Consider the following 144,179-nt stretch of genomic DNA (forward strand, 5'->3'; position numbering starts at 1 on the left):
GCAGAGTGTCAGAGCTCTCGGCATTGCAGTATGAGTCCCCTTACCTTATTTTTCATTCAGATAAGGTAGTTTTACGTACTAAATTAGGATTTCTTCCTAAAGTAGTTTCTGATCGGAACATTAATCAGGAGTTTATTGTTCCTTCCTTGTGTCCTAATCCTACCTCTCAGAAGGAACGGCTTCTGCACAATTTGGACGTGGTTCGTGCCTTAAAGTTTTACCTGCAGGCGACTAAGGATTTTCGTCAGTCTTCTGCTTTGTTTGTGGTTTTCTCAGGAAAACATAAGGGACAGAAAGGTATGGCTACTTCGCTTTCTTTTTGGCTGAATAGTATCATACGTTTTGCATATCAGAATGCTGGACAGCAGCCTCCAGAGAGTGTTACGGCTCATTCCACGAGGGCTGTTGCTTCCTCATGGGCATTCAAGAATGAAGCTTCTGTGGAACAGTTTTGCAAGGCTGCAACTTGGTCCTCTTTTCGCACTTTTTCAAAGCTCTACAAATTTGACACTTTTGCCTCGGCTGAGGCCGCTTTTGGGAGAAAGGTTCTTCAAGCAGTGGTGCCTTCTGTTTAGGTTCCCTGTCTTGTCCCTTCTGTATCATCTGTGTACTCTAGCTTGGGTATTGATTCCAAATAGTAATTAAGATGATCCGTGGACTCATCATGTCATTAAAAAGAAAAGAAAATGTATGCTAACTAATAAACTAATAACTAATGTATTACTTTTTTGACACGATGAGTCCACGGCCCGCCCTGTTTTTTGTAAGACAGGTTGTTGGTTATTATAAACTTCAGGCACCTCTGCACCTTGTTACTTCCTTTCTCTCCTTTACTTCGGTCGAATGACTGGGTTGGGAGGGAAGGGAGGTGATATTTAACAGCCTTTGCTGTGGTGCTCTTTGCCGCCTCCTGCTGACCAGGAGGTGAATATCCCAATAGTAATTAAGATGATCCGTGGACTCATCGTGTCAAAAAAGAAATAAATGTATCAGGTAACCATAAATTTTCTTTTTTATCCTACGCAAATCAGGGGACAATTTTTAGAGTCGTTTCATAAGAGGGTAGAGGAAGACCTCCTAAAATTAAACAAAGACCAGCGAAAAGTTTCTGACAACCTAAACCGCAATAAAAGATTAGCTTTACGTAAGCTACAAAAGCGGGAGGATATTGTCATCAAGCAGTCTGATAAGGGGGCTCTATAGTGGTATTGGACAAATCCTATTATGTGTTCAAAGCAGAAAGGCAATTAAATGACTGTGAAGTCTATAAGAAATTGCCAGGTGATCCGGCTAACCACTTTAGGGCCCAACTAAACGATCAGTTTGATGACGGTAAGGAGTTAGGTATCTTTGATGATGATACCTTTGACTATCTCAGTGTCAAACACCCAGTTGTTCATTTTTTCCCATTAACTCCCCACGGTCCACAAGACCTTGAAGGAGGTAAAGGGACGTCCAATAATCTCTGGCATTGGATCCCTTTTAGAAAACCTATCAAACTGGCTTGAATCACTACTCTAATCGATCGTCTACAAATTACCATAATTTCTAAGAGACACCAAGCATCTCTTAAGGCTACTTAATAGCCACGAATGGAATACTAATATGGGTTGGCTTACTGTAGACGTGGTTGGGCTGTACTCGGCCATTCATGCTGGAAATATTTGGTAACTACTCTGCTGATTTGGTTACGTATATCTTAAATGTGTTACATTTTTTACTAACACAATTATTTTGAGTTTGGCGGACATTTCTATTTGCAGCAACAAGGGACGGCCATGGAGGAAAAATTTGCCCCGGCCTATGCAAATATATACATGGGCTGGTGGGAGTTCACGTATATATATATATATATATATAATGATCAGAATCCTTTTCGCTCGTCAATCACGGGTTATAAAAGATATATTGATGACCTCCTCTTCATTTGGTCAGGTCCTAAAGATAGTTACCAAGCTTCCATTGATTATCTTAATAACAATGAAGCTGGACTGAGTTTCACCTCTCTCTGATACTGACAGCATCTCCTACTTGGATATGATACTGACAGGGCTTCCTAATGAGCACAGGATTAGAACATCACTGTACACCAAGCCCATAGCCTCTAACACATATCTACACGCGAGGAGCTGTCACCCTAAACATATGAGCTATGGTACAGCTAAGGGACAGTTCCTTCGATTAAAACGTAACTGTTACGAGGATGACAGCTTCTCTCGTGAGAGCACACTCCTGACGGATAAGTTCCGCGAAAGAGGATATAACATGAACACAGTACACAGGGCACTAAATGATGTCAAACATAAAAGTCGAGAAGTACTTCTTGAGGAGACTCACAAAAATAAAGAATCCAGAAATAAGTCCACCTTTGTGACTACATACAGCTTACAATACTACTGTGTGTGTAATATTCTACACAAAACCCTGCCAATACTATTGGCAGATGATGATCTCAAGGACGAGATCAGAGACGGATGTTTCTGTGTCCCGAGACGTAATGCCACAATCGGGAATATCATTTCTCCTTTCATGCTTAGAAAGCCAGAGGCCAAAAGCAGATGGCTCTTCCATAAAGGCCACTATAGATGTGGCAACAGTTCCTGTAAAGCCTGTGGCCATGTCATGGTGGGTAAAGTTTTCCAGTCAGTAGCCAACCGGAGAGTTTACTCATACCTATATTGCACCAATTGCAGGTCTACGCTTGTCGTTTATGTGATCATTTGTTCAGAATGTGAAAAACAATATGTGGGCTGTACCTCCCGTGAGGTCAGAGAGAAAATACGTGCTCACATAAATGACATTGAACGTGGCCACCATGCCACTGGGGCAACCAAGCACTTTATTCAGGTGCATGATAAAGATGTGAGGTGATTCACATGGATGGTTATTGACCAAATCAGGAAAAAAAACAGAGATTACTTCAAGTCTGCTTTTCAGCAAATTCCCTTAACACCAAAGCATCACTGTTCACACAGCTTATAAGCTTAGCTAGAATTAGTGCAGTGATTCATAACCATCCCAGGACAAACTGTTTCGTAGTTATTGCTACTCATCAGCTGGGAGAAGGTTTGAATCACTGCTGGGTGAAGTTGATTTTTGGCAAAATACAACAGCATTTAAAAATTAGGAATCTGCTGAAAAGTAGACGAAGTAAAAAAGTGCGTCATTGTGAATCTAATTTGCATATCTTACCCAGAATCCTTTGCTGCATTCAAAACGATGTATTCCAGAGGTATTCTGTGGGAAAAACAAGCCTTCTGGCCTGTCTAGATTTGTTAATGAGCTACACAAGTTATTTTCTCTATATTTTGTGCGTAGTGGAGGATTTTAAACTCACTTTTTACCCCCTAATTTTAAATGATTAGCAATAACTACGAAAGAGTCTGTCCTGGGATGGTTATGAATCACTGCACTAACCCTAGCTAAGCTTATAAGCTGTGTGAACAGCGATGCTTTGGCGTTAAGGGAATCTGCTGAAAAGCAGACGAAGTAAAAAGGTGTGTCTAGATTTGTTAATGAGCTACACAATATTTTTATTCCCCCCCTCTCTCTCTCTTTTATAAGAACTGTATTTAAACAAATGGTAGTATGCTTAAATAAGTATTTCAATGGTTTGCAAGAAAGTGCTGATTTCCCTTACTTTAAGAAGACCTTAATTATAGGTCTTAGATCTTTTTTTTGTACTAGTTTATATATTTATATATTAGTGCAAACCCTTCAATATAATGTAATTATGCAATTAATTTACTATACAATAATGTAACGCATAAAAAAAATATCTATTTCTTTTTTTGGAAAACAATGCATGTTTATATAGGTAAAGTAATACAAATACTACTTTATAGTTTAGAATACAAATGTGATATGATTTACAAATGATTAAGAGATATACTGATTTTATTATTACTCACAACACACATATAATGGATTTCATTTTTATTTATTATATTGCAACACAAAACAGTTGATTTCTTGAGTAGTCCATTTAATGTTTTTTTTTTTTCATTCTTCCCATGCATCTCCATACTTGTTCGTCTTAACTGAAGGGGCAAAAAAAAAAAATATATATATTAAAAAGATTCAAATAATTATACAGATAGCGGGAGAGGATTACTACTAGATGCACTAAGCCCAGAAATAATAATTTCAGGCTACTAGCTCATTTTATTGCGTTTGCTTTAAATATCCTTAAAGTAAGGTGGTTAGGCCAAAACAATCAATTAGTTAGGGATTGGTGCAGACCCTCTAAAATTTAAAAAAAATATATTATAGAAGATTTAACTGATCAATCTAATTTTTGATAAGAAAAGCAAGGGATTTCAGCACTCAGAGAGATGTGCAAAATATTTTGCCATTCCAGTGTATTATCCAGAGACATAGAGAGCATAGTATGGAATATAAACACATATACTACGAGGTAAGAACGTCCTCTATTTGCATATGTGATAAAGCTTTAAATCTAATGTTTTAACACTGCACTTTTGAAATTGGCAAACAAAGATCACAGCTTTATCACATATGCAAATAGAGGACGTTCTTACCTCGTAGTATATGTGTTTATATTCCACTCTATATTTATAAGATAGTTATACAGTGCTGGTTTACTTCAATATATTTTATTTTTGTGATCTGCATTTATATAATGTGCTTTGAATAATTTGCCCTGTGATAACATCTTATATACTCTTTAAAGGGATCCCTTGTTAACTGTGTAGTGATTTAGTTAATTAAGAACTTGCTGGCAACATATTATTTCTCTTATTGTAACTAATAAATTGTTTGCTGTTTTCACTGCACACTTTGTGGCTTTGGCGACTTTTTCTTGATGTGGGCTCTCTATGTCTCTGGATAATACACTGGAATAGCAAAATATTTGCACATCTCTCTTTGAATGCTGAAATCCCTCGCTTTTCTGATCAAAAATTAGATTGATCAGTTAAATCTTCTATATTTTTTTTTATATATGTCTATATAAGTCTGTTAAATGAGCATAGAAATTGTTTTAGACACAAATTAACAGTGAAAAGCCACTGATGACCATGCTTTTTTGTAACTTGTATATTTATCTTCCATTATTTAAGGTCAGTTAACTAATAATTGATTCACACATGGGCTTGCTATTACCTTCTTTCCTTGGCTTTCTGTCTGGAGAGGATCTTACAGAAGAGTCAGCTCTTTGGGTCAAAGCCATCTCATAGGTCTCTCTATTTTTGTTTCTCAGTTCATCATAGGTCATTGGTTTACTCTTCTGGGTTTCTTCAATATAAGGGTCAGGTTCTGAAAATGTTAACATGAAAAAGCAAGTGTTTGAAATGATTTTACATTCTTTCACAGGGATTTTAAGGTATAATGTAAAAAGTTGTCAAAATTAAACTCTGTACATCCTTAGAGACATGTAAGAGAAATCTATCACATCACTTATAGTCTATAAAGTTTAATCTAAATTACTTGCAGGTCTTTTTTCTTCTTAAAGACACGATGAGTCCACAGATCATCTTCATTACTTATGGAATATTCCCCTCCTGGTCAGCAGGAGGAGGCAAAGAGCACCTCCCTTCCCTCCCACTCCAGTCATTCTCTTTGCCTACGTTAGTGATAGGAAGAGGTAAAGTGAGGTGTTAGATTAGTTTCTTCAATCAAGAGTTTATTATTTTTAAAATAGTGCCAGAGAGTGCTGCTTTGTTCTAGGGTGTAGCCGTACTCCATGTCAGTCTCTACAGTAGAGCTTTTGGTGGCTTTAAAGCAATGGGAACTTGTGGGACATAATTCTCACTGCGCCTCCCATATAATTTTGCTGCCCTTACCAAGAAAATCTGAGGGATATTACTCAGAACTTTCGTTTTTAATTACAGGCCATGTGAGGGAGAGGACCTCGCAAACCTGAGAACTGCCTTACTGTCCGGCAGAAAATAATGAGGTAAGTGCTGACTTTATTCTGGGGGTAAAGGCTCAGAAGAAAGGTTGGACACTTTATATTTAGTATACCTTGTTGGAATTGACCTCTTTAGCAGAGGGTTACAGATTGATTCCCCCTGAGGCTTAGGGGGCTCTTTGGGACAGTTAAACGCACATCTCCCGGCGGTTTAATAAAAACTGATGAGTATTCTAAGACAGGCTCTGTGTGAGGGGAGTTACGCTTAGTAAGAATTTTGCATGGATCTCATTCCCCTGGTGGGCTAATAATAACAGTCCGGGAGATCCCCTAATGACAAGACTGATGCGCATTCTAAGACGGGCTCAGTGTGAGGGGAGTTACATTTAGTACAAGTTTTGAATGGGACTTGTTTGCTCATCCCCTGGCGGTTTAATAATGGGGAGTTACGCTTAGTGAAAATGTTTGAATCTTATCTCCCGGCGGTTTAATAATAGCCGACCAGGAGATCTCCTGTTACCATAACTGTTGAGCTCTACATGAGACGAGCTCAGGGTGAGGTGTTGAAGGGGACTGTGTTCACATCTCCCGGCGGTTTCATAGTAGCCGACCGGGAGAACACATTTTGACATCAGTGTGAGGTGTTTGATTAGAGCAGCTGCTAAGCTGAAGCTGTTTCGTTATTGCACTCTTGACGGTTCCGCTTTATAAAAATAGAAAGATCAATGGGCCCGGGAGATTGTTATGCTCACGCCCACGATGGGTGGAGTTATGTATGGCGCCAATTTGGTTACGCGCCACTTTGTCAATTTTTTTTTCCAAAAGTGTCTGACCGGACAGTGTTTCCAAGGGTCTTAGTCCGAAATTCTTTATGTGCAAGGGGCTGGCTGGCACTTCTGCTAGTTGCTGAGGTGTACAGGGGTTTTTCAGTAATGTGTTTTTATTAATCATGTTTGCACGTTTAATTTAGATGTGTCTTGTTAAAAATTTAAAGGAGACAGTAACATATCTAAAGAAGTTTCTCTTTAAAAGTTAAAGAGACAGTAACGTTTTTTTTCTGGGTTGGTTTATACTTGTAATAATCTCCCATATGTGTGACACAGTGTTCCAAGAAAACCTACAAAGTTTCTCCTTATGTTTTGATATGAATGAAGAGATCCTTACTGTAGAATAGGAAAAAAAAATTCTCCAAAAGTGCAAACTAGTTTATAACTCACACATGCAGTGCCCTGCGTCTCTTCGCTAACTCCACATGGGGTTAATTGACAAGACATTGTTTCTTAAGATGAGGCCTCCAATATTATTAATAGAGAATGGGAGAGACCTGGTATTCCTTTCTCTCCTTCTCCTATATTTAAGAAGATGTTCCCTTTAGCTGATTCAGTTAAGAAGGTTTGGCAGACTGTTCCTACGGTAGAAGGAGCTGTTTCAACCTTGGCCAAGAGGACTACTATCCCTATAGAGGATAGTTGTGTTTCTAAAGACCTGATGGACAAGACTTTAGAGGGTCTACTCAAGAGAATTTGTTCACCAGGGTATGCAGTGGCAACTGGCGGTCTGCATAGCTACCGTCACGAGTGCGGCAGCCTACTGGTTTGATGCCCTGGTTGATGCCCTCAGGCGAGAAACTCCCTTGGACGAGATCCAGGACAGGATAAAGGCTCTTTAGCTAGCTAATGTCTTTGTCTCGGATGCCACCCTTCTAGTTTTTAAGCTGGGGGCCAAAATTTCAATTTTCTCTATCTTGGCTCGCAAGGCCTTATGGCTAAGATCTTAGTAGTTTGTGGACGTTTCATCTAAGTCAAAGTTTCTAGCTGTCCCTTACAAGGGGAAGATCCTGTTTGTTCCTGAGCTGAAATAGATTATTTCTTACATTATGGGAGGTTAGGGTCACCTTCTCCCTCAGGATAAAAAGATTAGATAGAAAGGAAGACAAGGTCATTTTCGTTCCTTTCGCAACTTCAAGGGATTCTCTTCCTCTTCTTCCTCAACTAAGCAAGAACAAGCTAAATCTAATTGGAGACCCGTCCAATCTTGGAATTAGGGTAAGCAATCCAAAAAGGCGGCCGATGTCTCCAAGGCCCCTGATCCGGGATCAAGCCTGGGTTCAGGACGTTCAGGATCCCTGGGCTATAGGAATAGTGTCTCAGGGATTCAAGCTGGAGTTTAAAATTTATCCTCCCAGGGGCAGGTTTCTGATTTCAATGTTATCTGCAGACCAGACAAAGAGAGAGGCGTTCTTACATTGTGTAGAGGACCTCTTAGCTCTGGGAGTGATCGTTCCCGTTCCACCTCAAGATCAAGGTATGGGATTCTATTCCGATCTGTTTGTGGTTCCTAAGGCAGAAGGCACCTTCAGACAAATTCTAGACCTCAAGAGTCTAAACAAGTTTCTCAGAGTATTGTCCTTCAAGATGGACGCTATTCGTTCCATCCTTCCCTTGATCCGGGAGGGTCAATTTATGACAACAGTAGATTTAAAGGACGCGCACCTGCATGTTCCCATTCACAGGGATCATCTCAAGTTCTTAAGGTTTGCCTTTCTAGACAAACATTTCCAGTTTGTGGTTCTTCCTTTCGGTCTTGCCACGGTTCACAGAATCTTCACAAAGGTTCTGGGGTCTCTGCTTGCGGTGCTTCGTTCAAGAGGCATTGTGGTGGCGCCGTATCTGGACGACATTCTAGTTCAGGCGCCGTCTTTTCTGCTAGCAAAATCACACTCGGAATTGGTAGTGACTTTTCTAAGGTCACATAGGTGGAAGGTGAATCTAGAAAAGAGCTCTTTAGTTCCTCATACAAGAGTGACCTTTCTAGGGACAACTCTGTCTATGAAGATTTTTCTGACAGACGTCAGGAAATTAAAGATTATCTTGTCGAGCTCTGAAATCTTCTCCTCGCCCTTCAGGGACTCAGTGCATGGAGTTAATATGTCTGATGGTAGCGGCATTGGACATTGTCCCGTTTGATTGTTTTAATCTCAGAGCTCTGCAGTTGGACTTGCTGAAACAATGGACCTGTCCCCTCGACATTTATTGGCACAAGAGACAAAGGAATCTCTTCTTTGGTGGTTGTCTCTAGACCATTTCTTCCAGGGAACATGTTTTCGCAGACCTTCCTGGGAGATTGTGACAACAGATGCCAGTCTTCTGGGGTGGGGAGCAGTTTGGGGGCTCCCTGAGGGCTCAAGGGATATGGTCTCAGACAAACGCTCTTCTGGCCTGGCCTCAGCTGGCTTTGGTTCAGTTTCTCAGGTTCTAGTCGGACAACATAACGTCAGTTGCCTATGTCAATTATCAGGGAGGAACAAGAGGTTCCTTGGCGATGGCAGAGGTCTCCAAGATAATTCAGTGGGTGCAGACTCATTCTTGTTGTCTGTCGGCGATCCATATTCCAGGGGTGGTCAACTGGGAGGCAGATTTTCTGAGCAGACAGACCTTTCTTCCGGGGGAGTGGGAACTTCATCCGGATGTGTTCTCCAGTCTGATCCTCAAATGGGGTCAGTCGGAGCTGGATCTCATGGCATCCAGGCAGCATACCTAACTTCCGAGGTACTGGTCGAGATCCCGAGATCCTCAGGCGGCTCTGATAGATGCTCTGGCGGCCCCTTGGTCCTTCAATTTGGCAAATCTGTTTCCTCCATTTGCTTTCCTTCTTCGAGTGATTGCCTGGTTTAAACAGGTAAGGGCTTCAGTGATTCTCATAGCACTGGCCTGGCCTCGTTGGATCTGGTATGCAGACCTGGTGGAGATGTCTTCTCTATCTCCTTGGAGGCTTCCGTTTCGAAAGGACCTCCTGATTCAGGGACCCTTCCATTATCTAAATCTAGATTCTCTGAAGCTGACTGCTTGGAGATTGAACGGCTGATTCTAGCCAAGCGAGGTTTTTTTCTGACTCAGTCATAGACTCTTTGATTCAGGCTCGTAAGCCTGTTACCAGAGGGACTTGTCATAAGTTTTGGCGTAAATACCTTTATTGGTGTGAATCCAAGGGCTACTCCTGGAGTAGAGTTAGGATTCCTAGAATTTTATTTTTTCTCCAGGAAGGATTGGAGAAAGGCTTATCAACAAGTTCCTTCAAGGGTCAAATTTCAGCATTACCTATCCTGTTACACAGCGTCAAGCTAAAGTCCCTGACGTTCTGTCTTTTTGTCAGGCCTTAAGCAGAATTAGGCCTGTGTTTAGACCAGTTACTTCTCCATTTAGTCTTCATTTAGTTCTCAAGGTTCTTCTACGGGTTCCGTTTGAACCTATGCATTCCTTAGATGTCAAGTTGTTATCTTGGAAGGTTTTATCTCTGGTAGCGATTTCTTCTGCTCGCAGAGTGTCTGAGCTTTCAACGTTACAATGTGGGCCCCCTTACCTTATTTTTCATGTGGATAAGGTCGTCTTACATACGAAATTTGGATTTCTCCCCAAGGTTGTTTCTGAGTGAAACATTAATTAGGAGATCGTTATACCTTCCTGGTGTCTTAATCCTTTTTTTAGATGGAGAGGCTCTTACACGTTTTGAGTGTAGTTCGTGCTTTAAGTTTTATTTACAGGCGACTAAAGACTTTTGTCAGTCTTCCTCTGTGGTATTTTCAGGCAAACGTAGGGGTCAGAAAGCTACGACTGTTTGCCTTCTTTTTGGCTGGAGCATTATACGTTTGGCATACGAGACTGCTGGACAGCAGCCTCCTGAAAGGATTACGGTTCATTCCGCTAGGGCTGTTGCTTCCTCATGGGCATTTAAAGATGAAGCTTCTGTGGATCAGATCTTCTGTGGATCAGCTTCTGTGGTCTTCTCTTCACATTTTTACAAATTTTATACTTTTGCCTCAGCTGAGGCTGCTTTTGGAAGAAAGGTTCTTCATGCAGTGGTGCCTTCCGTTTAGGTATCCTGTCTTGTCCCTCCTGTATCATCCGTGTACTCTAGCTTGGGTATTGGATCCCATAAGTAATGAAGATGATCCATGGACTCATCGTGTCTTTAAGAAGAAAAAATGTATGCTTACCTGATAAATTTGTTTCTTCTTAGACACGATGAGTCCACGGCCCGCGCTGTCCTTTTAAGACAGGATGTTATTTATTGTGAACTTCAGTCACCTCTGCACCTTGGCTTTTCCTTTCTCTTCCTAACTTCGGTCGAATGACTGGAGCGGGAGGGAAGGGAAGAGCTATTTAACAGCTCTGCTGTGGTGCTCTTTTCCTCCTCCTGCTGACCAGGTGGTGAATATCCCATAAGTAATGAAGATGATCCGTGGACTCATTGTGTCTAAGAAGAAACAAATTTATCAGGTAAGCATAAATTTTCTTTTTTCCCTCCTGAAACTTTTTATTGTAGTTGGATAAAACCAATCAGACTCTTTAGTGGGCTAAAATAAATGTATCAAGTACATCTGTTGATGCACAGCAGCACTTTATCATCCAAGCCCTTGAAGTATGCTGCTCAATTGTACGAAAAATGATGATTGGCTGAGATGGTTTTTGAAGAAAAAGGTAACTCCATTACATGCAAAAACCATTATAAAACTCTAAACACACATAAATAAAACTCGAGAGACTGGAAATGAACTACTAAAGCAGGATGTATATAATGTATATCCCAAGACAGGCAATAATCAGTAAGTAACATTAACGTCTTTTTCAGCAGATGGATCGTGATTATTTATAAGAACAAAAAAGTGATATTACACGGACATGTTACACATATGCTAAATCACTTGAAAATAATGCAGCATATCTGTAAAAAGCTGAAAATAAAATAAAAAACATTACCATCTCTATATAAAAAAGGAAGATATTTTAACTCATAATTTCCTCAGAAGCTACATTCAATTGTAAAGGAACTTTAAGAATCCAATCATGATGCTTGTCCCAGGTATAGCAAAGGAGTGTGAATCTGGCATGTACAGACAAAGTCACTTTTTTTCTTCCTAAATTCTAGGACATTTACTATGGAATCTTGCAAGATTATCGATGAAATCTCATGTGATTATGGTGAAATCTCAAAAAATCACATCACAGTAAAGCAAAGTGTGAACTCAGCACGGATTATTCTGATTGGTTGTTTGTTTTTATTTTTTACCAAGCAGATGAAGAAAAAAGGAGAGAGAGTGACTGAATGGCAATTGCTCATAGATTTTTTCAAATAAAAAAAATAAAAAATAAAAATAAAAAACAAAACAGACATATGTCAAAAACAGTTGCATCAAGGATAAATTAGAAAATGGTGTTAAAGGAACAGGAAACCAACATCTTTCATGATTCAGATAGATCATACAATCTTAAACAACTTTCCAATTTACTTCTATTACTTAATTTGCTTTGATCACTTGATATTGAAAAGCATAGCTAGATAGGTTCAGCACCTGGGTGCTATTTGCTGATTTCACATATAAAATGTGCAGCTACAAATCAGCAAATAGCACACAGGCAAATAGCTATGCAACAAAGGATACCCAAATAATGAAGCAAATTAGATAATAGAAGTAAATTGGAAAATTACAAATTGTATGCTCCATATGAATCATGAAAGACATTTGTTTGATTCCTATCGCTTTAACCTGTGCCTTTACTATAAAGTACAACAGAGGCAGCTCCCAGGAGATTTAACAGAATGAAAAAAGCAGAACCAGCACATAAAGAGTCTAAAGAAACCATTCTGAAGGCCACATTTGTTCTCAGCCTCACTCTGTTTGCTGGCTTTGTTTTAAACTACATATAATTTACATTCCTACACAAATGAGATGCTAAAATAAATGGTGATACAGTAGAAAACCCTTTTTCCCAAACTGCTTGGGACTGGAAATGGTTTGGATTTTGGAATATTTGCATCTTTAAAATGTGACAGTTTGGTGAGGGGAGGGAACAAAAACATAATTTATGCTTACCTGATAAATTTATTTCTCTTGTAGTGTGTTCAGTCCACGGGTCATCCATTACTTATGGGATATATTATCCTTCCCAACAGGAAGTTGCAAGAGGATCACCCAAGCAGAGCTGCTATATAGCTCCTCCCCTCACATGTCATATCCAGTCATTCGACCGAAACAATACGAGAAAGGAAAAAAACTATAGGGTGCAGTGGTGACTGGAGTTTTAATTAAAATTTAGAACTGCCTCAAAAAAAGACAGGGCGGGCCGTGGACTGAACACACTACAAGAGAAATAAATTTATCAGGTAAGCATAAATTATGTTTTCTCTTGTTAAGTTTGTTCAGTCCACGGGTCATCCATTACTTATGGGATACCAATACCAAAGCTAAAGTACACGGATGATGGGTGGGACAAGGCAGGAACATTAAACAGAAGGAACCACTGCCTGTAGAACCTTTCTCCCAAAAACAGCCTCCGAAGAAGCAAAAGTGTCAAATTTGTAAAATTTTGAAAAGACCAAGTTGCAGCCTTGCAAATCTGTTCAACAGAGGCCTCATTCTTAAAGGCCCAGGTGGAAGCCACAGCTCTAGTGGAATGAGCTGTAATTCTTTCAGGAGGCTGCTGTCCAGCAGTCTCATAGGCTAAACGTATTATGCTACGAAGCCAAAAAGAGAGAGAGGTGGCCGAAGCCTTTTGACCTCTCCTCTGACCAGAATAAACGACAAACAGGGAAGAAGTTTGCCGAAAATCTTTAGTTGCCTGTAAGTAGAACTTCAGGGCACGGACTACGTCCATATTAGGCAAAAGACGTTCCTTCTTTGAAGAAGGATTAGGACATAATGATGGAACAACAATCTCTTGATTGATATTCCTGTTAGAAACAACCTTAGGTAAAAACCCAGGTTTAGTACGCAGAACTACCTTGTCTGAATGGAAAATCAGATAAGGAGAATCGCAATGTAAGGCAGATAACTCAGAGACTCTTCGAGCCGAGGAAATAGCCATCAAAAACAGAACTTTCCAAGATAAAAGCTTAATATCAATGGAATGAAGGGGTTCAAACGGAACACCCTGAAGAACTTTAAGAACCAAGTTTAAGCTCCACGGAGGAGCAACAGTTTTAAACACAGGCTTAATCCTAGCCAAAGCCTGACAAAAAGCCTGGACGTCTGGATTCTCTGCCAGACGTTTGTGTAAAAGAATAGACAGAGCAGAAATCTGTTCCTTTAACGAACTAGCAGATAAACCCTTTTCTAAACCTTCTTGTAGAAAAGCCAATATCCTAGGAATCCTAACCTTACTCCATGAGTAACTCTTGGATTCACACCAATATAAATATTTACGCCATATCTTATGGTAAATTTTTCTGGTAACAGGTTTCCGAGCCTGTATTAATGTATCAATAACCAATCCCGAAAAACCACGCTTTGATAGAATCAAGCGTTCAATCTCCATGCAGTCAGCCTCAGAGAAATTAGGCTTGGATGGTTGAAAGGACCCTGAATTAGAAGGTCCTGCCTCAGAGGCAGAGACCATGGTGGACAGGACGACATGTCCACTAGGTCTGCATATCCACGCAGGCGCTATCAGAATCACTGATGCTCTCTCCTGTTTGATCCTGGCAATCAGTCGAGGTAGCAACGGAAATGGTGGAAACACATAAGCCATGTTGAAAACCCAAGGGGCTGCTAGTGCATCTACCAGCACCGCTCCCGGGTCCCTGGACCTGGATCCGTAACAAGGAAGCTTGGCGTTCTGGCGAGATGCCATGAGATCCAGCTCCGGTTCGCCCCAACGAAGAATCAGTTGAGCAAACACCTCCGGGTGAAGTTCCCACTCCCCCGGATGAAAGGTCTGGCGACTTAGCGATCTACATCCGAGGCGTGGAGAACTGGGAGGCGGACTTTCTGACAGGTGACAAGAGTGAGACTCTGCCCAGCGAATTATCTTCGAGACTTCCAACATCGCTAGGGAACTCCTGGTTCCCCCTTGATGATTGATGTAAGCCACAGTCGTGATGTTGTCCGACTGAAATCTGATGAACCTCAGTGTTGCTAACTGAGGCCAAGCTAGAAGAGCATTGAATATTGCTCTTAATTCCAGAATGTTTATTGGGAGGAGTTTCTCCTCCTGAGTCCACGATCCCTGAGCCTTCAGGGAGTTCCAGACTGCACCCCCAGCCTAGTAGGCTGACATCTGTTGTTACAATCGTCCAATCTGGTCTGCGAAAAGTCATTCCTTTGGACAGATGAACCCGCGACAACCACCAGAGAAGAGAATCTCTGGCCTCCTGGTCCAGATTTAGTAAAGGGGACAGATCTGAGTAATCCCCATTCCACTGACTTAGCATGCATAGTTGCAGCGGTCTGAGATGCAGGCGCGCAAATGGCACTATGTCCATTGCCGCGACCATTAAGCCGATTACTTCCATGCACTGAGCTACTGATGGGCTTGGAATGGAATGAAGGGCACGGCAAGCATTTAGGATTTTTGATAACCTGGACTCCGTCAGGTAAATCTTCATCTCTACAGAATCTATAAGAGTCCCTAGAAAGGGAACCCTTGTGAGTGGTAACAGAGAACTCTTTTCCATGTTCACTTTCCACCCATGCGACCTCAGAAATGCTAGAACTATCTCTGTATGAGACTTTGCATTTTGAAAACTTGACGCTTGTATCAGAATGTCGTCTAGGTACGGAGCCACCGCTATGCCTCGCGGTCTTAGTACCGCCAGAAGTGAGCCCAGAACCTTTGTAAAAATTCTCGGGGCCGTAGCCAACCCGAAGGGAAGAGCTACAAACTGGTAATGCCTGTCTAGAAAGGCAAACCTTAGGTACCGATAATGATCTTTGTGAATCGGTATGTGAAGGTAGGCATCCTTTAAGTCCACTGTGGTCATATACTGACCCTCTTGGATCATGGGTAGGATGGTTCGAATAGTTTCCATTTTGAACGATGGAACCCTTAGGAATTTGTTTAAGATCTTCAGGTCCAAGATTGGCCTGAAGGTTCCCTCTTTTTTGGGAACCACAAACAGATTTGAGTAAAAACCTTGCCCTTGTTCCGTCCGCGGAACCGGGTGGATCACTCCCATTACTAAGAGGTCTTGTACACATCGAAGAACTGCCTCTTTCTTTATTAGGTTTGTTGATAACCTTGACAGATGAAATCTCCCTTGTGGAGGAGAAGTTTTGAAGTCCAGAAGGTATCCCTGAGATATGATCTCCAACGCCCAGGGATCCTGGACATCTCTTGCCCAGGCCTGGGCGAAGAGAGAAAGTCTGCCCCCCACTAGATCCGTTTCCGGATAGGGGGCCCTTTCTTCATGCTGTCTTAGGGGCAGAAGTAGGTTTTCTGGCCTGCTTGCCCTTGTTCCAGGACTGGTTGCCTTTCCAACCCTGTCTGTAACGAGTAGCAGTCCCTTCCTGTTTTGGAGCGGAGGACGTTGATGCTGCTCCTTGCCTGAAATTACGAAAGGCACGAAAATTAGACTGTTTGGCCTTTGATTTTGGCCCTGTCCTGAGGAAGGGTGTGACCCTTACCTCCAGTAATGTCAGCAATAATTTCTTTCAAGCCGGGCCCGAATAAGGTTGCCCTTTGAAAGGAATATTAAGCAATTTAGATTTAGAAGTCACATCTGCTGACCAGGATTTAAGTCCATAGCGCTCTGCGCGCCTGGATGGCGAATCCGGAGTTCTTAGCCGTTAGTTTGGGTTAAATGCACAACGGCATCCGAAACAAATGCATTAGCTAGCTTAAGGGCTTTAAGCTTGTTCATAATCTCATCCAATGGTGCTGTGCGAATAGCCTCTTCCAGAGACTCAAACCAAATGCCCGCTGCAGCAGTGACGGGCGCAATGCATGCAAGGGGCTGTAATATAAAGCCTTGTGAACAAACATTTTCTTAAGGGAACCTTCTAATTTTTTATCCATTGGATCTGAGAAAGCACACTATCCTCCCACCGGGATAGTGGGTACGCTTGGCTAAAGTAGAAACTGCTCCCTCCACCTTAGGGACCGTCTGCCTAAGTCTCGTGTGGTGGCGTCTATTGGGAACATTTTTCTAAATATCGGAGGAGGGGAAAAGGGCACACCCGTCTATCCCACTCCTTGCTAATAATCTCTGTAAGCCATTTAGTATAGGAAAAAACGTCAGTACACACCGGTACCCTCCCCCGCATAGTATTTATCCAGCCTACATAATTACTCTGGGATTGCAACCGTGTCGCAATCATTCAGAGCGCGTAACACCCTCCCCTAGCAATACACGGAGGTTCTTAAGCTGCAAATTGTGACGCAGTATCGGACATGGCTCTCGTGTCATCGGCGCGCTCTGTCCTTAACCCAGAGCTATCGCGCTTGCCTCTTAACTCAGGCAAATTAGATAATACTTCTTTCATAACATTAGCCATATCATGTAAAGTGATTTGTAAGGGCCTTGATGTACTTGGCGCCACAATCTCACGCACCTCCTGAGCGGGAGGCGAAGGTACTGACACGTGAGGAGAGTTAGACGGCATAACTTCCCCCTCGTTGTCTGGTGATAATTTCTTTACCGGTAAAGACTGACTTTTATTTAAAGTAACATCAATACAATTGGTACACATATTTCTATTGGGCTCCACATTGGCTTTTAAACATAATCAACAAGTAGATTCATCTGTATCAGACATGTTTAAACAGACTAGCAATGAAGGCTAGCAAGCTTGGAAAAAATCTTTCAATAAATTTACAAGCAATAGAAAAAACGCTGCAGCGCTTTTAAAAAACACAAAAAAAACTGTCACAGTTTGAAATAATAATGAACTAATTCAGTTATAGCCAACAATTTTAACAGTAAATGTATGAATTTAGCAGAGGATTGCACCCACTAGCAAACGGATGATTAACCCCTCAATACCCAAAAACGGATAATCAATTTAAGATTTAACGCTTTATCACAGTCAAACACACTGTCACAGGTCCTGCTGTGACAGATTACCTCCCTCAAAAATGAATTTTGAAGACCCCTGAGCACATCTGGAGACGTCCTGGATCAAGGAGGAAGAAGCAGGAAGACACTGCTCAGAATTTTAACTGCGCAACAAGGCGCTAAAAAAAGGCCCCCTCCCACTCATAATACAACAGTGGGAGACCTGTTACAACTGTTTTCTATGCAGAAATATACGTTAGCCATGTGGAAAAAAATCATGCCCAAAAAGATTTATCACCAAAGTACCTCACAAAACGAATAACATGCAGTAAACGTTTTAAAGACAACTTCCAGTGTTATGCAAAGTTATCACTAAGCCTGCTACCAGTCGCTTCTACTGCAGTTAAGGCTCATACATTTATTTCAGTATTAACAGTATTTTCTCAGTCAAATTCTAGTCCCTAGAAAATAACTCAACTGCGCATACATTTATCAGCCTGATACCAGTCCGCTACTACTGCATTAAAGACTGTACTTACATCATATGGGTAACAGCAGTGTTTTCTTAGTCAATTCCATTCCTAGAAAAATATTTTACTGCACATACCTCATTTGCGGGGGACCCCGCATGCTATTCCCTTTTCTGAAGTTACCCCACTCCTCAGAATGTGCAGAGAACAGCCAGTGATCTTAGTTACTTCTGCTAAGATCATAGAAAATGCAGGCAGATTCTTCTTCTAAATACTACCTGAGAGAAAAAACAGCACACTCCGGTGCCATTTAAAATAACAAACTTTTGATTGAAGAAAAATTAAATAAAAACTCCAACTCCTCTCACGACCTCCTTCTTGTTGATGACTTGCAAGAGAATGACTGGATATGACATGTGAGGGGAGGAGCTATATAGCAGCTCTGCTTGGGTGATCCTCTTGCAACTTCCTGTTGGGAAGGAGAATATATCCCATAAGTAATGGATGACCCGTGGACTGAACACACTGAACAAGAGAAATCTTATGTCATTTAGGTAATATTTACATGTCATAATACAGCTTCTATATGCAAACTAAAGGTAGTTTTATATCATTTTTAATACTTTTGTATATTTCAGAAAGACATTTGTGATTACAGTAATGTACTATATTTGTTGTTCTAAATAAATAGAGATTATTATTTACATTTTAGAAGACAAAAATCAAACCAAAGACACCTGAAGAGAAGATTGTGATTTACAGATGGGGAAAAACATAATTTATGTAAGAACTTACCTGATAAATTCATTTCTTTCATATTAGCAAGAGTCCATGAGCTAGTGACGTATGGGATATACATTCCTACCAGGAGGGGCAAAGTTTCCCAAACCTTAAAATGCTATAAATACACCCCTCACCACACCCACAATTCAGTTTAACGAATAGCCAAGAAGTGGGGGTGATAAGAAAAAAGTGCGAAAGCATATAAAATAAGGAATTGGAATAATTGTGCTTTATACAAAAAAATCAAAACCACCACAAAAAAGGGCGGGCCTCATGGACTCTTGCTAATATGAAAGAAATTAATTTATCAGGTAAGTTCTTACATAAATTATGTTTTCTTTCATGTAATTAGCAAGAGTCCATGAGCTAGTGACGTATGGGATAATGATTACCCAAGATGTGGATCTTTCCACACAAGAGTCACTAGAGAGGGAGGGATAAAATAAAGACAGCCAATTCCTGCTGAAAATAATCCACACCCAGAATAAAAGTTTAATGAAAAAACATAAGCAGAAGATTCAAACTGAAACCACTGCCTGAAGTATGTTTCTACCAAAAACTGCTTCAGAAGAAGAAAACACATCAAAATGGTAGAATTTAGTAAAAGTATGCAAAGAGGACCAAGTTGCTGTTTTGCAAATCTGATCAACCGAAGCTTCATTCTTAAACGCCCAGGAAGTAGAAACTGACCTAGTAGAATGAGCTGTAATCCTTTGAGGCGGAGTGTTACCCGATTCAACATAGGCATGATGAAATAAAGATTTCAACCAAGATGCCAAAGAAATGGCAGAAGCTTTCTGGTCTTTTCTAGAACCGGAAAAGATGACAAATAGACTAGAAGTCTTTCGGAAAGACTTAGTAGCTTCAACATAATATTACAAAGCTCTAACAGCATCCAAAGAATGCAATGATTTCTCCTTAGAATTCATAGGATTAGGACATAATGAAGGAACCACAATTTCTCTACCAATGTTGTTAGAATTCACAACCTTAGGTAAAAAATTCAAAAGAAGTTCGCAGCACCGCCTTATCCTGATGCAAAATCAGAAAAGGAGACTCACAAAAAAGAGTAGATAATTCAGAGACTCTTCTGGCAGAAGAGATGGCCAAAAGAAACAAAACTTTCCAAGAAAGTAATATAACGACCAAAGAATGCATGGGTTCAAAAGGAGGAGCTCGAAGAGCCCCCAGAACCAAATTCAAACTCCAAGGAGGAGAAATTGACTTAATGACAAGTTTTATACGAACCAAAGGTTGTACAAAACAATGAATATCAGGAAGATTAGCAATCCTTCTGTGAAAAAGAACAGAAAGAGCAGAGATTTGTCTTTCAAGAAACTTGCGGACAAACCTTTATCTAAACCATCCTGAAGAAATATAAGTCTTCCAGACTCTATAATATATCTCTCTAGATACAGATTTACGAGCCTGTCACATAGTATCAATCACAGAGTCAGAGAAACCTCTTTGACCAAGAATCAAGCGTTCAAACTCCACACCTTAAAATTAAGGTTTTGAGATCCTGATGGAAAAAAAGAACCTTGAGACAGAAAGACTGGTCTTAACGGAAGGTCCACAGCTGGCAAGAGGCCATCCGGACAAGATCCGCATACCAAAACCTGTGAGGCCATGCTGGAGCTACCAGCAGGACAAACGAGCATTCCTTTAGAATATTGGAGAATGCCCTTGGAAGAAGAACTAGAGGCGGAAAGATATAGGCAGGATGACACTTGTAAGGAAGAGATAATGCATCCACTGCCTCCGCCCGAGGATCCCGGGATCCGGACAGATACCAGGGAAGTTTCTTGTTTAGATGAGAAGCCATCAGATCTATTTCTGGGAGTTCCCACATTTGAACAATCTGAGGAAATACCTCTGGGTGAAGACCATTCACCCAGGTGCAACGTTTGGCGACTGAGATAATCCGCTTTCCAATTGTCCATACCTGGGATATGAACCGCAGAGATTAGACAGGAGCTGGATTCCGCCCAAACCAAAATTTGAGATACTTCTTTCATAGCCAGAGGACTGTGAGTCCCTCCTTGATGATTGATGTATGCCACAGTTGTGACATTGTCTGTCTGAAAACAAATGAACAACTCTCTCTTCAGAAGAGGCCAAGACTGAAGAGCTCTGAAAATTGCACGCAGTTCCAAAATATTGATCAGAAATCTCACCTCCTGAGATTCCCAAACCCCTTGTGCCGTCAGATACCCCCACACAGCTCCCCAACCTGTAAGACTTGCATCTGTTGAGATTATAGTCCAGGTCGGAAGAACAAAGAAGCCCCCTGAACTAAACGATGGTGATCTGTCCACCATGTCAGAGAGTGTCGTATAATCGGTTTAAAGATATTAATTGAGATATCTTTGAGTAATCCCTGCACCATTGGTTCAGCATACAGAGCTGAAGAGGTCGCATGTGAAATCGAGCAAAGGAGATCGCATCTGATGCGGCAGTCCTAAGACCTAAAATTTCCATGCATAAGGCTACCAAAGGGAATGATTGTGACTGAAGGTTTTGACAAGCTGATATCAATGTAAAACTTCTCTTGTCTGACAAGGACAGAGTCATAGACACTGAATCTATCTAGAAACCTACAAAGGTTACCCTTGTCTGAGGAATCAATGAACTGATTGGTAAATTGATCCTCCAACCATGAACTTGAAGAAACAACACAAGTCGATTCGTATGAGATTCTTCGAAAATGAGAAGACTGAGCAAGTACCCAGATATCGTCCAATAAGGAAATACCAAAACCATGTTCTCTGATTACAGAAAGAAGGGCACCGAGAACCTTTGAAAAAAATTCTTGGAACTGAGGCTAGGCCAAACGGTAGAGCCACAAACTGGTAATGCTTGTCTAAAAAGAGAATCTCAGACACTAAAAGTGATCTGGATGAATCGGAATATGCAGATACACATCCTGTAAATCTATTGTAGACATATAATGCCCTTGCTAAACAAAAGGCAGGATAGTCCTACAGTAACCATCTTGAATGTTGGTATCCTTACATAACGATTCAATATTGATAGATCCGGAACTGGTCTGAAGGAATTGACCTTCTTTGGTACAATTCAATGTTTTCTTACAGCGCTGAAAGTGTGGACCTATAGCTCCTGTCTATAGTGGGTCCCCAGGTGCCCACTTTTAGAAAATATGTGTCAAAACGTGGTTTAGAAAGGAGCGCCAAATCTTGGCGAGGTCTGGTGCGGTATAGGTGTGAAAATATGGTATTCTGTCTGAGAAATTGTATAGCGCTATAGCTCAGCTACAATTATGGTAGTTGTGCTGTATAGATGTGTAGGTTTTGATATCTAGATATAAGATCTAAGAGTGGCACAGTTGATACATAAAAGCATTTAATACATATTAAACATATAAAACAAGGGTGTCGTTTAAAATATATTTTAACAGAACGGCAAGAAATAATGTGTAAAAACACATAAACACATAAATATCTATAAAAACACGCGTGTTTTGCTTTTTAGCTGTATGTATAATGTCTCATAAAATTCGTCTCATATATAGTTGTGTTGGCATAAATCTGAAAATAATAAACAATAAAAAATAATAAAAAAAACAATGAAAAGTAAATAATGTCCAATAATCCCTTCTCAAAGTTAAGAGATATATAAAAAAAGGTTAAGTAGTGTCCAAAAATCCCTTCTCAAAGTTAAGAGATATAAATAGATTTTCACATGTGTATCCAAAAAACACCTACGAGATCAGTGACAAGGAAATCACATTCCTCGATCTAAAAATTACCATCAAAAATGGGAAACTTCAGACTTCAACATTTTTTAAACCTGTGGATTGTAACAACTATGTCCACAGGGACAGCTGCCATCATTTCAAATGGAAGGAGAATATACCAAAGGGACAGTTACTAAGATTGAAAAAGAACTGTTCGGACCCCATTTTATGGGAAACCCAGGCGGAAGAACTGAAAAAACGCTTTCTTGAGAGAGGATATGAAGAGGAAAAACTCCACAAAGATATAGAAGAAGTCAGGCAAAAGGATCGCAAGGAACTTCTCAAGTATAAAGACAAGAGAATTAGGAGAGACATGAACACCGACTCCATAGAGGTTGCCTTTATCACGCAGTACAGCGAAAACAGGAGAACCATCGAGAAAATAATAGAAAAGCACTGGCATCTACTGAAGGATGACGACACAATTGGCGAAACACTCATCAACAGACCGAAATTTATCTATAGAAAATCAGATAACCTTAAGAACATTCTATCTCCTAGCATTCCACGCCCAACAACACCTCAGACGAGAGATATATCCGGGAAACCCATAAAAGGTTTTTTCCCATGCCCGAGCTGCAAGGCGTGTAAGAGAGGCTTGAAAATCAAAAACTTTTCACCGCACAACTCCAGTATCAAACATGAAATAAAGGATCTGATCAGATGCAGCAGCAAGGGGGTAATTTACATAATACAATGCAAATGTGGACTACAATACGTCGGACAAACCTCGAGATGCCTAAAAGACAGAATACGGGAACATGTGCTACAGATTGAACATGGCAGCACAGACACCGCACTGTATAGACACTTTTCTATTAAACACAAAGGAAACATCAAGGATCTAAACTTCTATGGTATCCAGATAGTAAAGCCTAATTGGAGGGGAGGCAACTATGAAAAGAAGCTCCTAATCGCGGAATCCAGATGGATATTTGAGCTGGATTGTCTCTACCCGAAGGGTCTGAACAACAAGGAAGACCTCTCACATCTTTTAAGCTTGAAACACACATAAATTTGACTTCTGAATATCTATTCGGAAAACACTGCTGCCCTCATACAGAAGGAAAACAATAAAGAAAACATAACGAGGTCAATATATGACACGACCAAGAACAAAATATTTCTAATGAAGATGTCCTGCATAGATCCACACAAAGATCTATATTAGGATCTCTAAAGCCAATCTAATCATCTTTATTTTTATTGCTCTACTCAAATAGCCATAAGATGAGTTCCAACAAACCTTATTACACATACAGAGAGACTATAGAGATGCCAATAACATTAACAAGATATGATCCCCTAATATGTCAACAGCATATGAGATGCCAATAATATTAACAAGATATGATCCCATAATATGTCAACAGCATAAGAGACACTTGACTTAGCAACCTCTCCATCTGGGAAATATCTAACAGAATAAGTTAGAAAGTAACCGAAGCCTGACTCTTCATAAGAATATAAACACAATTTAAAATGTGTATAGAGGTAACATAATCCCAATACCAACAACATGATTACACCTCATAACAAATTTAAATTCACAATTCCCCAAAAGACAACTAATCAATTAGATCGATAAAAGTACCCATTGATCTCACAATCTACATAAATACATTCATATACTTGTATGAGACAAGTTTCCTTCATATCCACATCAGATTTAAAAAAACTCCTATCATAGTGCGCACATGGTTAACTAATTTTTATACCAGGCACATTTAGATAGAAAATAAGACTTCCAATACCCAATATTGCACATGACAAAAAGAGAATACAGGTTGATACAAATGTACTCCTTCTATAGATTTTCTAACCAATCATAGATGCATTGTAAAAAAGTTTTTCTTTATACTACATATCTTTTATATTTTTATCCTAAAAAGTTTTTAGAAAGTTTCCAAAAGTTTCCTTTAAGGTTTTTAGATCTCTATTTATTAGATTATGTATTTTTCGATATATATATATATTTTCCAATATATATAAACTGTGTATTTTACAATATACACTCTCTGTACCGTGATCCCTACATTGATTTTGTTCACTAGACAAATACCAAGGTTAACACTTTTTGTCCCTTTGAATTTGAATAGGCTAGGATACACACCACTTCCGGTTTAACCATGACCGGTAAGGTGCAACATCCGGCTCAATCTTACCGGATGTTAAAGTATCTTACTTTTTCCGGCTACTTCCGGCTCAGAAACGTACCGGTATTTTGTCATATATTTCATGCCAAGTTGTAAAACTGGCTCTACATGTGGGATAACTGCTTTCTGCCCCCTCCGGATCTGATTGGTACAGAGTAAATACCACTTCCGCCTCACCCATAACATCCGATATAGCTTAACCGGATGTTTACATCTCAGCGGCCATTTCCGGTTAAAAAAAACACCGGCAAACCATAACATTTGACCCCACAGCTAACTACTAAGGCACATAACACGAATAAACACATTAGGAACAACATAGACAATGTTTAATAAACATAAACATAGACAAACTCTAAATAAAAGCCTTATCTAAATGATACAGAGACAAATGTGAACTTTTTTTTTTTTTTTTTTTTTATTCAGATGAGCACTTCCGGCTCAACACTTCCGGTACCACATTTTTGGCGCGAAATTTTGGCGCGAAATTTTGGCGCAAAAATTTGGCGCAATTTCAATGCAATTTGATTGGTTAGAGAAAGGTATAAAGTCCTCAGCTCACCCACACCATACTATAGTCTTGATAAAGGCCTCTCTTGAGGGCCGAAACGCGTTGACAGAGCTATGGTGAGCTATTTATTCCTTGATTGTTGAATTATAATACAGTATTACACTATTGTTATTATCTTTTATTTTCAGGGTTTGAAGATTCCCTAGGATTATTTTTATTTATATTTTTGTATTTTTGCTTATTTTTATTTTCTATTTTTTATTTTTATACAGCAAATAATTTTTCTACATGGAAACATAACCCCTCCACATAAGCCCCCTTTTTGGGATCACTCTCACTAGTTTGTGCACATACTAATCATTTATTTTTTGTTTTTTATCTTTTGGATATTTTACATCTTTTTTGGACTTATTTTTATCACTATTTTGGATTGACTTCACGGATTATTCTTTGTCACCATATTTTGATAGACCTTTTTTTCTACCTTCATTTTGATGTTTTTTAAATGTCTCTTTGAAATGTTTTTTGCAAAGCTTTTTTAATAGAACTTTTGAATCTGCTGGATTTGCACTATTCATTTATACCACGTTTTTGGACAACACTTAAATTTGGACAGTTTATTTTTTGGATACACATGTGAAAATCTATTTATATCTCTTAACTTTGAGAAGGGATTTTTGGACACTACTTAACCTTTTTTTATATATCTCTTAACTTTGAGAAGGGATTATTGGACATTATTTACTTTTCATTGTTTTTTTTATTATTTTTTATTGTTTATTATTTTCAGATTTATGCCAACACAACTATATATGAGACGAATTTTATGAGACATTATACATACAGCTAAAAAGCAAAACACGCGTGTTTTTATAGATATTTATGTGTTTATGTGTTTTTACACATTATTTCTTGCCGTTCTGTTAAAATATATTTTAAACGACACCCTTGTTTTATATGTTTAATATGTATTAAATGCTTTTATGTATCAACTGTGCCACTCTTAGATCTTATATCTAGATATCAAAACCTACACATCTATACAGCACAACTACCATAATTGTAGCTGAGCCATAGCGCTATACAATTTCTCAGACAGAATACCATATTTTCACACCTATACCGCACCAGACCTCGCCAAGATTTGGCGCTCCTTTCTAAACCACGTTTTGACACTTCTTTGGTACAATGAAGAGATAAAATAAAACCCCAGCCCCTGTTCCAGAACTGGAACTGGCATAATTACTCCAGCCAACTCTAGATCTGAAACACATTTCAGAAATGCTGAGCCTTTGCTGTGTTAACTGGGACACGGGAAAGAAAAAAATCTCTTAGCAGGAGGCTTTAACTGAAGCCAATTCTGTACCTTTCTGAAACAATGTTCTGAAATCAGAGATTGAGAACGGAATTGATCCAAATTTCTTTGAAGAAAACGTAATCTGCCCCATACCAGCTGAGCTGGAATAAGGTCCGCACCTTCATGGGTACTTAGGAGCTGGCTATAGGTTTTCTATAAGGCTTGGATATATTCCAAACTGGAAATAGTTCCCAAACTGATACCGCTCCTGAGGATGAAGGATCAGGCTTTTGTTCCTTATTGTGAGGAAAGGAACGAAAATGATTATTAGACCTAAATTTACCTTAGATTTTTTATCCTTTGGTAAAAAAGTTCCCTTCCTTCCAGAAACAGTTGAGATAATAATTTATTACCCTGGAAAGAAAGGGAAAGCAAAGTTGACTTAGAAGACATATCAGCATTCCAAGTTTAATCCATAAAGCTTTTCTAGCTAAAAATAGCTAGAGACATATACCTGACATCAACTCTAATGATATCAAAAGATGGTATCACCAATAAAATTATTAGCATGTTATAGAATAATAGTAACGCTATAAAATTATGATCTGTTACTTGTTGCGCTAAAGCTTCTAACCAAAAAGTTGAAGCTGCAGCAACATCCGCTAAAAATATAGCAGGTCTAAGAAGATTACCTGAACATAAGTAAGCTTTTCTTAGAAAGGATTCAATTTTCCTATCTAAAGGATCCTTAAATGGAGTACTATCTGCCGTAGGAATAGTAGCACATTTAGCAGGAGTAGAGACAGCCCCATAACCTTAGGGATTTTGTCCCAAAAAACTCTAATCTGTCAGATGGCACAGGATATAATTGCTTAAACGTTTAGAAGGAGTAAAAGAATTACCCAAATTATTCCATTCCCTGGAAATTACTTCAGAAATAGCATCAGGGAGATTAAACACTTCTGGAATAACTACAGGAGATTTAAAAACCTTATTTAAACGTTTAGATTTAGTATCAAGAGGACCAGAATCCTCTATTTCTAATGCAATTAATACTTCTTTAAATAAAGAACGAATAAATTCCATCTTGAACAAATACAAAGATTTATCAGCATCAACCTCTGAGACAGAAACCTCTGAACCAGAAGAACCATTATCAGTATCAGAATGATGATGTTCATTTAAAAATTCATCTGAAAAAAGAGAAGTTTTAAAAGACTTTTATGTAAACTAGAAGGAGAAATAACAGACATAGCCCTCTTAATGGATTTAAAAAATAAAATCTCTTATGTTTATCAGGAACACTCTGAAAATTAGATGTTGACGGAACAGCAACAGGTAATGTAACAGTACTAAAGGAAATTTTATCTGCATTAATAAGTTTGTCATGACATGCAATACAAACAACAGCTGGAGAAACAGATACCAAAAATTATAGCAGATACACTTAGCTTGGTAGCTCCAGCACTAGACAGCGATTTTCCTGTAGTATCTTCTGACTCAGATGCAACGTGAGACATCTTGCAATATGTAAGAGAAAAAACAACATATAAAGCAAAATTGATCAAATTCCTTAAATGACAGTTTCAGGAATGGGAAAAAATGCCAAAGAACAAGCTTCTAGCAACCAGAAGCAATGAAAAAAACAGAATTTATGTTTACCTGATAAATTTCTTTCTCCAACGGTGTGTCCGGTCCACGGCGTCATCCTTACTTGTGGGATATTCTCTTCCCCAACAGGAAATGGCAAAGAGCCCAGCAAAGCTGGTCACATGATCCCTCCTAGGCTCCGCCTACCCCAGTCATTCGACCGACGTTAAGGAGGAATATTTGCATAGGAGAAACCATATGGTACCGTGGTGACTGTAGTTAAAGAAAATAAAATATCAGACCTGATTAAAAAAACCAGGGCGGGCCGTGGACCGGACACACCGTTGGAGAAATAAATTTATCTGGTAAACATAAATTCTGTTTTCTCCAACATTGGTGTGTCCGGTCCACGGCGTCATCCTTACTTGTGGGAACCAATACCAAAGCTTTAGGACACGGATGAAGGGAGGGAGCAAATCAGGTCACCTAAATGGAAGGCACCACGGCTTGCAAAACCTTTCTCCCAAAAATAGCCTCATAAGAAGCAAAAGTATCAAACTTGTAAAATTTGGTAAAAGTGTGCAGTGAAGACCAAGTCGCTGCCCTACATATCTGATCAACAGAAGCCTCGTTCTTGAAGGCCCATGTGGAAGCCACAGCCCTAGTGGAATGAGCTGTGATTCTTTCGGGAGGCTGCCGTCCGGCAGTCTCGTAAGCCAATCTGATGATGCTTTTAATCCAAAAAGAGAGAGAGGTAGAAGTTGCTTTTTGACCTCTCCTTTTACCTGAATAAACAACAAACAAGGAAGATGTTTGTCTAAAATCCTTTGTAGCATCTAAATAGAATTTTAGAGCGCGAACAACATCCAAATTGTGCAACAAACGTTCCTTCTTTGAAACTGGTTTTGGACACAGAGAAGGTACGATAATCTCCTGGTTAATGTTTTTGTTAGAAACAACTTTTGGAAGAAAACCAGGTTTAGTACGTAAAACCACCTTATCTGCATGGAACACCAGATAAGGAGGAGAACACTGCAGAGCAGATAATTCTGAGACTCTTCTAGCAGAAGAAATCGCAACTAAAAACAAAACTTTCCAAGATAATAACTTAATATCAACGGAATGTAAGGGTTCAAACGGAACCCCCTGAAGAACTGAAAGAACTAAATTGAGACTCCAAGGAGGAGTCAAAGGTTTGTAAACAGGCTTGATTCTAACCAGAGCCTGAACAAAGGCTTGAACATCTGGCACAGCTGCCAGCTTTTTGTGAAGTAATACCGACAAGGCAGAAATCTGTCCCTTCAGGGAACTTGCAGATAATCCTTTTTCCAATCCTTCTTGAAGGAAGGATAGAATCCTAGGAATCTTAACCTTGTCCCAAGGGAATCCTTTAGATTCACACCAACAGATATATTTTTTCCAAATTTTATGGTAAATCTTTCTAGTCACAGGCTTTCTGGCCTGAACAAGAGTATTGATAACAGAATCTGAGAATCCTCGCTTCGATAAAATCAAGCGTTCAATCTCCAAGCAGTCAGCTGGAGTGAAACCAGATTCGGGTGTTCGAACGGACCCTGAACAAGAAGGTCTCGTCTCAAAGGTAGCTTCCAAGGTGGAGCCGATGACATATTCACCAGATCTGCATACCAAGTCCTGCGTGGCCACGCAGGAGCTATCAAGATCACCGACGCCCTCTCCTGCTTGATCCTGGCTATCAGCCTGGGGATGAGAGGAAATGGCGGGAACACATAAGCTAGTTTGAAGGTCCAAGGTGCTACTAGTGCATCCACTAGAGCCGCCTTGGGATCCCTGGATCTGGCCCCGTAGCAAGGAACTTTGAAGTTCTGACGAGAGGCCATCAGATCCATGTCTGGAATGCCCCACAGGTGAGTGACTTGGGCAAAGATTTCCGGATGGAGTTCCCACTCCCCCGGATGCAATGTCTGCCGACTCAGAAAATCCGCTTCCCAATTTTCCACTCCTGGGATGTGGATAGCAGACAGGTGGCAGGAGTGAGACTCCGCCCAAAGAATAATTTTGGTTACTTCTTCCATCGCTAGGGAACTCCTTGTTCCCCCCTGATGGTTGATGTACGCAACAGTCGTCATGTTGTCTGATTGAAACCGTATGAACCTGGTCCTCGCAAGCTGGGGCCAGGCCTGGAGAGCATTGAATATCGCTCTCAGTTCCAGAATATTTATCGGTAGAAGAGATTCTTCCCGAGACCAAAGACCCTGAGCTTTCAGGGATCCCCAGACCGCGCCCCAGCCTATCAGACTGGCGTCGGTCGTGACAATGACCCACTCTGGTCTGTGGAACATCATCCCTTGAGACAGATTGTCCAGGGACAGCCACCAACGGAGTGAGTCTCTGGTTCTCTGATTTACTTGTATCTTCGGAGACAAGTCTGTATAGTCCCCATTCCACTGACTGAGCATGCACAGTTGTAATGGTCTTAGATGAATGCGCGCAAAAGGAACTATGTCCATCGCCGCCACCATCAACCCGATCACTTCCATGCACTGAGCTATGGAAGGAAGAGGAACGGAATGAAGTATCCGACAAGAGTCCAGAAGCTTTGTTTTTCTGGCCTCTGTTAGAAAGATCCTCATTTCTAAGGAGTCTATAATTGTTCCCAAGAAGGGAACCCTTGTTGACGGGGATAGAGAACTCTTTTCCACGTTCACTTTCCAGCCGTGAGATCTGAGAAAGGCCAGGACAATGTCCGTGTGAGCCTTTGCTTGAGGAAGGGACGACGCTTGAATCAGAATGTCGTCCAGGTAAGGTACTACTGCAATGCCCCTTGGTCTTAGCACCGCTAGAAGGGACCCTAGTACCTTTGTGAAAATCCTTGGAGCAGTGGCTAATCCGAAAGGAAGCGCCACGAACTGGTAATGTTTGTCCAGGAATGCAAACCTTAGGAACCGATGATGTTCCTTGTGGATAGGAATATGTAGATACGCATCCTTTAAATCCACCGTGGTCATGAATTGACCTTCCTGGATGGAAGGAAGGATAGTTCGAATGGTTTCCATCTTGAACGATGGGACCTTGAGAAATTTGTTTAAGATCTTGAGATCTAGGATTGGTCTGAACGTTCCCTCTTTTTTGGGAACTATGAACAGATTGGAGTAGAACCCCATCCCTTGTTCTCTTAATGGAACAGGATGAATCACTCCCATTTTTAACAGGTCTTCTACACAATGTAAGAACGCCTGTCTTTTTATGTGGTCTGAAGACAACTGCGACCTGTGGAACCTCCCCCTTGGGGGAAGTCCCTTGAATTCCAGAAGATAACCCTGGGAGACTATTTCTAGCGCCCAAGGATCCAGAACATCTCTTGCCCAAGCCTGAGCGAAGAGAGAGAGTCTGCCCCCCACCAGATCCGGTCCCGGATCGGGGGCCAATATTTCATGCTGTCTTGGTAGCAGTGGCAGGTTTCTTGGCCTGCTTTCCCTTGTTCCAGCCTTGCATTGGTCTCCAAGCTGGCTTGGCCTGAGAAGTATTACCCTCTTGCTTAGAGGACGTAGCACCTTGGGCTGGTCCGTTTTTACGAAAGGGACGAAAATTAGGTCTATTTTTTGCCTTGAAGGGCCGATCCTGAGGAAGGGCGTGGCCCTTACCCCCAGTGATATCAGAGATAATCTCTTTCAAGTCAGGACCAAACAGCGTTTTCCCCTTGAAAGGAATGTTTAGTAGCTTGTTCTTGGAAGACGCATCAGCCGACCAAGATTTCAACCAAAGCGCTCTGCGCGCCACAATAGCAAACCCAGAGTTCTTAGCCGCTAACTTAGCCAATTGCAAAGAGGCGTCTAGAGTGAAAGAATTAGCCAATTTGAGAGCATTGATTCTGTCCATAATCTCCTCATAAGGAGGAGAGTCACTATCGAGCACCTTAAGCAGTTCATCAAACCAGAAATATGCGGCAGTAGTGACAGGGACAATGCATGAAATGGGTTGTAGAAGGTAACCCTGCTGAACAAACATCTTTTTAAGCAAACCTTCTAATTTTTTATCCATAGGATCTTTGAAAGCACAACTATCCTCTATGGGAATAGTGGTGCGTTTGTTTAAAGTAGAAACCGCTCCCTCGACCTTGGGGACTGACTGCCATAAGTCCTTTCTGGGGTCGACCATAGGAAACAATTTTTTAAATATGGGGGGAGGGACGAAAGGAATACCGGGCCTTTCCCATTCTTTATTAACAATGTCCGCCACCCGCTTGGGTATAGGAAAAGCTTCTGGGAGCCCCGGCACCTCTAGGAACTTGTCCATTTTACATAGTTTCTCTGGGATGACTAAATTTTCACAATCATCCAGAGTGGATAATACCTCCTTAAGCAAAATGCGGAGATGTTCCAATTTAAATTTAAATGTAATCACATCAGATTCAGCCTGCTGAGAAATGTTCCCTAAATCAGTAATTTCTCCCTCAGACAAAACCTCCCTGGCCCCCTCAGATTGGGTTAGGGGCCCTTCAGAGATATTAATATCAGCGTCGTCATGCTCTTCAGTAACTAAAACAGAGCAGCCACGCTTACGCTGACAAGGGTTAATTTTGGCTAAAATGTTTTTGACAGAATTATCCATTACAGCCGTTAATTGTTGCATAGTAAGGAGTATTGGCGCGCTAGATGTACTAGGGGCCTCCTGAGTGGGCAAGACTCGTGTAGACGAAGGAGGGAATGATGCAGTACCATGCTTACTCCCCTCACTTGAGGAATCATCTTGGGCATCATTGTCATTATCACATAAATCACATTTATTTAAATGAATAGGAATTCTGGCTTCCCCACATTCAGAACACAGTCTATCTGGTAGTTCAGACATGTTAAACAGGCATAAACTTGATCAGAAAGCACAAAAAACGTTTTAAAATAAAACCGTTACTGTCACTTTAAATTTTAAACTGAACACACTTTATTACTGCAATTGCGAAAAAACATGAAGGAATTGTTCAAAATTCACCAAATTTTCACCACAGCGTCTTAAAGCCTTGAAAATATTGCACACCAATTTTGGAAGCTTTAACCCTTAAAATAACGGAACCGGAGCCGTTTTAAGTTTCAAACCCCTTTACAGTCCCTGGTATCTGCTTTGCTGAGACCCAACCAAACCCAAAGGGGAATACGATACCAAATGACGCCTTCAGAAGTCTTTTATAAGTATCAGAGCTCCTCTCACATGCGACTGCATGCCATGCCTCTCAAAAACAAGTGCGCAACACCGGCGCGAAAATGAGACTCTGCCTATGCTTTGGGAAAGCCCCTAAAGAATAAGGTGTCTAAAACAGTGCCTGCCGATATTATTATATCAAAATACCCAGATAAAATGATTCCTCAAGGCTAAATATGTGTTAATAATCAATCGATTTAGCCCAGAAAAAGTCTACAGTTTAAATAAGCCCTTGTGAAGCCCTTATTTACAATCGTAATAAACATGGCTTACCGGATCCCATAGGGAAAATGACAGCTTCCAGCATTACATCGTCTTGTTAGAATGTGTCATACCTCAAGCAGCAAGGGACTGCAAACTGTTCCCCCAACTGAAGTTAATTGCTCTCAACAGTCCTGTGTGGAACAGCCATGGATTTTAGTTACGGTTGCTAAAATCATTTTCCTCATACAAACAGAATTCTTCATCTCTTTTCTGTTTCTGAGTAAATAGTACGTACCAGCACTATTTGAAAATAACAAACTCTTGATTGAATAATGAAAAACTACAGTTAAACACTAAAAAACTCTAAGCCATCTCCGTGGAGATGTTGCCTGTACAACGGCAAAGAGAATGACTGGGGTAGGCGGAGCCTAGGAGGGATCATGTGACCAGCTTTGCTGGGCTCTTTGCCATTTCCTGTTGGGGAAGAGAATATCCCACAAGTAAGGATGACGCCGTGGACCGGACACACCTATGTTGGAGAAATAAGACTTAAATAATGTGGAGACAAAAGCGACGCCCTTATTTTTTAGCGCCAAATAAGACGCCCACATTATTTGGCGCCTAAATGCTTTTGGCGACAAAAATGACGCCACATCCGGAACGCCGACATTTTTGGCGCAAAATAACGTCAAAAAATGACGCAACTTCCGGCGACACGTATGACGCCGGAAACGGAAAAGAATTTTTGCGCCAAAAAAGTCCGCGCCAAGAATGACGCAATAAAATGAAGCATTTTCAGCCCCCGCGAGCCTAACAGCCCACAGGGAAAAAAAGAGTCAAATTTTTGAAGGTAAGAAAAAATGATTAATTCAAATGCATTATCCCAAATATGAAACTGACTGTCTGAAAAATAAGGAAAGTTGAACATTCTGAGTCAAGGCAAATAAATGTTTGAATACATATATTTAGAACTTTATAAACAAAGTGCCCAACCATAGCTTAGAGTGTCACAGAAAATAAGATTTACTTACTCCAGGACACTCATCTACATGTTTGTAGTACAACCAATACTGAAACGAGAATCAGCAGAGGTAATGGTATATATAAGAGTATATCGTCGATCTGAAAAGGGAGGTAAGAGATGAATCTCTACGACCGATAACAGAGAACCTATGAAATAGACCCCGTAGAAGGAGATCACTGCATTCAAATAGGCAATACTCTCCTCACATCCCTCTGACATTCACTGCACGCTGAGAGGAAAACCGGGCTCCAACTTGCTGCGGAGCGCATATCAACGTAGAATCTAGCACAAACTTACTTCACCACCTCCATCGGAGGCAAAGTTTGTAAAACTGAATTGTGGGTGTGGTGAGGGGTGTATTTATAGGCATTTTAAGGTTTGGGAAACTTTGCCCCTCCTGGTAGGAATGTATATCCCATACGTCACTAGCTCATGGACTCTTGCTAATTACATGAAAGAAAAATGTAATTTTTGATCATTTTAATTTTTAAAAATATTCATTCAAAAGTTTGGATTTCACAATAAATTTGGATGTTAATTCCAGAATTGGGAATTTGTATCTGTAGCAGAATAAGCAAATGAAGTGTAGATTACCTGTGACAACATCAGTTATTCCTGTAACCTGAGATTCACTCATTGAAGAACTAAAGGGGGCGTTTGCAGGATTCAGCTTACTCGAGTAAGGACTGGATGAAAACTGAGGCGCAAATGGAGAAGAACTTCTGACTGGTGAAGCAGACACATTTTCTTCAGAAAACTCATTACCCCTTGGAGAAACCCTGGAAATTAAGATATAGAATATTAGGCTGTGAGGAATTAACAAATTATGACCATATAAATGATTATATAAGCCACTGAGTATGCTTGATTAAAAAGTCATTTCTGTAGCATAAGGCTAATGCAGCAATCTCTTTAAATGCTTCTACTATGGAATTCCATAATCACAGATAAATGCAGACAGATGCATAACCTTGTGTGAGAACCGCCGCAGAATAGTACGAAACATATTTCTCATTATCTGCCATCTCTCCCAGAGTGATTCATTAAGCCCCTAACCCGGTTATCTTCCTTCATATCAAGGTCCGGTTTCTGCTGCCAGAGGAATCGCCTTTCCAAAGCATTACGTTAACCCTGTTCACAAAGCAAGGCCCAATTCTGATTTCTTCTAAAAGCTAATAATTACAATTTCTGCATTAAATATTTATTAAAGGGACATAAAACCCTATATTGTTACATGATTCTTATATATAATGCAATTTGAACAAGTTTCCCATTTACTTCTATTAACAAATTTGCTTCATTGTGTTGGAATCCTTTGTTGAAGAAGCAGTAGTGCACTCCTGGGAGCTAGCTGAATACATCAGTTTAGCCAATAAAAAGATGAATATTTATTTATTTAAATATATTACAATGCTTTAAAAAAATCCAGTGCAATGTTTTTTTCTTTATATGCTTATGAGGCAGGTCACTGTCCACCAATAGAGCTGCAGAGATGCCTATTACACAGGAAGTATACATTATACACTTCCTTTCCTGCACATTTGAACATAAAAATAAACCATTTTAACTTAAACTTTCATTTGGGCAAACAAAAAAAGAAAAAAAAAAAAAAAAGATATGTTTAAATATTTTGATTTAAAAGTCAGTGCTGTACAAACCCCACATCATTTGTTTGGTACATAACAATACTATAAATCTAGGCGGAGGATATATATACTGAGATACTCTGATGGACCTAAATGTAAAAAGGAAGAACACCTCCTCTGAGACAGGAAATTGTTGTGCTATGTATTCTAATTGCTATGCAACAAGGTCACATATGAAATGACATCACCATGGCAGGCAATCAGAAGGGACAAGCAAACAATAAGGCTTCCTGCTTGAGCCTTAAAAGCTATTACATTAACTCTTTAATATCACTATAAACACAGTGTCTTATTATTATTATTATTATTATTAAAAGTCAAATGCAAGGGAATTTATATACAGGTATATTAAAGGGACACTGAACCCAAAAAATGTCTTTTGTGATTCAGATAGAGCATGCAATTGTAAGCAACTTTCTAATTTACTCCTATTATCAATGTTTCTTCGTTCTCTTGCTATCTTTATATAAAAAAACAGAATTTATGTTTACCTGATAAATTACTTTCTCCAACGGTGTGTCCGGTCCACGGCGTCATCCTTACTTGTGGGATATTCTCTTCCCCAACAGGAAATGGCAAAGAGCCCAGCAAAGCTGGTCACATGATCCCTCCTAGGCTCCGCCTACCCCAGTCATTCGACCGACGTTAAGGAGGAATATTTGCATAGGAGAAACCATATGATACCGTGGTGACTGTAGTTAAAGAAAATAAATTATCAGACCTGATTAAAAAACCAGGGCGGGCCGTGGACCGGACACACCGTTGGAGAAAGTAATTTATCAGGTAAACATAAATTCTGTTTTCTCCAACATAGGTGTGTCCGGTCCACGGCGTCATCCTTACTTGTGGGAACCAATACCAAAGCTTTAGGACACGGATGAAGGGAGGGAGCAAATCAGGTCACCTAAATGGAAGGCACCACGGCTTGCAAAACCTTTCTCCCAAAAACAGCCTCAGAAGAAGCAAAAGTATCAAACTTGTAAAATTTGGTAAAAGTGTGCAGTGAAGACCAAGTCGCTGCCCTACATATCTGATCAACAGAAGCCTCGTTCTTGAAGGCCCATGTGGAAGCCACAGCCCTAGTGGAATGAGCTGTGATTCTTTCAGGAGGCTGCCGTCCGGCAGTCTCGTAAGCCAATCTGATGATGCTTTTAATCCAAAAAGAGAGAGAGGTAGAAGTTGCTTTTTGACCTCTCCTGTTACCAGAATAAACAACAAACAAGGAAGATGTTTGTCTAAAATCCTTTGTAGCATCTAAATAGAATTTTAGAGCGCGAACAACATCCAAATTGTGCAACAAACGTTCCTTCTTCGAAACTGGTTTCGGGCACAAAGAAGGCACGACTATCTCCTGGTTAATGTTTTTGTTAGAAACAACTTTTGGAAGAAAACCAAGTTTAGTACGTAAAACCACCTTATCTGCATGGAACACCAGATAAGGAGGAGAACACTGCAGAGCAGATAATTCTGAAACTCTTCTAGCGGAAGAAATTGCAGCCAAAAACAAAACTTTCCAAGATAATAACTTAATATCAACGGAATGTAAGGGTTCAAACGGAACCCCCTGAAGAACTGAAAGAACTAAGTTGAGACTCCAAGGAGGAGTCAAAGGTTTGTAAACAGGCTTGATTCTAACCAGAGCCTGAACAAAGGCTTGAACATCTGGCACAGCTGCCAGCTCTTTGTGAAGTAACACAGACAAGGCAGAAATCTGTCCCTTCAAGGAACTTGCAGATAATCCTTTCTCCAATCCTTCTTGAAGAAAGGATAGAATCCTAGGAATCTTTACCTTGTCCCAAGGGAATCCTTTAGATTCACACCAACAGATATATTTTTTCCATATTTTGTGGTAAATTTTTCTAGTTACAGGCTTTCTGGCCTGAACAAGAGTAACAATAACAGAATCTGAGAACCCTCGCTTTGATAAGATCAAGCGTTCAATCTCCAAGCAGTCAGCTGGAGTAGGACCAGATTCGGATGTTCGAACGGACCTTGAACAAGAAGGTCTCGTCTCAAAGGTAGCTTCCATGGTGGAGCCGATGACATATTCACCAGATCTGCCTACCAAGTCCTGCGTGGTTACGCAGGAGCTATCAAGATCACCTACGCCCTCTCCTGATTGATCCTGGCTACCAGCCTGGGGATGAGAGGAAACGGCGGGAATACATAAGCTAGGTTGAAGGTCCAAGGTGCTACTAGTGCATCTACTAGAGTCGCCTTGGGATCCCTGGATCTGGACCCGTAGCAAGGAACCTTGAAGTTCTGACGAGAGGCCATCAGATCCATGTCTGGAATGCCCCACAGTTGAGTGATTTGGGCAAAGATTTCCGGATGGAGTTCCCACACCCCCGGATGCAATGTCTGACGAATCAGAAAATCCGCTTCCCAAGTTTCCACTCCTGGGATGTGGATTGCAGACAGGTGGCAGGAGCGAGTCTCCGCCCATTGAATGATTTTGGTCACTTCTTCCATCGCCAGGGAACTCCTTGTTCCCCCCTGATGGTTGATGTACGCAACAGTCGTCATGTTGTCTGATTGAATATGAACTTGGCCCTCGCTAGCTGAGGCCAAGCCTTGAGAGCATTGAATATCGCTCTCAGTTCCAGAATCTATCGGTAGAAGAGATTCTTCCCGAGACCAAAGACCCTGAGCTTTCAGGGATCCCCAGACCGCGCCCCAGCCCATCAGACTGGCGTCGGTCGTGACAATGACCCACTCTGGTCTGCGGGAGGTCACCCCTTGCGACAGGTTGTCCAGGGACAGCCACCAACGGAGTGAGTCTCTGGTCCTCTGATTTACTTGTATCTTCGGAGACAAGTCTGTATAGTCCCCATTCCACTGACTGAGCATACACAATTGAAATGGTCTTAGATGAATGCGCGCAAAAGGAACTATGTCCATTGCCGCTACCATCAAACCTATCACTTCCATGCACTGCGCTATGGAAGGAAGAGGAACGGAAGGAAGTATCCGACAAGAGTTTAGAAGTTTTGTTTTTCTGGTCTCTGTCAGAAAAATCCTCATTTCTAAGGAGTCTATTATTGTTCCCAAGAAGGGAACTCTTGTCGACGGAGATAGAGAACTCTTTTCCACGTTCACTTACCATCCGTGAGATCCGAGAAAGGCCAGGACTATGTCCGTGTGAGCCTTTGCTAGAGGAAGGGACGATGCTTGAATCAGAATGTCGTCCAAGTAAGGTACTACAGCAATGCCCCTTGGTCTTAGCACCGCCAGAAGGGACCCTAGTACCTTTGTGAAAATCCTTGGAACAGTGGCTAATCCGAAAGGAAGCGCCACGAACTGGTAATGCTTGTCCAGGAATGCGAACCTTAGGAACCGATGATGTTCCTTGTGGACAGGAATATGTAGATACGCATCCTTTAAATCCACCGTGGTCAAGAATTGACCTTCCTGGATGGAAGGATTGTTCGAATGGTTTCCATTTTGGACGATGGAACCTTGAGAAACTTGTTTAGGATCTTGAGATCTAAGATTGGTCTGAACGTTCCCTCTTTTTTGGGAACTACGAACAGATTGGAGTAGAACCCCATCCCTCGTTCTTTTAATGGAACAGGATGAATCACTTCCAGAAGATAACCTTGGAAGACTATTTCTAGCGCCCAAGGATCCAGAACATCTCTTGCCCAAGCCTGAGTGAAGAGAGAGAGTCTGCCCCCCACCAAATCCGGTCCCGGATCGGGGGCCCGCATCTCATGCTGTCTTGGGAGCAGTGGCAGGTTTCTTGGCCTGCTTTCCTTTGTTCCAGCCTTGCCTTGGTCTCCAGGCTGGATTGGCTTGAGAAGTATTACCCTCCTGCTTAGAGGACGTAGCACTTGGGGCTGGTCCGTTTCTGCGAAAGGGACGAAAATTAGGTTTATTTTTGGCCTTGAAAGACCTATTCTGAGGAAGGGCGTGGCCCTTGCCCCCAGTGATATCAGAGATAAACTCTTTCAAGTCAGGGCCAAACAGTGTTTTCCCCCAATCCTCTTAAAGCCTTAAAAGTATTGCACACCAAATTTGGAAGCTTTAACCCTTAAAATAACGGAACCGGAGCCGTTTTTATATTTAACCCCTTTACAGTCCCTGGAATCTGCTTTGCTGAGACCCAACCAAGCCCAAAGGGGAATACGATACCAAATAATGCCTTCAGAAAGACTTTTCTATGTATCAGAGCTCCACACACATGCAGCTGCATGTCATGCTGTTCTCAAAAACAAGTGCGCCATACCAGCGCGAAAATGAGGCTCTGCCTATGATTAGGGAAAGCCCCTATAGAATAAGGTGTCTAAAACAGTGCCTGCCGATATTATTTTACAAAAAATACCCAGATTAAATGATTCCTCAAGGCTAAATATGTGTAAATATGATCGATTTAGCCCAGAAAATGTCTACAGTCTTAATAATCCCTTGTGAAGCCCTTATTTACTGTCTGAATAAAAATGGCTTACCGGATCCCATAGGGAAAATGACAGCTTCCAGCATTACATCGTCTTGTTAGAATGTGTCATACCTCAAGCAGCAAAAGACTGCTCACTGTTCCCCCAACTGAAGTTAATTCCTCTCAACAGTCCTGTGTGGAACAGCCATGGATTTTAGTAACGGTTGCTAAAATCATTTTCCTCATACAAACAGAAATCTTCATCTCTTTTCTGTTTCAGAGTAAATAGTACATACCAGCACTATTTTAAAATAACAAACTCTTGATTGAATAATAAAAACTACAGTTAAACACTAAAAAACTCTAAGCCATCTCCGTGGAGATGTTGCCTGTACAACGGCAAAGAGAATGACTGGGGTAGGCGGAGCCTAGGAGGGATCATGTGACCAGCTTTGCTGGGCTCTTTGCCATTTCCTGTTGGGGAAGAGAATATCCCACAAGTAAGGATGACGCCGTGGACCGGACACACCTATGTTGGAGAAAAGAAGGCATTTAAGCTTTTTTCTTGGTTCAGCACTCTGGACAGCAGTTTTTGATTGGTAGATGAATTTATCCACCAATCAGCAAGGACAACCTAGGTTGTTCACCAAAAATGGGCCGGCATCTAAACTTACATTCTTGCATTTCAAATAAAGATACCAAGAGAATAAGGAACATTTGATAATAGGAGTAAATTACAAAGTTGCTTAAAATTTCATGCTCTATCTGAATCACAAAAGAAAAACATTGGGTTCAGTGTCCCTTTAAAGGGATATGAAATCCAACATTTTTCTTTCATGATTCAAATAGAGCATACCATTTTGAACAACTTTCTTAATAACCTCTATTATCAAATTTTCTTTATTCTCTTGATTTCTTTTTTTTTTTAAAGCAGGGATTTAAGCCCAGAAGGGTGGGAGCAGTTTTGTAAGAATGTTATCCATTTGCAAGAGCACAACAAGATGGCAGCAATATTTCCTACCATGTACTGCTTCAGATACCTATGTATCTCTTCAACAAAGATTACCATGGGAACTAATTCAATTTGATAACAGACACAAAATAGAATCTTTTTTAAAAATTGTATGCTCTGTCACAAACTATTTTGTTTGTGTTTCATATCCCTTTAAAGGCCGCTTAAATGACAACATAACATAGAAAGTACTATGAGATTGGAGAGACTGTAAACCTTGGCCAATATACTAACAAGGCACTACAGTATTGTGCAAGCCTTACAATGTAACACCTTGAAGAATTTATAGCAACACTGTGTGAATAACGTCTCTCACTTTTCAGATCCAGAAGGAAGATTTAGCATTTTGAGCTTTTCTGCTTATTTGCAGTTCTTGGGATGTAACAGAATGCACTGTGCCTGGGGAATTAGAAAACCAACCCCATCATCATTTGCTTCCACAATATAAAGACCTACAGTTTATTACATTAATATTATTCCTGGCTCTAATTATATATGTAGGCTTTTCATTACAAGAATAAATATATATATTTTATTTTTTATCACCACTGAAAAACTATCCAAGATTTAAAAAAAAGGTATAATTTTTGTTTACATATAGTTATACCACAACACCATGTAATCCTTCAGTCACATCTATATTTTGAATAGAAATAAGTATAATCATTATACAACACCAGCAAGACTACTAATAACAGTAATAGTTTAATTTAGACTAGACCATCCCTTTAAGGTGTACATCATATTAATATCATATGTATGTTACTAGCAGGGGCGAAACTACAGGGGGTGCAGAGGTCGCAGGTGCGACTGGGCCCCTGAGGGTGGGGGCCCAGCTTAAAAAAAAAAAAAAAAAAAATCTTTTTTTTTTTAAATAATTTTTTTTTTTTAATAAAAAACGTTAACCTACCACTGCCTGCACTGATATCATGTGAGTGTGACATGACTACAGGGGTTAGTGTTTCTGATTTACCCATTGGTGTTTATGTGTGTGTGTGTGTGTGTGTATGTATGTGACTGTGTGTGTATTTATGCATCTATGTGTGTTTTACAGACCTTGTTACTACAGCATGGGGGGGGGGGGCAGGGGGTAAACAGTGTCACTATACAGTACCACTATATACAGTATGGGGGGTGGACCATGTCACTGACTACTGTGGTCACTTTATAAAGTACTGGGCGGGTAGTGTCAGGCCAGCCATCTCACCGGCAGATTACAGACTGTGTCACTAACTTACTATATATACAGTATTGGGGGGTTAAATAGTGTCACTATATACACTAATAGGGGGTCAGACCATCTCACAGACTGTGGGCACAGGGTACCTCCTTTTGCAGACATGTAATCTGATTCACATTTTTTTCTGTGTTAAATGTAATAAAAAAAAAATGTATTAAATTCACCTTTTTATGGAGGGGAAGGGGTGGTGGGGGGGCCCCTTCTTAGATTCTTGCACCTGGGCCCTGTGGTTTCTAGTTACGCCTCTGGTTACTAGTATCAAATTATTAGGCTTATGTACATAAAGATTCATGTCTCTATAATAGACACCGACTTACATGGGAAAGAAAAATATATTTTGATACAAATCACAAAGCATCACAAAAGCACTAAATATATTCAATATGTAAAAAAAAAATCTACATAGAAGATTTAAAGTTTTCAAGTTTTCTTTCCGCAAAATGTGTCTGCACACTGGAAATAATATGGATGGCAGCATCAAAAGTAAATCCAGAATCAGGAAAAGTGGTAATTGTGGTCAGTAAAGATTATTTGGAGATTGTGACACTGGTACCAGGCAAATATATACCCCAAATATGAATGTTTCCTTTAAAAGGTAATGTATATGCTTTATAAAGTAAGCACATATGTATACCGATGCTGTTCTGTAATTGGTAGCTATATACATATTTACAGTTCTGACCGTATTCTTACGTTCCTCATTTGAACTTTTATTGAAAGATGCTGTACAGACACATTTCATATATGAAGAAATATAAGTACTAGATCATTTTCAAGTTAGTCTATTAGCATCACCACTGACTTTGCTTTTAGCCTCCTTTCCTTTTTTCTTTTTAAATTGAGGTTCACAATAAACTAACAATAGCCATATATTACACAACCACAATAATATATTACAATAATATTGCCGGTGAGGTAGCTCAGTTGGTAAATACCCTAACTACAAAAAAGCCTGTTTAAAAGATCCAAGTTCACAGGTTCAAATCCCAGCAGGGCCGACTCAGCCCTTCATCCTTCCGAGGTCGATAAAATGAGTACCATTAAATTGGGTAATAATAACAACTATTACTATTCAGCTGCCGATTTGGTGAATTCCGAGAGCGAGCGCTGAAAAAGCGCTTTCAGTCCCACTGGGAGAAAGGCGCTATATAAATACTAGTTATTATAATATATTGCTCACAGTAATACAGCTGTAACACAATACATTTAATAATGCACATGCAAGATGGTGCCTGCTCTCAACTAAACAAATCCCAACGTTTTTTATTTTATTTATTTATTATAGAACATTGCGCTCCTACACAGAAATACAACATTTATTGAGAAATGACATCTTTACAAGGATTATTCAATTCAAGTTTTTGGCTATCTTCATGCCAAGTAAAAGTGCATATGAACCATAAACTTATATTTAGCTAAAATGAAGGGCCGGTGCTACCATAGAGGCCAACAAGACGAGTACATAAGGGCGCCCCCTTTAGGGGGGGAGGCGCATATTTGGTGCATGAGAATTTTTTCTTTAAAGTTAATGTGTAGATTTGTTTTTTATCTGCTTAATTTAGGCTTCATATTAGGGGCCATATGTGGTGTCATAATGGCTGGAATAGAAGGGGACTCCCGTGAAAAAGAAGAAAAGCAGAGTGCAGGTCACCCAGAACCATCTGGCTGAAATATCTCACTGCACAGCCCTTACTTTCACTGCAATACTTTAGCAGCATTTATAAAAGTTGGTGGAACCGGTGACAGCAGTGTGACTTGCCTCCACCCACAGCCTAATAGGTATTACAGGGGATGATGGGCACTGACAATCCTTCAGCTTTTGATATAATGCAAGCCAAGTCCTATTTCAAAGTATAGAAAACTGGTATAATAATTGCACAGTGCAGTGTGTTCATTTTCAGTGTATAAATGTTTGACATGGTTGTACAGCACCGAGTACCAACTATCAGTGTATAGGCCCTGTTCTGTTTTTTAGTGTATAAACCCTCAACATCATTATACAGTGCAGCATATATGTTATCAGTGTATACGTACTCTTCATTATTATACAGTGCAGCATATATGTTATCAGTGTATACGTACTCTGCATCATTATACAGTGCAGCATATATGTATAGCGAGTGAGAGATACAAAAACACCTGTCCAGTCTATTATTCTGAGCATAATTGTTTTATGTTACTGGTAGTCATTTATATATTGACGAGCTTGTTCAGGTTCTATTTTTTCTAGCTTGCAAATTTGGTAGCTAAATCCGTCCAGATTTAACTGCTCATATATAAATACATATATAAAAATGTTATAGGATGTTTACTTTCTATTAAGAACCAGTTTAAAAGTGCATATAAGTAGATATGTATAGCTAGTGGGGGATTCACTGTTTAGTGATTCTGTTTAGTGCATTCTTGGAGTATAATTGTACTTTCTGCTAGCAGTCTGTATATTCTATAGAGTGTTCAGTATTTACTTATTGCAGCTTGCAAACTTGTGAGTCAAAGCTGGTCAGATTCAACAGATTATACGCATACCAATGTGCTATAGGATGTTTCTCCTCCAATAATAATTTGTTAACAAAGCATGCAATCACACATATAGCTAGTGAGGGTTCCACTAATATTGGTACAGTTCATTGTCTGGGATTCCTTGACAATATATATATATATACATATATATAGCGGCCATAGCAGGCCTTTTAAGTTATAGTTAGATAATTATATTTGTACTATTATTTGTTCATCTTGCTACCGGAGTATAGTTATTACCCTTGCGTGTAGTCTCTCAAAACCTGCAGAGTTTTCGGTTTCAGGTTACATTCAGAGCTTGTGATTAAACAAGAAAAATAAGGAAGGGGTTTATATTTATCTTAAGAAATCTTAAAATCCTATATATATATATTAGTAACACAAAAAAAACAAACACTTTTCACTTGGAACTTCTTTCGCGCCAACCCCAAAAATAACAAAGGCGAAAATTATTAAGCTTCACATACACTTATAGACACTAGTGGTTTACTTTTTGACCAACCTCTTTTTTTTGCACAGTGTTTAGTTTCACTTTTTTTTTTCTTTTTCTTTTTGCCCTCTTTCTGTATGGACAGATTCATCACTCAGTTTCAGATTCATCACCGGGTAAAGCAGTTCTGGAAACTGCAGCAATTGGAACGGTGGGGACAGAAAACAGAGTCTGTTCTACAGCCTCTCTTATGGACAGAGCGGTGAAGGCAGGAGGAGAGAAGGAGAAAAAAGAAAAACCCCAGCAGCAGCCACGCACCGGCCTACATAAAATTGAGCCAGCCGTTAAGCTAAAACTACAGGAAGTGGAAGCACTACTTACTGCTCACTTTGAACAACTTTCTAAAGTTTTCCAAGAGGAATGGAGCGCTTTGAAGGTGGAAGAGGCGCAGTGAAGTGCGCAGAGGACTCAACTATCCCTGGAGGCAGCCCGCACATCTTGATCAAGGAGACTGAGATGGAGTGCAATGCAGCTGAGCAGAGCAAAGCGGATAGCATCATTGGATTGGACGGAGGGGTAAGGCCTCTTCAGATGGTCCCAGAGAGCCGACAGGATAGGGTACTTTCCGATTCGGCTGCAGAAGTCCTTGATAGCTACAGTTCCATGATCCAAGCAGCAGCTGAGGACTCTACCTTGCAGATACAGCTTTATGCAGATAATTCATTACACATGGCCTCTTGCATCTCTGCGATACAAACTGTGAAGATTAGGGTGAGACGCTCACAGGTAGCATCAGCTCAGTCCCTAGACTTTTATTTACGGAAACAATTGCCTTGCTACCTTTATGTTCATTCAATGAAAACACTGAGGCTATGGAGCTGGCAACTCACTCGCTTAGGGTACAATATCATTTTCAATGTCCCTAGCACTGAACGTCATGGAGTGGGTTAAAAGAGACATAAGAATCAGGTCCTCCCCGCTATAATGTACATAAGGACACCTTATTAACCACTGCAGTAACCACGAAGTCCTGGTTTGTTATATTGAGCTTGTATATAACAAGGGGGGGGGGGGATATTATCCCCACTAATTTGAGCGGTAAAGGCTTAGACATAAGACTGCCATATTTATGAGGACTTCTAGTCTGAGTGTGTACTAATGGCTGCAAACTGTCCATACACTTCAACCATTTACTTTAATTTATGTACAGGTCCTGTATTTTAGTTGTTTTTTTCCTCTGGGTATAATGTATATACTTTGCATGCGTCTTATATGAATCAGAGATAGGCTCCTATAAGTATACATATCACCTTTGCTCACTGGTTAAGCTTAGTTAAGATAAAAAAAAAATTCTCCATTAATGTTGTATTCATACTCTGTAGCCTCCACAATATTTAATGTTTAGGTTCGATTGGAGCTGGGTCCATAAGATGACCAATAAGTGAAATACAGTATAGGTCTTCTATTAAATACTCGCTTTGTTTTTCCAACGGCTATTACTTCATACTCAGAGCTTAATTTCTGCTTGTAGATGCAGCAACCTATAGTCATGCCTCACAGCGATACCTTGCAAGAGCTACAGTGACATTAAAGACCTAACCCCATAGAATGCTCTCTCTAGAATATCAGATTTGAGCTCGTATGTATGATATTTATATTAGAAGTAGTGTATATCCTTTCACTATGTATTTCTTTATTTTCCTAATGCAAGCTGGGGTATTTACATATTATGTTCTGTTGGTATGCTATCCGCGGCCGGGGTGGCGTGCCTCTAGCCTTATCCCGAGAGTCAATCAAAATTACTAGCTATAGGAAATCACACATTATTAAGTGCTTATAACATGTGGGGTTTTCCTCTTTTTTTTTTTTTTTTTTTTTTAAATAACCTAGTGCTCTGTAGGATTGACTCAAAGTTTAGGACTCATAACAGAAAAGTATATCAATATACTGTTCTAAGCATTTGTCTTTTTTTTTTTGTTCTCTCTCTTCCAATTCCCACTTTCCCTTGTCCCCCAGCCTCTACCCTTTCTCTCGTCCTGCACCCAGATTTGAATCACGTACTGATGTGTATTGTTTCAAGTTTTAAATGACCACTGCGGTAATTAAAACCATTAAGGTTCTCTCCTGGAACGTAGGAGGTATAACCTTGCCAATGAAACGTAAATTTATCATAAAAACCCTTGCTGAACATCATCCAGATGTGGTAGTTCTGCCAGAGACTCACTTAAAAGAAACCGAGATGTCGAAGCTGAAAATAAAATGGGTAGGAGAAGTGATAGCGACTCCGGTCAATAATAGAAAAGCAGGGGTTGAAATTTTATTGCATAACAACCTAGATTGTAAGATTATAAATATTGAGCTTGACCCTGACGCCAGATTTATCATCTTGCAAATACTGATCAATAATATCTATTTCACATTATGCAATATCTACAGACCAAATTCCCACACCCCCGTGTTTTGGGAAAATATTAAAGTAAAATTATTCCCGTTTATTGCTCAGAATCTTATCTTAGGGGGTGATTTTAATATTTCAATCTGCCCTGAACTGGACAGATTCTCAAAGAAAAAACTTAAGGAATATAATAAAAGAGCAAAATATCTGAAACAATTCTGTCGTAAACTTAAATTGCTATATATCTGGCGTATTGAGAATCCAGATGCTGTATGTGTATTCCTGTGAATCGAAAACACATAAAACGTTCTCTAGAATTGACATCTTATTAATCTCAGAATCTCTCTCCATTTTAAAAGATAACTCCAGAAATAGCCGATATAGAAATCTCAGACCATGATATTATATCGCTTGATTTTCCTTTATTATCTAAACCCAGAGATAAAAGTCAAAATTTTATATTTCCGCGTTTCTGTCTTAATAATCCAAGATTTAACGCATGGTTGAAACAAAAAAATGGAAAGATTTATTTACCTTTAATATATCTCAATTTAATAAGATAGAGACATTTTGGGAAGCATCAAAAGCCGTTTTAAGAGGTGAAATTAAGATGCATTTACACATGTGGAATAAGAAAAATAGGGCAGACAAAATACAGCTCGCAAATCAAGTTAAAAATGCTCGTAGAAGATATCATAATAAAACAACTCTACTTAATTGGAATAAATACTGTGAAGCTAGAAACAATCGCAATGTGTTCCGAATAAAGAAGTCATATAGAGAGGAGCTAAAATTGAATCTACAGTTTAAAGGATATCATGGTACCTCAGCAAAACACTTAGCTAATTTGATTAAAATTAGAAAGAGTAAGAACTACATTACAGCAATCAAGTCTGGTATGGACAGATATACAGATACTGAAAATATCATGAAGGTATTTCATAGTTTTTATCAAAAGTTGTATGGTGAAACTGATATTAATTTCTCAAAGTTAGATAGCTTCATGTCGAAAATTACACTCCCGCAGATATCCAAAGATTATTTAAGTGAATTAAACGCGCCTATTACAGAAAAATAAGTTAATGAAGCAATAGAACAAAACTAAATCAAATAAGGCAGCAGGACCTGATTTCCTACCTGCAGAATTCTATAAAATTTTAACTAAGGAGATTAATTACACGTTAGAAAGGTTGTATAACGAGTATTATTCACATAATAATGCTATGTCTAATTATTTTTCGGCAGCTAATATAACCCTAATCTTAAAGAAAGCTAAGGAGCCGGAGGATCCAACATCTTATAGACCAATTTCTGTCCTTAATGCGGACTATAAAATCATGACCTCGATTATTGCAACTAGACTGGCAAAGGGGTTAGATAAGATCATAAAAAAGTTAGGAAATGAGGGAGATATAAATAACCCCCTAAAATCCTCTAGGAGGCGCTACAGGTGACAAACAGTGGTGGCATATAACATAGTAAAAATACAATGTAATAGTTAGTGTATAAATAGCACAATGACTAGAAAAAATATATAAATTATTATTGTAGTTATTCAGTTATGTTATATTATATTACCACAGGTGAATAATGGAAAAATAAAAAGTCCAATGTAATGTCAGCTAAGATCCTGGATGCTGAACAAACGTGTTTGGATGTAGAAATGGTTCGGTAGGCAGCTCTCTAACAGCATACAATGATGGACGATCTGTAGTGAAGATAGGATAGAGGCGCCAATGGTGCAGATCAATGGGGAATCTCAAGGGTTATCAATAAGAGATATACACAGGGTACTCACTTGTAGAAGAGGCAATCAGTTATGCCTATAGGAGCAGGCTGGATTTCTACAGCAGTCCAGCTAGCTGATCAAGGCCCCATCAAGCAACTCCAGGGTGCAGGGAATCAACAGGTCCAGGTTAAAGACCAGAATAGGTGTACATGCAAGATGGTAGCAATAGGGCAATATCACCCTATTAGTAGCGTAGCACCAAGATATGATTGACACTTAGAAGTTGGTAAAATAAAAACAAATTTATTTAAAAATTGTAAAATACACAACTTCTTGTGGTGCCAAATAAAATCTTGGATAAAAGGAGAAACAATGCAACGCGTTTCTCAGTAAAAACTGTTTCATCAGGCATGTTTCACATCAATACATTTAGTCCTTATATAGGGCTACGCTACTAATCAAACCCCTAAACACACCCTTCTCAAAAGCTATAGTACATCCAATCACAACCCTTCATTTGCAAACACCCCCTTGCTGCAGTGTTATTTAAACCTTGAATATATTAAAGACAAGTGTATAGAATGTTTTTTCAAACATAGGGAAAAACCCTATACTTAGATTCTTTAAAAATAGTATTAATAGTGTTTAAACTTGTGATTTAAAGGTTGAAAAATCTTTAATTTATAGTGATTCCTTTCCTTCGTGATTGGAGCCTGCTGATAGGAGAATTTAACTGTCAATCATATGTAGTAGTGATAGACGGCTCGATTAGCCAATCCTATGGAACACAGTGAGTGTGATTCGCCATCCAATTACATTCAGGCAGGCGAACAACACCCAAACATCCACCAATTGCTAACGGGCTAGGGAGCATGTGTGATCAATGCTTTCCCTATTGGTGCTGACACGAATTACGTGGCATAGATACCATATAGCCCCCATATTGTTGTTAGCAACCGTTATGTGAATGTCTGCCGTAACAAACTCAGCGGGTCATAACTCTAGCCAGTGTACTAAGTGATCATGACAATATTTGCAAACACTAAGACGATCTATTGTGTACATAACTAAAGAGGTATCTTGTATACTGCCCATTAGTGGTATCTTACTTAATATGGGCGCATTGGTTAACCTGTCACTATTATTAATACCCGCTATGTACCAAATACACATGCTGTGCGGTCTCCGCAATGCTGCAAGTAAAATATTCTCAGCAATTATCATGGCGATCTGACTAGACAGCCATTGGGGTAATACCAAAATAACAATAACTCTATGTGTATATATACATAAAGTGATATGTTAGGCGACCTAGGCATTTCTGTGAATAAGTAGCCATATTGGAGTCTTGTACATGTGGAGATAGTACTGATAAGTGTAACCGTGTAGATGTCATAAGTGACTAAAGTGTATAATATTGATGCTAAAATATAATAATAATAAAGTGCAAAAATAGAAACCTATTGAGAGATGTTCGAAGGTAGTGATGTGACATTTGAACTACTATTGGTATGAAAGTATACCAACCAAATGTGTGGGGGTGTGTAAGTGTATATGAGCTATAATACCATTGACTACTAGAAAATGTGCCGTGTGAAATTATTGTTAATGCTAGTGTGTAGATATCAAAATAATGGGATGTGTATGAAGCTATAACCTATAAATTAAAGGGACCATTCAATATGATGTAAAATAAGTGACTGTCTCAAAGAGAGGATATAATGGCAGATACACATAAGTAACAAAATAATGGGATGTGAAAAAATGTGAATTACTGTGTCAAATTAAATTATGGTGGATTAATTTGCTTAAAGTGAGTGGAGTGCAGCAAGGGGGAAATATGCAAACTTCAGTTTACATAATAGTCCACAATAGACAGGGTCTATACCTAGAAACATTAATATCTATAAATACACATGCATGGGCCAGTGTGACCATGTGCATAACATAATAATGATTCCTTAATGATTCCTTAACTTTCTATTTCTATTAGCTGGATGGTAATATAGCCCACATTCATTAAACAAAGGCATATAAAAGCCTTTGATTCCATCATATGGCACTACTTATTTAGGGCCCTGGAAAAATTTGGATTTCAGGAGTGATTTGTACATTTTATTCATAAAACATACAAAAACCCTGTATCATATTTATTGATCAATGGGATGCTTTCCCCTAAAATAACGCTCGGTAGGGGAACAATGCAAGGATGCCCGCTGTCACCTCTTCTCTTCAACATTGCTTTAGAACCTCTGGCTGTTTGGCTAAGAGATAACTTGATTGGAGTTCCTATGGGGGTACATAAACTAAAAATCCTTCTCTATGCAGATAATCTGTTGTTTTTGGATAAAACGTTGCAATCTATTCCTTTAATTCTGCAAATATTTGCTAATTTTTGCTCTTTTTCTGGGTATAAAATTAACTTTGGTAAAAGTGAACTTATGTGGGTGATCAAATCCCGGGTAAGCTGTCAACATCATCCTTTTAAAATTGTAGATTTTTTTTTAAATATTTGGGCATAAGTCTCCATAGGAATCCACAAAAATGGTATAATTTAAATTTCTTGTCCCTATTACAGAAGATTAAAAAAAAATCTTGAATAAAAATTATGGGCCTCTCTTCCTTTATCTATCTCTGCACGAGTGAATCTAATAAAAACAATCATTTTTTCCCAGATATTATAATCCACTACAAAATCTACCACTGTTTCTTACAAATATCGACATGCGGCAACTCTATACATGCCAATCTAAATTTATTTGGGGAAAAAAAAAAATCTCGTATTTCATTATGTAGGTTGATGCAAAAAAAGAATGCAGCAGGCTTGGCATTACCTAATGTGAGATTGTACAATATTGCCACACTAGCTAAAATTGCGCTTGATTGGATTTCTGACTAACAATTTTGCCTCCATTGAGTTAGAAAGTCATTGCATTTCCCCTTTCTCCTTAAAGACTATTTTACATTGCTCAATTAAAAATATTCCTCATAAGATCCAATTGTTAATCTCCATTAAAAATGTAGTGGTAGCCTGTCAAAAATGTTGTAGGATTCTGGAAGTGGATCCCTATTTTTCAAAATTTTTACCTATAAGAGGCAACCCAGAATTTATGCCCGGAACACAGTATGTTTTTAAAAAATGGGAAGGGAATAGGCTGGAATTCGTGTTTCAGCTAATCTCGGATAGGCAGCACTTACTCCCTTCCGATATCCTCTTTCAACAATTCAATTTACCCAGGAATAATTTGTTTGCGTATTTTCAGCTTCGCCATTTCATTTTAAGTCGGAATCCTGTAACCGACACAGCAACTGAATGGGCTGAGATCAACATATGTATTAATAAATTCAGAACTGGTGACACCACAATATCACTTATCTATGATCGTATGCTTGCTAAACAAGGTATATTATTGTTAGACTATATATGTAAGGTCTGGGCGTGCTCCTTTCCTGCTATAAATCCAGATATGATCAGTCAGAGCCTACTTTCAGTAAATAAATGTGTGATTGCCACGAGCTGGAAAGAATCCCATTTTAAGCTTATTAATTATTATATATCTCTCCATCTAGGATGGCACGGTTTTATCCTACACAAGCTTTTGTATGCCTACGGTGTTCTTCACCCAATGCTAATTTGGTACATATGATCTGGTTTTGCCCTAAAATTTTTCAATTTTGGCTGAAAATACAGAATTGGGTTAATCATTTATTTAATTTATCTACACAATTTTCACTCTTTTATAACTATTATACTTACAGCCAGATGCCTTATAATTAAGAATCGGCAGGCTACCAAAGCTCCCTCTTTTTGTCTCCTTCTCAGGGAAATTCAGACCCAAATTATATATGAAGCATTGCATACGCAGTTTGCATCAGAAAATAAAATCAGTACATTTATTTGTAGCTGGCTCCCAATCATTAAGTCCTATCCCTTGACAGTTCAAAAAACATTTTAGCCCCTTTCTTAAGCTCTAAGAGCTTTGCAGATCTTGTCTTGTACGAGATATCCCCCCCGCTCTGGGTATCAAATTCTAGGGAAGTGGGCTGAGAAAAAGGGTTACCCCATCCCTCCTCCCCACCCAACCTCATGCTCCCCCCTTTTTTTTTTTTTTCCCGTTTTTGTCTGGTATCCTGAAATTCCATTGGAATATTAAAATAGTGGTATTTTTCCCATTCAGTATGTAATGGCATAGACAGGTTTTTTTTTATCATTTTCTTGGTTTTGTTTTGATGTTTCTTATAATTTGTTAAACTTCTCCTTATTCACTAGCAGTTAGTGCTGACAGCATGTTTCTTTCGTTTAGTATATAGTCTTGAAGATTTCTCGCATTACATATGAAAGTGTATTCATTTTTTGTTTAAAAACAGAATTTATGCTTACCTGATAAATTGATTTCTCCAACGGTGTGTCCAGTCCACGGTTTCATCCTTACTTGTGGGATATTCTCCTCCCCTACAGGGAATGGCAAGGAGAGCACACAGCAAGAGCTGTCCATATAGCTCCCCCTCTGGCTCCGCCCCCCAGTCATTCGACCGACGGTTAGGAGAAAAAGGAGAAACTATAGGGTGCCGTGGTGACTGTAGTGTATAAGGAAAAAGAGAAATTTTTCAAACCTGATTAAAAAACCAGGGCGGGCCGTGGACCGGACACACCGTTGGAGAAAGCAATTTATCAGGTAAGCATAAATTCTGTTTTCTCCAACATTGGTGTGTCCGGTCCACAGTTTCATCCTTACTTGTGGGAACCAATACCAAAGCTTTAGGACACGGATGAAGGGAGGGAGCAAATCAGGTAACCTAAACGGAAGGCACCACGGCTTGCAAAACCTTTCTCCCAAAAACAGCCTCCGAAGAAGCAAAAGTATCGAATTTGTAAAATTTGGCAAAAGTGTGCAGAGAAGGCCAAGTCGCTGCCTTACATATCTGATCAACAGAAGCCTCGATCTTGAAAGCCCATGTGGAAGCCACAGCTCTAGTGGAGTGAGCTGTGACTCGTTCAGGAGTCTCATAAGCCAATCGGATAATGCTTTTCAGCCAGAAAGAAAGAGAGGTAGCCGTAGCTTATTGTCCTCTCCTCTTACCAGAGTAAACGACAAACAAGGATGAGGTTTGTCTAAAATCCTTAGTTGCTTCTAAATAGAACTTTAAAGCATGAACTACATCTAAATTGTGTAACAAACGTTCCTTCTTTGAAACTGGATTCGGACACAGAGAAGGAACAATTATTTCCTGGTTAATATTCCTGTTGGAAACAACCTTCGGAAGAAAACCAGGCTTAGTACGCAAAACGACCTTATCTGAATGGAACACCAGATAGGGTGTATGACACTGCAAAGCAGATAATTCCGAAACTCTTCTTGCAGAAGAAATAGCAACCAAAAACAGAACTTTCCAAGATAGTAACTTGATATCTATGGAATGTAAGGGTTCAAACGGAACCCCTTGAAGAACTGAAAGAACTAAATTTAGACTCCAAGGAGGAGTCAAGGGTCTGTAAACAGGCTTGATTCTGACCAAAGCCTGTACAAAAGCTTGTACATCTGGCACAGCTGCCAGTCGTTTGTGTAACAAGACAGATAAAGCAGAAATCTGTCCTTTTAGAGAACTCGCTGACAATCCCTTATCCAAACCTTCTTGTGAGAAAGGAGAGGATCTTAAGAATTTTAATCTTACTCCAGGAGAATCCCTTGGATTCACACCAACAGATATATCTTTTCCATATTTTATGGTAAATCTTTCTAGTCACAGGTTTTCTGGCTTGGACCAGAGTATCTATCACTGAATCTGAAAACCCACGCTTGGATAAAATCAAACGCTCAATTTCCAAGCAGTCAACTGCAGAGAAACTAGATTTGGATGTTCGAATGGACCTTGTACTAGAAGATCCTGTCTCAAAGGTAGCTTCCATGGTGGAGCCGATGACATATTCACCAGGTCTGCATACCAAGTCCTGCGCGGCCGCGCAGGAGCTATCAGAATCACTGAGGCCTTCTCCTGTTTGATCCTGACTACAAGCCTGGGAAGGAGAGGGAACGGTGGAAACGCATAAGCTAGGTTGAACGACCAAGGCGCCACTAATGCATCCACTAGAGTCGCCTTGGGATCTCTGGATCTGGACCCGTAGCAAGGAACCTTGAAGTTCTGACGGGACGCCATCAGATCCATGTCTGGAATGCCCCATAATTGAGTCAACTGGGCAAACACCTCCGGGTGGAGTTCCCACTCCCCCGGATGGAAAGTCTGACGATTCAGATAATCCGCCTCCCAGTTGTCTACTCCTGGGATGTGGATTGCAGATAGGTGGCAGGAGTGATCCTCCGCCCATTTGATGATTTTGGATACCTCTCTCATCACCAAGGAACTTCTTGTTCCCCCCTGATGGTTGATATAAGCTACAGTCGTCATGTTGTCTGACTGTAATCTTATGAATCCGGCCTTCGCTTAGTTGAGGCCAAGCCCGGAGAGCATTGAATATCGCTCTCAGTTCCAGGATGTTGATCGGGAGAAGAGACTCTTCCCGAGACCATAAACCCTGAGCTTTCAGGGAATCCCAGACCGCGCCCCAGCCTAATAGACTGGCGTCGGTCGTGACAATGACCCACTCTGGTCTGTTAGAATCTTTGGAGACAAGTCTGTATAGTCCCCATTCCACTGCTTGAGCATGCACAGTTGTAATGGTCTTAGATGAATTCGAGCAAAAGGAACTATGTCCATTGCTGCAACCATCAACCCTACTACTTCCATGCACTGAGCTATGGAAGGCTGCAGAATAGAGAGAAAAACTTGACAAGCGTTTAGAAGCTTTGACTTTCTGACCTCTGTCAAGAAGATCTTCATTTCTAAAGAATCTATTATTGTTCCCAAAAAGGGAACTCTTGTCGACGGAGACAGGGAACTCTTTTCTACGTTCACCTTCCACCCGTGAGATCTGAGAAAGGCTAGAACAATGTCTGTATGAGCCTTCGCCTTGGAAAGAGACGACGCTTGAATTAGAATGTCGTCCAGATAAGGTGCCACTGCAATGCCCCTTGGTCTTAGAACCGCTAGAAGGGACCCAAGCACCTTTGTGAAAATTCTGGGAGCAGTGGCTAGTCCGAATAGGAGAGCCACAAACTGATAATGTTTGTCCAGAAAGGCGAACCTTAGGAACTGATGATGATCTTTGTGGATAGGAATATGTAGATACGCATCCTTTAAATCCACGGTAGTCATATATTGACCCTCCTGGATTGTAGGTAAAATTGTTTGAATGGTTTCCATTTTGAACGATGGAACTCTGAGAAATTTGTTTAGAATTTTTAAATCCAGAATTGGCCTGAAAATTCCCTCTTTTTTGGGAACTACAAACAGATTTGAGTAAAACCCCTGACCTTGTTCCACAGTTGGAACTGGGTGTATCACTCCCATCTTTAACAGGTCTTCTACACAATGTAAGAATGCCTGTCTCTTTATTTGGTTTGAAGATAAGTGAGACATGTGGAACCTTCCCCTTGGGGGTAGTTCCTTGAATTCTAGAAAATAACCCTGAGAGACTATTTCTAGTGCCCAGGGATCCTGAACATCTCTTGCCCAAGCCTGAGCAAAGAGAGAGAGTCTGCCCCCTACTAGATCCGGCCCCGGATCGGGTGCTACCCCTTCATGCTGTTTTGGTAGCAGCAGCAGGCTTCTTGGCCTGTTTACCCTTGTTCCAGCCTTGCATTGGTTTCCAAGCTGGTTTAGTCTGGGAAGCGTTACCCTCTTGTCTAGAGGCTGCAGAGTTGGAAGCCGGTCCGTTCCTGAAATTGCGAAAGGAACGAAAATTGGACTTATTCTTAGCCTTGAAAGGCCTATCTTGTGGGAGGGCATGGCCCTTTCCCCCAGTGATGTCTGAAATAATTTCTTTCAATTCTGGCCCAAAAAGGGTCTTAGCTTTGAAAGGGATATTAAGCAATTTTGTCTTGGAAGATACATCCGCCGACCAAGACTTTAGCCAGAGCGCTCTGCGCGCCACAATTGCAAACCCTGAATTTTTCGCCGCTAATCTCGCTAACTGCAAAGCGGCGTCTAAAATAAAGGAATTAGCTAACTTAAGTGCGTGAATTCTGTCCATGACCTCCTCATACGGAGTCTCCCTACTGAGCGATTTTTCCAGTTCCTCGAACCAGAACCACGCCGCTGTAGTGACAGGAATAATGCACGAAATAGGTTGAAGGAGGTAACCTTGCTGTACAAAAATCTTTTTAAGCAAACCCTCCAATTTTTTATCAATAGGATCTTTGAAAGCACAATTGTCCTCAATGGGAATGGTTGTGCGTTTGGCTAGTGTAGAAACCGCCCCCTCGACCTTAGGGACTGTTTGCCATGTGTCCTTCCTGGGGTCGACCATAGGGAACAATTTCTTAAATATAGGAGGAGGGACAAAAGGTATGCCTGGCTTCCCCCACTCCTTATTCACTATGTCCGCCACCCTTTTAGGTATCGGAAAGGCATCAGGGTGCACCGGGACCTCTAGGAACTTGTCCATCTTGCACAATTTTTCTGGGATGACCAGATTGTCACAATCATCCAGAGTAGATAGCACCTCCTTAAGTAATGCGCGGAGATGCTCTAATTTAAATTTAAATGTCACAACATCAGGTTCTGCCTGCTGAGAAATTCTTCCTGTATCAGAAATTTCTCCATCTGACAAACCCTCCCTCACTGCCACTTCAGACTGGTGTGAGGGTATGACAGAAAAATTATCATCAGCGCCCTCCTGCTCTACAGTGTTTAAAACAGAGCAATCGCGCTTTCTCTGAAATGCTGGCATTTTGGATAAAATATTAGCTATGGAGTTATCCATTACTGCCGTCAATTGTTGCATAGTAACAAGCATTGGCGCGCTAGAAGTACTAGGGGTCGCCTGCGCGGGCATAACTGGTATAGACACAGAAGGAGAGGATGTAGAACTATCCCTACTTCCTTCATCTGAGGAATCATCCTGGGCAACCTTACTATTTGTGACAGTACTGTCCTTACTGTGTTTGGACGCCATGGCACAATTATCACATATATTTGAAGGGGGAACCACATTGGCTTCCATACATACAGAACATGATCTATCTGAACGTACATGTTAAACAGGCTTAAACTGGTTAATAAAGCACAAAAACCGTTTTAAAACAAAACCATTACTGTCTCTTTAAATGTTAAACAGGGCACACTTTATTACTGAATATGTGAAAAACTATGAAGGAATTATCCAATCTTTACCAAATTTTCACCACAGTGTCTTAATGCATTCAAAGTATTGCACCCCAATTTTCAACCCTTAAAATGTGGAAACCGGAGCCGATTGCAATTTTAACCCCACTACAGTCCCAGCCACAGCCTTTGTTGCGACTTCACCTATCCCAGGGGGGTATACGATACCAATTCAAGCCTTCTAGGAACGTTTTCAGTGGATACCAGACCCTCACACATGCAGCTGCATGCACTGCACTCAAAAGAAACTGCGCAATAATGGCGCAAAAATGAGGCTCTGCCTACTACAGTGAAAGGCCCTTCCTGACTGGGAAGGTGTCTTAACAAGTGCCTGGCGATAAAAACGTTCGCCAAACAATAAAAGTGTGAAAACTACTTCAAACTTTAAAAAACAAACTTAAATAAACAATCGATTTAGCCCTTAAGAGTGTCCACCAGTTAATAGCCCATAATAAGCCCTTTATTCTTTCTGAGTCTAAGAAAATGGCTTACCGATCCCCATGAGGGAAAATGACAGCCTTCCAGCATTACACAGTCTTGTTAGATAAATGGCTAGTCATACCTTGAGCAGAAAAGTCTGCAAACTGTTCCCCCCAACTGAAGTTCTCTCAGCTCAACAGTCCTGCGTGGGAACAGCAATTGATTTTAGTTACTGCTGCTAAAATCATACTCCTCTTTTAAACAGAACTCTTCATCTCTTTCTGTTTCAGAGTAAATAGTACATACCAGTACTATTTCAAAATAACAAACTCTTGATAGAAGAAATAAAAAACTACAACTAACACCACAAACTCCTCACCATCCCCGTGGAAGGCTTGACAAAGCATACCAGCGAAACGTACGTTGGAACTGAACTGTTCTATTTGACTTTTATTGCGTCTCTATATCAGCCAGGACACCTTGGGTAATAGCGCTGTTACCTTGTAACTAAGAGGTATTGGTTTCGGCGGTCATACTTCTGCTGATCCATTTACCTCTCTGCAAGTTTGGCTATTTGAAGCATCTGTTATATTAACTCTGCTTTTGTACCCTCACACTGTGGTGTTATTAAGGCTTTTGTGACGCTTTTATATATTTTAAATAAAATTTGTATCCAAGGTTTTGCCTAGTGTACTGTTTTCCCATCAGTATAAGTGGGAGTGCACATATCCTTGAGCTTAGTCGAAAGCTCCAACAAATGTGAGTAGTCATTTGTTACAAAACAACTACTTCCTCAAAGTGCCGTTACAGATTCACACTATGTTGCAATTTTCTGTTTCCTTTTGCATGGGATCTCACTGAGGAATGCTAACAAGCTGAACAATTCATCCAGAGGACTCAGACATATCCTTATTTCAGAACTTTATTTGGTTTATAGTCCTATGCATCTACCCGTAGCAAAGAATTACATCTACAATAAGTAAATTATTGTTGATCTGTTAACTCATATCAACAAAACAATATATCAACTCTTACCACACCTATGTTCTAGAATAAAATACAGATATTGCAAACATGCAGTCCCCCAAGTGAATTGAAAATATATAAACATGGCTCTGTTTCTGCTAAACACAAACTATAGCAATTAGTACAATTAAAAAAACAAAAATAATACCAAGGGCTATGTATAAAACTCAAGAAAACACTAACTATGCATTTGGACTGCTGTTTTCCCTCTATTGTAAAGTAGCTGATGTTTTACATCTTAATGATGACCAAATTAGACAGGATTAGGAGAGCATAGGAAAAATAATAGCCCCCAATATGACAGGAGATATACTTACTGGACCTAATAAGAGGAAAGGAATTACATTATAAGATTGGCAGTCTAAAATAGTCTCACTCCAGATCTATTCCAAATCAGCATGAGGCAAACCTCAGCCAGACTGCCTATGGGGTCTAGTACTTAAGAGTCCTAGCAAAGAGATTTAAAATATATTCAAAGCTGATACTTTAACTCCTGCTTATTGCTCTCTTCAATAAAGTAATTTCCTTGCTTCTGTCCCCCCAAGCCTAGCCTTCTTGTATTTCTGCAGAGAAGCCATTCTGCGGACCTCAAGGCTCTGCATATCCAAAATGTATTCTCCAGGAAATGACATTTCCTTCAGTTCTCCGTTCAGGGTGCACTCTACATAAGAAGGCTCAATGTCAGGTAAGTATGAATCAATTTCTAGTAAATATCTCATCTCATGCACTGTAAAGCGCACTTTAGTCCCCTAAAAGTAGAATTCAGCCAAAGGGACAGACTACACATATGGTGGGTCTGTATTTGAGTTAATCACGTTTGTTTAAGAAAAAAAAGTCTCTCTCCAAAGTCCGCTACTGGTTGTGCCAAATCATCTACACCTCCTACAGTGGGGCAAAAAAACATAATTTATGCTTACCTGATAAATTTATTTCTCTTGTAGTGTATCCAGTCCACGGATCATCCATTACTTGTGGGATATTCTCCTTCCCAACAGGAAGTTGCAAGAGGATCACCCACAGCAGAGCTGCTATATAGCTCCTCCCCTCACTGCCATATCCAGTCATTCGACCGAAACAAGACGAGAAAGGAGAAACCATAGGGTGCAGTGGTGACTGTAGTTTAATTAAAATTTAGACCTGCCTTAAAAGGACAGGGCGGGCCGTGGACTGGATACACTACAAGAGAAATAAATTTATCAGGTAAGCATAAATTATGTTTTCTCTTGTTAAGTGTATCCAGTCCACGGATCATCCATTACTTGTGGGATACCAATACCAAAGCTAAAGTACACGGATGATGGGAGGGACAAGGCAGGAACTTAAACGGAAGGAACCACTGCCTGTAGAACCTTTCTCCCAAAAACAGCCTCCGAAGAAGCAAAAGTGTAAAATTTGTAAAATTTTGAAAAGGTGTGAAGCGAAGACCAAGTCGCAGCCTTGCAAATCTGTTCAACAGAGGCCTCATTTTTAAAGGCCCAGGTGGAAGCCACAGCTCTAGAAGAATGAGCTGTAATCCTTTCAGGGGGCTGCTGTCCAGCAGTCTCATAGGCTAAGCGTATTATGCTCCGAAGCCAAAAGGAGAGAGAGGTTGCCGAAGCTTTTTGACCTCTCCTCTGTCCAGAGTAAACGACAAACAGGGCAGATGTTTGACGAAAATCTTTAGTAGCCTGTAAGTAAAACTTCAAGGCACGGACTACGTCCAGATTATGCAAAAGACGTTCCTTCTTTGAAGAAGGATTAGGACACAATGATGGAACAACAATCTCTTGATTGATATTCCTGTTAGAAACCACCTTAGGTAAAAACCCAGGTTTGGTACGCAGAACTACCTTGTCTGAATGAAAAATCAGATAAGGAGAATCACAATGTAAGGCAGATAACTCAGAGACTCTTCGAGCCGAGGAAATAGCCATCAAAAACAGAACTTTCCAAGATAAAAGTTTAATATCAACGGAATGAAGGGGTTCAAACGGAACTCCCTGAAGAACTTTAAGAACCAAGTTTAAGCTCCACGGGGGAGCAACAGTTTTAAACACAGGCTTAATCCTAACCAAAGCCTGACAAAATGCCTGGACGTCTGGAACGTCTGCCAGGCGCTTGTGCAAAAGAATAGACAGAGCAGAGATCTGTCCTTTTAAAGAACTAGCTGATAAGCCTTTGTCCAAACCCTCTTGGAGAAAGGACAATATCCTAGGAATCCTAACCTTACTCCATGAGTAACTCTTGGATTCACACCAATAAAGATATTTACGCCATATCTTATGGTAGATTTTCCTGGTGACAGGCTTCCGAGCCTGTATTAAGGTATCAATGACTGACTCAGAGAAGCCACGCCTTGATAGAATCAAGCGTTCAATCTCCATGCAGTCAGTCTCAGAGAAATTAGATTTGGATGATTGAAAGGACCTTGTATTAGAAGGTCCTGCCTCAGAGGCAGAGTCCATGGTGGAAGAGATGACATGTCCACTAGGTCTGCATACCAGGTCCTGCGTGGCCACGCAGGCGCTATCAGAATCACTGATGCTCTCTCCTGTTTGATTTTGGCAATCAGTCGAGGGAGCAGAGGAAACGGTGGAAACACATAGGACAGGTTGAAGAACCAAGGAGCTGCTAGAGCATCTATCAGCGTTGCTCCCGGGTCCCTGGACCTGGATCCATAACAAGGAAGCTTGGCGTTCTGGCGAGACGCCATGAGATCCAGTTCTGGTTTGCCCCAACGATGGACCTATTGAGCAAACACCTCCGGATGGAGTTCCCACTCCCCCGGATGAAAAATCTGACGACTTAGAAAATCCGCCTCCCAGTTCTGTACGCCTGGGATGTGGATCGCTGACAGGTGGCAAGAGTGAGACTCTGCCCAGCGAATTATCTTTGAGACTTCTAACATCGCTAGGGAACTCCTGGTTCCCCCTTGATGGTTGATGTAAGCCACAGTCGTGATGTTGTCCGACTGAAATCTGATGAACCTCAGTGTTGCTAACTGAGGCCAAGCTAGAAGAGCCTTGAATATTGCTCTTAACTCCAGAATATTTATTGGGAGGAATTTCTCCTCCTGAGTCCACGATCCCTGAGCCTTCAGGGAGTTCCAGACTGCGCCCCAACCTAGAAGGCTGGCATCTGTTGTTACAATCGTCCAATCTGGCCTGCGAAAGGTCATACCCTTGGACAGATGGACCCGAGAAAGCCACCAGAGAAGAGAATCTCTGGTCTCTTGATCCAGATTTAGTAGAGGGGACAAATCTGAGTAATCCCCATTCCACTGACTTAGCATGCATAATTGCAGCGGTCTGAGATGCAGGCGCGCAAATGGCACTATGTCCATTGCCACTACCATTAAGCCGATTACTTCCATGCACTGAGTCACTGACGGGCGTGGAATGGAATGAAGGAAACGGCAAGCATTTAGAAGTTTTGATAACCTGGACTCCGTCAGGTAAATTTTCATCTCTATAGAATCTATAAGAGTCCCTAGGAAGGAGACTCTTGTGAGTGGTGATAGAGAACTCTTTTCCACGTTCACTTTCCACCCATGCGACCTCAGAAATGCCAGAACTATCTCTGTATGAGACTTGGCAATTTGAAAGCTTGACGCCTGTATCAGGATGTCGTCTAGATACGGAGCCACCGCTATGCCTCGCGGTCTAAGAACCGCCAGAAGTGAGCCCAGAAACTTTGTAAAAATTCTCGGGGCAGTGGCCAACCCGAAGGGAAGAGCTACAAATTGGTAATGCCTGTCTAGAAAGGCAACCCTTAGGAACCTATGAGGATCTTTGTGAATCGGTATGTGAAGGTAGGCATCCTTTAAGTCCACTGTGGTCATGTACTGACCCTCTTGGATCATGGGTAGGATGGTCCGAATAGTTTCCATTTTGAATGATGGAACTCTGAGGAATTTGCTTAAGATCTTTAGATCCAAGATTGGTCTGAAGGTTCCCTCTTTCTTGGGAACCACAGACAGATTTGAATAAAATCCCTGTCCTTGTTCCGTCTGCAGAACTGGATGGATCACTCCCATTACTAAGAGGTCTTGCACACAGCTTAGGAATGCCTCTTTCTTTATCTGGTTTGCTGATAACCTTGAAAGATGAAATCTCCCTTGTGGAGGAGAAGCTTTGAAGTCCAGAAGATATCCCTGAGATATGATCTCCAACGCCCAGGGATCCTGAACATCTCTTGCCCACGCCTGGGCGGAGAGAAAGTCTGCCCCCCACTAGATCCGTTTCCGGATAGGGGGCCGTTCCTTCATGCTGTCTTGGGGGCAGCAGCAGGCTTTCTGGCCTACTTGCCCTTGTTCCAGGACTGGTTAGGTTTCCAGGCCTGTCTGGAATGAGCAACAGTTCCCTCTTGTTTTGAAGCGGAGGAAGTTGATGCTGCTCCTGCCTTGAAATTTCGAAAGGCACGAAAATTAGACTGTTTGGCCTTTGATTTGGCCCTGTCCTGAGGAAGGGTATGACCCTTGCCTCCAGTAATGTCAGCAATAATTTCCTTCAAGCCAGGCCCGAATAAGGTCTGCCCCTTGAAAGGAATGTTGAGTAATTTAGACTTTGAAGTCACGTCAGCTGACCAGGATTTAAGCCATAGTGCCCTACGCGCCTGGATGGCGAATCCGGAATTCTTAGCCGTTAGTTTAGTCAAATGAACAATGGCATCAGAAACATATGAGTTAGCTAGCTTAAGCGTTCTAAGCTTGTCAATAATTTCATTCAATGGAGCTGTCTGGATGGCCTCTTCCAGGGCCTCAAACCAGAATGCCGCCGCCGCAGCAGTGACAGGCGCAATGCATGCAAGGGGCTGCAAAATAAAACCTTGTTGAATAAACATTTTCTTAAGGTAACCCTCCAATTTTTTATCCATTGGATCTGAAAAAGCACAACTGTCCTCAACCGGGATAGTGGTACGCTTTGCTAAAGTAGAAACTGCTCCCTCCACCTTAGGGACCGTCTGCCATAAGTCCCGTGTAGTGGCGTCTATTGGAAACATTTTTCTAAATATAGGAGGTGGGGAAAAGGGCACACCGGGTCTATCCCACTCCTTGCTAATAATTTCTGTAAGCCTTTTAGGTATAGGAAAAACGTCAGTACACACCGGCACCGCATAGTATCTATCCAGCCTACACAATTTCTCTGGAATTGCAACTGTGTTACAGTCATTCAGAGCAGCTAATACCTCCCCAAGCAATACACAGAGGTTCTCAAGCTTAAATTTAAAATTAGAAATCTCTGAATCAGGTTTCCCCGAGTCGGAGATGTCACCCACAGACTGAAGCTCTCCGTTCTCATGTTCTGCATACTGTGACGCAGTATCAGACATGGCTCAAACAGCATTTGCGCGCTCTGTATCTCTCCTAACCCCAGAGCTATCGCGCTTGCCTCTTAATTCAGGCAATCTAGATAATACCTCTGACAGGGTATTATTCATGATTGCAGCCATGTCCTGCAAGGTAATCGCTATGGGCGTCCCTGATGTAATTGGCGCCATATTAGCGTGCGTCCCCTGAGCGGGAGGCGAAGGGTCTGACACGTGGGGAGAGTTAGTCGGCATAACTTCCCCCTCGACAGAACCCTCTGGTGATAATTCTTTTATAGATAAAGACTGATCTTTACTGTTTAAGGTGAAATCAATACATTTAGTACACATTCTCCTATGGGGCTCCACCATGGCTTTCAAACATAATGAACAAGTATGTTCCTCTGTGTCAGACATGTTTAAACAGACTAGCAATGAGACTAGCAAGCTTGGAAAACACTTTAAAACAAGTGTACAAGCAATATACTGCGCCTTTAAGAAACACAAATTTTCCCAAATTTTGAAATAATAGTGAAAAAATGCAGTTACACTAACGAAAATTTTACAGTGTATGTAATAAGTTAGCAGAGCATTGCACCCACTTGCAAATGGATGATTAACCCCTTAATACCAAAAACGGAATAACAAATGACAAAAACGTTTTTTAAACAGTCACAACTGCCACAGCTCTACTGTGGCTTTTTACCTCCCTCAATATGACTTTTGAAGCCTTTTGAGCCCTTCAGAGAAGTCCTGGATCCTGCAGGAAGAAGCTGGATGTCTGTGTCTGTAATTTTTGCTGTGCAAAAAAACGCTAAAATAGGCCCCTCCCACTCATATTACAACAGTGGGAAGCCTCAGGGAACTGTTTCTAGGCAAAATTCAAGCCAGCCATGTGGAAAAAACTAGGCCCCAATAAGTTTTATCACCAAACATATGTAAAAAATGATTAAACATGCCAGCAAACGTTTTAAAATACACTTTTATAAGAGTATGTATCTCTATTAATAAGCCTGATACCAGTCGCTATCACTGCATTTAAGGCTTTACTTACATTACTTCGGTATCAGCAGCATTTTCTAGCAAATTCCATCCCTAGAAAAATATTTTAACTGCACATACCTTATTACAGGAAAACCTGCACGCTATTCCCCCTCTGAAGTTACCTCACTCCTCAGAATATGTGAGAACAGCAAAGGATCTTAGTTACTTCTGCTAAGATCATAGAAAACGCAGGCAGATTCTTCTTCTAAATACTGCCTGAGATAAACAGTACACTCCGGTACCATTTAAAAATAACAAACTTTTGATTGAAGAAATAAACCAAGTATAAAACACCACAGTCCTCTTACGACCTCCATCTTAGTTGAGAGTTGCAAGAGAATGACTGGATATGGCAATGAGGGGAGGAGCTATATAGCAGCTCTGCTGTGGGTGATCCTCTTGCAACTTCCTGTTGGGAAGGAGAATATCCCACAAGTAATGGATGATCCGTGGACTGGATACACTTAACAAGAGAAAAGTATTTAGTCAGCCACCAATTGTGCAAGTTCTCCCACTTAAGAAGATGAGAGAGGCCTGTAATTTTCATCCTAGGTATACCTCAACTATGAGAGACAAAATGTGGAAACAAATCCAGACAATCACATTGTCTGATTTGGAAAGAATTTATTTGCATATTATGGTGGAAAATAAGTATTTGGTAAATATCAAAAGTTCATCTCAATACTTTGTTATATATCCTTTGTTGGCAATGACAGAGGTCAAACGTTTTCTGTAAGTCTTCACAAGGTTGTCACACACTGTTGCTGGTATGTTGGCCCATTGCTGCATGCAGATCTCCTCTAGAGCAGTGATGTTTTGGGGCTGTCACTGGGCAACACGGACTTTCAACTCCCTCCAAAGATTTTCTATGGGGTTGAGATCTGGAGACTGGCTAGGCCACTCCAGGACCTTGAAATGCTTCTTACGAAGCCACTCCTTCGTTGCCCGGGCGATGTGTTTGGGATCATTATCATGCTGAAAGACCCAGTCACGTTTCATCTTCAATGCCCTTGCTGATGGAAGGAGGTTTGCACTCAAAATCTCATGATACATGGCCCCATTCATTCTTTCATGTACACGGATCAGTCGTCCTGTTCCCTTTGCAGAGAAACAGCCCCAAAGCATGATGTTGCCACTCCATACTTCACAGTAGATATGGTGTTCTTTGGCTGCAACTCAGCATTCTCTCTCCTCCAAACACGACGAGTTGTGTTTCTACCAAACCGTTCTACTTTGGTTTCATATGACCATAAGACATTCTACCAATCCGCTTCTGGATCATCCAAATGCTCTCTAGCATACTTCAGACGGGCCCGGACATGTACTGGCTTAAGCAGGGGGACACGTCTGGCACTGCAGGATCCGAGTCCCTGGCGGCGTAGTGAGTTACTGATGGTAGCCTTTGTTACGTTGGTCCCAGCTCTCTGCAGGTCATTCACTAGGTCCCCCCGTGTGGTTCTGGGATGTTTGCTCACCGTTCTTGTGATCATTTTGACCCCACGGGGTGAGATCTTGCGTGGAGCCCCAGATTGAGGGAGATTATCAGTGGTCTTCTATGTCTTTCATTTTCTAATTATTGCTCCCACAGTTGATTTCTTCACACCAAGCTGCTTGCCTATTGCAGATTCAGTCTTCCCAGCCTGGTGCAGGTCTACAATTTTGTTTCTGGTGTCCGACAGCTTTTTGGTCTTCACCATAGTGGAGTTTGGAGTGTGACTGTTTGAGGGTGTGGACAGGTGTCTTTTATACTGATAACAAGTTCAAACAGGTGCCATTAATACAGGTAATGAGTGGAGGACAAAGGAGCCTCTTAAAGAAGAAGATACAGGTCTGTGAGAGCCAGAAATCTTGCTTGTTTGTAAGTGACCAAATATTTATTTTCCACCATAATATGCGAATAAATTCTTTCCAAATCAGACAATGTGATTGTCTGGATTTGTTTCCACATTTTGTCTCTCATAGTTGAGGTATACCTATGATGAAAATTACAGGCCTCTCTCATCTTCTTAAGTGGGAGAACTTGCACAATTGGTGGCTGACTAAATACTTTTTTGCCCCACTGTATTCTCTCACATCTAGCTTTAGCGGATTCATCAGCTTGCATTGGACCCTCATCTGCCGGTTGCTTGAAATCTACCAATAATGAGGCAAGCACAGATCTACCATTCAACTTGAGGTGCTTCGATTGGTGGATTAGCAACTGTTGCATGCTCCGCTCCAAGTCCTCCATAGCACAACTTCCATAATGTCAGCCTCCAGATACATCACATAGATTAGTGGTAAGATCTGTAGTTTAGAATTGTTAAACACAGAGCGAGAGCTCACGTTATAGAAGTATGACACTGATTGCTAAACCCAGATAACTAGAGGGGGATGTTAGAAGACTTGATGTAAGGCTGCTTCCAAAATTCTCCAGACTAAGGGCTCCAGTGGAGGCAATCACCACAACATTGATATAATTCAATGCAGCTGTTTCTCCTACAATATTATCAAGTTGAGTCTGTTGATAGATCCCACTTTTATCCTCATATGATTAGCAGATTATCCATATTTTGACACAGAGAGGGGCAGTCCCATATAAAAGCTACCAGAAAACGGATAAAGGGCAGAATCAGAAGATGGTGCTGGTACCTGCTTGTTTCTAATGCACCAATTAGTTATATTTTTACGGATGGACATCTTGGCAATAGATATCCTACAGATTAAATGGACATTGTACACTAAATTTTTCTTTGCATAAATGTTTTGTAGATGATCCATTTATATAGCCCATCTGGTAGTGTTTTTAAATGTATAGTTTTGTTTATTTTTTTAAGAACATTGTGCTGATTTTCAGACTACTAATCAAGCTTCACAGTGCCAGATGTATACGTGCGTTTACAGACTCCTGCTGGCTCATGTTTGTGTTATCTGTCTTTTCAAATGCAGGGAGTGGGGGAGTGTCTGCTCTTCTTGTTTTCCCAGCCCCTTTCAGTGGGCGCCCCAGCCTAACCTTATCAGCAGTGCTAAACTGGGAGCTTCTAAGTAAGTTTTTAAAATATTTTAAACTGGATGTTTATAATAGTATCTGCATATTCTTCTTTACAGTATTGTCTATTACATGTAGTTATATGAAATTGGTGTATACTGTCCCTTCAAGTAGAGCTCATCCAGAGCCAAGAAATATACTGCTGAACTTGTCTGCTGCCCTGAAGCCCCCCCCCCCCATCTCACTCAAGGGGTCCCTTATATTATTGTAAAATTAGTCTCTCTGCCTTGACAAGTGGGCTGGACAGGGGTCCTCCTTGGGCATGTATGAAGCTTTGCAGTTGTCATAAGAAATCTCTAAGCATGTTATGTCTGCTAGTCTCATTATGTCTGGCAAAATGTAAGCTGGAGAGTTTGTTTCAAAATAAGCACTGTGCTTATTAAACCCTTCCCGCCCTGACTTTTTTGTCTACATCTGAACTTTGGGCAAAGGTCATAAGACACTATGGGCTAGATTACAAGTGGCACGCTATATAGTGCTCCCGCTCGAGCGTGAACATCGCTAGAAGTAACCATTTTTGCATGTGAGTGTTAGACCACATATTAGAAGTTGAAAGTAAAAGTTTTTCACATGAGCGAAATCTGATGCCCTAACTCCAGGACATCGGATATCGCGAATGAGCCAACTTCTTCTCCCCATAGACTTCAATGGAGAATGTAGAAGAAAAAAAAGGAGTTAATATTTCACAGTACAATGTTCTTCACAAACAGAACAATGTTATTTTTATTATATATATATATATATATATATATATATATATATATATATATATATATATATATATATATATATATATATATATATATATATATATATATTATATATACACACACACACACACACACACACAGATAGATAGATATTAAAATAACACAAGTATTGCATTGAGCAATGACACTTTTTTATTGGACTAACTATACATTTATAAGACGACAAGCTTTCGGAAGAGTGTCTACCTTTTTCCAAGTCTGAAGCAATACATATATATATTTATATATTTATTTATTTATGTATACATACATATATATCTTGTTTATATATATATATATATATATATATATATATATATATATATATATACACACATACATATACACACACACATACATACACAAAAAAAAAAAAAATATATATATGTATTGCTTCAGACTTGAAAAAGGAAGACACTCTTCCGAAAACTTGTCATCTTATAAATGTATAGTTAGTCCAATAAAAGAGTATCATTGCTCAATTCAATACTCATGTTATTTTGATATCTATATCTATATATCTATATTAAATCAATGTAAATATTTGCATAGGATATTAGCACATCTAGGCAAGATTACCTGCTCGCTTTTTCCCAGAAATACCTCATATACAATGTTACCATTGCACAAGAGAATTCTGGGTAAGATATGCAAATTAGATATGCAAATTCTAATTTTTTTGCTTCAAAATACTGTTTTAACACAGCTATCCTTTTAACAGGATTATTACAGCAAACCAGAAATCACTCACTATACAGCCTGTTTCGTTCTTTTTGGAACTCATCAGTAGGAGATAGATTTCTGGTTGCTGCATTGGTAAAGCTATTTTCAAGGTTAAACCAAAATTCATTAAAATTAAGGGGGGAGATAAAAAAACAAATTAAAATCCTCCATGTCTCAAAATTAAATCAATGTAAATATTTGCAAAGGAAATTAGCACATCTAGGCAAGATTCCCCGCTCGCTTTTTCCCAGAAATACCTTGTATACAATGTTACCATTGCACAAGAGAATTCTGGGTAAGATATGCAAATTCATCTAATTTGTATATATATATCTATATGTATGTATGTGTGTGTGTGTCTGTGTATATGTATATATATATATATATATATATATATATATATATATATATATATATATATATATATATATATATATATACACATACACACATACATATATACATACATACATATACACACACACACACACAGAGAAATGCACTCACAGGAATGAACAACCAGCTCAATACCACTGTTAGCCTGTTCTATGGCGATTTACCACCTGGGTGCAACTTCTTTTAGCCCAGCAATGCTTTTCACAGAGTAGAACTTTCCTGTAGTATATCAGTCTGATCCCACCTATTACGGTCAGTCCAGCACCGAAATACCAGGCAATTCCTCACACACACACTTACATACACACAAATATACATACATACACACATACATGTGTATGTATGTAAGTAAAGTGTGTGTGTGCGTGTGTGTATGTATGTATGTATGTATGTATGTGTGTGTGTGTGTGTGTATGTACAGTATATATGTGTATGTATATGTGTGTGTGTATATATATATATATATATATATATATGTAAGTAAAGTGTGTGTGTGTGTGTGCATGCATGTGTGTATGTATGTGTATGTATGTGTGTGTGCATGTATGTGTGTATATGTACAGTATATGTGTGTGTGTATGTATATTTGAGTGTGAGTGTGTGTGTATGTTTGTATGTAAGTCTAGAAATGATAACATATGCTCCTAGATGGCAAATGTTTTATGTTGTACAATGAACAGATCTATTTAACTTACTGTGAAGGTCTGTATCCTTGACGAATAGCATCTCCCAGTGGTGAATTCTCAAGTTTTTTAAATTTTTCCTGACAGGTTTTCATGTATGAAATTTTTCCTGCAATGTATCCACAGAAGCCAGCAACTTTCAAAATAGAACAGAGAGAGTTTAAAAAAAATAAACAACCCACATTTATTCTATTCAAGATATAAATACAGCTGCGGTTAACTGTAATATTATGCAGACTCTAAACTGACACTGCTTGAAGACATGCAATACAGGATAACAAAACACTATTCCCTCAATCTACATTATTACATTAGATAGAAAGGAAGCTTACATTATCTACTGTCCAATATGAAGCATCCTGTTTTTTTAAACAGGACAAGCTAAAAGGGGTCATTCTAGTATAAAAATAAAACAGCTTTATTTTCTTAGAGCATTTTATGATGATTATTGTTATAATTTATTAGGAAACAGCAAAATTCAATTCCTTTCTTTTACTATGTGTTTTACCACTGAAATAGGTTACATGCACAGTCAAAGTTGTACACCTGATATGAAGTTGGTGAGCCATTGAGAACTGGACATATATACGTATGCTCCAATTACTGGAGCTAAACACATAGTAAAGAATTTCAATTTGTTTAAAATAAAATGTTATTACAAAACAGAGCATTTAATTTTTTCAGTAGAGTGTAACTTAAAAAGAAGTTAGAATAAAGCAACATGTATGACCCAAGTATATAGCAAGCTCACAAATATTTAACTCACATGCCACTTTTGGAAGCGAGCCAAATCTCGAAGATGATGTAAGCAATCCTGAAAGAAAATAGATACATCATGCATCAAAACGTAATACTACCATAAACATGATTTAAATAACAGTTTTCCATATATTTCCGTAGTAATGTAAAAGGTTTATAGTTTTCAATAAAAAAAAAATGTCCTTTATACGTCAGTGTTTTGCTGCACTTTATGGGATGCGTTATACACATGCCCAGAGGCATGAAACGCGTATGATGTCACAGGAGGGTGACGTTTCCCTTTGCTAATATGTGTTTTCATTGGGCTGCTGTATACGGATATGTTTTTAAGCTGCGCAAATAAAGAACTTTTATCTTACTCAGTCCCTTGGAGTGCCGAGGAGTTCTTTGTTTCCTCCTGCGGTATACACATATACTACTATTGACTACACAGTCTTGGAATGGGGCTCAGAGCTATCCAAAAAAATGTTTAAACAGGGAAATCGATCCATTGCTTTAAAGTAAAGTACAGCTGTACATGTACAGTATATGGTACTTGCTTCCTGTAGATAGGAATTGCCAAGACACCACATGATGAGTCAGAAGAATCACTGCGCCAAACTTGAAGACATTTTTGTGTTTCCATATAGGAAGTCTGACTTAAAAGGACTCAATTAACATTTAGGATTATTGCCCTTTAAAAGGGACACATTGAACAAAACAAGAGTTCACCAAATGTGCTAATTCTAACTTTTTATTTCAGTACATTCTGAAAATTAAGTCTCACATGGTCCGAGATCTAAGGCTTAATGTTTGCAAGGTCAGATTAAAAACAGTAATATAATGTAACAAATACTCTTGTCTGATGAGAACCACTCACTATAGCTATTGTATAAAGGAAACTGCAAACAATTTCACAAGCACATCATTTAATGTCAGAAAACAGATTTACAAAAGACTTTAACACGATATCTTAAAGTAAACTGTAAGTAATTTCTGTTAATATTGATCCAAGAAATCATTCCATCACTTTCACTGTATTTCTGAGATAACTTATCAGTGTCCCTGTGTTCACTGCCAAATAAGAACTAAAAATATAACACGTTTTTTTTTTTTTTTTTCCCGCTGTGGTTATTTCCTTATTCCTTATTAGCAGCATTTATTAAGAAGAGTGTTTGCTCCTAAACCTGTATTAAAATAATAAATACTATTAATATAGAGAGAAATAGTCCCTACACAACTTAAATAAAATATATAAATACTAAATATAACATGGTTGTTGTAGCCCCCCCGAAAATAGGTAAAAAAATGTGCAAATGCTACTATAGATATGAGCCATACAAAAAAGGAAATGTACTACATTCTTGGCTCACCGTAGTGGCCATTCACTAAGAATTGATCATATAAAAAATGTTTTAAATAGAACTCTATTAATTAAAAAAAAACTCATCATAAAATACAAATGCAATGTATTGTAATTGTAAGAAGGTTGAAGCAGACCTTCACACAGCTTTAAACTTAAATCCAAATGAGAAGCTTTTGCTTTTAGAATAGGGTGAGAATGAGAGGGTGAGTTGGGCTCTTACCTTCACATGCCATCCCAACAGCAACAACAAAAGCTAGGTGTATAGCAGTGAAGCGGAAGGGGACAATGCTGACAAGAAGTGAGCACTACTCGATTTTTCCTTAACAGTACTAAAGGGCAATCTGCCTAAAAACTGTCCTTGAGACAAATTGTGGCCGGTTGGACATACTTTATTTTATTATTATTTATAAAGCGCCAACAGATTCCGCAGCTCTGTTCATGGGTACAAAGATAAAAGTGCAATACAATACAATATAAAAGACACCAGACAAAGTTTAACAAACAAATACAGGGGGAATTGAGGGCCCTGTTCCCGTGGGAACTTACAATCTACATGGGTAAGAGGGTGAGAAACAGGAGGTGGGGACTGTGAAGGCGAGAATGAGGTTAGTGTGGAGTTAGATGAGGGCAGCTATTAGGCAAGTGGAATTAATTTGTCACTGATTTGATTTGGAGATAGGCTTCCCTGAACAAAAAGGTCTTTAGGGAGCGTTTAAAAGAGGAAAGGTTAGGGGAAAGTCTGACAGCTTGAGGAAGTGCGTTCCAGATGGTTGGTGCCGCACGAGAGAAGTCCTGTAGTTTAGCATGGGAGGAGATGATGGTAGAAGATACATTTTTTGAATTTTGAATTGAATTCTGCTGTGATTGGGAAGCCAGTGAAGGGGACTCGCAGAGAGGTGCAGCAGATAAAGAGCGACGGGAGAGGAGAATTAGTCTAGCAGAGGCATTTAGGATGGATTGAAGAGGGGAGAGGCGGGAGAGAGGGAGGCCAGTTAGTAAGTTATTACAGTAGTCAATACTGGAAATTACCAGGCAGTGGATTAGCTGTTGAGTAGTTTTAGCACTCAGAAACGGACGAATTTTGGAGATATTGCATAGGTGGTTGCGACAGGATGAAGAGAGCAATTGGATTTGGGGTATGAAGGACAGATTGGAGTCAAGTGTAACTCCTAGGCAGCGAACTTGGGGTGATGGGGAGATAGTGGTGTCACCAACAGTGTTAGAAACGTTAGAAACCGGGGTAGAATTAAAGAGGGGGGATTAGAAGGAGCTCAGTCTTGGACATGTTAATTTTTAGGAGGTGAGAGGCCATCCAAGAAGAAATGCCAGATAAGCAGACACTGATGTGAGAAAGGACAGAAGGAGAGAGTCCAGGGGTGGATAGGTAGATCTGAGTATTATCTGCATAGAGGTGATAGTTGAAGCCATAGCTACTGATACGTTTACCCAGTGAGGAAGTATAAATAGAGAAGAGTAGAGGACCCAGAACAGAGCCTTGAGGTACTTTAACAGACAGAGGCAATGGATAGGAGGAGTTGCCAGCAAAGGAGACATAAAAGGACCTATTAGAGAGATAAGAGTGGATCCAGGAAAGGGCAGTGTCAGAGAGCCCAAGAGAGCTGAGAGTTCGTAGGAGAAGGGCATGGTAAACGGTGTCAAAGGCAGCAGACAGGTCATGTAAGATAATTATTGAGTAGTGGCCGTTCTTTTTAGCAGACAAAAGATCGTTGGTAACCTTGGTGAGGGCAGTCTCAGTTGAGTGTTGGGACAGAAGCCAGATTGCAAGGGGTTAAGCAACTAGTTTTTCCAGAACTTTTGAAGCTAGTGGAAGCAGTGATATGGGGCGGTAGTTTGCAGGAGAATTGGGGTTGAGGGAGGGTTTTTTGAGGAAGGGGGTGACCTTTGCATGTTTGAAGGAAGATGGGAATGAACCGGTAGTAAGGGATAGGTTGAATATGTGAGTAAGAGCTGGAGTGAGAGTAGAAGACAGAGAAGGTATTAGATGTGAAGGGATAGGGTCAAGTGGGCAGGTAGTGAGGTGTGAGGAAGACAATAGGGAACTCACTTCATTCTCAGTGGTTGGGGGGTGCTTCAACAAACCCGTTTTAACACAACCTGTGAGAATTTTTTTTTATAATAAAGCAGCCAAACAGACATGGAATACAAAAAATAAAAATAACCTCATGCAAGGCTCCTCTTGTACATAAGACTACATGCTCCACAGTCTGCATCTTACTAACGCAGCACAGAGAACCATTCCTTCACTCTTGGGTTAGAATCATATCATTACTGATAGACAGAGGTCCTATGAATTTAGGAGAAGGTAGAACTACCTCCTTGAGTAAGTTGGTTCATAGACAGCCAAGCATGAACCTACTGTGAGAAAGGGAGAAGGGGATTTATCCAGCCCTTAAATTGCATCTTATATGAACAAGATACATTTGCACCAAGAATGGTCTGCCTTTATATGCCTTCATTATTCTTCATCAAGCAAGAAGAATGAGTTATACTGACAATTACAAATCTTGTACCAGTAAAGTATTCAAAAAAAGACTATGTAGCCGTCTTACATGTTTTATAAAAGTCTCTTGAATAAGCCACCTTGTCTAATACAAAAGAATACTTGATCTATGGTAGTGCATCATTAGAACACAATCGACTTTTACTTTAACGGAATGACGACGAACAAGAAAACTAAACAATAATATAGGTAAATAACAAGATATAACATATACATATGTATAATTTTATAAGTTGGTGAACGTTCACTACATACTGTCTTGGAGAAGTATAGTTGATGAAGTGAACGGACACCTAAAATGTTGTATAAAATAATGTAGATTATATAAGTAATCGGTTATATAGTAAACAATTCAGTTTAAATTATGATTAAATAAGCAACAAAACTAAAGTAAGAGCTTAAAGGGACACTTTACACAAAAATTTAATTTTGTGATTCAGACTGAGCATGAAATTTTATGCAAATTTCGAATTTACTCCTATTATCAAATTTTCTTCATTCTCTTGGTATCTTTATTTGAAATGCAAGAATGTAAGTTTATATGCCGGCCCATTTTTGGTGAACAACCTGGGTTGTCCTTGCGGATTGGTGGATAAATTCATCCACCAATAAAAAAGTGCTGTCCAGAGTACTGAAACCAAAAAAAAACTTAGATGCCTTCTTATTCAAAAAATGATAGCAAGAGAACGTAGAAAAATTGATAAATTAGAAAGTTGCTTAAAATTGCATGCTCTTTCTGAATTACAAATGAACAAATGTGGGTTCAGTGTCCCTTTAAGGTCTCATCACCAAGAAAGAAACTGAAGAAGCTATATTATACTATGTATAGAGCTGCGTTGTCTATGAGTAAAATAATCTATTGTGTTATATAATCCAGAAACGTTGTAAAAAACATAAATTATGCTTACCTGATAATTTCATTTTCTTCCATGGGAAAGAGTCCACAGCCGCATTCATTACTTCTAGGAAATAAGAACCTGGCCACCAGGAAGAGGCAAAGACAGCCAAAGGCTTAAATACTCCTCCCACTTCCCCTATCCCCCAGTCATTCTGCCGAGGAACAAGGATCAGTGGAAGAAATATCAAGGTCAAAGGGTGCCAGAAGAATATACACAAAAAATGTGCGGGGGGCTGTGGACTCTTTCCCACGGAAGAAAATGAAATTATCAGGTAAGCATAATTTATGTTTTTCTTCCTAATGGGAAAGAGTCCACAGCCGCATTCATTACTTGTGGGAAAAATATACCCAAGCCAAAGAGGACACTGAATGCCAAGAACGGGAGGGTAAGAGGCGGCCCAATCTGAGGGCACCAGGACTGAACCACATCCCATAATTAAAAAAGTCCCGCCTTATCCAAAAGGAGCAAAAAACATGAAGAAAAAAAGGGCCCCAAGGACACAAACGACAGTCCCTAGCCTGGGTAAACACCACATGCAACACCACCGAGCCATCAGGACTCAAAGCGCCCTATCGCCCAAAGGCCAATCCCATACACGTCCCCATAAGGGAACTCTGACCAACAACTCCGCAAAGGAAGAAGGAGAACTGAACCAGAACCCTGTCTTCCAAAAAGACAAAGCAGACTAGTTTGGCAGACTCCAGAAAGCCTCACAAATGCCAGAAAAAAGGGCATCATCAGTCAAAACACGGCCCAGTCGGAGACCGAAAGAGAACAAAAAGGTATCTCGAGAACAGAAAAAAACACCCAGACAACTAAGTAGCACGCTATAGAGCAGCCACAGAAAAAGGGGGAAAAAAAAACCCTTGTCCAGCTCCCCAGCTGTAGGAAACCAAATAGAAACGGAACCAGTAAAAACCAAGTTCCTAGACAAGACCCCCGCCATGGAGAGAAAAATCAGAGATCCAAACCCCCCCAGAGAGCACCTCAAAAGGGACCAACTGTAACCAAAAGAAACAGACAGCTGAAAGTCCAAAGATGACCAGAACCACAGCTTAGGATCCTGAGATAAACAGGGACATCCACGACCACAGAACCGCCACAACAAGGACCGCCCACTCACGGAAAAAAACAACCTGTCAACGACAGTGAAAAATCCAGAGTCCCACCCCAGAGGAACACCGAACCCAGAAGTCCATTTCCAAGGGCATCTCCATCGCTTAACCAGGGACAAAAGGAACACACCTCCAGGGAAAAAAGTCTCCCAAGGAAAGACGGAGGACAAGGGAAAACCTTGCCCCCCTGGACACAAACTCGACAGAGGGGTCAAAACTAACCCAAAACGAGCCAGCCCCCAAAGGAGCCGAGACTACCAGAGGTCGCAATCACGTGACCCCACAGCAGATATCTTGGGGAAGAGCTATGCTGATGCAATGTTAGAGCACCAGAACAACGGACCCCTAAAAAAAGTCCAGAACACATTCCCGCACAGATATACAAAGGCCCCAAGCAGCCATAGAAGGGGACCAGACACTCCAAAAAGAGAAAAGGAAGAACCCCTTCCAGACACAACCCGGACAAGCATAGACAGAACTATACCAACCCCCCAATCCCAGATCCACAAAGAGACCTGAAGAAAAGGACCCCGACCAAAATTCCAGTCAGACACTCCTCACCCGAGGAAGAAACCCGAGAAAACCAGGAAATCTAGCAAAACCTAAGAAAGGACCGCGAAAAAAAACATAACCGATCTCAAGGCGATAGAAACCATGACACAGAGCAAACTCTGTGACATTCAGAAACTAGGGTCCCACATCAGCGCCCGGCCCAAAGAGGGTGGAGAAAAGTCTGGAAAAAAACAGAACCGAAAGAACAAGGCGACCCCAATAAAACCGGGTTCCAGCTAGAAGAGGCCTCCAGTAACGAAAAAGGCGAACCAGGCCCCCACGTGGCAAGTTACAGGCTAGCCACCCCACAGCAGCGCTGGCGGATCACAGAGAATGCAGGCATGATTCCGCTATTGGCCATGTATACAAGGATGCAGACTTGGATTCGAACTCACAACCTTCCATTCCAGGAGCATCGGATCTAACCACTAGACCAATCTAGTATATGCTCTTGCATGCCGACATACGCTCCACCGCTGATCCATGAAGAGGATCCATTAAAAATGGAACAAAATAAGGTGGAAGCCACTTACTCAGTCCTGGAAATGAATGGCATGCCCAATTTCTCCCGGTGTGCGGACCCGAAGGCCCGGATGTAGATGTAGAGTAGTTTGGGAAAACAAACAATAAAATAATAAAACAAAACACACAAGATCCCGCCGGACCTGGCAAGGGCAACAGGCGTCACTGACAACACAACAAAGTGCACACAAATTCCGGACCCAACAGTCCGCGAACAACTTCTGAAGAAGTAGCAAAAAGCAAGTCATCCCAGAAATTCCCGAGGGAAAAATCAAATAAAAAAGTATCCTAACCGGATGAAAGAAAAGAAGGCAGCCTGAAGGCATCCGCCAAAAAAAATTCTGGGAAAGGACACGAGCGACCAACAGGAGACGATCAACATCCCAAATAGTCTAGCTCAAAGCACCATTCGATGACACAGTCCCCGACTGATAAAGGAGAGGATCCCCCAATAAGTCGTAAAGACAATGGAGTAGAACGCACAGTCGTGCGATCCGATAACGAAAGGTGCAACATGGAGGAATATTCACCCCCGGAGGTAACTGAATAGACCCACCCGAAGTATGGACACCAGGGATAATTGGGCAAGAACATAACCTTGCAGAAACCTCAGGATCCTGCAGGCGAACCAGCGCCATCAATATATTGAAGTGACCCGCCATCTCCAGGGGAAACAAACCCCCCCTGTGCAGAGGGAGAATTAACATTAGGGTTACTCGCAAATGTAGAGGAAGGGTGTTGTTGGGAATCCGCCACTTGAGGAACAGAGCCCCCAGAGGCTGATGGCTCAATAGGCCCCTGGTTCCCTGAGCCTGAGGAACCAGGTGCTCTAAGAAAGCACAAGAGACAGGACTGATAAACCTGCGTCAGTGGGGCCAAAGCACCTTCCTCACAAGTAGAAGAATCGGAATCAGAAACGACAGTCTCAGCTTCAGAATCCTCCATGGTTAAAACCAAAGATAAAAATTAGGACAATATAAAAAAAATGAACGGCACCGGACACCAGTTTTGTGTGCGGCCCAGCAGTAAAACAGTTAACAGGAGAACCATACCTTTAAGTCTGCATTGTGCAGTGTTTGCTAATTGTAGGGTGCGGTTACCTAATTAACTATTTAATTGCTGGGCCGCACAGAAAACTGGCCTTAGAGGGAACACTGTCTGACACCCACAATGGCTGGGGCACTCACCACCTCCTATGACCAGATCCAAACGAAGCAGAAAATCTTTGTCGCCACACGGTCAGGAATGCGGAAGCGTAACAAACCCAGCGTAACGACGCCTGGTCATAAGGTGAACCGTAAAGTCCAAAAAAGCGTGCCAGAAAAGGGTGGCAACTAGGCCCCACTAACCTTCAGCAATTCTCCCGTCTCAGCCCCAGAGCCAATACCCAATACACAAAGCAAGGAAATCACATAAGAAACATGATTAAGGAACCCCACACTGTTCACAAATCCCCCCTAAGGAAGGAATTATCCCATGATTCCCAGATCCGAACAGAGGAGACTCACTGAGACCCATACCTATCTGTCAACATAACATTCATAGTGATAAAATGAAACGATCTTACTGGAATCTATGCCGTGGAACAGAAACACGGCCCTTCAAGTGTGACGTACAGTAGCGTTGCCTCCGTCATGGACTTGAGAGAAGACAGCAGGTAGCAAAACAAAGGGTTGGCAATGCCAAGTGCTAGAGCAGCTGTTAATATGAATCGGGATGGTGTCGCAGAGAGAACTCCTACTGCATCTCCGGACTCTAACATTCGCCCAGGCCCTCACTGAGAGACTAACAGGACTACTTAAAACTTCTGTCCCGTTGCGAAGAGTACTACCCTCCATGAGAGACACACTTTACGTAAAAATTAAAAAGTATTTTCTTTAAAAAATAAAAACTTCTGACACTTCTCTGCCAACCTCCTGGGACGAAATGCAAAGAATGACTGGGGGGTAGGGAAAGTTGGAGGAGTATTTAAGCCTTTAGTTGGTGTGTCTTTGCCTCCACCTGGTGGCCAGGTTCTTATTTCCCATAAGTAATGAATGCGGCTGTGGACTCTTTCCCATTAGGAAGAAAATAAGACTTTGACATAGTCCACTGAGTGTCACCATAGAAGGGTATCTCTGTCTATCATTAATCCTTCGGCGCCATCCAGGCCCGTGCTCAACTATAAGTATATAGTCAAAATTAATACTAATATTTTATGAATTTCTATCTATCATGATATTGTATTCCACAAAGTTTATATAGCTATATGGGTGTCTATAGTTCCCATTGAATTATTTACATGCTGAAAGAACTATAATTATAAAAGTGATCTTTGGACACGTTTCAATTTAGATAAACCAAGGTGGAATAATGCTACTGAAACTGTAAATTGTTTATAACCTATGTTTAGACAAAGTTGTGAGTTTTTATTGCATAATATTTGAATTTCAGTACAGGACCAACACACATGCAAAGGGGAGCCTACCTTATGGAAGTGTCTTCAACATTTATCAGTTTTGTCGCAAAAAATATCTTATGTAGTGTTTGAAGGACCATGTGCCACCTAAAAAGAATGTTGTAATATAGCTGATAGAATGTGACAAAGTGCATTGCTTTCTTTGTATGTTTTATGGCTAACTGCTATTCCTCATTTGATCTCTTTCCCATTAAATTAAAGGATTTGACTTTTAAATTTAGGGCAATCTAAGAGAAGTATATAATGGGTTGTGAGCAGTTGATATAACTGTTTGTCAGCAGACTATCTTAATTCCCAAGGTGTTGATGATCTAAGTTGCTTTGCAGGGAAACCCCATGCCTTCAAATGAGAATATATACTCCTTAATTCAAATTGGTGCTTGAAAGGGTCTTGTTTCTTACAATAAGTTCACTATATGGAATAATATGAGTTGGTACATACAGGTGACTAACAGTTGTTATTCCTTAATGATTCTACACAGAAATAATTTTCTGAATTGAATGGAGTGGAGCTGGGTGTTGGGCCAAACCTACTGCATGTCTTAGCAGCCTCCAACTTTTCAAACATTCTTGTATGATTACATTACTAAAATAGGAGGCAGGTACACTATGTGTCAGTAGCCATGGCAGATCTTCTAACCTCATGTATGCTGGAAGAGAAGCTTGTTCTAATTCTCTCCATCTTGCAAACTCTAAACGAGCTCCCCAAGCTATGGCATGGGTTAATAATGCCACTTTATTTTAAGTTTTAATACATGGAAGGCCAAGTCCTCCCATCATAACTGGCTATTGAATCATTCTGGAAGCTACTCTTACTCTTTTCTAATTCCAAATATTAACTAATGACTGCAGGTTATTAATAATATTAAAAGGAATTTTTAAGGGAAGACACCTAAAGATGTAAGTTATTTTTGGAAGTATTGTCATTGCGGCACATCCAAGAAATTTCCTGGAATGCCAAGGTGACAACAATTGTTTAATATGAACAATTAATGGATTAAAATTAAGATTTAGAGTTCTCTTCAGGTAACTGGAGAGGTAAACACCAAAATGCTTTAGGCCCATACCTGACCACTTGAAATTAAGGGTCTCTTTGAAGGTATGGAACTTTTCTGAAGGTAAGCATATGGTATAAGTTTCTGTTTAATTAATATTAACTTTATAATATGTAAGGGTGCTAAAGTACTCAAGACAATGGAATAGATTAGGGAGGGAACTTTCTGGGTCCATGAGAAAAATTGTAAGGTCGTCTGCAAACAATGCAATTTTTTGGAGGGTATCATGCAGTAAAAGACCTTTTATCCTTTGAGCGTTCTGGAGCATATAGCTTTTTATTTTTTAATAACATTGGTCTGATTTTCAGACTCCTAACCAAGCCCCAAAGATTTAGGAGAATACGGACGTATAGCTACTCCAGCTTGCTTCTGTTTGTGTAAAGGGTCTTTTCATATGCAAAGGAAGGGGGAGGGGGGGGAGTGTCTGATATTTCCCACTTGCAGTCATGTGTTCCAGTAATCTTTTAAACAGATCTAAACTGGAAGCCTCTAAGTAAGTTTTTGAACGGTTTTATACTGGATTTTTATATCAGTATCTGTGCATATTATTCTTTATAGTAGTGTCTATTACATGCAGTTATATGAAAATTGGTGTATACTGTCCTTTTAAAGCATAGACAGAAATAATAGCAGCCGTACTGCCTGGCAAATTGGAGTTTGCTGTTGTGATCTATGAATAATATAAAGTAACATAATACTGGGAAACACCAAATAATTATGCCAAAACTATATCATCAAGTCAATTATATCAAGCCCCACCCAACTTTCCCCCTGCAGGTTGTGGGAGCCAAAATGCTATCATCAGTTTACAGCACAGTGTAAATCCATCATTGACACACTACAGAGACATTTTTTGTTGACAGCAACATATATTTTAGTAAGAATTAGCTAATATATAGGTGTATTTCAGAGCAAGACTGGACCAAATGGACATACTCGTGGTACAGTAGACAGGACCCAAAGTACAAATAAGTAGCAAGCTACTCATATAAGATCACATAGTATGAGTGAGGCCACAGTCCATAAAGTCCATAAATACAATGGAAAACCCCAAAAATACATGTTTAAAATGTATGGGGCTGCCAGCAACGTCCCATATGTGGGTGCTGGCTGTCAGAAGCTGTACTGAGTGTGATTAATAAAGCTCTAGAAGTATTTTTTTTTTTTTTTAAAAAGACACACCAGAAGAAGGGGGTCATGATCTCAAATTGAAAGATAGTAGGTTCAGGAGTAATTTGTGGAAGCGCTTCTTCACAGAAAGGCGGTTGATCCATAGACAATTAGAAGTGGTAGACAAACACTTCTGAGGACTTCAATAATGCCTGGGATAAGAGTAAAGCTATACTATGAACTAATTAAGTTTATATTTTATAAGTAATATAGGCAGACTTGTTGCACCTATGGTTCTTAGCTGTAAAATCTGTTTCTTCATCTGCAAAATATCAGAATTACAAATAATTGCTTATATGGCAATATCATATGGGCATGTCTTGGGAGGCACACCAGTGCACCTTCATAGGACAATTAAATAGTTACACACACAGAAAACATCACATCTCACTTAGTTCCAACACATAGCAATTTAAACATTATACAGGTACCTAATATTGTCTGTGAATATACAGTCTACAATATACAAATGGATGGTGAGGGGGGGGAAACATCTGATTGGCTCTTAAATGCTTCCAGTTCATGAATCTAAAGTATAAGTGTAGAGGTAAATGTATGGCAAGACATATATAACAAACTGTAACCTGACAAGAAAATCATAATAACTGTAAATGTTTATAGTGTTTGGGCCTAGAGGAATACAAAACGCTAAATGCATTACTGGGTGTCAAAGAGGTATTTTACATGGCGACTTAATAGGCGACAGCCACTGCCAAACCTGTTTTATTCAGGTCAGTAAGAGGGTGTATCACATTTATGTGTACACAACATAATGCTACACATAATGACTTTACATGAACGTGCTACTTAACAACTAGCTTAAATAATAAAAAAAAAAAACACACATCTACAAGATCCATTTCTCAAACATTAAATATACAAAAAATGAATAAAGTTTGTACCTCTGGAAATAAGGCCCTGTGTAAGAATCATGCTTACCGCAGAGACTGGAAGGGCTGGAAGAAAAGAAAAAAATGAAAGTTATCAATACAATTGAAATTCTAATAAAATAATGAATAGAAGTGAATCATCCGATCATAAATAACAGGTGAAAGAACAAGACAGGAACAAGCAAGTAGGAAATAAAAGATAATGCAAACTATCCTTACACAACAAAATGCTGCCATTGTAATAAATTAATAAAAATGTATTATAACATTGCAAAAGGAAGTTCTAACCATAACGTCCAGTAAATTGTATCACCTTTTAGTAGAGAACATGGTTAAAACATCCCTGTGTATAACCTACAGAGAACACTGTGGGGCTCTAGTATGATCATGTGATGGGGAAGGAACTTTGGGCCACAAAAGCAAAACAAGAGGGTGTTTTTAGTTATAGTGCTGGTCTCAGGTTTCTAGAATGCAGAGAGTAAAACTATGTATTATTTGTTATTTATAAGTATGGTATAAAGTCTAAGGCCTAGATTTGGAGTTCGGCGGTAAAAGGGCTGTTAACGCTCCGCGGGCTTTTTTCTGGCCGCACCATAAAATTAACTCTGGTATCGAGAGTTCAAACAAATGCTGCGTTAGGCTCCAAAAAAGGAGCGTAGAGCATTTTTACCGCAAATGCAACTCTCGATACCAGAGTTACTTACGGACGCGGCCGGCCTCAAAAACGTGCTCGTGCACGATTCCCCCATAGGAAACAATGGGGCTGTTTGAGCTGAAAAAAAACCTAACACCTGCAAAAAAGCAGCGTTCAGCTCCTAACGCAGCCCCATTGTTTCCTATGGGGAAACACTTCCTACGTCTGCACCTAACACTCTAACATGTACCCCGAGTCTAAACACCCCTAGCCTTACACTTATTAACCCCTAATCTGCCGCCCCCGCTATCGCTGACCCCTGCATATTTTTTTAAACCCCTAATCTGCCGCTCCGTAAACCGCCGCCACCTACGTTATCCCTATGTACCCCTAATCTGCTACCCCTAACACCGCCGACCCCTATATTATATTTATTAACCCCTAACCTGCCCCCCACAACGTCGCCGACACCTACCTACAATTATTAACCCCTAATCTGCCGAGCGGACCTGAGCGCTACTATAATAAAGTTATTAACCCCTAATCCGCATCACTAACCCTATCATAAATAGTATTAACCCCTAATCTGCCCTCCCTAACATCGCCGACACCTAACTTCAATTATTAACCCCTAATCTTCCGATCGGAGCTCACCGCTATTCTAATAAATGGATTAACCCCTAAAGCTAAGTCTAACCCTAACACTAACACCCCCCTAAGTTAAATATAATATTTATCTAACGAAATAAATTAACTCTTATTAAATAACTTATTTCTATTTAAAGCTAAATACTTACCTGTAAAATAAACCCTAATATAGCTACAATATAAATTATAATTATATTATAGCTATTTTAGGATTAATATTTATTTTACAGGCAACTTTGTAATTATTTTAACCAGGTACAATAGCTATTAAATAGTTAAGAACTATTTAATAGTTACCTAGTTAAAATAATAACAAATTTACCTGTAAAATAAATCCTAACCTAAGTTATAATTAAACCTAACACTACCCTATCAATAAAATAATTAAATAAACTACCTACAATTACCTACAATTAACCTAACACTACACTATCAATAAATTAATTAAACACAATTCCTACAAATAAATACAATTAAATAAACTAGCTAAAGTACAAAAAATAAAAAAGAACTAAGTTACAGAAAATAAAAAAATATTTACAAACATAAGAAAAATATTACAACAATTTTAAACTAATTACACCTACTCTAAGCCCCCTAATAAAATAACAAAGCCCCCCAAAATAAAAAATTCCCTACCCTATTCTAAATTAAAAAAGTTACAAGCTCTTTTACCTTACCAGCCCTGAACAGGGCCCTTTGCGGGGCATGCCCCAAGAAGTTCAGCTCTTTTGCCTGTAAAAAAAAACATACAATACCCCCCCCCCAACATTACAACCCACCACCCACATACCCCTAATCTAACCCAAACCCCCCTTAAATAAACCTAACACTAAGCCCCTGAAGATCTTCCTACCTTGTCTTCACCATCCAGGTATCACCGATCCGTCCTGGCTCCAACATCTTCAACCAACCCAAGCGGGGGTTGGCGATCCATAATCCGGTCCAGAAGAGGCTCCAAAGTCTTCCTCCTATCCGGCAAGAAGAGGACATCCGGACCGGCAAACATCTTCTCCAAGCGGCATCTTCGATCTTCTTCCATCCGGAGCGAAGCGGCAGGATCCTGAAGACATCCAGCGCGGAACATCCATCCGGACCGACGACTGAACGACGAATGACTGTTCCTTTAAGGGACGTCATCCAAGATGGCGTCCCTCGAATTCCGATTGGCTGATAGGATTCTATCAGCCAATCGGAATTAAGGTAGGAATTTTCTGATTGGCTGATGGAATCAGCCAATCAGAATCTAGTTCAATCCGATTGGCCGATCCAATCAGCCAATCAGATTGAGCTCGCATTCTATTGGCTGATCGGAACAGCCAATAGAATGCGAGCTCAATCTGATTGGCTGATTGGATCAGCCAATCGGATTGAACTTGATTCTGATTGGCTGATTCCATCAGCCAATCAGAAAATTCCTACCTTAATTCCGATTGGCTGATAGAATCCTATCAGCCAATCGGAATTCGAGGGACGCCATCTTGGATGACGTCCCTTAAAGGAACAGTCATTCGTCGTTCAGTCGTCGGTCCGGATGGATGTTCCGCGCTGGATGTCTTCAGGATCCTGCCGCTTCGCTCCGGATGGAAGAAGATCGAAGATGCCGCTTGGAGAAGATGTTTGCCGGTCCGGATGTCCTCTTCTTGCCGGATAGGAGGAAGACTTTGGAGCCTCTTCTGGACCGGATTATGGATCGCCAACCCCCGCTTGGGTTGGATGAAGATGTTGGAGCCAGGACGGATCGGTGAACCTGGTATGGTGAAGACAAGGTAGGAAGATCTTCAGGGGCTTAGTGTTAGGTTTCTTTAAGGGGGTTTGGGTTAGATTAGGGGTATGTGGGTGGTGGGTTGTAATGTTGGGGGGGGGTATTGTATGTTTTTTTTTACAGGCAAAAGAGCTGAAATTCTTGGGGCATGCCCCGCAAAGGGCCCTGTTCAGGGCTGGTAAGGTAAAAGAGCTTGTAACTTTTTTAATTTAGAATAGGGTAGGGAATTTTTTATTTTGGGGGGCTTTGTTATTTTATTAGGGGGCTTAGAGTAGGTGTAATTAGTTTAAAATTGTTGTAATATTTTTCTTATGTTTGTAAATATTTTTTTATTTTCTGTAACTTAGTTCTTTTTTATTTTTTGTACTTTAGCTAGTTTATTTAATTGTATTTATTTGTAGGAATTGTGTTTAATTAATTTATTGATAGTGTAGTGTTAGGTTAATTGTAGGTAATTGTAGGTAGTTTATTTAATTATTTTATTGATAGGGTAGTGTTAGGTTTAATTATAACTTAGGTTAGGATTTATTTTACAGGTAAATTTGTTATTATTTTAACTAGGTAACTATTAAATAGTTCTTAACTATTTAATAGCTATTGTACCTGGTTAAAATAATTACAAAGTTGCCTGTAAAATAAATATTAATCCTAAAATAGCTACAATATAATTATAATTTATATTGTAGCTATATTAGGATTTATTTTACAGGTAAGTATTTAGCTTTAAATAGGAATAATTTATTTAATAAGAGTTAATTTATTTCGTTAGATTAAAATTATATTTAACTTAGGGGGGTGTTAGTGTTAGGGTTAGACTTAGCTTTAGGGGTTAATACATTTATTAGAATAGCGGTGAGCTCCGGTCGGCAGATTAGGGGTTAATAATTGAAGGTAGGTGTCGGCGATGTTAGGGAGGGCAGATTAGGGTTTAATACTATTTATGATAGGGTTAGTGAGGCGGATTAGGGGTTAATACATTTATTATAGTAGCGCTCAGGTCCGCTCGGCAGATTAGGGGTTAATAAGTGTAGGCAGGTGTCGGCGACGTTGAGGGGGGCAGATTAGGGGTTAATAAATATAATATAGGGGTCGGCGATGTTAGGGGCAGCAGATTAGGGGTACATAGGGATAACGTAGGTGGCGGCGATTTGCGGTCGGAAGATTAGGGGTTAATTATTTTAAGTAGCTGGCGGCGACGTTGTGGGGGGCAAGTTAGGGGTTAATAAATGTAATACAGGGGTCGGCGGGGTTAGGGGCAGCAGATTAGGGGTACATAAATATAACGTAGGTGGCGGTCGGCAGATTAGGGGTTAAAAATTTTAATCGAGTGGCGGCGGTGTGGGGGGACCTCGGTTTAGGGGTACATAGGTAGTTTATGGGTGTTAGTGTACTTTAGGGTATAGTAGTTAAGAGCTTTATGAACCGGCGTTAGCCAGAAAGCTCTTAACTCCTGCTATTTTCAGGCGGCTGGAATCTTGTCGTTAGAGCTCTAACGCTCACTTCGGAAACGACTCTAAATACCGGCGTTAGAAAGATCCCATTGAAAAGATAGGCTACGCAAATGGCGTAGGGGGATCTGCGGTATGGAAAAGTCGCGGCTGAAAAGTGAGCGTTAGACCCTTTAATCACTGACTCCAAATACCAGCGGGCGGCCAAAACCAGCGTTAGGAGCCTCTAACGCTGGTTTTGACGGCTACCGCCGAACTCCAAATCTAGGCCTAATAAAATACACAGAGATCCTTCACAGTAAGCAGCATGAGTCACAATGATATAAGCTACAAAACATGCACAGATGTAGGAGAGGCTGCCTATACTTGTATGTAAGTGTTTAAGGAGTGTTATTTGGTGAAGCCATGAGAGCCTGTGCTATTTAATGGATTTATACAAGAACTTTATGCTACATACATACAAGGCTAAGATTGGTCCTTCTGACATTCTGATTTGTTTAGAGTTTCATGTTTCTAGTGTTTCAAATCATGCAGTTTCAGAAGCCGTTTTGATAAGGATCCAATCACAAACTATTATGTAGAAGCTAATATATATATATATATATATATATATATATACACACATATACACATACACACACACATACACACATATATACTGTAGCCCTCAGTTTACGCCAGGGTTAGGTTCTAGAAGGAATGGTTGTAAATCAAAACCGTTGTAAATTGAAACCCAGTTTATAATGTAAGTCAAAGGGAAGTGAGGGAGTTAGGTTCCAGGCCCCTCTCAAAATTGGCATAAGTAACACCTAATACATTATTTTTAAAGCTTTGAAATGAAGACTTTAAATGCTAAACAGCATTGTAAACCTAATAAAATAATCACACAACACAGAATATATAATTAAACTAAGCTAAATGAACAAAAACATTTGCTAAACAGCATTATAAACCTAATAAAATAATCACACAACACAGACTTCACTTGCATTTTTCTGCAAACAGTTCTTTCTTTGCATTCCAATCTGGACTGATTTATAGACAGAAAGATCTTGTTCCTTTGAAATCTGATCGATAGCTCAGGTCTGGTTAAACTGATTAATTTCAGCTTGCTTGGTTTTGCTGCAACACAAGCGGACTGCTCCACCTACTGGCTATTTTAATCAATGCAATGCTTCTCAATGCTTTTCAATAGCAGTCACATGACTGGAAAAAAAAAGGTTGTTATTCTGAAACTGTGCAAATTTAACCGTTGTAAACCGAGGGCCACCTGTATGTATGTATGTATATATATATATATATATATATATATATATATATATATATATATATATATATATATATATATATATATATATATATATATATATATATATGTATGTATATATATATATATGTATATATATATATATATATATATATATATATATATAATTTATTTTTAAATAGAACTTTATTGGCTGAAGGTTCTAATGTTTAAAATGCACTCAGGTCCCTGGGAGGCAGCTGGGAGGCTAAAACGCTAAAAAAGTATACGTATGGAAAATAAAAATGCACCTCATGTGTTTATTGAAGTGTTAGCAAGTGCCATACGTAATACATTGTTTATATAACACTTAGCAGCTTTATTATGCACTGTGTTTTAATTTAAAATAGTACATTGTAAGCTGCCTCCCAGGAACTTGAGTGCATTTTAAACATTAGAACAAGTTAATATTTCCCCACAGATGTGAAGACATGGGGCTCACAGGAACTGTAGTGAAAGAACAGTTAGTATCATGATCCCACAGCACCGCCTGTAATGAAAAAGCCGGTGTCGTGTCGGTGCTAAATTCTGATGGGCCACTCTCATGCTACAAACCTCCTTCCCAGTCTATGCCCCACCCCTCCTCCCCAGGACCATCCTAGGAACGCTGACTGCTCAGAGGGAGAGACCTGTCACGTGTGCAAAATTAAGGTGTTCTAGTAATTTATAAGAAAGCAATCACATTTTTTTTTTTTTTTTTTTTTTTTTTAAATCACGATTTCCCCCCACATTGCCCAGCCCTAATATATATATATATATATATACATATACATAACAGGCACGCACACTCTCTGGTCTTTTAATGTGACATTTCGGGGACAAAAACTCCCCTTCCTCAGACCAAGTGCCATGTGAATAAGTGCAATAATTTATACACTGCAAAGAAATAGAAACCCCTCCCCCTCATAGAAAAAAAAACGCCAATTGTCATGGCAATAATAATAAACAAACAGTGGTTATAATCACTGAGTGGTGAAAGCACATACAGTAAACGTGATGCATCAATGTGAAAATAAAATACAATGACCCTGGTCTAATCAATCTAAAAATGACAGTGGGGAGGAGAGAATAGCCGACAACTCTTACACACCCCCAGGCGTCATGATCCCATGATTAATATATGCACCAATAGGATTCAAGCTAATAAGGGGCGGGTCGCAACCCCTCAGTTTTTAAAGACAGTGATCCGTAGCTTCAGACACATTGTTCCTCTGATGAAAAAGGTTTGGAAATGTAAGATATACCTTTGAAACACGTAAGGAAGTAACTATTTAAGGACATATACAGACTTTGCTACCTGGGCTGTATGTATATATATATATATATATATATATATATATATATATATATATATATATATATATATATATATATATATATATATATACACACACACACACGTTTACCTGCTATTCTACAATTGCAACATGAGCTCATGGAATAATACTTTCTCAGTTTTAATATAATGAAACATTTCTAATTGTAAGATATTCAGCATCTCTGAGCCTCCCATTCTGACAGAGTTAGGATTGTTGTGAATTTCCAGTGCACAGGGATTAGTTCTTTCGCACGTCATCATGAGCAGCAAGAGGACTTTTTTTTAAACTTTGCCTGCCACTTATGAGAGAAAATGGTAAAAGTAAAACGACTGGGTCTCGTCTAAGCTTGTGTCCCAATATCCTACTTATTTTCATCTTTCTGGCAATTCTCAAAATTGGGGCAGGTCCACCAAATGTGTAACTGAGTGCCATCAGAGCAACATCCTCTCCATCATTTGCCATTTGAGGAAGGGTATATCAATTGTAGTCTAGTTGGGCTAAAATACCATCTACTTAGAAATTTATAATGTGACTCCTAAATCTGTGCAGATACAGACAGTTTCCTAGCCTCTTTAAAAGGACCATTAAAGTGAAGGTCAATTTTCATGTGAAAGTGCCCGTTTTTAAAAAAAAAAGTATAAAAACAGGGGCACTTTCATTCATGAAAAAAGACATAGCACTGTATTTTAAAAAATACTTACCTTGTTCTTCTGAAACGCCGGATCGCCGTTCTGAAACCATGCCCCACCTGCTTCTTCCTGGTTTACTTACCCAGCAATGACGAAACCGGCTTCCTCCAATCACGGCATTGCCTCAGGAAATGATTACCCCGGGGGAGAAGCCGTGATTGGAGGATGCCGGAATAATCATTGCTGACGTATGAAGAGGATTGCGACGGGCTGGTGAAGCACTGGAGCGGCTTCAAGAAGAAAAGGTAAGTATATTTTTTAAAAACGGCTGAAACGTCAATTTTCATGAATGAAAGATCCCTTGTTTTTAATAGTTTTTTTAAAAACCGGGTGCTTTCACATGAAAATTGACCTTCACTTTAAACTTGAGATTTCAACAATGCATAAAATGTTTCATTATTGCAAGTGCAATATTATTGCAATATACATTTATTATTTATTTTGCTGCCTTTCGTTGTAAAATACATGTGAAATGTGTACTCGTTTTTTTTATTTAATTTTTATTGAGATTATGAGTGATAACAAAACAGAGTATGTCCAGGCACGGATCAGACCTGATAAGAAAAATCATACAATTCCCATACAAAAACAGAATTTATGCTTACCTGATAAATTACTTTCTCCAACGGTGTGTCCGGTCCACGGCGTCATCCTTACTTGTGGGAATATCTCTTCCCCAACAGGAAATGGCAAAGAGCCCAGCAAAAGCTGTCCATATAGTCCCTCCTAGGCTCCGCCCACCCCAGTCATTCAACCGACGGACAGGAGGAAAAAAACAGGAGAAACTATAGGGTGCCGTGGTGACTGTAGTTAGAAAAAATTATTCATCAAACCTGATTCAAAAAACCAGGGCGGGCCGTGGACCGGACACACCGTTGGAAAAAGTAATTTATCAGTTAAGCATAAATTCTGTTTTCTCCAACATTGGTGTGTCCGGTCCACGGCGTCATCCTTACTTGTGGGAACCAATACCAAAGCTTTAGGACACGAATGAAGGGAGGGAGCAAACCAGGTTACCTAAACAGAAGGCACCACGGCTTGCAAAACCTCTCTCCCAAAAATAGCCTCCGAAGAAGCAAAAGTATCAAATTTGTAAAATTTGGCAAAAGTGTGCAGGGAAGACCAAGTCGCTGCCTTACATATCTGATCAACAGAAGCCTCGTTCTTGAAGGCCCATGTGGAAGCCACAGCCCTAGTAGAGTGAGCTGTGATTCTTTCAGGAGGCTGCCGTCCGGCAGTCTCGTAAGCCAATCGGATGATGCTTTTAAGCCAAAAGGAAAGAGAGGTAGAAGTCGCTTTTTGACCTCTCCTTTTGCCAGAATAGATGACAAACAGAGAAGATGTTTGTTTGAACTCTTTTGTAGCATCTAAATAGAATTTTAGAGCACGGACTACATCTAAATTGTGCAACAAACGTTCCTTCTTTGAAACTGGATTTGGACACAAAGAAGGTACAACTATCTCCTGGTTAATATTTTTGTTGGAAACAACTTTTGGAAGAAAACCAGGCTTAGTACGCAAAACAACCTTATCTGAATGGAACACCAGATAGGGCGGAGTACACTGCAGAGCAGATAACTCAGAAACTCTTCTAGCAGAAGAAATAGCAACCAAAAACAAAACTTTCCAAGATAACAACTTAATATCTATGGAATGTAAAGGTTCAAACGGAACCCCTTGGAGAACTGAAAGAACTAGATTTAGACTCCAGGGAGGAGTCAAAGGTCTGTAAACAGGCTTGATCCTAACCAGAGCCTGAACAAATGCTTGAACATCTGGCACAGCTGCCAGTCGTTTGTGTAACAAGACAGATAAAGCAGAAATCTGTCCCTTTAAAGAACTCGCTGATAATCCCTTATCCAAACCTTCTTGGAGAAAGGAAAGGATCCTAGGAATTTTGATCTTGCTCCATGAGAATCCCTTGGATTCACACCAACAGATATATCTTTTCCATATCTTATGGTAAATTTTTCTAGTTACAGGTTTTCTGGCTTGTACCAGAGTATCTATTGCAGAATCCGAAAACCCACGCTTAGATAAAATCAAGCGTTCAATTTCCAAGCCATCAGCTGGAGGGAAACTAGATTTGTATGTTCGAATGGACCATGTACTAGAAGATCCTGTCTCAAAGGTAGCTTCCATGGTGGAGCCGATGACATATTCACCAGGTCTGCATACCAAGTCCTGCGTGGCCACGCAGGAGCTATCAAGATCACCGAGGCCCTCTCCTGCTTGATCCTGGCTACCAGCCTGGGAATGAGAGGAAACGGTGGAAACACATAAGCTAGGTTGAAGGTCCAAGGCACTACTAATGCATCCACTAGAGTCGCCTTGGGATCCCTGGATCTGGACCCGTAGCAAGGAACCTTGAAGTTCTGACGAGACGCCATCAGATCCATGTCTGGAATGCCCCATAATTGAGTCAATTGGGCAAATATCTCCGGGTGGAGTTCCCACTCCCCCGGATGGAATGTCTGACGACTCAGATAATCCGCCTCACAGTTTTCCACTCCTGGGATGTGGATCGCAGATAGGTGGCAGGAGCGATCCTCTGCCCATTTTATGATTTTGGTCACTTCTCTCATCGCTAGGGAACTCCTTGTTCCCCCCTGATGGTTGATGTAAGCAACAGTCGTCATGTTGTCTGATTGGAATCTTATGAATCTGGCCTTTGCTAGTTGAGGCCAAGCCCTGAGAGTATTGAATATCGCTCTCAGTTCCAGAATGTTTATCGGGAGAAGAGACTCTTCCCGAGACCATAGACCCTGAGCTTTCAGGGAGTCCCAGACCGCGCCCCAGCCCACTAGACTGGCGTCGGTCGCGACGATGACCCACTCTGGTCTGCGGAAGCTCATTCCCTGGGACAGGTGATCCTGGGTTAGCCACCAACGGAGCGAGTCTCTGGTCTTCTGATCTACTTGAATCACTGGAGACAAGTCTGTATAGTCCCCATTCCACTGTTTCAGCATGCACAGTTGTAATGGTCTTAGATGTATTCGCGCAAAAGGAACTATGTCCATTGCTGCAACCATCAATCCTACCACTTTCATGCACTGAGCTATGGAAGGACGTGGAATAGAATGAAGAACTTGACAAGCGTTTAGAATTTTTGACTTTCTGACTTCTGTCAGAAAAATCCTCATTTCTAAAGAATCTATTATTGTTCCCAAGAAAGGAACTCTTGTCGACGGAGACAGGGAACTTTTTTCTATGTTCACCTTCCAACCGTGAGATCTGAGAAAGGCTAGAACAATGTCTGTGTGAGCCTTTGCCTTTGAAAGAGACGACGCTTGTATTAGAATGTCGTCCAAGTAAGGTACTACTGCAATGCCCCTTGGTCTTAGAACCGCTAGAAGGGACCTGAGTACCTTTGTGAAAATCCTTGGAGCAGTGGCTAATCCGAATGGGAGTGCCACAAACTGGTAATGTTTGTCCAGAAAGGCAAACCTTAGGAACTGATGATGATCTTTGTGGATAGGAATATGTAGATACGCATCCTTAAGATCCACGGTAGTCATAAATTGACCTTCCTGGATTATAGGTAGAATCGTTCGAATGGTTTCCATTTTGAACGATGGTACTCTGAGAAATTTGTTTAGGATCTTTAAATCCAGAATTGGTCTGAAAGTTCCCTCTTTTTTGGGAACTATGAACAGATTTGAGTAAAATCCCTTTCCTTGTTCCGCCGTTGGAACTGGGTGTATCACTCCCATCTTTAACAGGTCTTCTACACAATGTAAGAATGCCTGTCTCTTTATTTGGTTTGAGGATAAGTGAGACATGTGGAACCTTCCCCTTGGGGGTAGTTCCTTGAATTCCAGAAGATAACCCTGAGAAACTATTTCTAGTGCCCAGGGATCCTGAACATCTCTTGCCCAAGCCTGAGCAAAGAGAGAGAGTCTGCCCCCTACTAGATCCGGTCCCGGATCGGGGGCTACTCCTTCATGCTGTTTTATTAGTAGCAGCAGGCTTCTTGGCCTGCTTACCCTTGTTCCAGCCTTGCATCGGTTTCCAGGCTGGTTTGTGAAAAAGTATGAAGGAATTGTTCAAAATTTACCAAATTTTCACCACAGTGTCTTAAAGCATTAAAAGTATTGCACACCAATTTTCAGAGCATTAACCCTTAAAATAAAGAAACCGGAGCCTGTTACAGTTTTAACCCCTCTACAGTCCCAGCTACAGCCTTTGCTGCGACTTTACCAAACCCAGGGGGGACTACGATACCAAATGAAGCCTTCTAGGAACTTTTCCAACCACTTTCAGATCCACACACATGCATCTGTATGTCTTGCTCCCAAAAGTAACTGCGCAGTAATGGCGCGAAAATGAGGCTCAGCCTACAACTGGGACGGCCCTTCCTGACTGGAAAGGTGTCTAACTCAGTGCCTGACGTTAAAAAACGTTCCCCAAAGTTTGTAAGTGTGAATTTCAAACATAAAGATGTATAAAATGTCCAAATAAAGCAATCGATTTTGCCCATAAAAATGTCTACCAGTTTTATAGCCCATATTAAGCCCTTTATTCTGTTTGAGACTAAGAAAATGGCTTACCGGTCCCCATGAGGGGAAATGACAGCCTTCCAGCATTACACAGTCTTGTTAGAAATATGGCTAGTCATACCTTAAGCAGAAAAGTCTGCTAACTGTTTCCCCCAACTGAAGTTACTTCATCTCAACAGTCCTATGTGGAAACAGCAGTCGATTTTAGTTACTGCTGCTAAAATCATCTTCCTCTCACAAACAGAACTCTTCATCTTTTTCTGTTTCAGAGTAAATAGTACATACCAGCACTATTTTAAAATAACAAACTCTTGATAGTAGAATAAAAAAACTACAACTAAACACCACATACTGATTAAAAATATATCTTACAGCGCTCAAAATATCTCAATATTGCCTTTTGATAATGGGGTACCTAGCTACCCCTGGAAATAGAATATGTGGTGATAGAATATCAAAAAAGCGCCTAACTAGAGGCTATGAGAAGTGGGTTAGATATTAAGAGTGTTATCTCCTATCAAGTGTATGTGTAAACCAATATTATTTAAAGTATGGGTAATCTAACAATTTGACAAATTTAATATCTACATATAATTGATTTACATACAATTAAAAACATGGATCCATGTACATAATACAAATATTGTACAAAATAAAACAATGAATGACAGTAACAATTGTTTGATGTTAACAATTGATTAAAAATATGGTGACAATGAATAGCATATATTTGATATTAAAACAATGGTTGTTTAAAATAACTATATAATAATCTTTGAATAATATGTTGATGATTAGAAGATGTTCATTTGCTTAAAAAGTCCTTAAAACATGGTGCAGGTGTATGGTACTAGTTAGATAATCGATTGATTCATCTTTTATCCTTTAAATAATATGTCCTCCTTTGATAAGAAAAAAGTTTTAAATGATATGTCCTCAGTGAAAAAAATTTTTGTGGATAGATTACGTGAAAAAAATAAGTGAATTAAAAATATGTGGATCAAAAATAAAAAAAATAAATAAAAAAAAAAAAAAATAAAAAAAAAAAAAAAAAAAAAAAAAAGATTAAAAATTCAAAATTAAAATGTTTTATAATCCAAAGTTAGTGAGAGTGAAAAATCAATTAAGAGAAAGTGTGTAAGGTTCAAATCCTTTATCCAATAGTTATTTAGTGTTTCAAGTGTGGATGTGGTGTTGCTGGTGATGGTTTCAAATCCTCCTTTCCTTTCTGACAAATACTTTTGTAGTGTTATTTGTAGTAAGAGACTTTATCTTCATATAACCTAAAAACAATAAAACAACATAGTGCAATATTGCTATATAAATGAAATAAACAATGAAATGATGCTCACCAAATACTGTCAACGCGTTTCGGCCTCTCAATTAGGCCTTTTTCAAGACTATATTTTCTGGTGAGATGTGGTGGCTATTTAAAGTATATTCTACCAATCATAGGGTCGTGATTTTGGCGCCAAAAAACACTATTTTGACCTGACCCGGATATGCTCTTGTAATTCCTCTTATGTTTTATGTTTATAAACGTCTATTTTGTTTAACTGTTGTTTTTAATTCTTCTTTTTATTGCCTTTTGTAGTGTGGTACTTTTTGACATTTGATCTGATAGTTTTTGTACATTTCGTTGGTTAGATTTTCATTCGTTAGTCCGGATGTTTATCTCTGAATGGGACCGGAACTAATAGAAGCAGAAAGTCTGTTTGATTAGTTCCGTTCCTTTCGTTGAACCGGATGTTTGTGTCTGAACTAAACCGGAAGTATCGAAGGTAGGAAGTGACGTCATTATGTATTGCGTCATTTCCGGTCTGCTTCATGTTTACAAACACTGCCGGTTACTATGACGATACCCCCGATATTTTGTTTTACAAAGGTGCCAATTAGTTAGCGGAGATTTCTTATTAGGTTTGGTATTTAAAAATTGTTCTATGGATGCCTTCAATCAGATTTTGGAAGAGATAAAATACATTAATGTCATTTATCTTAATATGCTAAAAAATTGTAAATTTAAAATAAAAAAAAAATTTAAAATAAAATTTTTAAAGTTAAAAATTTAAAAATTAAATAGACTCCTATGAGTTAGTTATTAAAAAATGGGAATAAAATATATATATTATATTATACATTCAATTATGATGAAATAAATATTCCATTAAAACTTATTTGTGTAAATTAAAAAGAACTGTTAAAATGAGTTTCCTAGAATATGAACTCTCTAACATAATGTTTCATTACTAAAGTCCTGAATTCAGCTAGTATCTGAATGCTTTAAATTTGCTTTAAATTTGACTGTGGTTATAGTATCTAGATAGTCTGGTCCACTGATTGTTGTATCTCGTATATTAGATAAGGAGTTTATTGTGTTCAATTTTGTTATCTCGAATGTGATGGGATGTGACTACCATTATACTTTGTATAGGTATCCAAAAGATAGTGTTTTTTCTATTGACAGTGTTATTACACCTAAAAGAGATATTTATACTTCGTCTTGTATTGGTGTTTAAATACCTAGTGACATACAGCCTTAGGAGCTAGTATGAAGATACATGCTGGTTGGCTATGTGTCATCTTACAGATTTTGTGTAATTTTATCTCGGGTTTTATCATTTTAAGTTGAGTAAGTGTGAGAGGTCTTCTCTATTATTCAACCCCCTAGGGTGTAAGCTATCCATGTCAAAAATCCATCTGGATTCAGCAGTTAGTAGACTTTTTTCGTAGTTGCCTCCTCTCCAATTTGGTTTAACTATTTGTACTCCTGTGTAATGGAAATCTTTCTTGTTTCCCTGGTGATAATTCGTAAAGTGTCTGTATAGTGCAGTCTCTGTGTTTTTGTGTTTTACTTTCAGTAGGTGCTCCCTAATTCTATCTTTAAGGACTCGGGATGTTTGTCCTATATACTGGAGCCCACAACTACACCAAATCAGATAGATAACTCTATATTTGACCTTTGTGTTATGCGAGAAAAATTCCCTCGTCTTGATGCCTCTCTTGCATGCTTTGCAACCCAAACAGGGAAAAAAACCTTTAATTTCCTTTCCAAATACATCCCTGGTTTTGTTCCCTATGTTTCTCGGTATACTTGGTGATAGTTTGTTCTTTAAATTTTCTGTTTTCTTATATATAAAGACTGGTCGGGCGGTTAGCTTATCTCCTAACACCTCGTCGTCTTTCAAAAGTGGCCAGTGCTTCTCTATAATTTTCTCCACAGTTCTTCTGTTTTCATTGAACTCTGTAATGAAAGGAATGGTAAGGCGATCCTCTTCTGGATTTATGTTTGTTTTTTTGGGTTTGTATATTAGGAGTTCTCTCCTATCCCTCTGTCGTACTTCTTCAATGTTCATATTTAGACTTTCTTCATCATATCCTCTTTCCAAAAATTTTTCTTTTAAGATGGTTGCTTGTTCCTCCCACTTATCTGGGTTGGAACAATTCTTTTTAAGCCTTAGGAATTGTCCTTTCGGTATATTCGTTTTCCATCTTTCGAGGTGGCAGCTTGCTTTATGTATGTAGTTGTTGCAGTCCACTTCCTTAAAGAAAGTGGACGTCTCTAATTTACCATTCACTATCTCAATTCTGAGATCCAAAAAAGTAATTTCTTTTCTGCTCATTTCATACGTGAATGTGAGATTCTTGGTGTTATTGTTCATGACTTTAATTGTATGTTGTAGGTCATCCATGGAACCTTTCCATATCATGATTATATCATCAATATATCTATTGTAGAGGACCAGGTCCGCGCTTGCTGGGCAGGATTCCCAGAAAATCAATTCCCAGTGGCCCATATACAAATTAGCATAACTAGGCGCGAACCTGGTCCCCCCATAGCTGTTCCGCATACTTGCTTGTAGAAAATCCCATTATTAGAGAAATAATTGTGCGTAAGGATATATTGCATCCCATCCAGAATGAATTGTCTTTGTAATTCTGGTAGTTCATCATCTTTTTCCAGGAAAAAATTGACTGCTTCCACCCCGCCCTCATGTGGTATGCTGGTATATAGGGACGCTACGTCACACGTCACCAGTATGTAATAGTCTTCCCATTCTATACCCTCCAATATATTTAGTATCTGGGTAGAATCCCTCAGATACGATGGTAATTTAGTTACATATTTTTGTAACTTCCTATCCACATATTCCGATAGGTTGCTTGAAAGGCTTCCTATCCCCGAGATTATTGGTCGTCCCGGAGGTCGTTCTAGGGATTTATGCACTTTTGGGAGGTAGTAAAATACTGGGGTTATAGGATGTTTAATACTGATGTATTTAAACTCCTTATCGTTGAGTACTCCAATTTCATGTGCATCTCCCAAAATTAAGTCCAAGTTCCTTTTGAAACTTTCTATGGGGTTTCCTTTCAGGATTTCGTAGGTGTTTTGGTCCGATAGGATTCTGCTACATTCTTCCTCATAATCGGTTTTGTTTAGGATGACAATGCCCCCCGCCTTTATCCGCTGGTTTTATAACCAGATTAAAGTTCTTTTCAAGGGACTTGATGGTACTCATCTGTTCCTTCGAGATGTTGTGCTTATGGTTGTTTAAGCTCTTTTGTTTTATATTCCTTATCTCATTGCATATCATTGTTTCGAAAGTCTCTATGGTGTTGCCTTTACTGGCAACCGGATAGAAGTTGGATCTGGGTTTTAGATCTGTGTGTAAATATGGACTGTTACTGTTATTTCCATTTTGAGACGTGTAGCTTTCTAGCGGAGACTTCATAAATTATTTTTGATCCACATATTTTTAATTCACGTATTTTTTTCACGTAATCTATCCACAAAATTTTTTTTCACTGAGGACATATCATTTAAAACTTTTTTCTTATCAAAGGAGGACATATTATTTAAAGGATAAAAGATAAATCAATCGATTATCTAACTAGTACCATACACCTGCACCATGTTTTAAGGACTTTTTAAGAAAATGAACATCTTCTAATCATCAACATATTATTCAAAGATTATTATATAGTTATTTTAAACAACCATTGTTTTAATATCAAATATATGCTATTCATTGTCACCATATTTTTAATCAATTGTTAACATCAAACAATTGTTACTGTCATTCATTGTTTTATTTTGTACAATATTTGTATTATGTACATGGATCCATGTTTTTAATTGTATGTAAATCAATTATATGTAGATATTAAATTTGTCAAATTGTTAACTCAAATTGTTAGATTACCCATACTTTAAATAATATTGGTTTACACATACACTTGATAGGAGATAACACTCTTAATATCTAACCCACTTCTCATAGCCTCTAGTTAGGCGCTTTTTTGATATTCTATCACCACATAAACACCACATACTCTTAACCATCTCCGTGGAGATGATGCCTGTGCAACGGCTAAGAGAATGACTGGGGTGGGCGGAGCCTAGGAGGGACTATATGGACAGCTTTTGCTGGGCTCTTTGCCATTTCCTGTTGGGGAAGAGATATTCCCACAAGTAAGGATGACGCCGTGGACCGGACACACCAATGTTGGAGAAATATAAACTTGAGTATAAACATAAAGACACAAGTATTGCAAATATAAGCGCCATGTCTAAACCTTAGTGGTGCTATACATATGAATGAGAGCTGGCATTGTATAACAGAGGGATTTCTGTGGTATGGGAGTATCTGCTAACATGGGCTATAATACTATGTCTAGAGTATGATATATAAGATTAACAATAAAAGAAACTAGCCTATGGCAAACATAGGTGACTGGAGCATATAGCAATGAAACCTCGGTTTTTAATCTTTGACTTATGGTCCCCATATTATACAGAGGGTCACTTTTGGACCTACCTGGGTTGAGATAATAAAAGTGAGGGGAATTAGTAAATTGTCCTGGCCACTCTTGGACTTTAGGGTGTTAAAGATTGTTTATATGAGATAAAAGTGTTACGTAATGGCCGAAGGGCGAATGGCAATATAGTTGTACTTATAGGGTTAGAAAGTATACATCAAACTTAAGTTTTAGGTAATAAATTAGATCTACATCACAAATAGTTATGCATACCTCATGTTATAACATTATCTTGTTGTACAGAAGGATGACTCCAAGATGCATAACTATGGCGTGTCTAACATATATAACAATAGAATGGAATGAAATAGCAGATGTGAATGTTGCCCTTAGACATTAAAAACAACTATAGATTATAATATTGTGATGGGCTTGTGTATCTCGAATAGTGCGGATCTGCTGATACTATATGACCATGAACATTAAATAGTTAGTGAGATAATGATTTAGTACATCCAAGCTGGGAATTTAAAATAGCCTTGAACTGGTTATATATGCCTCATTTATTAATTTGAGACTTGCGCAGGGTTAATTTCATGAAAGAGAGGTCTCAAATGACAGCATGGCTATGCGGTCAGAGAGAGAGGGTTCACCCTTATAATGCTATAAAGTTGCGGAGACAAATTTCAGGTACAGTAGGATATAGAGATATTGTACTGGGGAGTGGGTATGGGCTTGGTTGCTTTGAATAATGGTTTTAGTGAGCTCATGTCGTAAAAGGAATATGTTCATAAATAATTCTAAGAGAAGTGGAAAGAGGCTAATTTTATAGCAGTTAGTAGTTAAAGTAGACTATTAATTAGAGAAAGGCACTCGCAGCCAAGACCGTGCCGCACCGGCTGCATGCAGCCAGGCCTCAGCCACCAATGTGGTGAGGGAGAGTCCTTCTGGTGTGTAAAGCGCCATCTTAATTATGTGAGGGAGGATCTGACTAGTACTAATTTAACAATATAATCCCCCCAATATAACAGAGACTTATCAAAAGTAATCCCTCATGCAACTAAACAATATTTAAGATAACAGAATACACCTGTAAAACTTGAAACCATAACATTGCAAGTATGAACTACTAGTCCATGAGAGTCACGTCTCCATCACACTATATCACAATAATAATTGCTGCTATATTAGCCGATACCCCTCTTAATGTCGCTTAAAGGAAAGTTCAGTGAGTCCTGGGTAATCTGTATTAGCCACAGAAGCGTCTGGTGACTTGTGAGAGTAGGTGGCTGAAAGCCGTTAGATCTGGTCTGCAAATTACCCTCCCTTTTGATAGGTGTCATTTTGCGGAGAAGTTTCATAGGGGTCCACAGCACTATCCCGCAGGGAAAGGATCTGTCTTCGGAGCCACAGCAGTGCAATTGACCAGCTGGAGCCTGGGAGGTTCCTCCGCAGGAATCGGTGCGTCACTGTCATCCCTCGTAGGATGGGATGAGGGAAGCATAAGTTGAATGTCGGTCTGTGCTATCGCCTTACATTTGTCCACAGGAGCACTGCCAGACTTCCTGGTGCTTGAGTTGTGTAGCGTCCAGGTGAGGTCATCGAATTGGTCTCCCATTCGTTTCTCAAATCCCGCCAGCATGGCCTTAATAGTAGCGGCAGCCAGCTGTGCATCCATGGTGGGGAGAGGGAATATTAGTATGTTATCGATAACGGTGATGTATTCAGAATGTGACCATCCGCACTCGGTTATCAGGTGGAGGGGTGCCCAGAGCTTATGTTATGCCTCCGTCTGGTTATCTTAGTAGCCCGGTACCAAGCCACACAGTCATAAATCCCTCCATCCTGGTATTGGATTGTTCAGCAGAGTATGTAGGGATCTATTCTGTAAGTTTTATCCCTGGATGGGGTAGTAAATCACTTCCAATCGACAGACTAGCCATTTTATGGCAGGAGCTCCATGTTTTAGCATCGGATCGTGCAGGCTGTGTACTCTTTTTACTTTCTCCCAGGGAGGTTCAGGTTAAAGGAATAGTCTAGTCAAAATTAAACTTTCATGATTCAGATAGAGCATGCAATTTTAAGCAACTTTTGGTATCTTTATTTGAATGTAAGCTTAGGAGCCGGCCCTATTTTGGTTCAGAACCTGTGTAGCACTTTCTGATTGGTGTCTAAATGTTAGTCTAATACTTTTAGGCAATTTATGCAAGCTTTTGTTTACTTCACCCACCCCCTAAGATTGTCAGCAGATCACATGTTTGTAAAGAGTGGATTATCAGTATTGCATCAACAATCATGATAGGAGAAAGATTCTTTGCAACAGAAACTAAGTTGAATCAGTGCTAACTCACCTTAAGGGAAGAGATAAGAACAGGCTTCCTTAGTCTCTCTCAACTACCCAGGTGCAAACAGAGTTCATGCTATATCTAAATATTAGTTTGTGATTGGTTAGCAAGGATTCTTTTGTTCTGGGGGGACAGGGAAATCAGTGAAACAAAGTAACAAAGATAAATATATATATTAATTTGACAAAATAAAAGCTTTTCAGATTTGATGTTCGGCTTCAGGTCATAAGAGTCAATATGTCCTTGTTTTATTAAGAGTAGGGGAATATCTAGATTATCTATTATTGATGTCAATGGGGAATGTATAGTGGAGACATAAAAGCTTGTATGTGTGATTTTATCCCAATTTCTAAAAAATTCTGCAATTAAAGTAAAACTAGAAAGGACAGTAGGTCTGTGTTTTGGCAAAACCCACGCTAAAGAACCAATGTTGCACTGTTGAGGAATAACAGTGTCTAAACTTGATCCATGCTTTTTGATCAGCATTATGGCTCCAGTCTACCAATCTCTGAAGCAGAATAGCTCGTCTGTAAAAATGGAGATTAGGTTTACCCACTCCCCCCTCTCTCTCTTGCAAGGTAGAGTGTTTGTTTGCAGATTCTGGGTTTAATCCCTTTGCAAATATAATTTTCCAATAGTGTCTGGAGACCAGTTAAGTAGTTATGAGGAAGGGGAATATGGGCAATTCACACAAGATATAATATATTAGGGAGCACTTTCATTTTTATGACTCCTATTCTTCCCAACCAAGAGATTGACTTATTTCTTTATGTAGTTAGATTATGGATTATTTCCTTTTTTTTCTCCATAGGAAAGGGGTGTCAGGCAGTTCAGGCCACCGTATAGAGCATGCTACATTGGCATGATCAGAACATGTAATTGGTGAGATGTCCCTTTGTTCAACTAAGGACAGGCCTTGAGAATCGGTAAGAAGAAAGTCTATTTGTGAATATTTTTTATGTGGGTTGGAATTAAAAGTATAATCAAGATGTGTAGTAGGGTGTAATGTACAAGACAACTAAACATTTTTAAATATCCTTTCCTATGCCATTAAATTCAGACACAACATTCTGCATTTACATACTGTATGTGTACTCATATATATTGTACTCATATATATTGTACATTCAATTCGTAAAATTCAAAATTACTGCTTCTAAATTAACTAGGAAATTACAGCAAAAAATAAGATGTCAGCAAGCTAAACAAAATAAATGGGAATTGTATCTAAAATGCTTACATTATCAGTAGTGTTATCAATCTTAAAATCTATAAAACAACAGCAGCAAACAGCAGCTTATTAATGCATTTGCCTTTACATAAGGTCAATGATTACAGATTTTCATGTTTGGTACCTATGTGATGAATTAGATTGCTACTTCCAATGACCATATCAGCTCTAAAATAAATTAGAAATAAACGATGTGATTCATAAGCCCTTCCTCATGCAATGGATTAATCTAGATCCATTTACAGATGCAGTAAGCTGCTCTCCTGCTAATTAACTTGTTATTAGGTGAACCATGAAAAGGCGGTGGGCCAAAGATGCTAAAACTAATCTGTGAAAAGATGGTTTGAGAATCACACTAAACTCATCACATACTGTACTTTGAGATAGCAAATTATTTTTTTCTTCTTGGTTGCCTCTAAGAGAAAGCATTTTAAAATTATTTTTTTTAATAGATGTTTTTGTAATGAAAGAAAATAAAAAAAATAAAAACATTGTATTTTATGTTGGTGATGCATGTCACTATCCACAAATACAGAAAGGGTAGTTCTGGTTATCAGCCAGTGAGCAATGACTAAGGTTCCCTTGTACACAAATACAATACAAAAAAAGCTTTAACTATTAAATACAGTAGAATTGCATAATCATATAAAAAGACAATACAGGAATACTGACTTTGAATTTCAAATGAGTAGAACATTTTTCTGGCAAATTTTAACGTTAACACCACACCCCCCATATCACATGACAGCCATCAGCCAATCACAAAACACATATGCATATACCATGCCTTCTTACACATGCTGAGTAGGAGCTGGTGCCTCACAGTGTGAGCATAAAAAGACTGTGCATTACAAGACAATGCAAGTAAATTAGGAAAAACTCCAGCTAAATCATGCCCCTTACCCCTTTAAAACAGTATAGGGAAAAAAAATCTTCATTCCTGTTAACTTACTTTGTATTGATTAGTGACAAGCATTTCATTATTTATGTGAGAGCTTTCATAACGTTCTATAGACGTTATTAAAGAGATATGAAACCCCCAAAAATATTGTGATTCAAACAGAGCATACCATTTTAAAAAACGTTTCCAATTTACTTCTATTATCAAATGTGCTTCATTCTCACGGTATTCTTTGTTGAAGAAATACCTAGGAAGGTGTCTGTAGCACTACACGGCAAGAAATAGTGCTGTATTCTAGTGCTCTTGCACATGGATAACATTTTTGTAAAACTGCTGCCATATAGTGCTATAGACACGTGCACTCTCCTGAGCTTACATCCCCGTTTTTCCAACAAAATATACCAGATAAGCCTCTTCAGTGTGAGAATGTCTGTGGTAAGTGTATTGGGGTACAACAGCCTAGCTATGTCTTAAAGAAAATATAGGAGGTCAAACATAAGGGGAGAGAGAGTGAGAAAACGGAGGAAATGAACGACCAATATTTTAATATCATGCAAATATAGACGAGGGAAAGAAAGAAAAACAGAGATAGAGAGAAAGCCCTTTTAACCCAAAAAACAATTATAAAATAATCATGCATACATTAACAAAAACACAGTGTTCTACCAAATAACAAAATAAAGCAAGTTACCAAAGCTAATGCTGTCACTTTAAATTTAGGTGACACCTGGTTTTGCATTCACGTGCACAATTCTAGACCGTGTTCTGTGGGTGATTTATAAAGAAGATAGACTGTATTAGAGAAAAGAAAGTAGTCACCTTATGTTAGAACGGATTTAAATAACTTACATCTGTACCAAAAGCTTTCGGAATTACATTCTCTAAAGGTTCTTCTCTCATCTTCAGTGGGGATATAACCAACTCCTGGAGTCTTAGAATAAAAACACAAAAAACTGTCATTAAATGCAGGTTTAGCACGGATTTCATATCATGACTTGAAATATAAGAAAACCTTTTTGCACACATTATATGTAAAATGTAAAGCACAAAACATACAAAAGAATACAAAATCATCTAATGTGGAAACTTAATAAACCTCCAACACAGATAGCAGTAAACGCACGTCCTTTGCAAACCTAGGTCCAGACTTATCTGGAGCACTATATGGCAGCAGTTTTGCACAAGTGCTTTTTACAATGTTGTCATCTAGTGCTACAAAGTGAATACCATTGTTGTAAACTGCTGCCATATAGTGCGCCACACACATTGCACCCTCCTGAACCTACTAGGTATAAACTCTAAGAAAGAATAAAAAAAAAAAGAGAAAAAAAATGTAACATAAGCAATTTGTTTGTTTTTTATTGTACACTTTATGTGAACCATGAAAAAAAGAAGTTCTTATATCCCTTTAATTTCACTTTTGCTACTTAGCTTCTGTCTTACAGGTCCTTGTTGGCTTTCTTAAAGTGAATATAAACTTTAATGAGAAAGTGCCTGGTTTTTAAAAATACTCTTAAAAACAGGGGCACTTTCATTCATTAAACTTTACATTTAAGCGTTTTGTTTTTTTAAACTACTTACCTTTTTCCTTATGACAACAGACCGGCGATTTTTCTCCCGCAGCAATGACAAATCCGGCTTCCTCCAATCATTGCGTGCACCCCAAGGTGTCCAGCTCGTGAGGCCACGCAATGATTGGAGGAAGCCGGATTCGTCATCAATATGCTAAGTACAGCATGAGAAGCAGGCGGAGGATTGCCTGTCTGCTGTCATAAGGAAAAAAGGTAAGTAGTTTAAAAAAAACTCTTAAATGTAAAGTTTAAATGAATGAAAAGTGCCCCTGTTTTTAGGAGTATTTTTAAAAACGGGCACATTCTCATTAAACTTTACATTCACTTTAATCCAAATGTTATACTTAAAGCAACACTAAACCCAAATTTTTTCTTTCATGATTCAGATAGAGCATGCAGTTTTAAGCAACTTTCTAATTTACTCCTATTATCAATTTTTCTTTGTTCTCTTGCTATCTTTATTTAAAAAGCAGGAATGTGATGCATAGGAGCCAGCCCATTTTTGGTTTAGAACCTGGGTTATGCTTGCTTATTGGTGGGTAAATGTAAGCCTCAAATAAGCAAGTGCTATTGATGGTGCTGAACCTAAAATGGGCTGGCTGATTTACATTCCTGCTTTTTAAATAAAGATAGCAAGAGAACAAAGAAAAATTGATAATAGGAGTAAATTAGAAAGTTGTTTAAAACAAAATATTAGTTTAAAACAACAAAATTTTCTGCAAATATGCTATATTCATTTTAAACATATACACACTGCCAACAATTGTGGTTTTAAACAAATGCCAAAATGCTTGTCCAGTGATGCCTGTTCATACTGAAATGAATAAGGTAGGGTGGTGACCCAATAAAAAGCATTTTCAACCCCATACTTCTAAATGTGGTGTCAATATAAAGCAGATTACTATAGAGTAGTTTTATTGGCAAAGGTTCATTTAAACTTCCATATTGGAAAAGACACTGTCCTTGGGCAAGTTCAAATTCAATTAAAGGGACAGTCTACTTGAAATGTTTATTGTTTAAAAAGATAGATAATCCCTTTATTACCCACTCCCAGGTTTTGCATAACCAACATGGTTATATTAATACACTTTTTACCTCTGTGATTACCTTGTATCTAAGCCTCTGCAGATTACCCCCTTATCTCGTTCTTTAGACAGACTTGCATTTTAGCCAATCATTGCTTTCTCACAAGTAACTCCACAAGAGTGAGCACAATGTTATATGTATAGCACACATGAACTAGTGCTGTCTAGCTGCGAAAAAACTGTCTAAATGAGATAAGAGGCTACATTCAACGGTTTAGAAATTAGCATATGAGCCTACCTAGGTTTAGCTTTCAACAAAGAATACCAAAAGAACAAAGCAAATTTGATGATAAAAGTAGACTGGAAAGTTGTTTAAATTTGCATGCCCTATCTGAAACATGAGTTTAAAGGGACACTGTACCCTAAATTTTTCTTTCGTGATTCAGATTGAGCATGAAATTTTAAGCAACTTTCTAATTTACTCCTATTATCAAATTGTCTTCATTCTCTTGGTATCTTTATTTGAAATGCAAGAATGTAAGTTTAAATGCCGGCCCATTTTTGGTGAACAACCTGGGTTGTCCTTGCTGATTGGTGGATAAATTCATCCACCAATAAAAAAGTGCTGTCCAGAGTACTGAAACAAAAAAAAAAGCTTAGATGCCTTCTTTTTAAAATAATGATAGCAAGAGAACGAAGAAAAATTGATAATAGGAGTAAATTAGAAAGTTGCTTAAAATTTCATGCTCAATCTGAATCACAAAAGAAATTTTTTGGGTACAGTGTCCCTTTAATTTTGACTAGACTGTCCCTTTAAGCTTTCCATGTTATATGCTGTTTTTCAAGAGAAGGATTCAACACATTTAACTGAAATTTGCAAGGTCGCTAACTATAAATCTGGAATTCTTCAAGGGTTGCTAAAACCAGAATTATTTTTTTTATTCGGATAGAGAATGCTATTTTAACCAACTTTCTAATTTACTCCTATTATCAAATTTTATTCGTTCTCTTGGAATCTTTATTTGAAAAAGCAGATTTGAAAGCTTAGGAGCCGGACCATTTTTGGTTCAGCACCTGGATAGCGCTTGCTGATTGGTGGCTACATTTAGCCACCAATCAACAATCACTACCCAGGTGCTGAACCTAACATGGGCCGGCTCCTAAGCTTTCAAGTCTGCTTTTTCAAAGGGTCTACCTTAACAAACCTTTATAATCATTATCTTATAAGGGGGACGGAATCATCCAAAAATGTTATACAGTAATATACATCATTAATATTAAAAACAGATAAAAATCCGGAAAATATGGGGTCATATAGACCCATTGCTTTACTTAATAAAAAACTATAAGATTCTGACTTAAATTATAGCTAACAGAATGCAAAACTTAATGAACATTATTATCCATAAAGATCAATTGGGATTTATAAGAGGTAGATCATCTATTTGCAATTACGTAAAGTTTTTACAATACGATCATACGAAAATACTCAAGAACAGATAGGCAAGGATATAACTCTGAATAACTCTATATTATTATCTCTAGATGCTAAAAAAAAGATTTTGAATTCATTACCTATGATCATCTGTTTACAAGCCTATATAAATTTGGTTTTAAAAATAAATACCTTAAGCTAATACAATCTTTATATAATATGCCAATGTCCTTCCTAATAGTTAACTTTTCTACATCAGAACCATTTACACTATATAAGGGCACGCAGCAGGGGTGCCCCCTTTTACCTCTACTTTTTTTGACTAGCCATTGAATCCTTGGAAATAGCAATAAGGAATAATATTGAAGGCATTAAAGTGATGGATAAGGAAGTATTAAATTCTCTTTATGTGGATGATCTCTTATTTATGAAAAAAGCTACATACATACATACATACATACATACATACATATATTCCCATTGTACTTAAACTAATCCAAAACTTCGGATCTTTTTCTGGATATAAAATAAATGAGTTAAAATCGGAATTAAATGTGTGGAAAGGTGATAACTAAGCGCCAACTATAACGCAACAGACCTCCAGCTCTAATAAATAGGCACCTAGTTGCCAAGGGTGGATTCAATTTTAAGATTGGATATCAGAGCGCCAAACAACGTAGGCAGGGTCTATGGGCAGATAGTCAAATACCAAAAGGTAACAATAGGTTGAAATAATATGATTTAATACATAAGATTAAAAAGTTGGTACATTTAAAATTATACAACAATTAGTCATGGATCCATGTTACACTTTAAAATATATATTGAAACAATAGAAACAATTTAAAAATGCTTGTAGAACAATAAATAACAAAACAAAAAAAAAAATCTAACAAATAATGTCTATCGCTTAAAACTTAAATTCTAATATGTGAATGCTAGGAGCGCTTATGCACACTCTATTTATAAAAACAATGGGTTACAATGCACAGGTGGATAGATTCCAGGTTGCTTGAAACCGGTGGATGTGAAATGTAAGTGGCTCCAAATTAGGGTTTTGCCTATGTGTTTATCCAAAATTGTGTAACTCCTAACAGGTGGACAAAAAATGTTACAGGAATGTCTAGAACCTGAATTCAAAATATAAGACCTGAGGTTGTGCCTATGTGTTTATCCAAAAAGGGTGTAAATCCTAACAAGTGAAAAAATGTGAGAAAAATATTGCAGGGGTGTCTGAACCTTATTTTCAAAATAAACAATGAATTCAAAATAAAACGATATACAAGTGAATTTTGACAAATCAACTAATGCAAACATAAAGCATAAATAGAACCAAAAAAAACAACAGCACAACTTTAACGTGTGTTCAAATGTGTTTCTGCTTGCAAGTTGGAATTATTTGTTAACTACTGCCCAAGAAGATTTCTACATAATCAGCAGTTGGGATCCATATTGAGACAGACTATAGCAAGATTCTTATTATCCAATTTGAATATTTATTTGGACTTTTAAGCATTTTATGTTATATCATCCGTTTTTTAACCCACTGTTGTTATATGGTCTCTTTTAATTAACATCTCGAGGCTCTTTGAGCAAGTCCCTTATATCTAGCTCAGCAACTCTGAGCCCTTTAGATTTGTATTTTAGGGTATCAATTTAGGGTATCAATTTAGAGCCTGTGTTCAATTTTAATCCAATCACAAAGTTTTGCCACTATTCAGTGTTTATAACAGATATTTGTTCACATCACATCACAGTTTGCAAGCAGAAACACATTTGAACACACGTTAAAGTTGTGCTGTTGTTTTTTTTGGTTCTATTTATGCTTTATGTTTGCATTAGTTGATTTGTCAAAATTCACTTGTATATCGTTTTATTTTGAATTCATTGTTTATTTTGAAAATAAGGTTCAGACACACCTGCAATATTTTTCTCACATTTTTTCACTTGTTAGGATTTACACCCTTTTTGGATAAACACATAGGCACAACCTCAGGTCTTATATTTTGAATTCAGGTTCTAGACATTCCTGTAACATTTTTTGTCCACCTGTTAGGAGTTACACAATTTTGGATAAACACATAGGCAAAACCCTAATTTGGAGCCACTTACATTTCACATCCACCGGTTTCAAGCAACCTGGAATCTATCCACCTGTGCATTGTAACCTATTGTTTTTATAAATAGAGTGTGCATAAGCGCTCCTAGCATTCACATATTAGAATTTAAGTTTTAAGCGATAGACATTATTTGTTAGATTTTTTTTTTTTTTTGTTATTTATTGTTCTACAAGCATTTTTAAATTGTTCCTATTGTTTCAATATATATTTTAAAGTGTAACATGGATCCATGACTAATTGTTGTATAATTTTAAATGTACCAACTTTTTTATCTTATGTATTAAATCATATTATTTCAACCTATTGTTACCTTTTGGTATTTGACTATCTGCCCATAGACCCTGCCTACGTTGTTTGGCGCTCTGATATCCAATCTTAAAATTAAAATAGGAATTATTATGGCTTACTAGTAAACACTCTATAATATCTCACCCCTTCTGAGAAGTTTGAAATAATTTTAAATATCTAGGTATTAAAATATCCCTCTCACCCAAAGCTTTGGTATGCGACAAAATTAGAGATAAATTAAATCAGATATGTTATACTCTAAGCCAGGTGGTCTAAATTAAAGTAAACATTTTCAAAATGATTATATTTCCTAAAATATTTTATCCAATGCAAACTATCCCGTTTCCTCTATATTACTCTGATATACAAATGATAAATAAAAACCTAATTAAATTTCTTTGGCAAGGTAAGAAGCCAATGCTAAGTTTGGAAAAATTGCAAATGCCCAAAGAAAAAGGTGGGCTGAATCTACCAAATCTTATGATTTATAATAAAATCTCTCTAGCAAAATTTGTAATCGATTGGCTAATCACAGGCAATTATTATGAGGACGTGGAACTCAAACAGAAAATAGCACAAGCACACATTCAGGTAAGACTTACCTCTATTATGTAAAAAGATGCCTGTTTTTAGAGAATATATTAAAGCTTGGCAAGATATTTGCTTAATCAGCGGATCTAACTTTTTGGTATCTGAATATCTCCCCATACAGGGAAATCCTCTCTTTATAGCAGGCTTCACAACCAAGCCTTTTATGAATTGGGCAGAATTAGGACTTAAAATCTTTCTCAATTAATAAATAAACAAGATAATTTGATTAAAACTTTCCAGAATATTAAACAAGAATTTGAGATTCCCAATAGTCATTTATTTGCCTATTACCAAGTAAGAAACTATTTGGGTATAACTAGAGTTCCATATTTATGGAAAAAAAATTTATTCAGTTCAGAAGCGGAATTTATTCTCTCTCTCCTCTACCTACAAGGCCCTAATGAATATAAAAAGTGAGAAAATAATGCAAAGAACTCATTCTAAGTGGGCCGAAATACTAGGTACAGACTTAGCAGACAATGTAATATTTCAGAGCATTAGGAGAATAAAGCATCCTTAGCAACATATAATCAGGAATCCCAAATTAAATTAATTCAGATGGTTTATCGAACTCCAGATAGAATGGTTAAAATAACCAAAATGGGAGAAGCTCTCTGCATAAAATGTAGAAATAGAAAGGCAAATATTTTACACTGTTTCCGGTATTGCCATAAAATTAGAAAATGTTGGCATAAATTATCTAACTGGTTAAAGGGACATGAAACCCACATTTTTTCTTTCATGATTTAAAAAGAGAATGCAATTTTAAACATCTTTCTAATTTACTTCTATTATCTCATTTGTTTTATTCTCTTGATATTCTTTGCTGAAAAGCATAACTAGATATGCTCAGTAGCTGCTGATTGGTTGCTGCACATAGAAGCCTCGTGTGATTGGCTCACCCATGTGCATTGCTTTTTCTTCAACTAAAGATATCTAAAAAAATGAAGAAAAATAAATAATAGAAGTAAATTGTAATGTTTAAATTTGTATTCTCTACCTGAATCATGAAAGAAAGAATTTGGATTTAGTGGCCCTTTAAGCAATGTAATCCAAATTAAGATTATACTTGAAATACAAGATGTTATCTTCATTTTGGATGGATTTAGATATAAAGGAGACACTAAATTTTTAAACCTATCCATTTTGTTGGGCAGGAAAATATTAAAACTATGGAAGTCTCGAAAAGCTCTCATGCTAGAGAAATTAAAGTCAGAGCTACGCAATCTCCTAATACTAGAATAAATAGATACTTTATCTCTTACAGAAAGTCGCTTAAAAGCATTTATACAGAAATGGGAAACATTTATAATAGTTCAAGAAATAAGCCTTCAGAAACTTGTTCTATCTCCCTTTCCAAATACTATTTTGTTGATAGAATATATGCTTCGAGGTCAATGGACGTTTCTAGATGAACGCAGAGTGGAGGGTGGAGGGAATGGGATATAGAGAGAACCCCTTTCCTTTTTTTTTTCCTTCTTGCTCTTTTTCTCTACTTTTTTTTTTTCTTCTTTGGGGTTATTCATCTAAACCGTTAAGGTGCTGGATCTAAGCAGCACGTTTTAAAACAGATTACATGAAAATTATTGTAAAATTTGAGGAGCAAGATTAATTTTCATTGTCTATATATTTAGAATTATATAAAATTGACAATCATTGAATTTTGTATGTAGTTGCATTCTCTGTTTTATTTGTCTTTGTTTACATACAATGTCTACTGTACATGTAAAAATCCTACCTCATAAAAATAAAATTAGAAAAAAAAAAAAAAAAAAAGGAATTAAATAGCCATTATAGTAAAAAAAATGATATGCTCTTATCCTTATGCGTGTCATTTTAAGGCTATCCACCCTAGGCTACTGTGTCTTTGAACCCCGTAAAGGAGTTAAACACACAGTAGAGTAGAAATACTGCTCTGGACTCACATGGATTAGAGTGTCATTTTTTGTAAACTTTTAAAAACTTTCACAGGCCATTAAAGGGACACTGAACCCAAATTTTTTTCATTTGTGATTCAGATAGAGCATGCAATTTTAAGCAACTTTCTAATTTACTCCTATTATCACATTTTCTTTATTCTCTTGGTATATTTATTTGAAAAGCAAGAATGTAAGTTCAGATGCCGGCCCATTTTTTGGTGAACAACCTGGGTTGGGTTGTTCTTGCTGATTGGTGGATAAATTCACCCACCAATAAACAAGTGCTGACCACGGTTCTGAACCAAAAATTGGCTGGCTCCTTAGATGCCTTCTTTTTTAAATAAAGATAGCAAGAGAACGAAGAAAAACGCATAATAGGAGTAAGTTAGAAAGTTGCTTAAAACTACATGCTCTATCTGAATCACAAAATAAAAAAAAATTGGGTTCAGTGTCCCTTTGTTTAAAGCCAAACCAGTGAAAGGTTATCAGTGCAGGCAGATTACCTGTAAAATATATACAGAATTATACTGAATCCATCAGATGTAAAGGTATCTATTGTATTAGCAGTCAATGCCTCCTCAGACAAAGTACCACGATTTGATTTCTCTTACAGAAAAAAAATAAACATTTTAAATCCCAGTTTGTTCTCTTGGTATCATTTGTTGAAAGGCATAACTAGATAGGCTCATGAGCAGCAATGCAATACTGGGAGCAAGCTAGTGATTGGTGGATCAGATGTGTTTAGCTATTTCCCAGTAGTTTTCTGCTTTGGAGCTGAATTAAAAGGGGCACTAAACCTAACATTTTTCTTTCATGATTCAGATAGAGCAGACAATTAACAACTTTCTCTTTTAATTCTCTTATAAAAATGTCTTGTTCTCTTAGTACAGTGATTGCACTACAATTTTTTTTAGAACTTCATTTCCCATGATGCTCGACTAAACTTAAAGGGACACTGAACCCAAAATTTTTCTTTCATGATTCAGATAGAGCATGCAATTTTAAGCCACTTTCTAATTTATTCCTATTATCAATTTTTCTTCGTGCTCTTGCTATCTTTATTTTAAAAAGAAGACATCTAAGCTTTTTTTTTTAATTCAGAACTATGGACAACACTTTGTTATTGGTGGATGAGTTTATCCACCAATCAGCAAGAACAACCCAGGTTGATCACCAAAAATGGGCCGGCATCTAAACTTACTTTCTTGCATTTCAAATAAAGATTCCAAGAGAATGAAGAAAATTTGATAATAGGAGTAAATTAGAAAGTTGCTTAAAATGTCATGCTCTATCTGAATTACGAAAGAAAAAATTTGGGTACAGTGTCCCTTTAAGAATGCCTAAGTATCATGGGAAATGTAGTTCTGAAACATCTGGAGTGCCAAGGTTCGCCATCAATGTGACAGTATATTTTGTTTAAAATCAAGGACGTAAACTCAGGATTGTACACGTGTCTGCAGCACTATATGGCATCAGTTCTGCAAGAAAGTTATCCATTTGCAAGAGAACTAGATGACAGCTATATTTCCTGCCATGCAGTGCTGCTACGTTCTTTCTGAATCACAAAAGAAACTTTTTTGGGCTTCATATCCCTTTAACGTTTTATATATAACTCCACTATATGGATTAAAACTGTTGTTAGAACATTTTATGATTTCATTATAAGTTGCATATAACACAGACTTAGAACATTTTATTTTTGCACTTTGGATGTTGGTGGACATTGCACAAATTGTAACATTTCTATGCTGCAACTGTTACTTTTCTGCTTGCACAGCTACATCTATGTAGATATAAAAGACATAAGATGTGCAGTGCAACCTATAGGCTTCTTGAAAGTGTAGAGGTAACCGCATGCTTCTTTTTACTAACTGCAACTAACATGTCAGCAATATGCTCGGCCATACAAATTTCATCATGATCACATAGAGTGACTGTGTGCATGTTGGTGTTCTTAGAGAATATCTACAGATAATGTATAGCATGTTGTTGCAAGAAGATGATCACCACAGGTAAGTGTCTATAACAATGAGTAGTTTTTTGCCCTTGCACAAGTCTGTGGTGTACTTTGTTGACCTTGCACAGATAAGTGCCTGATGCCCTTGAACAAGCAAACTCGGGAATATGCCAGGGTATTACTGCTCCTAGGCGCACACAGTGGTACCTGCACATTCTTATGCTGCTGGGACTGCTGCTCACTGAACTCTCCGGGAGAAGGGGCCATCATATTACCGCAGCTAGCAGCCAGACTAGCCTACTAGTAACGTGACTTTTCTTCCCCTATCACTGCCGCAGCATGTACCGGAAATCCTCCTTACCCGGAAGCAATACTTACAACCATGGTTCCCAGAGATGCTCTTGTTCTTTCTGTTAGCGCGGAGTAATAAGAGACTGGTACTAAAGCGCTAACATAACTTTCCTTTTTTGGCGCTAATTAGCTCGCAGGTCAACTGTTACATTGTACTGCCGCGGCTCTAGTCTATGTTACTGTGTCACATAGAATGGTGTGCAACGGGTAATGTGTTCCTTGGGAAATACATTCTTGTGTCACACTTAATGCGATATGCGGTTCATTTATATAAAGATACATTGTTATTCTCAGTTCAGTGGAATTTGAGTGTTTTAAGCTCTAAGCCATTTTTAAAAATAGTGAAATAAGAGTTTGATAATGCATTTCTCGTAATCTAGATCACAAATTTAAGGAATGTGGAAAGCAAAGTAAAGGGAACTAGATTTACCAAGGTTTGTGGGCTATACTTGTTAGTGGGCAGCAGGGAAAGCAATAGTCCAATCGTCTGTACTGTATTGGAAAAGATTAGACAATTGTGTGCTGCAGTTGTTTTCAATGGTCTCTTTATTGGAGTAGCCAATCGAGTTTGGAGAAGACAGGGGCTTGTCACTGTCATTATAAGAAAATATCCCATTATTTGGTGTTTGCAGAAAAGATAAGACAACAAACTGCAAATTAGTGATATATGGTGAGGTTAGGTCTGTGAAACCTACCATGTGTACTTTCAGTTTTCAGAGTTGGAAATAATTTACAGGAAAAGGAGGCTTAATAAATTATATCGGAAAGTTGTTTTGCATTGTATAATGAAGCATTTTATATTACAATGTTGAAATGTTTAATGTCCCTTTAATCCGTTTTTTCATATTTTATATGACTATTCTGTTTCTGTCTTGTACATAGTGTATTACAGTAGCAATATAGCTCTCTGGAGGCCCTTGTTTTGTACGCACCATACTCCTAGCAACTGTGCCTGCAATCCCTAATTTTGTTTAATCAGCTCTAAAATTTAAATCCAGAAAGCTTTGATGTCCTTTTTTGCAAACAATAACTTATGCACTGTTTACATTACATCCCCACTATACATAATGTTAGGAAAGTGCCATCATATGTGTAAAGGCTTTTACGACTCAAAAGCTTTGAAAACTACTGGTGACATAACCTTAAAGAATTCATTATCAAAGCGAGGGTAAGCAAACGTTCCATGAAGGCAGCAGGAAACCAAGTCAGAAAACTTAAAGGGACAGTATAAATGTATCCCCTTTAATTTTTTCCCAGTGATCCTTTTTTACCTGCTGGAGTGTATTACATTTTTTTTATATATAAATCACTCCTTTACCTTTATTTCAGCATTTAAAATAGTCAATTCTGCCTTTTGTGAAATTATGTAAGCATTTTAAACAAGCTGGTATTACTGATTTATCTCGCCAGCTGTATGCAGGTGATGTTTTCTCAAAATTCACAAAACATTTATTTTAACTAACAGAAAAGTAATATATACTAAAATATAGACAAACACAAGTTAAATTGTAGTGAAATAATTTCAGTTTAATTTGTAATTAATGCAAACTGAGCCTTTATATCAGCCCTAGGTGTTTTTCAGTTACGTTCTCCTATGTGAGATTTTAGTATCCCAGAGTGCTTCATTACTTTCTATGGAAGGCATCTTTCATCTCTCTGGGACTTTCAGGTTCCGCACTTTTTCATAGAAAATTCAGTGAGTTCAGCCCTTGTGAAGTATTTCTCTCCAAACTAGAGAATATTTGATTGATTATCTGGTCCATATAAAGTAGTGAAGCTGTGTGGGAAACAGAAGCTGACAGTTTTTCGGTTTTATTTTAAATAGAGGCAATACAAAGTTCAATCTAATTTGTAAAAGACATACAAAGTATGATCCTAATTTGTTAAAGTTACACAGAAACTGAAAGCATATTCAGAATTTGTAAAATCACAATCCTAAATACACTGCTGTATACAAAATGGAAAGTGCAAAGTTTAAATGTTATCCACAAGGCAGAACACTGCAATCTGCGTTCTTATCGCAGAAACTGAAGGGTCTCTGCAGAAAGAACGGCAGTGGCAGTTAAAATTATTTTTTTGCCTGCACTTTTAATTTCTACCTGCAGGTGTCACTGTTCCATTCTATCTCAATGGAAATATTTGCTAGTTCCTCTCTTTTCAATTTCCTTCCACTTCCTGAACTCCAGTGCGGTACAATGTAGCAGCACATTGCAGAATAAGTAAGTCAGGGATTAACAAATGTATTCTAGGAGTAAAGGAGCCAACCAAAATACTTAGATTTATTTTTTTTGTTCTTTAGTAAGTGTGTGTGTATGTATATGGTGTGTGTATGTTGTGGGTATATTGTGTGTGTGTGGGTATATGGTGTGTGTGTGTGTGTATATGTTGTGTGTGGGTATATGGTGTGTGTGGTGGTATGTATATGGTGTGTGTGTATATGTTTGTGTGTGTGTGTGTGTGTGTGGGTATATGGTGTGTGTGTATGTTTGTGTGTGGGTATATGGTGTGTGTGTAATACATGTTTTGTGTGGGTGTGTGTGTGTATATATATACACACAGGGCTCAAAATTTCCACTCTTTACTAGCCAGTGGCGAGTGGAAATTTAATGGTGGCGAGTAAAAGTTAGTGAGTGAAAAAAATGTACACTCCTATTGCAGCATTGATAAACACACATTTTGGACTATGTGCTAAAAATATTATCTGAAGGCATATTATATATACTAGATAGGGCAAGTATATGTTACTCCTCTAGGGCTGTAGGAACATCATTAGTGCTTAAACTGTTAGTTCTGGGAGGGTAAACAGGTTCTGGGAGGGTAAATAGGAGCAGAGAGAGATTGGAGACGAAAAGTAAAAGTGGAGAGGAAGTTAGCTTTAAGAGAGAGTGGGGGAAAAAAGAAAGAGGGAAAAGGCCTTTGCAAAATCAAAGGATTTTGCAAAGGCCTTTGACACAGTAGACCACAACATACTACTGCTCAAACTAAAAAACTCAGGTATTGGTGATCGTTCGCTAACCTGGTTTCGATCATATGTATCGGATCGATCACAATATGTCTCCGTTTCTGACAGTGACTCCCTCTCCCAGTCACGTGTGGTGTTCCCCAAGGTTCCATTCTTGGCCCCTACTATTCACATCCTATATAATAAATGGCCAAGTATGTTTGTCAGATGCAGTCATACGCAGTAGAGACTGCACGTGACAAACATACCTGGCTGTTTGGATCCTGACACTCAGCACAGAGCAAGGCTGAAGCGGAGTGTCAGGGGCCGACGGGAGCGTCGTGATTGGGGCGTGGCCGGGCGGGTGTCGCCGTGATGGGGCGTGGCCAGACGGGGTGCCGCGATGGGGGCGTGGCCAGAGAGGCAAAGGCTTTCAATTAAGACAGAGCCAGAGAGGGAGCATGAGAGGGGGGGGAGAAGGGCCAAAGAGGGGGGAGAGAGCCAAAGAGGGGGAGAGAGAGAGAGCCAAAGAGGAAAGAGAACCAAAGAGGAGAGAGAGCCAAAGAGGGGGGGAGAGAGAGCCAAAGAGGAAAGAGAGCCAAAGAGGAGAGAGAGCAAAAGAGGGGAGAGAGCCAAAGAGGAGGGAGAGAGAGCCAAAGAGGGGGGGGGGGGCAGAGGGCTAAAGAGGGGGGGGGGAGAGAGCCAAAGAGGGGGGGAGAGAGCCAAAGAGGGGGGGGGGGAGAGAGAGAGCCAAAGAGGAGAGAGAGCCAAAGAGGGGAGAGAGCCAAAGAGGGGGGAGAGAGAGCCAAAGAGGGGGGGGGGAGATAGCCAAAGAAGGGGGGGGGGGAGCCAAAGAGGGGGGAGAGAGAGCCAAAGAGGGGGGGGGAGAGAGCCAAAGAGGGGGGGGAGCCAAAGAGGGGGGGGAGAGAGCCAAAGGGGGGGGGAGAGCCAAAGAGGAGAGAGAGCAAAAGAGGGGAGAGAGCCAAAGAGGGGGGGAGAGAAAGAGCCAAAGAGGGGGGGGGAGAGAGCCCCAAAGAGGGGGGGGGAGAGCCAAAGAGGGGGGGAGACAACAAAAGAGGGGGGAGAGAGAGCAAAAGAAAGGAGGGAGAGAGCCAAAGAGGGGAGAGAGAGAGCAAAAGAGGGGGGGGAGAGAGCCAAAGAGGGGGGGGGGAGCCAAAGAGGAGAGAGAGCCAAAGAGGAGAGAGAGCCAAAGAGGGGGGGGGGGAGAGAGCCAAAGAGGGGGGGGGAGAGAGCCAAAGAGGGGGGGGAGAGAGCCAAAGGGGGGGGGAGAGAGCCAAAGGGGGGGGGAGAGAGAGAGCCAAAGAGGAGAGAGAGCCAAAGGGGGGGTAGAGAGCCAAAGGGGGGGGATAGAGAGCCAAAGAGGGGGGGGGGGAGAGCCAAAGAGGGGGGGAGAGCAAAAGAAAGGAGGGAGGGAGCCAAAGAGGGGAGAGAGAGAGCAAAAGAGGGGAGAGAGAGAGCAAAGGAGAGGGGGGAGAGAGAGCAAAGGAGAGGGGGGAGAGAAAGCAAAAGAGAGGGGGAAGAGAAAGCAAAAGAGAGGGGGGGAAGAGAGAGCAAAAGAGAGGGGGGAAGAGAGAGCAAAGGAGAGGGGGGGAGAAAGCAAAAGAGAGGGGGGAGAGAGAGCAAAGGAGAGGGGGGAGAGAAAGCAAAAGAGAAGGGGGAGAGAAAGCAAAGAGAGGGGGGAAGAGAGAGCAAAAGAGAGGGGGGAAGAGAGAGCAAAAGAGAGGGGGGAGAGAGCAAGAGGTGGGACCGCTGTACTGCAAAAAATGACCCGTGTACACGGGCTTTAGTACTAGTTATTTATAAATGATCTGCCTAATATCTGCAAATCCTCAACTGTACACATGTACGCAGACGACACGGTAATCTATGCAAACAATTCCAATCTGACGCAGCTTGAAGCAGTGCTCCAAGACCAATTCACAGAGGTAAAAAAGTGAATCTCAAAAAACAAACTCTTCCTAAACACTGACAAAACTGTCACAATGATCTTTGGAACGGGACCTAAATTACACAAATTACAAAATTCCCATCTACGCATCAAAACAAAATCCATTTGCACGCTGACCGCAGTCCACTCTTTCAAATACTTGGGTATGTTGTTAGACCCCAATCTATCTTTTGGCCTCCACATAGAAAAACTTGCATCTAAACTTTATCCAAAACTAGGTGCCCTGTACAGAAACAAATCCTGCCTCAGCCCTACAGTAAAGGAAAAGATTGTACAGCAAATGCTGATGCCTATCATGGATTACGGGGACGTAGTTTATGCACCTGCACCGCAAACTCACCTTAATAAACTTAATACATTGTATAACTCGTTCTGCTGCTTTGTGCTACAATGTAACTACAGGACCCACCATTGTGACATGCTAAATTAACTAAACTGGCTGTCGCTGGAATCCAGACGCTCCCTCCATCTTTCCTGCCTTGTGTTTAAGAGCCTTTCTGGGAAGCTCCCATCCTACCTGAGCAGAATGCTCTCCCCGGCTATTCCCACCTCCTATAACCTCTGATCCAATACCAGCACATTATTTAGCTTGCCTCAATACAAAAAGAAAGCAGCTCGATCCTCCTTTTCCTACAGAGCGCCACAATTATGGAACAACCTCCCGCACACTTTCAAACCTTCCCCAAGCCTAATATCCTTTAAGAGATCTCTCTCTACATATCTCAAAACAGAATGCACCTGTCATGGTTGATTAAATATTTCCTACCTGTTCTATGTTAATTTTTTTGCATATATTGTGTATTATTATTGTTTTTGTATTTTATTGTACCCTATTGTATCAATGCAATGTCTTGTGGACCCAGGACATACTTGAAAAAGAGAGAAATCTCAATGTATCCTTCCTGGTAAAATATTTTATAAGTAAATAAATACAGTATGCGTGTGTGTGTATGTATATATATATATATACATACACACTAATTTCTAAGTGCTTTTACGAAGCATATATTATATGTCAGCAGGAAGCATGGAGCAGCAGCCCCTCCAAAATAAGCACATAGACCCCAGCAGTACAGTAGAGTAGGTTCCCAGGCAGACTGACACTGTGGGAATGTACAGCAGACATCAGCGACGCTTTACAACATGAAAACAAACAAAAACTGAGAAGCACAGAGCTTGATGCTGGTGAACAATTTGATTTAATGGAAAGACATTCCAAGAAGTTACAGACAGTCAGTGATTCGGAGGGTACGTACCCTCGGGGTAAAACAGGTGACAAAAGTGAAGAGAGGCTAACAAATACTATGGCTGACGCGTTTCGGCATTAGCCTTACTCATAGCCACGCTAAAAAACTATCTTACTGCTTACATTAAAAACCCCTAGTCTCCACCGTGATTGGTTACCCACTGAAACATAAGACCAATCCGGTTCACATACAAACAACACACCCCCTCTGAAAACGTGGTCATAGTCAAGCCCTGCTAAATAATAATTTTTAATACTTTTAGGTCACAACATCACACAAAAGGGTATAATTGTTAATGCATTATTATTGTAAATCCTCATTAACAACTGGAGATTACTACGGTACCCTAATATGGACAAGTAATTACGGGAATTCCCGTGCCTCATGACAGCTCCTTCACTGATGCTGTGACCATAGCGAATTTTATAGATCAACCAGAGGCAAAGCACATATGCTTAATGCACAAATGGGAACATATATAGTTAAAGGGATCTATGACCATGAGGAATATATAAAGATGCAAAAGCTGATAAATATGTACACTGAGTAAAATACTGATACATACACCCAATCAAAGAATATGACCAATCCGGTTCACATACAAACAACACACCCTCTCTTGATATAAAATCTGTGTCAAGCCCTGCTGAAAGGTACTTTTAAGTCATGTTGCCCACAGTATTGCACACATTGGAAGTAATTATTAATATAAAAATATAAATATAAATCCTCATAAGCAACTGGAATTTACTAGGGTACCATAATACAGACATGTAGTGTATTATTAGGAATTCCCGTGCATATTGATACCTACATCACTAGAACTATACAGATAAACCAGTGGTAAAGCAAGTGTAATTAATACCCAAAAGAAAATGTATGATTAAAGGGATCTATGACTGAGGGCTACATAAGTGCAAATGTTGTTAAATGTGTACATGAACATACTCCAGATAGATACACTGTGAATAGGTCTCCTGTACAGACATGGTCTTAGGAAAAGGACCGGAAGTATACAATCTAGATGCCTAATTCTAAGGGAAGATAAATAGATAATTGTTCTCTGTATGGCCCAAATGATAATGTATAAAGCTACAATACCATTCAATACAGGAAGTGGGCCATGTATTCCTCACCAAAAGTTAATTAGATCAAATTTAGTTTACGTGTCCTATCTCCTAGGCCCTTTTTAAAGGGCACCTTGTCAATGATCGTCTAAGTAAAAAACCTTAGGTTCTTTTGGTGGACACCAGAAAAATGCTTAATCAAAGGAGTGGACAAGTGCCTGCTCTAATGCCAGACAAATGCTCCTTGATACGAGTTCTGGCCTCCCTCGTCGTGAACTCTACATACTGGAGGAAGCATTCATTGCAGGTAATCACATAGATTATATAAGTTTGCCTACGATTGAGGCAAAACTTAATCCTGAAGGTTTCCCCTGTTACCGACAACCTGAAGGAGTTGCCTGTGCCCACTCTTTCACATGCTATACAAGTGTGATGATGGCATCTAAACGTGCCAACACACCTAAGCCAAGATGAGTCACTCGGAACCTCAGATTTAATCCTGGTGGGTGCTAAGATATTCCCTATAGTCCTGTTCTTTTTGTATGCGAACCTTACTTCTTGGTCAACTACGTTGACCAGGTCATCATCAGCCGCCAGGAGTTTAAAATGTTTGCACACAATTTGACAGATTTCACTATATTGTCTGGAATATTCAGTAATGAATGTAACTTTCCTATTGGTTTCCCTAGTAGCATCCAAATTCCTCTGAGCATTCCTGTTGTTGCTCAGTAGATTACTCCTGGGAATCCTCTCAACTGTTTTCCTAGCCCTATTGATAGTATGGGAACTATAGCCTCTTGCTTAAAGTCTTACAGCCAGCTCATCCGCCTGTTTCTCATACACTGAAGAGTCAGTGCAGTTTCTCTTCAAGCGGATGAATTGGCCCTTAGCTACACCTCTGAAAACCCTTCGGGGATGGCAGCTGGAGGCATGAAGGAGCGTGTTACCTGCAATCGGTTTGCGATATACCTCCGTCCTGAACTCTTGACGGGATATCCCTTCGAGAGTAATATCCAGAAAGTTGACCCTGTGTGGTCTGGATCTCAGAGGTAAAACCAATACCCACAGTGTTATCATCAAGATTTTCAATAAACTGAGTCAATTGTATGTCTGATCCACTCCAGATAAACAGGAGATCGTCTATGAAGCGCCCATTTGTCCGAATGGTTGGACAACATCCTACAACCTATAGTGAGTACCCTGTGGAGCCACTTAGCGGATACCAAGCATGTGATAAATCTTGTTTTGAGTAACATCAGTTGGAAATCTAATTTTAAGTGGCTGACTGCGGATGTTAAATCACTTTACACATCCATACCACACACAAAGGGCCTGGAGGCTATACGCTTCTTCATGGATAAACACTATGGTGAAGATCCTGAGTTTGTAAACTATGTAGTGGAAGTTACTAAATTCCTCTTAACCCATAATTATTTTGAATTTGGTGGGAGTTTCTTTCTCCAGAGACGAGGGACAGCGATGGGGGCAAAATTTGCCCCATCCTATGCCAACCTGTTCATGGGTTGGTGGGAACTGTCCCATGTTTTTGGGGAGGGAAACCCCCACAGACAAAAAATAGTTTGGTATGGGCGCTTCATAGACGATCTGCTTATCTGGAGTGGATCAGACATACAATTGACTCAGTTTATTGAAAATCTTGATGATAACACTGTGGGTATTGGTTTTACCTCTGAGATCCAGACCACACGGGTCAACTTTCTGGATATTACTCTCGAAGGGATATCCAGTCAAGAGATCAGGACGGAGGTATATCGCAAACCGATTGCAGGTAACACGCTCCTTCATGCCTCCATGGCCGCATGGAAATTTGATAAGATAAACACAGTGAGTTGTCCTGCAGGTTAAATATTTGTTAATTTTAAATTTCTTTCCATGTATACAATAAAGGAGGATTTTTGAATACAGATCTCTATACCAAGAGTACTGATAGAAATAATCTGCTAAAATATGGTAGTTATCACCCTGAAAGTATATTTAAGGCTATTCCAAGGAGCCAATTTACTAGAGTAAAACGTATTGAACAGATAAAGATTAATGTAATTATAGGTTGGAACAGATGGCTAATAAATTCATCAATAGGGATTATCCCCCTACATTAGTCGCAGAACAACTAGATATAACTACTAAGGATATAGATGTGGAGAAGAAAAATCAGAAACAGGAAGTAAATTGTATGATCTTTGTCACACAATTTAATAGGTTAAGTAATAAAATTACTGGCATCCTAAAAAAATATTGGCATATTTTAAGGGATTGTAATCCTGAGGTTGTTGAATTTGAAGAGAATCCATTGGTAGCCTACAAGAGAACTCGGCGTATCAGGGACATGTTGGTGCATTCAGATATTGGTAGCCATAAACAAGATAGTCAAATAACTATAGGCCCTAAGAGATATTGTTGCTACCCATGTCTGAATTGCAGCAACTGTAGTTCCATGATAAAAGGGGAGAATTTCTATCACCCTATTAATGGAAAGAAATTTAAAATTAACAAATATTTAACCTGCAGGACAACTCACTGTGTTTATCTTATCAAATGTCCATGCAGCCAAATCTATATAGGAGAGACCTGTAGAGAGGTAATTGAGAGGATAACTGAACATAAGTCTAATATAAGATGTAAAAATAAAGAAGCTTCAGTTTCCTCTCACTTCCTCTCTATGGGTCATAACATCAGCCAACTTAGGTTTCAAATCATAGAACAGGTAGACAGGCTCAGGAGGGGTGGAGATAGGGAACGATTGTTAAAAACTAGGGAGATGTTTTGGATATATAAGTTGGAAACAATGAGGCCCAAAGGGATGAATAAAGATTTTGATTGGAGTCTTTTTTTCTAGAACTCTTTCTCTAAATATATTTAGTTGTTAAGATAATATGTAAGAAACTATAGAGTTGATTAATTTGTTTTTGTATAGGTTGTGCAGAATACCTCTTTTTAATATATATGTACATGGGTTTTATGTATTTTAAATAAATGTTCTGTATATATATTTATTTTCCTCCTGTGATAACTTTGTGATGCATTGTTTTTTTGGTATCCACAAGATGGCACTGTTGTGCAATTAGTTTAACACAGGAAGATGACTAACAGGTGAGGGTATATAAAGGCATTTACCTGTGTATGTTCAATTATACATGACTAAGAGCCTTCTTAGGCTTGAAACGTTGTATGTTTGTTGCTGAGGACCCTATGTGAAAATAAAGGTTATTTTAAAGAATTTTGAAGGCTGGAATACTCTTTGCATCCTCTTTAACCAGAAAAAAATATATATCTGTCAAGAGTTAATTTTACAGGTATAAACTTATTGATCCAGTAAGCAACTTGATGCCAACATTTTGGAGCTTTGGACAGGACCAAAATACATGTATGTGGTCAGCTACACTTTTGGGCATAGATTTTTCTCACGCTCACACCAGTAAGCCATCACACTTAGGGTCATATATGATCTGTGCATTAGCCTCATATGCAATTCTTTTATTGAGATTGCTGTTAAGTATTTCATAATAGAGGAGATTATCTTCCTGAATGCTTTGAACTCTAAATCTACAAAATCATATAACCACTTTTGATGGAGAAGCATCAGATTAGAAGATGCAACTTGCGTTATTAAGGTTTTATATATTATATATATGGAGTGTAACCCCATACGATAAAGGTTAATAATAGGGTCCAGGGGTCCCAAGGACCAAGTGGACTTTTCTCTCACATTTAATTTAGATATGTAGTGTCTTATTTGTAAATAGGCAAATAATTGTTTTTTATTTAAAATATATTTCAAAGACAAATAGTTAAATGAGTGAATAATTTTGGATTGTGGTTCTACTAATTGTGAGATACATTTTAGACCTTTCTGAGACCATATTTTAAAGACGTGGTAGTTAAGTCCTGGTTTGAAATCAGGGTTGCCCCTTATCGGTAAGTATTTTGAACATGTATTATCAATCCTTAGTTTTCTGCATAATTTAGTCCAGGCTTGAATTATATTCTGAAATGTATATTTTGAAATAACTTTTTTAGATATTGACTCTTTTGGTTTATGCAGAAGGGCCTTAAGGGAGTAAGGTCTAATCATAGTCTCCTCTTCCTCGTAATGTGTAACATAATTAGTTTCTGTAAGCTAGTCTAAAGCCACTTTAGACATACATTCCCAATTATAGAATTTTATGTTTGGGAATGAAAGACCCCCGTCTTCCCTACTATGAGAAAGTTTAGATAACGAAATGCGCGGTTTTCCCTTTCCCCACAAAAAAACAGGAGCAGGCAGAGTTAAAGTTCTTTATGTCTTTATTATGTAAACAAATGGGTATATTTTGTAGAAGAAATAATCATTTTGGAAAAATTATCATTTTAATCATATTTACTTTGGCCTACAGGGTAAGGGGTAGCCTTGACCATACGCTAAAAAAACTCTGAAAATTTCTCCCAGTTTGGTGTAAAGTTCTGATAATACTACTCTTTTGGGTTTTTAGTTAGAATTATTCCCAGATATTTAATTTTCTTTTCTGCTAGAATAAAATGGTTGTTTAAAAAACTCTTTCCTTTTGATAATCCATGAGATTTCTGATTTGTTTAGGTTCATTTTATAGCCTGAAAAGGTGCCCATAAAAAAAAGATTGTCATCCGCATATAATAAGAGAATTTATTTCCTTTTACCAATCATTACCCCATCCAGTTCTTTTCTACACCGTACTGCCATAGGTTCTAGTACAATATTAAATAGTTGAGGCGATAGAGGGCATCCTTGTCTGGTTCCCTCTTGAAGGGTTATACTAGCCGATAGAGAACCATTTATATTTAAAAAGGATATAGGTTTGTCATAGATAAGTTTAATAAGATCTAAAAAATTACCTAAAACCCAAATTTATCTAACATAGTGAATAGGTGATCCCAAGTAATCGAATCAAATGCCTTTTCGGCATCTACCATGATTAAGGCAAAGTCATTCTGTTTAGTTTTGGATTTATCACCAATCTGGGCGTATTCTATTTGAGTCATAGCTGTTCTTACATTTTCCAGGGAGGTTCTACCAGTCATGAATCCTGTCTGATCTGGGTGGATTATGTTCCCTAATATTTTCTTCATTCTATTTGAGATAATATTTGTTAATAACTTGTAGTTGGAGTTAAGAAGAGAGATGGGACGATATTAATCCATCGATTCAGGATCTCTGTCTTTTTTTAATAACAATACAATATTTGATGCAGAGAAATATCTTGATGGTTTCTTATGTAATAGGAAATAACTGTTAAATAAAGTTTTCAATGTTGGGGTAATCTGTAGTTCTAAGATTTTATCAAATTCCAGGGGGGATCTGATCTGGGCCAGGCGCCTTACCATTGGCTAGCTTATGTATTGCATTTGAAATTTCTTCAGCTGTAATTTCTTTATTTAAGGAATTTATTTGTTCCTTAGAAATTTTAGTTAGGAGAATCTTTTCTCAAAAGTGTTCCTTATTCTTATTGTTTACCTCTTCTGCTGAATATACATTTTGATAGTATAAATGGAACTGAGTCAAAATACTGGATTTATCAAAAGTAGCTCTATTCTTAACATCAGATTGGATAGATTGTTGATTTAAGAAGGTTTCTCTGTTTTTTTTGCCTTCTGGTATTCATGCCAGTGGGTTCTCTCAGGATTTTCAATGTAATCTGTATACTTACTCCTAAAATAAATAGATAGTTGTATTTCCCTGCTCCCTATATCTTTTTTTCTTGTTATCATGTAGGCCTTAATCTCTCCCCTTAAGCAAGCCTTTGCTGTTTCCCAAAATATCTCTGCTTTGGGAATATAATCTATTTTTTTTAATTTTCCCCATTTATTTGTTAGCCAATTCCTAAACTTAATATTCTGGTATAGAAATGTTGGAAAAAAGAATTTACCAATTAGATTTTTCCCAAAAGCAGAGATCGTCATAGATAGGGAGATAACCGCATGGTCGGAAATAAGGACATTTTTAATGTCAGTGGCTAAATCTAGGCGTAGCAGCGATTCACTAATAATAAACATGTCAATCCTAGATAGGGTTTAATGTGATTTTAATTCACAAGTATAATCTTGGACATCCGGGTTTTGAATCCTCCAGATGTCCTTCACCTTTAAATTTTTAGCAAAACCAAGGATTAATTTTGCGTCTCTCGTATATCTGTTTTGGTGCTTCTTTGTTAATCTGTCAATATATGGGTTGAAGGCCATATTAAAATCTCCTATTATTAACTGAGCATCTACTTATTTTATAAGTTTGGCATATAGATTTTCCCAGAATTTTGGTTGAAACTCATTGGGGGCATAAAGATTACATAGGGTAAAATGAGAGCCTTGTAACTCAATATCCAAAATTAAAAATCTCCCATCTATAATAGAATATTCTGTATTTTTGCTAAATAAAACTGCCACTCCTCTCTCCTTGTTTAATGCTGGAGAATATATTATTTCTCCCTCTCAGTTAAATCTTAATTTTTCAGATTCAGCACTGTTCAAATGTGTCTCTTGTATGAATACAATGTCTGGATTGAAAGTTTTGAGACATTGGATAGTTTGCTTCCTTTTGGTTGGAGAACTAATTCCTCCAACATTCCATGAAAGTATATTTATCTTATCTCTCATTTAAAAACAAAGAAAAAGCAGCAAAAGGAAAAAAGAAAAACATGGAGAACAGCCCTTGGCTCCGTCTAGTGTTTTTTTTACTTGGTGCTTCCATAACTGTGACACCAGGAATAATAAAGTTTTCTTCCTTTTTACCTTTTCCCCTCCTCCTTCCTTACCCTTTAACCTTATCCACAAAATTCTTAACATCCTCTATCGTATCCATTATTATAATTTTAAAGTCATGCAATATTTTACGTTTTTGTTGGATATATGAGAGTATCCTGCATTCCAAGATTTATCAGTTCTGTACAATATGGGGCAAACTCCCGTCTTTTATTGGAAGTTTCTGCTGAAAAATCCTGGAACAACATGATACGCTCTTGGTTCAGCTCAAAGGGCATTTGTCTCCTATAATAGGTGAGGATTTTAATTTGATCCTGAAAATTCAGGTATTTTATTATAATTGGTCTTTTCTGATTGATTTTGTTATCTTGTGATTTATTGGGGCCTATTCTGTGTGCCCTTTCCACTGCTAGAGGGAGAACTTCTGTGGGAATGTCTAAGGCTTGAGGTAAAATTAAAGGGACAGTCTACACCATAATTTTTATTGTTTTAAAAGATAGATAATCCCTTTATTACCCATTCCCCAGTTTTGCATAACCAACACAGTTATATTAATATACTTTTAACCTCTGTGATTATCTTGTATCTAAGCCTCTGCAAACTACCCCTTTATTTCAGTTCTTTTGACAGACTTGCAGTTTAGCCAATCAGTGCCTGCTCCCAGATAACGTCACGTGCACGAGCACAGTGTTATCTATATGAAATACATGAACTAACACCATCTAGTGGTGAAAAACTTAGAAATGCATTCTGAAAAGAGGTGGCCTTCAAGGTCTAAGAAATTAGCATATGAACCTCCTAGGTTAAGCTTTCAACTAAGAATACCAAGAGAACAAAGCAAAATTGGTGATAAAAGTAAATTGGAAAATTGTTTAAAATTACATGCTCTATCTGAATCATGAAAGTTTATTTTGGCCTAGACTGTCCCTTTAAATTGTCAAATTTCATAAGATCTGTATATTCCGTAGACTCTAAGAGCTCTACTACTTTCAGGTTGTTCCTGTGAGATGTATCTTCAAGCTCAAATAGACGTGATTGTAGAAATTGTATAGATTTGGATTGGGCTTCGATAGTGCTCTGTTGAGAATTTTGAAGATCGTCTATATCAGAAATCTTATTTTCTACATCAGTAACCCTATTGGCAATTTGTTTTAGGTTATTAGATAACAACGAAAACTCTTTTTTGGTAGAAAGATGTCTGAATTTTTTTTATGAGAATATTGGTGTCTATACTTGAATATGTAGGATTGGGGTTATCCATTAAACCACCTTCAAAATGGTCAAGACGGTTTCAGGATTTTTTTTTTCTTTTTTCTGCTTGGGAGGCATAGCTGGTGATTTAATCTTGCTAGAACCAAGGTATTTATCCATGTACAATCTGGAGAAAAAGAAAGAATATGATTGCTCGTGTGAAAACGGAAAAAGTGAAAGAAGAAAAAAAAAAGTGAATTTAGTGAATATGTATTATCCGTGAATGTTTATGTGTGTGTGTAAATAAATTATTGAGGAGATTACGGGTCTGTCGTTAGGTCAGGCCCTAGAAGGGGGCAGAAAAAAAAACTGCCCGAATTGAGAATGTATTCACGTGTGCTCTAGTGATAATAGGGGTATTAGTAACAGCAAAAAATGACTCCCTGACAGATAATCTGAATAAAAGTGAATAGTCTAGATTTCCTTATTTCCCTTTTAACATTCTCTTTACTGCTTTTTACCAAACAGTGTTGATACTCTCATAGAGAAGCCCTCTAAACAGTGTTAGCCCCTAAGTAGATAATACAAATACAATTTTGCTCACAGAAATAACAATATCCACATTAGCATATCAGAAATGAGGTGAATAAGCACTCAGCAATAATACTTTTTACAAAACCGTATTAGTACTCTCAAAACTATATTAGCCTAAGCAGATAATAAGAACACAGTTTGGTACACACAAATGGCAATATTCACAGTTGTATGTCAGAGATGGATTGGGTAAGCACCTGACATAATGAACAACACTACTTTCAGTTTGTTATTGAACCTAAGTTGCAAATTATACAGGTTATACACTATTACATTTGCATATATTTTAGGGTTAAGTAAACAGGCCATCCTTGTAGCTGCCTTATTGGTCTAAGATTAATTCTGCACATCTGCCATCAATTTATAGCTAACTGTAATGGCTAACCAGCCATTTAGATAAGTATTGATCTATAACCTTATACTATCATTTATCTTAGTGTTGTAATGATATTGCTCTATATTTGCAGCACCTTATGTACATGTGTATATTGTATATTATATGACAGCTCCTTAAATAACCAGGATTAGTGATAGCAGACATTAATAAAAAAAAGGTCAGCAATTAGTTAGTCCCAGTTGCTATATATTGGAAATTGTCCAGAAAGACTGACGATATCTCTAAATGTGATATTCTCACCGAAGATTCAGTGGGAATACTGCTGGTGTGTTATAGATACAACTCTTCTGCTGCTATATGTTTGAGCACCATATAATGTGAAAAGAGGTATAAGGTATCTCTGGAATGCAGCTCTTTTCCGGATCACTCTTTTAATTTTTCTTTTTAAAAACTGCAGCAAAGGGAATAAAAAACACTTACTTATCTGAAGAAAATGTCCCCAGTATGTCAGCAAGTCAGTTACTCTGGGTGTCATCCTTTCTTATATCCAGCATTCTTTTTCCAGAAAGACCCTGGAGTAATTTCCTCATTGAAATCAGCTATTGCCTGTGGTTCAAGTTGTTGCTATCCCACAGAGGTATGACAGAAATCGTGGTTAACAGCTGCTTCCAGCGGTAATAGATTGAGTATAAGCCAGCACTTTATGGCTTATCAGAGTTTGTCTGTAGCTTTCTTTCAAAGTGGCTATTTTCTCCTATCCCTGGGGCAGGTGAACTTTGAGCTGCTTAGTGAGGCCACTCTAAGATACACAACACCACTGTAGGGGTCCTGGGAGAGCATTTCACCACTAGGTATGCTAGTTATGCTCTATATTGCGGCTACAGTCCCTCAGTTCTCTCAGCCATGCAGGACTCCACCACGGAGCTTTAGTTCCGGTCACAACACAGAGTGAAGCTCCGTGAAGCTGACTCCTTGTACGACATAGCTTCACCACCAAGGGACTTAAAAACACATCTAATAGGTGTTAACGGGTGGCTTAGACCATTCCGCTACCGTTGACTGGGTAAACAGCCCCGGAGTACGGCTACTATTGGCCAATGTGAGGCGGTCTGCTCAATGCGCAAACTGCTCAATTTCTTCAGAGGCAAACAGCGGCTGGAAGCTGCTATACCTACCATTGAGAGACTGTTCTTACACCTGAAAGGTGCTAACAGACACAGAAGCCTTCCTATAACCGACGAATCAGAAGGATGTCTACCGGAGACCTACATAGCAGCCACGTGAGTCAGATCGCCTAATTTACACTGCCGCCTGAGGACTAGTCGCAATTACACATCGCCTTACAACAGAACTGCCCAGCAGTGAACTGTTCATTAAAACACGACTACATGAACTACTTGAAGAACTACAAGCATATGGCCGAGTTTCAAATTTTCACCTAAATTTGTCTAAATCTGAGCTTCTTAATATCTCTTCTCCCCCACAGATAATAGACCAATTGGTCTCGGAGCACCACCTTACAGTAGCCAATTCTAAGCTTAAATATTTAGATATATATCACTAAAGACCCCGGGACCCTATTTTCAAATAACTATATTCTTCTGAAAAATGAGATTGTAAAGGATTTGGGTTCCTGGAATAACAAATCACTGTCATGGTTGGGCAGAGTTGGACTCATCAAAATGAACATTCTGCCCCGTCTGTTGTATCTATTTCAAACTTTGCCAATACCTATGCCTCTAAGGTTTATAACACAGCTACAATCTATTTTAGACAATTTTATAGGAAGAAGCAAGAGAAACAGGGTGAGAAGACAGACTATGTGCTTGCCCAGGGGGAGAGGAGGACTTGGAGTACCTGACATAGCCCTTTATAAGAAGGCCATAGCTTTACAACACATAATAGAATGGAGCCACAACTCAGAACACAAGGCCAGGGTACAATTAGATAAAATCATATTTAAGAAGGGTAATGTTGCGACACTGGCATGGACGGAACCTAGAAAACGCCCAGACACTATATCCCAGTACCCATCTATATTGGAGACCTTTAGGGAGTGGGACAGATTAATTGCCACAAATCCACATATCTCATTGATTTACTCACTGCTACTCCCCATCAGAGAAAATCCAGACTTACCTACAAGTAACACACAAAAATTAGCAAGATCAGCATACAGACTTAGAGACGGTACACTGCATTTTGCAGTTGACCAGGGGAAAATTATGACCCTTGAGAAACTACAACTGTGGGACAAAGAGTTATTTCCCAACTGGCTATCAAGAGCACAAATTGTACATTTTATTATTACTCACAAATACAAACATAAATTTCACAGGGAACTTACCCCTTTTGAGAAGTTATGCACACAACTCATACCACCAAGACATACAATCTCTATCTTATACAAACTCCTTCTGCTCCTGGAAGAACACACACTACCAACATATACACAAGTTTGGAATGCCAAAACAGGTATAGAATATGAATCAAAAATGTGGCGTGGCTCCTTCCAGCGAGCACTGAAGGCTTCTTTGTCAGCTGGTATGCAAGAAGTGCACTTTAAGCTATTAAGTCTCTGGTACCTGACCCCCGCCAGGCTCCACAGATCTGCTACGCATATCAGTGACAGGTGCTGGAGGGGATGCAGACAAAGGGGAACCATGTATCACATCTGGTGGACATGCCCCATTCTCACAGACTATTGAAGAGAGGTGTTTTCTTCAATGTCCACAATCATTGACACACCACTGGAGTCCAACTTCAGTGCCCTCCTATTCTTAGACATACCCAAACTGCAAAATAACATTAAAAAAATCACTCCTATTAATTATGATTAACAGTGCTAAAAAATTGATACCTAAACACTGGAAATCCAGTACTCCCCCCACATTACTAGAATGGCGCTCTCAGACAGATGACCTGATGAGACTAGAACACTTTCACTATTTAAAGACAGGCCAATTGGAAAAACACCAAGGGATGGTGGACCTGTGGAGTGGTGCTGGAGTCTGAGAGTGAATGCAAATAATTACCACCAATACTGCTCTGAATTAGTTGTGTGGGCACTCCCGTCTTTTACTTAAAATACTAAGCGTAGCTCTCATTCAGAATATCCCCACCTTCCCCGATCATTTTAAACCCCCCCCTGCTTCTTTCATATCTAACTGTTTCCTTTCCTTGCTTACTTAGTCAGTTTCGAGACTGTGGATATAATAAGGATTGGCAGCTCTTTGAAATACTACGAGCTATCACTACTGATTCCATAATAGATTAATTCTATACATTGCTCTAATCAAATGAAAATACTGGTTTTGTTTGTAAGATGCTGCTCCTGTAAGCCTGTGAATTTGACTATTTCTTCAATGTTGTAATCCTGAATTCATTAATAAAAACCTTTTGAAAATTAAAAAAAAACGAGAAAAAAAAACACAAGTACATCTAATACGGCTGCATCAGCGCATGATACAAGCAAAAGCAGATGGCTTGCTTTTTACTCAGGACATAATACATGGCTTGAGAAGCACCTATCGTTAAACAAAGAAATAAATAATCCTGCAACAAATACAAGAATACTGTTAACGCAGAACATAATAATGTAATCTATCTCTAATATCATCAGGGCACTGCGATATTAACAACTCCTCACAGCTAATTACAGCCTACTAGACTCTTTTTTTTTTTTCTTCTTCTTCTTTTATACATATACAGTACCTAAGACCAACTAGCGAGGCCTCAAATAAACACAGGCTTAATTGCCTATAGGGTCACTTATCCAAATATCTAAGACGTTCTTAGCAGTAGTCTGCACAGAACTGGATCTGGGCCCAAGTATAAATACCTTATTAGATAACACCCTTCACTACACTATCTGCATAACACCTGCATAATTGAAGATGTCCTAGTTATACAACATCTCTAGCACCCCACTGGCAAGGGTGAAGAACATCCTCTAACCAGAGATGATCTGAAATTTTTACCCTCAAAGGAAGATTTTGCAGCTTTTATGTCTCAGGTTAGCCAGGTATTTAAAGATGGAATGGCTGAGGTCAAGAAAGATATCACAGATTTAGGTAACAGGGTACTGCAGAACATGCAGAAGAGCTCTCTCAATCTACTAAGTTAACAGCAATGCAATTGCAATAACAAACTACGGAAATAATACAACTACAAAGCCAGATAGAGGATCTGGACAACAGAGGCCGTTGTCAGAACCTAAGAATCGGGGGAATCCCCGAAATTGTTACAGTCACTGATCTCCCACAGTATATTCAAAACCTTTTCAGCTTTCTGTTGGACACCGAGAATGATTCCACCATATTACTAGACAGTAAAACCTCAACGCCAAAAATGGTCCACGATACCTAAGAAGGGTGCGTTAGCTAAACAACCCATGGACTCTCGTGGCAGCACACCACCCTGAGGGCGATGGACATTATGTTAGTTAACCAGACTGTACCCTGTTGCTAGAGTTGGTAAAAACCTGGAACCTTTTTCCAGATCCCTTAGTAGTGTAATATGATAATATAATTGAAGTTTGTTGACAAATACCATACCTGTAGAGTTGGTTAAACTCCCAACCTTCCCTAGGTTGGGAGCATAACATATGTTAAAGCCCAAGGAGCAGTAGCAGTGTTCAGCTGCTCCAGAACCCCCACCTCCTCTTAACTTGTTGGAATAGCCCCTATTGGGTCTAGCTCATTGTTTATGTTTAATATTGTTATTAATTTAATTGTTTTATTTTCTCTTTGCTTAATATTTATTGTTTATTTGATCGTTCTAGCTGCCTCGCCTAATCAGGTGAACTCTATGTGCTGCACTATTCTACAAAAGTCATCTCCCTTTCCTCATCTCATGGATCCCGATGTGGAGGACAACACTCCTGCTTTCCTGACCCCACTCCAAGGTAAGGCACTACACACACTCCTACACAAGCTTAACCAACCACACACATACCTATGATGAATAGATCAATCCGTATAATCTCACAAAACACAAAGGGCCTTAACTCACCCACTAAATGTTTGATTGCCCTGAGGTGGTTCACGAAACAGAAAAGCTCAGTAGTCTTTGTACAGGAAACCCATTTTCCCAAATCTGCAGAACCAGAATTCTCTTCCAAAGATTTCCTAACAGGATACTTTAATTTAAATGAAAAGAAAAGAAATGGAGTAGGAATTCTCATAGAAGCATCCCCTTCCAGTTAATAAGCTCCACTTCAGATAAAGAAGGTAGAATCATTATAGTGGTAGGTTTGTTGTTCAATAGGCCCATCACTTTAGTTAACATATATGCTCCCAACTCTAACAGAACCTCCTTCTTTAAACACTTATTATCCCTGGTACTAGAAACCCGCAGAGGCACATTGATATTAGGGGGAGATCTAAATGTAACAATGGATTCATCATTGGACTCATCAACCCGAAATCCGGGACCCTCATCCAGACTCCCTGATTCAGTTTTTAGCTGTTGCAAACACTTAGGATTAGTTGATGTATGGAGGATTCAATATCCCCAACAAAGGAACTACACTTTTTACTCACACCCATGGTCTATGAATTCCAGAATTGACTATTTATATGTAGACCAATCTAGCCTTCCACTTATCCCTGACACAGACATATTACCGATGGCCTCAACAGATCACTCAATGATCACACTTGAGTTAGCATGGCCTGACAATCCAATGCACCCATATATATATGGAAATTAGAGAAATATTTGCTACACCACCCACCAACTCTCCAGACATTAACAACCTCTATCACAGAATATTTCCAATTTAACGATACCCCCGACTCTCCAACCCTCACAATCTGGGAAGCACATAAAGCAGTCATACGGGTAGAATGCATTAAACAGAAGGTTCATCTTAAAAAAATGTATAACTTCACAATGACGAACTTAACCACACGACTACAACAGCTAGAATTACAACATAACAATTCTCCTAAAAACATCAATCTCCACACACTACTCACCTCCACATGTAAAGAAATTACCACCATTCTTACCAAAGAAGCACAAAGGAAAGACCTAGCACTACGACAGTAAAGGTATTGCAAACCAACTTAGTGATTTTTACAAACAATTATACAATATAAAGGCCCCAACCTCAGAGGAACACTTTTATGACACACAACATTATATAGAGAAAGCGGGGCTAAACAAATTAACCCCTACTCAAGCTTATGACCTGGACAAACCAATATCCTTGAATGAAATACAAACAGTTATATCACAATTGCTACCTGGTAAAAGCCCAGGACCGGGAAGCTTTACAAACTACTATTATAAGACTTTTAAAGACCTCCTAGCCCCTCACCTCCTATATTTCATAATATAGATAACTCTTCCAATTCTCACCAGACATATTAACAGCCCATATTCCCATAATCCTCAAACCTGAGAAACCACAAGACGATCCCAGCAGCTACCGACCTATTTCATCATTAAACACGGATATTAAAATCTTAAGCAAAATACTATCAAACCGCATCAACACCATACTAAATGAATTAATACATGCAGATCAGGTGGGCTTTGTACCCCGCTGTGAAGCTCGGGACAATACGATTAGAGCCATAACACTTATGGAGTTTGCTAAATTTCATCATATTAATTCAGTCCTAATCACAACAGATGCCGAAAAGGCTTTCGATTGAACAAGCTGGCAATTTCTTAAAATCACACTAACATCATTCGGATTTGGAACCAAAATGATCTCATGGATTCTTAGGCCTAGATTTAGAGTTTTGTCGGTAAGGACACGCGTAGCTAACGCCGGCTTTTTTCTGGCCGCACCATAAAAATAACTCTGGTATTGAGAGTCCACATAAAGGCTGCGTTAGGCTCCAAAAAAGGAGCGTAGAGCATTTTTAACGCAGCTTCAACTCTCGATACCAGAGTTGCTTACGCAAGCGGCCAGCCTCAAAAACGTGCTCGTGCACGATTCCCCCATAGAAAACAATGGGGCTGTTTGAGCTGAAAAAAAACACCTGCAAAAAAGCCGCGTTCAGCTCCTAACGCAGCCCCATTGTTTGCTATGTGGAAACACTTCCTACGTCTGCACCTAACACTCTAACTTGTACCCGAGTCTAAACACCCCTAACCTTACACTTATTAACCCCTATTCTGCCGCCCCCGCTATCGCTGACCCCTGCATATTATTATTAACCCCTAATCTGCCGCTCCGTAAACCGCCGCTACTTACATTATCCTTATGTACCCCTAATCTGCTGCCCTAATATCGCCGACCCCTATATTATATTTATTAACCCCTAATCTGCCCCCCACAACGTCGCCTCCACCTGCCTACATTTATTAACCCCTAATCTGCCGAGCGGACCTGAGCGCTACTATAATAAAGTTATTAACCCCTAATCCGCCTCACTAACCCTATAATAAATAGTATTAACCCCTAATCTGCCCTCCCTAACATCGCCGACACCTAACTTCAATTATTAACCCCTAATCTGCCGACCGGAGCTCACCGCTATTCTAATAAATGTATTAACCCCTAAAGCTAAGTCTAACCCTAACACTAACACCCCCCTAAATTAAATATAATTTTAATCGAAATTAATTAACTCTTATTAAATAAATTATTCCTATTTAAAGCTAAATACTTACCTGTAAAATAAACCCTAATATAGCTACAATATAAATTATAATTATATTGTAGCTATTTTAGGATTAATATTTATTTTACAGGCAACTTTGTAATTAATTAATGTTGTAATTATTTTAACTAGGTAACTATTAAATAGTTCTTAACTATTTAATAGCTATTGTACCTGGTTAAAATAATTACAAAGTTGCCTGTAAAATAAATATTAATCCTAAAATAGCTACAATGTAATTATAATTTATATTGTAGCTATATTAGGATTTATTTTACAGGTAAGTATTTAGCTTTAAATAGGAATAATTTTTTTAATAAGAGGTAATTAATTTCATTAGATTAAAATTATATTTAATTTAGGGGGGTGTTAGTGTTAGGGTTAGACTTAGCTTTAGGGGTTAATACATTTATTAGAATAGCGGTAAGCTCCAGTCGGCAGATTAGGGGTTAATAATTGAAGTTAGGTGTCGGCGATGTTAGGGAGGGCAGATTAGGGGTTAATACTATTTATTATAGGGTTAGTGAGGCGGATTAGGGGTTAATAACTTTATTATAGTAGCGGTGCGGTCCGCTCGACAGATTAGGGGTTAATAAGTGTAGGCAGGTGGAGGCGACGTTGAGGGGGGCAGATTAGGGGTTAATAAATATAATATAGGGGTCTGCGGTGTTAGGGGCAGCAGATTAGGGGTACATAAGGATAACGTAGGTGGCGGCGCTTTGCGGTCGGCAGATTAGGGGTTAATAAGTGTAGGTAGCTGGCGGGGACGTTGTGGGGGGCAGGTTAGGGGTTAATAAATATAATATAGGGGTGTTAGGGGCAGCAGATTAGGGGTACACAAGTATAACGTAGTTGGCGGTCGG

At 39.1% G+C, this 144,179-nt stretch overlaps 1 protein-coding gene across 1 annotated transcript; it reads right to left on the minus strand.

The window, feature by feature from the left end:
* Positions 1-3,879: 3,879 nt before the first annotated feature.
* OCIAD1 (OCIA domain containing 1) lies at positions 3,880-119,628 on the minus strand. Its single transcript, XM_053703977.1, has 8 exons — positions 119,476-119,628; positions 109,212-109,293; positions 85,833-85,886; positions 73,302-73,349; positions 72,548-72,671; positions 35,203-35,387; positions 5,125-5,277; positions 3,880-4,040 (listed from the first exon to the last, which is right to left on the minus strand). The coding sequence occupies exons 1-8, from the start codon at positions 119,536-119,538 to the stop codon at positions 4,003-4,005; spliced, it is 747 nt and encodes a 248-aa protein (XP_053559952.1). The 5' UTR covers positions 119,539-119,628; the 3' UTR covers positions 3,880-4,002.
* Between the last annotated feature and the right edge of the window lie 24,551 nt (positions 119,629-144,179).

Source organism: Bombina bombina, chromosome 2 (genome assembly GCF_027579735.1).
Source record: "Bombina bombina isolate aBomBom1 chromosome 2, aBomBom1.pri, whole genome shotgun sequence".
Lineage (NCBI taxonomy): Eukaryota > Metazoa > Chordata > Amphibia > Anura > Bombinatoridae > Bombina > Bombina bombina.

Bases quoted from the DNA above. Each gene is read 5' to 3' on its own strand.
- OCIAD1 (XM_053703977.1), bottom strand. From the start codon at position 119,538: ATGATGGCCCCTTCTCCCGGAGAGTTCAGTGAGCAGCAGTCCCAGCAG. The intron at 35,388-72,547 runs GTAAGTTAAATA...CTTAATTTCCAG, and splicing joins CAAGGATACAGACCTTCACA to GGTTTCTCCAAGGGGTAATG. The intron at 5,278-35,202 runs GTAATCTACACT...TAACATTTTCAG, and splicing joins AATAACTGATGTTGTCACAG to AACCTGACCCTTATATTGAA.